Source organism: Panthera pardus, unplaced genomic scaffold (assembly GCF_024362965.1).
Source record: "Panthera pardus isolate Hobbes unplaced genomic scaffold, ASM2436296v1 HiC_scaffold_1, whole genome shotgun sequence".
NCBI lineage: Eukaryota > Metazoa > Chordata > Mammalia > Carnivora > Felidae > Panthera > Panthera pardus.
Window position 1 is genome coordinate 68077084 of NW_026526654.1, and position 144179 is coordinate 68221262.

The following is a 144179-nucleotide window of genomic DNA, read 5'->3' on the forward strand; positions in this document are numbered from 1 at the left end:
TGTACGAACTTACTACATTGTATGAATGTACTACAGCTGATTTATCCATTTGCCAATAGAAGACCATTTGAATTATTTCCAGTTTTTGATAATTATGAATAAAGCCACTCTAATATTTGCATATAGGTCTTTGAACATAAGTTTTCATTTCTTCTGGGTAAATTTCTAAGAATGGGATTGCTGAGTTGTAGGATAAACCTATGCTTAACATTATACAAAACAGTAAATTGCTTTCCAAAGTGGCTGTACCACTTTGCATTCCCACTGATGTGGAAATGAATGTTGGGGTTTAGAGCCGATGACCAAGAAAGAATTCTTGAGACCTCTTTGTTACAAAAAGGTGGTTTTATTAAAGTGCAGGGACAGGACGTATGGGCAGAAAGAGCTGCATTGGGGTTATGAGGAGTGACTGATTATATACTTTCAAGTTGGGAGGGGGATATGGATAGTATTAAATCTCTAAGGAATTTTGGAAGCAAGGTTCCCAGGACCTTGAGAGGGCTAGCTATTGTTAGGAAAAGGTCATTTATTAATGCTTAGTAAAAGCTGAGTAATGAGACCCTTCAGATGTGTATCAGCGGGCCATATTCTTGGAGGATGATTGCTAACATATATCTTGGGGGGGGGGGGGTAGAGATAAAGCAAGTTTCCAAAGGAATTTTTATATGTCATAGACTTACAGGATCCCAGAGCTGGGGATAATGTTAAGCTAAGGTTCCCTTTGGCCCCTTAGCAAAGTATCATCACTGAGGCATCTGAGTTCCTAGAGGAATGCCACTCTGCCAGTTTCAAGGACTTGTCAGTGGGCTGTAGGCAGTAAGGAAATTTAATTTTTTTCTTTTGCTTTTGTTTCCCACATCCCCTGCCAACAATGTATGAGAATCCTAACTGGACTGCCAGCACTTGGTATTACCAGTTTTTGTGGTTAAAAAAAAAAAAAAAAAAAAAAAAAAAAAAAATCTTATTCATCCTAACATATTTATATGTGTTTATTTGCCACTCATATCTCTTTTTGGTGAAATCTCAGCTCAATCATTTTGCCCATTTATTTATCGGGTTGTTAGCTTTATTGTTTTTGGTCTTGAGGATTCCTTACATATTCTAGATCCAAATCCTTTGTTAGAAATGTGATTGCAAAGTTTTCTCCAAAGTCTGCAGCTTATCTTTTCATTTTTAAAAATACTGTATGTCTTAGTTACCTCAGGCTTCTAAAATCAAGTATCTACCATGCACTGGGTGTCTTAAACAACAGACATTTGTTTCTAACAGTTCTGGAGGCTGTGAAGTCCAAGATCAAGGTGCCAGCAGATTCTTGTGAGAGCCATCTTTCTAGTGTGCAGTCACCTTCTTCTTATGTCCTCACACGTTGGGGAGAGATCAGCTCTCTGGTCTCTGATAAAGGCACTGATCCCATCATGAGGATCTCACCTTTATGACCTCATCTAAATACCAAGGTCCCCGTAATCAAATATATTTGGGGGTTCGACTTCAACATATAAAGTTGGGGAGGGGTGAAATACAATTCAGTCCATAATAGTGTCTCTCAAAGAGAGTAAGTTTTAAATTTTGATGGAAGTCCAAATTAATTTTTTTAACAGATCATACCTTTGGTGTCATATCTAACAAATCTATGCCTACCCAGATCACAAAGATATGCTCTTATATTTTTTTATAGAAAATATATACTTTTAGGTGTTTTCATTTAGTAATAGTCCTTTATGAATGACCTGTTTGTTATACGTGGCACCAAGTATAAATTAAATGATCCTTTGTTGTTGTTCTAACACCGTCTGTCAAAAAAGGTCTATTTCTGACCTCTCCATTCTGTCCATTGATTTATGTGTCTATGCTTTTATAAATACCATATTTTTTAAATTAGTGTGGCTTTATCCTCAGTCTTGAAATCAGGTAGTAAGAATCCTTCAAATTTCTCCTTTTTAAAACTTGTTTTGATTATTCTATTCCTTTGCATTTCTAAATAAAATTTAAAATCAGTTCATTTCTACTGGGGGAAAAAAAAGCCTCCTGGTATTTTGGTTGGGATATCATTGAAACCATATAAATTAATTTGAACAGATTTGTCAGATTAACAATATGAAGTCCTCTGGGGCACCCATATGGCTCAGTTCGATAGGCATCTGACTCTTGATTTCAGCTCATGATCTCATGGTTCGTTGAGTTCAAGCCCTGCATCGGGCTCTGTGCTGACAGCGTGGAACCTGCTTGGGATCCTCTCTCTCCCCCTCTCTCTGCCCCTCCCCCACTGGTGTGTGTTCTCTCTCTCAAAATAAATAAATTAACTTAAAAAAAAACCAATATGGAGACTTCTGGTCCATGATCACGTATTTTTTTCCTTTTATTTAATTTCCCTCAGTGATTTTCAATAGTTTTCGGTATACAGGTTTTGCACATCTTTTGCCAGATTTATCCCCTAGTATTTTATATTTTCTAGGATATTGGTTTTGAATTTGGTTTCTGAATTTATTAAATATTATTTATTATTTACTTATTTTATAATGAGGCACTGAATACCTCATGTAATTTACTGAATGCTGTACTGAGTGTAAAACAGAATGGTTGCATAGGTACTGGCACCGGTGGCTCACTGCTGCTGCCCAGCATCACAACCTGCTGCCCACATGACATGTCCCCACCCTGGGAAAACATCAGAATTCTAAATTCAAATTATGGTTTCTACTGATTGTGTATTGCTTTTACACCATCATAAAGTAAAAAAAATCATAAATAGAACCATTGTAAGTTGGGACTACCCATATATCGAAATATAATTGATTTTTGTATACTGACCTTGAATCCTAGAAACTTGCTAAATTTGTTTCAGTAGCTTTTTTGTGGACTTCTTAGGATTCTGTGAATGGAGACAGTTACTTCTTCCTTCCTGACTTAACGGTCTTTTACTGATATTTCTTGATTTTATTGGTTGCACTTACTAGAATCTCCAGCAATGTGATGACTTAAAGTGATATCCTTGCTTCTCTCAAATATTAGTCTTTCACCATTGTATTAGGCAGCTAGGGCTGCCATAAGGAAGTACCACAGCCTAACTGGCTTAAATAACATGTATTTTCACACAATTCTGGAGTCTAGAAGTCTAAGATCAAGGTGTCAGTGGGACTGGCTTTTCCTGAGGCCTCTCTTCTTAGCCTGTCTTCTCCCTGTGTTTTTACATGGTTTTTCCTCTGTCTGTGTTTGTGCCTTAATCTCCTCTTCTTTAAGGACACCAGTCATATTGGATTAGGAGTCACCCTAATGACCTCATTTTAACTCAATTACCTCTTTAAAGGCCGTATCTCTGAATACAGCTATAATCTGAGGTACTGGGGGTTAGGACTCCCAACAGACAAATTTAGTGGGGGGACCTAACTGAGACCATAACAACTATTAAATATGTTAGTTGTAGGTCTTTGTAGATGCCCTAGTGTAAGGTTGTTAAAATTCTCTTTTAAATTTTTTTGCTTAAATCTTTTTAAAATCATAAATAAGTCTTGAATTCTCTCAAGTTTTTTTCTGCATCTATTAGGATGATTATATGTGTTTCCTCTTTCTTTTAATACAGTAAATTACATCGATTGATTTTTCAAATATTAAGCCCACCCTGTATTTTACCCTTGTCCAGTGGTGACATATTATCCTTTCTATATGTTGCCAATTTTTATTTGGGAAAATATTACAGAATATCTTTCTGATACCTAACTTATTAAAGGATGCATTTGTGGGTGGAAGGACAGATGCTGTACAAGTGTTTAGTCACTCACCTGAACATAAATAATAAGCTTATTACTTTGAAATACAAAGGCAAATGTCAGAAATAATAGTTCAAAGAGCTAAAAGTGAATGAAAGGAGTACTAGTGGGTAAAGTTTTCCCTACCCATCCTTACTTCATTTTCTACCATTTGACTTTTTAAATTATATGTACATTATTTTGGTAGAAGTAAAACTTATTTTAATTTTTTTTAATGTTTTACTTATTCTTAGAGAGAGACAGAGCATGAGCGGGTGAAGGGCTGAGCGAGAGGGACACAGAATCTGAAGCAGGCTCCAGGCTCTGAGCTGTCAGCACAGAGCCTGACACCGGGCTTGAACTCACAGGCTGCGAGATCATGACCTGAGCCGAAGTCAGAGGCCCAACAAACTGAGCCACCCAGGCGCCCCAAACTTAATTTATTTTAATGAAAAAAAAAAATTAAATCCTCCCCATCCAAAGTCTAGTTATTTGCTCGTTTTTAGTTCACTTTCATTACAATTCTGTTTCAGGTGGGATTATTTTGCCAGTGCATGGTGTGCAAACAACTGGAACAGTGCCTCTCTTTCCTCTCAAATATCTAGCTCCTTCCAGCACAATTTATTGTTTGTCCTTAATTTTTTCCCATGTTGTGTTAATACTCTCAATTATTTATACTAGGTTGTTTCTATACTATCCGTCCTTGTCCTGGTCCAACACTGACTGGAGTTACAATTAGAATGAATTTACTGTGGTGGTGAAGTTCACCCAAACACAAAGAAATGGGAAGTGCAAAGGCCCAGAGGTTTATAAAAGCGTGTGGCTGGTAAACGCATGATGGAGGAATCTGAGAATAGAGAATAATAAACGTTGAAAGTACAACAGTAAGTGGCATTACTTAAAACGAAACCTTGACGGGCAGTCCTGGGGTAGGCATCGCGACACTTCTCAAGCTGGGATCCCCACATGAGGCAGAGACACCACGCACGAAGGTTAAGTCCCAGGGACTCGGGCTTTGATTTCAGGGGCCCGCGCAGGCTCAGCGAGACTGGTCGTGGCCCATGGGGCGGGGCGAACGTCACTTCCCGCAGCCTCTGCCGGGTCTCGAGCGCTATGACGGCCCGCGCGGAGCCGCAGGGTAGGCGGCCCGGAGTCGGGGTAGGAGTAGTGGTGACTAGCAGCAGGCATCCTCGTTGCGTCCTCCTGGGGAAGAGGAAAGGGACTATAGGAGCCGGCAGTTATCAACTCCCCGGGGGCCATTTGGAATTCGGGTGAGCAACCACCTAGCCCACCAGAGGAAAGCCGAAGGTGCACGGGAAGGACGAGTTCTCCCCGTGCGTGCGTCCTTGCGTCGTTGCGTGTGCGCCGACGAAGCGTCATCTCGCGCGTTCCTCTGTTTTCTCCTCGGGCCGCAGCGCTCCTGGGTGCAGGCGCCGGCCGGGAGGGGTAGCTGAGCTGCGGAGGGCTGGCGAAGGGTCTGTGGTCGGCCTGCGCCCCGCCCGCCCAGTGCTTTTTCTGCCGGCAGCCTTCTATCCGCGCCGGCGGGCTGATGTGTAGGGTGTGTTTTTCTTAATGTTTGCATGTAAGAGGCGGAAAGTGGGTCTTTATGAAGATCTTGCCCAGTTGTGTCAGTTCAGGCACTTGCACGGTTCGGGCTGTGCACTAAACGTACACGGATGGACAGCCTGTTTCCTGCCCGCGCAGGTTTGGCTGCGCCGTGACCAAGCACATGGGCTAGTGAAACTCTGGGCCTCGGTGTCTTCATCTATACAGTGGGGAGGTTGGACGGAGCACTCTTTAACGTGGCATTCTGTGTTTGATGGCGGATCAGACCGATAAAGGAAATTGGACAGTTAAGGGTCAGATCTACCCAATGGTGCGGAAAGCCGGGGATTTTGCTAAAAGGTGGGTTCTGAAGTGAGAATAGGTTAAAGTCAACGGTGGATGAACAGTATCTAAAGCGATCAGAGCCAGCGCTTGTTTTTCCATTAGTGTAAAAGTGCAAACACACATGAAAGTAAACAGTTGGTGAATCCTCCTATACTTACTACTCGGCTTGTTCTTGTTTCATCTTTACTGCTCCATCCCAACAGACACAGATCCCTTGTTTTCTAGACTCTTCTGAAGGAAAACGCGGACGTTTATTATATCGCCCATAAACAGTTCGTTATGTACCTGTCATAGGCTTTTTTAAAAAATGTAACTCCATTTTCACACCTAAAGAAAATACATTTTCACACCTTAACAAGATAATTCTTTAATAACCTGTGATATAGTCAGTCTGTACCACTTTCCCCATTTGTCTTGAAAATGTATTGTTTTGTACCAATCAAGATCAAAGGAAGATTGTACTTTGGGATTGATTCTAATTTGGGATTGATAAATTTAAGTCTCCAAATCTAACAGTAATCCCTCTTTCCCTTTTTTTTTACCATCCCATGTTGAAGAGTATGGGTCATTAGGAGAATTTCTTACATTCTGACTATATTCTTGTAATCTACCTATTTGTTATAAAGTGCTAGAGACTTGATGCAAGTGCCTTTTAATCAGACTTTGTCTTTGATAAAACATGGAATTCCTATGATCTTTTAGCACATGGAATTTTTTTAATGGTTTTCAGGATTTTAAAAAGCATCAATAAGTTTATCATTTTTAGATAATTAAGATAAAAAATTTTTTAAAATTTTTTTCATGTTTATTTTTGAGAGAGAGACAGAGTGCGAGCAGGGGAGGGGCAGAGAGAGAGGGAGACACAGAATCAGAAGCAGGCTCCAGGCTCTGAGCTGTCAGCACAGAGCCCCACGCAGGGCTTGATCTCACGAACTGCAAGATCATGACCTGAGCCGAAGTCGGCCACTTAACCAACTGAGCCACCAAGGTGCCCCTAGATAATTAAGATAAACCATCAGTTAATAACTAATAAAATTTCCAGGTTAAGGGTCACATTGCCCAGAGGGACACAGTGTATTGTACTTTGTCAATTGCAATGGCTAGAGATAGATATCTTAATGCTAACACAATAAAGTATTGGAATCTTTACTCAGATATCCAATGATAATAGGCAAAATTGTCCTTTAATGAGCTTTTTACTGAGTGCTAGATATTATGCCAAGCTCTTCACATGTATGCTTTCACTTATCTTTATATGACTGGTATACTGAATGGGCTAAGTTTGAGAGGAGACAAATAGAAAATGGCTTTGTTTTCTCCTTCCCTTGTCTTTATAATTTTTTTTTTAAGTTTACTTATTTATTTTGAGATAGGCAGAGACACTGCCAGTGGGGTAGGGAGAGAGGAAGAGAGAAAGAATCCCAAGCAGGCTCCACGTTGCCAGTGCAGAGCCTGACACGGGGCTAAAACCCACAAAACCAAGAGATCATGACCTGAGTGGAAACCAAGAGTTGGAGGCTTAACTGACTAAGCCACCCAGGCACTCCTCCTTCTGTTGTCTTTCCCTTTTCTGCTGTTCTCTGACATTTCCTGCAAATTCTATTGTTTTCCTGTCACTTGATTAGAAAAATAAATCACATTTGGTCATTATGATCCACTTCCAAGCATTTGTCTGTAGTGGGGAAAAGGAAAGAGGAGGAAGACCTCCTCCTTTTCTCACTGTTTCTGGTTTCCTTCCCTCTCCAGGATGTTGGGGAGGGAGAGGGTGGGCCAGACTTTTCACGTGACTAGTGCTGCTGTGATCCATCCATTGGTGCCCTCTGGATGTTGTGCCGTCTTCCTCAGGGTATGTCTGTTGGTTGTTTGGAAATCCCACAAGGATGTCTCTCCTGCACAGTTCTCAGACATAGGTGGCTGATTTAGCTCTTGCTTGTTAGCACACTACCTTGCTTTTTCTTTCTGCTGGGATCCCCAGCAGTCTCTTGTAGCATCTACTGGACCCAGAAGAAAATTCACAATGGGAGTAATGCCCTCACTGTCACCCTTTCTCCTTGCTCATTCATCGTGGGCTTCTGTAGCCAGTCTCCTGCTTTCCAGATTCTCAAAGTGGGAATAAACGTCAGCTTCTCTATTCACGTACATCCCTAAACACCAAGGGACACACTTTAGACTTGCCCAAGAGCTCTTACCTTTGTACCACCTCTACTCTGAATCACAGGCCTGTGAGTTTCTGCAGCTCGATATGACTTTAGCAGGGGAGGAACACGCCAGTATCTCCTTGGGAATCACACCCAATCTCTCTGATCAGTTTTCTTGAAGCACCGCTCACTTGGCTTCAGGCAGAGTTGTCCTTTCATCAGGATGAAGGGAAACGTTGCTACTATGCTTGAAAATTCATAACTTTCCTCCCTGCCCTAAATCTCCTTTCTTATGTAGACTGGGTAGGGTGAAGGTCAAAAGACTTGCAAGCCTTCAGATGGCATCTGTTTGCTCTCTTGCCATACTCTTTAGAATTTGAGGTGTTTGTTGCCTATTGTCCTGAATTTTAAGGCTTCAACGAAAATTCTGAGACTGCAGGAAAAGACATCATCCACTTCTTGATGTACTTGCAACAACCCCATTGGAAAGTAGTATTACCTCTTTTTATTAGGTTTAGCTGACTCCAAAGCCTGTGCTCTTAACTGGATACTTAACTGTCTCCTGATTGCATACAGTTGCCAGGCACGTGAACTAGTGCTGAATTGGCTAAATGTTCTTTTTTTCTCCATAGGAAGTCCTTTTGGTCTTCAGATAACTTCAGATACTTTATACTTGAGGTAAAGAGAATGTCCGGGGGCGCCTGGGTGGCTCAGTCGGTTAAGCGGCCGACTTCAGCTCAGGTCACGATCTCGCAGTCCGTGAGTTCGAGCCCCGCGTCGGGCTCTGTGCTGACAGCTCAGAGCCTGGAGCCTGTTTCAGATTCTGTGTCTCCCTCTCTCTGACCCTCCCCTGTTCATGCTCTGTCTCTCCCTGTCTCAAAAATAAATAAAACGTTAAAAAAAAATGTTTAAAAAAAAAAAAAAAGAGAATGTCCAAAGGCAGGGTTGTTGATTGACTGTTAGAAAGCAAGAGCCATGGGGCGCCTGGGTGGCTCAGTCGGTTAAGCATCCGACTTCGGCTCAGGTCATGATCTCACGGTCCGTGAGTTCGAGCCCCGCGTCGGGCTCTGTGCTGACAGCTCAGAGCCTGGAGCCTGCTTCAGATTCTGTGTCTCCCTCTCTCTCTGACCCTCCCCCCATTCATGCTCTGTCTCTCTCTGTCTCAAAAATAAATAAACATTAAAAAAAATTAAAAAAAAAAAAAAAAAGAAAGCAAGAGCCAATTACAGGGTTTTTTTGTTTTTTGCTTTAGACTAGAAATTTCTAGGCAGGAATTTCATGGCAAAAAAATAATAAGTTACATAACTAGAATTGAATACAGTGCTGTGCTTCTGTTTTCCAGTGAAACGTGGGAAGAATGTGCTCAAAGGGAAACCTGGGAAGAAGCCGCTCTTCACTTGAAAAATGTTCGCTTTGCCTCAGTCGTGAATTCCTTTGCTGAGAAAGAAAATTACCATTATGTGACAATACTAATGAAAGGGGAAGTGGACATGACTTATGATTCAGAACCAAAGAACACAGAGCCTGAAAAAAATGAAAGTAAGAGAATTATGTGTAATAATTCATGTTCTTTGAGGAGCTTATCATCTGAGTATTACATTATGTTTGCCATGCAAAGAGAATTAGTCTTTTCATACAGAAGTGTAAATACATATACTTAAATCCTGGAGACATAAGCATATAGCAGGAAACAGAACTGGCCTGGAGCCAGACTACTTGACTTGCATCCTGGTTTTTCCACGTAGAGGTTTGTAACCTTGGGCGAGTTATTTCATGTCTCTGGGTCTCTTTTCTCCTCTGTGATAATAGCAACTACCTCCGATGGGTTGTTGTAGGGATAAAATTAGTTAATACATATAAAGAACCAAATGAACATTGTAAGTACTCAGTAAGTCTTAGTTTTATTTTTAGCATTTAATTTTGCTTCAGACTGATTTTAAGCAAAACGTTGAAGGTGCCATCCTCAGTTTTCTCACCTGTGTAAGAAAGATACAAATTTCCTTGCATGGAGAGTGACTAACCTGACAAAACAATTATCCTCGGTGTTGAGTCGAGTGCTCTGAAAGCTTTAACAACATTGATGTGATTTACTGTGTGCTAAGCATTGTCCTAAGGGCTTTGCATGGATCATCTCTCTTCAAATTTCATAAAACTCCATGAGAAGGAATAAAATATCAAACTTACCAAATATATTCTTTGCCTTGTGAAACCTTATCCAAGCGGTCTTGTGTACTGGACCTCTCCTATAAACATTTCATTTATTCTCCACTATGGAAGAATCTTGTCATTCAACAAATGCTTACTGAGTACTGCATGCCACGTACCATTCTAGGCGCTAAAGAAACAGTGGTGTGTGGAACAAAGTCCCTCCCCTCTAAGGGGATTTTTTTTAATCCGGGGGAAAGGCAACACATTAGCAGATACTTTACAATGTAATGATAAGGAATAAGAATAAAAGTAAAACGGTGTAAAGGATAGTGACCCATGGGTGCTGCATCAGACAGGGTGGTCATGGAGGGCCTCTGAGGAGGGGGCATATGTGCAGAGGCCTGGAAGAAGTGAAATTTCTAGAATGGATAAATCATGAGTTAAGTGGTTTGCAGATTGAATTCATTGAGTGAACAGAAGGGCATGTTCTACCCGAAGGCCTGTTGAGTCGTATACGACTTTTTATAAAACAGGTAATGACTTGGAATCATCTAAGGTGAACTAGCGACGTCTGAGCTATTTTTACTCACTACACCCCAACACCAAATGTGTGGTTCTTTTCTTCACATCAAATAGTTCTCCAGACATCAATTGGATGCCCTGTAATTCAGTTACATTCTTGCACTGTCTACCTGGAGTCAGTGTCAGATCCCAAACATTACAGAGTCCGTCCCACAAGACTGCACCCACTTCAAATACCAGTCGCCAAGTCCTGGCCTCCTGTACTTCTGGTCACCTGGCTATAAATTGGGGTTCCCACAACCTCCTCCTCAGGTTCAGTAATTTGCTAGAATGGCCTTCAGAACTCAGGAAACCACTTTACTCACATTATCAGTTTGTTATAGAGGAAACAGCTCAGGAACAGCCACAAGGAAGACGCACTGGGCAAGGTGGGCAGAGGGAGGGACGCAGAGCATCCGTACTCTCAATGAGCACCTTGACGTGTCCACCTCCCAGAAAACTCTCTGAATCCTGTTGTGTGGGGTTTTCATGGAGGTTCCTATGTAATGGGATTGGTACATATTATCATAGTCTCTATGACTGATTAAATCATTATCTGCTGGTGATTAATTCAATCTCCAGCTCCTCTCCTCTCTCCTCAGCTGGGATGTATCTTTCTGGTCACCAGCCCCCAATTCTGAACCTATCTAAGGATAGGTTCAGCCCAGCCACCCATCAGCTTATTAGCATAAACTCAGGTACGGTTGAAAGAGGCATATTATGGATAGCAAGTGTTCCTCTCGTCCCTATCACTTAGGAAAATACAAAGGTTTCAGGAACTCTGTGCCAGAAAACAGGGAGGAAAGCTATATATAGATTATGATATAAGGAATATATATATATATATATTATATATATAATATACATATCTATAATATATATATACATATATATATAATATATATATATATATATATATTATATATATATTTTCCTTATATCACAGTGACACACACAGCAATACCCAAGAAGTATCCAAAGGCTTTCAGTTGGCCTAAGGTACAACTAAAATCATTCATGCCTTAAGAAGGGCAGGTGAGAAAATGTACCAGGTTCACTGGGGGTGCTGTCTACAAGTTCTTCTATCTCTCACATCCCCAATGATCCTGGATAAAAGGAGGAATAGGAGAGAGGGGAGTCCAGATAACAGTGGAAACAAAACTCAGTAGTCTTGACATCCTGAAGCTTTGAGGAGGAACAGTTACTTGTCTTTTTAATATTAAATTGAAGTGTAAATATGTATATTTCCACTTTAATACTTTTTGTAGGACTCAATTTACTTTTTTTCTTTAAAGCAAAGTACAGTTCCCATAACTGAATTTTTAAAAATTAGTTTGAGGGGCGCCTGGGTGGCTTGGTCGGTTGAGCGTCCGACTTCGGCTCAGGTCATGATCTCACAGTCCGTGAGTTCGAGCCCCGCGTCGGGCCTCTGTGCTGACAGCTCAGAGCCTGGAGCCTGTTTCAGATTCTGTGTCTCCCTCTCTCTCTGCCCCTCCCCTGTTCATGCTCTGTCTCTCTCTGTCTCAAAAATAAATAATCGTTAAAAAAAAATTAAAACAAAAATTAGTTCGAGGTGTCATATATTCAGGCAGTAAGCACAGATTATTATTGTTCTCTTAAAAGAGAGCCCTAAACTTGGAAGGAATGACCATATCCTTATTTTTCTCTTTTCTACCAGCAGCAAAAACCTGACACAAGATGAGACAAAATGATGAAATACTTTGGTTTTGCATACTTAGCGTCCTTCACAAGGAGCAGACATAGTATTCATTTGTGGAGAAGGGCTGAGGGGAAAACAGCAGAGCCACTGACTGTCCCATCAGTTCTGACCAATCTCCAGCCGGCTGCCTCTGCCTCTCCGCCTCCGCCTCTGTTGTGGGGTGCAAGGCACGACTTCCTGTCCTGCTCTGCACTGTAGGCCTGTATTTCTAATTTCTTCCTCTGACGTTAGAAGGCATCTCAGGTTCAGTTGGGGTGTTCAGCTTCAAATCGTACTCGCTAGTTTTCCTTTACTGAACTTTGAATGCATAAAGAGCAGATGTTTGGGCTCATTGACCTTTGACTCTCCCGTGCCTGGCTCCTATTCAGAGTATATTGTTCAGACCATGTTGAAGGAAGAAGGGAACAAGGGGATGAGGTTCTTCAGTATAGTATCTAGACCGGCCTACATTTGAACAACTTCTAAAAGATTATTATCCTACGTTATAAAGTTCTGTGTTAGAGTTTTTGTTACTATGTTATGGTATGTAATGTTTTTCCCTTCCTAGAATCTGGTAGTTTTGACTCATTTTTACATGCCTTGTGATTTTTTTTCATTTATATAACTTTTTTTGAGCTTGTCCACCTTCATTTTGTTGACCTTCTCACAGGCTAGTAATCTGAGGTCACACAGTATGATTTTATAAGGCCCAAGGTGACTAGCACCAAGTCAGATTTGATCAGAAACACTGATTCCTCAAAAAAAAAAAAGAAAAAGAAAAAGAAAAAAAGAAACACTGATTCCTCTCTAGCCCTTCATAACAACATAGCAGGAGTTATTTTCACTTTTTGCCCATTGAGAGCTCCTGCTGGGTAGCCAGCTGCACCACAGCCAGGGTGCAGCGGCTCTGTGGTGGTGGTTTTATTTATAGCATAAAGATGCATTTTCTCTCCCATGTTCGTCAGATCCTGGATCTGGATCACCTGCTTCAGGTTACTGGTTATGACATCTTTTCTCCAGCCATCCAATTATAATCAGGAGGATCAGCCAGATGCTTCATTTTCTCGCAGACAGGATAAACTTGACAGACAGCTCCCTTGAGACTGTTAATTCCGCATCTTGCAACACATTGTTGGGTGACACCTCTCTGCCTCTCTCCCTCTGTCTCTTTCTTTCTCCCTCCTTCTGTCCTACTCTCTTTCTCTTAGACTCTTAGGTCACAGTTGCTGATCACTCCTTCCTGAACTTGTTCTAATTTCATGGATTCTTTGTCCCCTGTCCCCAGAGTGAAACTGCATACCTGTATGTTACAGGCAGAGAAGCACTTAGTGGAAGAAACTGCATTTAAACATAAGTATACGCGTGTGACCATGAAGAAACTTAGAACATGGAGTGTACATCTTAGTAATATAATATTTATATATTCACCTGTTGTGAACATCTGTGCTTTCATGTTCCTTACATTTAAGTCATCAAAGAGAATACTGTTGCCTAGAACATTTTTCTAGGATTTTGTGTATTTCACAATAGACCCTGTTAAATCTTTCCTTTTTCAATGGATTTTTGAAAATCTGTCCCATCCATATTGTCTTTCCATCTAAAGTGTACCACAGCCAGAGAATATTTTTATTCTCTGCACAGCTTCCATTATTTTTTAACAAGATGGAGGAAAGCTTAGAAATGTTGTAACTTACTTTATTCTATAGGTGGGGCAGCTGGTTTGTTTTCATGTAGTGTTACCACCTGTCATGTGTAAAGTTCTGTATGTTTTGTTCAGCCAAATATTCAAGCAAAAATTGAATTCTCTTAAATCTGGATTTTACCATCATGGGGCCCTTGTAAGCTTGGTCTCATGTTGAAATAACAGCATGTTTTAAATGGTCCCCCTTCTGTTAAGATCTTCATTCTAAAGGCAAATGATGTTGGTACAGCTGAGCTAATGCATAGCATCACTGTGATTAGTAGCATGTTATTATTAGTTGCAAGTCATTTTTATATTTAATTAATTTTTTCAAAGTATAGGTTAACTTGCCAAAATAAATATTCTTTGTTTCCTTCCAGCTAAATAAATTGATTTGGTATCTTTCTTTTCTAGGTTGGGAATGGGTTCCCTGGGAAGAATTTCCTCCACTGGACCAGCTTTTCTGGGCACTGCGGTGTTTAAAGGAACAAGGCTACAATCCATTTAAAGAAGATTTAGATCACCTGGTAGGATACAAAGGTCATCATCTCTAGGGGAAGAAGAAGATAACCGGATATACTTTGAAAAAACAAAATAAGGTTCTGTGAGAGAATGAAAAATATCTACATTTCAGAACAACTCCATGTTATGTAAAAACTTCTACATGCTTGCCAGTTGATTTCCCGCCTTTTAATTTACCCACCACCCTTTCAGCCAGTACTTATGAAAAATTTGCCGGCATGATGTCATCAATTGCATTTCAGACTCAGAAAATGTGGTGAATGGTGATAGTGTGGCAATTCTGCTTTCTGTATTTTTCTGTGATATTTACTGTGCAGTTTGTCATTACCAGCCTGCCTGGCATGGAGGGCTATAGAATTTGCCCTAGTGTTTCTGTTCAAATAGAGATCCTAATTCAGATGCTAACACAGTATGCCTGTTGTGGAGTTTATCACATTTCCTTGTCTGTGACTTCCTTGGCTGTTGACTTTCCTTGTCTGTTTTATTTAAAACAAAATTTTTGGTACTATAGTGTGACAGTCTTTGCAACTGGAGTGACAGGACAGGTCATTAGGGTATATTTCCCAGGTTTCTGATTCAGAAGCTACCTCAAGTGAAGTGAGACAAACTGTCTGAGATATTATACTGTCATTAACAGGCCATGGACTTTTGGATTTCTCACATAATCTTTGTGAGATCCAGCTTCCTTATAGGTAAAATGAGATTAGACTAGGGCAGTGGTCCTCCAGGTGACGTCTGGGGAGGTCCATGAGACCCTTTCAAGGGCACTCAAGGTCAAAGATGTTTTCATAATAGGCAGGACATTATTTTCCTTTCTCATTGTCATTCTTTCATGAGTGTACAGAGAAGCTGTCCAGAGGCTAAGTGATGTGTGGTATTGTAACAGATTGAATTTAAGAGGAAACCAGGCAAGCCTTATGGATGAAACCGTTCCATAGGTTTATCTCAAATATAGTTGATTGGAAATTCATTGATTCTTCAGGTTAGTGCTTATCCAAGCAGGTGTCTTATAGCTTCAAAAACTTACCACAAAATAGAGTTTTTCCATGTCTGCTACTTTAAATTCTTAATGGACAGGTTCATTAGGAGCTTATGAGATTGTTTTTTTTTTGTTTGTTTGTTTTAAATACACATAATTAGATATGAAGGTTTATGGAAAGAAAAAAACTAACCTGGGCTATATGTGGAATTTGAGAAACTCAACAGATGAACATAGGGGAAGGGAAGAAAAAATAAGATAAAAACAAAGAGAGAGGCAAATCATAAGAGACACTTAAATACAGAGAACAAACTGAGGGTTGTTGGAGGGGGATCTGAGGGAGAGGTGGATTAAATGGGTGATGGGCATTAAGGAGGGCATTTTGCGGGATGAGCACTGAGTGTTATATGTAAGAGATGAATCACTGGGTTCTACTTCTGAAGCCAAGACTGTACTGTATATTAAATAGCTTGAATTTAAATAAAAATAAAATGAGATGAAATTTAAAAAATAAGTATTTTCAATAAAGTGGTGAAAAAAACTTTAAGTTTCATGTTAGAAGCGGATTGCATTTTCCCCAGCACCTAATATGCTCCGTTGGCATCCGTAATCACTCAGTAAATATTTCTCTAAATAAGCAGATGACTGGAGAATTTAGAACTCTTAGGTAAGCAGTTAATTCTTAGATGGTTTGAGAATTACCTTTAATGGAAAAAAACTAATGCTGACTACTAGCAATATTCTCATACAATTAAATGTCCGCTACAGTTCCTGCAGTATGCCTCGCTCTGCCAGGACACTGGGGAGTCTGAAATATCTCTTCCTTCATCTGTGTGCCAGGTCAATCCCTGAGGTGTCCTGTGTCCCCTGATAAGCAAGTGCAGTATCCTAGCAAAAACCCTCCCAGTGGAGCATGTGGTGAATTCAGCCTCCCTTGGAGAAACAGTTCTTTAATAGCTATCCAAATAAGGGAAATGCTTGCAAATAAAATACTGTCTTTGGGGCAGCAAGAATCACATTAACTGAGAACTGTGGAGAAGGAAAGCTCAGGGAATCATCTACGGGGGAGAAAACAAAGTCTTCTTCCAACATAAGATCAGTCATATCAATGCTGCCTTTTTAAAAAATAATTCGATTATTCATGTTGTACTTAGAAGCCAGTGCTTTGCTTGAGTAGCCTTTGTGAAGAATGCAAATAAAGATAACAGGACACAATGACTGAGAGGCATGGACCAAGCCTTCCGCTTTATGGACTTGACAAAGTGAACACGTGAGTCCATAGTTAAGATCCTCCATAAGCATTTAGTTTATACCTACTGTGTGCCAAGTACTATGATAGGTACTTAATTATATTGTAAGTTGAATCTATCACATTTAATCCCAAATTTCCATTCTAGATTTCTCATTTTTAGTATGCTATGTTTAAGTATTTGGCTTTTTGCCTAATAATAATGCTCAATAGCTCTGTATGCAATGACATAGGACTCCTCATTTTACTTATCAGAACAGATCATGGGCAGAAGGAACAAAGTAGCAGGCAGGCGAGCCAAGCTGTTCACCAGCTTGTTTGACTTCATCCTCCTGTCCTCTGTTCTTTTCCTTCTTTACAGATTCACTTTCCACCCATTGTTGAGGACTCTCCAAAAGACATTATGTACAGCTCGGACCTTTTTCCTAAGCTTCAGACCCAACCACACACCACCCATCTCTACCTGAGCTTTTCCATCCTTCTAATTTGTTATGTTCCAAACTGAAGTTGCCTTTGTATTCCTCTCCAGGAATGACTCCATCATCTGCTGAATTGCTCAAATTAGACTCCCTTCCCCCACGTAAAGTAGCCACCATCTCTTGTCCATTCTGTTTCTTTCATGTCTTCTGAATCCATGTCCCCTGAGGTTGTCCCAGCTGCCTCTCCTCTGGTGCAGGGGTGCTTGTCCTCTTTTTCCCAGACTGCGCCTGCAGTTTTTACCCCTCCAACTAACTGATTGAGGTCAAATACACATGACATAAAATTTATCCGGACTTATTTTTGACAGTACGCCTAGAGTGCCTTTTCAGAAAATTAAATCTCATGGTCATTTGGCTTGTTTCCAATTGAGGCTGTTACAAATAAGGCTGCTATGAGCATGTGTGCATGCTTTCTTTAGAGTTCACATGTGTACTGATTTCTGTTGGATGTAAACCTACGAATGGGAAGGCTGGGTCACAGAGTATACAAATCTTTGCCAAAGAGATCTTTTTCATGTTATTTATTTATTTATGTATTTATTTAAGTAGGGGAGGGGCAGGAGACAGAGATGGAGAACCTTTTTTTCTTCTTAAGATTTTATTTTTTAATTTACATCCAGGTTAGTTAGCATAGAGTGCAGTAATGATTTCTAGATTCTAGTGATTCATCTTCTACATGTAATACCCAGTGCTCATCCCGACAGGTGTCTTCCTTAATGCCCCTTACCCACTTAGCCCATGCCCTCACCTACACCCCTCCAGCAACCCTCAGTTTGTTTTCTGTATTTAAGAGTCTGTTATGTTTCATCCCCCTCCCTGTTTTTATATTATTTTTGCTTCCCTTCCCTTATGTTCATCTGTTTTGTATCTTAAATTCCACATAAGTGAAGTCATATGATATTTGTCTTTCTCTAATTTTGCTTGGCATAATACCCTCTAGTTCCATCCACTTTGTTGCAAATGGCAAGATTTCATTCTTTTTGATTGCTGAGTAATACTCCATTTCATATATATACCACTTCTTCTTTATCCATTCATCTGTTGATGGACATTTGGGCTCTTTCCGTACTTTGGCTATTGTCGATAGTGCTGCTGTATACATTGAGGTGTATGTGCCCCTTTGAAACAGCACACCTGTATCCCTTAGATAAATACCTACTAGTGCAGGTGGGTTGTAGGGTCGTTCTATTTTTAACTTTTTGAGGAGCCGCCATACTGTTTTCCAGAATGGTTGCACCAGCTTGCATTCCCACCAGCAGTACAAAAGAGATCCTCTTTCTCTGCATCCTCGCCAACATCTGTTGTTGCCTGAGTTGTTAATAATTAGCCATTCTGACTGGTGTGAGGTGGTATCTCATTGTGGTGTGGATTTGTATTTCCCTGATGATGAGCCATGTTAAGCATTTTTTCATGTGTCTGTTAGCCATCTGGATGTCTTCTTTGGAAAATTGTCTATTCACGTCTTTTGCCCATTTCTTGACTGCATTCTGCTTTTCGGGTGTTGAGTTTGAGACGTTCTATATAGATTTTGGATACTAACCCTTTATCGGATATGTCATTTGCAAATATCTTCTCCCATTCCATTGGTTGCCTTTTAGTTTTGCTGATTGTTTCTTTCCTTCATTATGCAGAAGCTTTTTATATTGATGAGGTCCCAGTAGTTCATTTTTGCTTTTGTTTCCCTTGCCTCGAGACATGTTGAGTGAGAAGCTGCTGCACCTGAGGTCAAAGAGGCTTTTACCTGCTTTCTCCTGGCAGATTTTGACAGCTTTCTATCTTACGTTTAAGTCTTTCATCCATTTTGAGTTTATTTTTGTGTATGGTGTAAGAAAGTGGTCCAGGTTCATTCTGCTGCATGTCACTGTTCAGTTTTCCCAACACCGTTTGCTGAAGAGAATATTTTTATTTTATTCGATATTCTTTCCTGCTTTGTCAAAGATTAGTTGGCCATGTTTGTGGATTCACTTCTGGATTTTCTATTCTGTTCCACTCATCTAAGTGTCTGTTTTTGTGCCAGTACCATACTGTCTTGATTACAGCTTTCTAATACAAGTCCCAGATTGTGATGCCTCCAGCTTTAGTTTTCTTTTTCAGGATTGCTTTGGCTATTCAGGGTCTTTTCTGGTTTCATACAAATTTTAGGATTGTTTGTTCTAGCTCTGTGAAGAATGCTGGTGTTATTTTGATAGGAATTGCATTGAATATGTAGATTGCTTGGGGCTGTATCGACATTTTAACAATATTTGTTCTTCCAATCCAGGAGCATGGAGTATTTTTCCATTTTTTTAATGTCTTCTTCAATTTCTTTCATAAGCTTTCTATAGTTTTCAGAGTATAGATTTTTCACCTCTTTGGTTAGGTTTATTCCTAGGTATTTTATGATTTTTGGTGCAATTGCAAATGGGATCGATTCCTTGATTTCTCTGTTGCTTCATTATTGACATATAGAAATGCAACTGATTTCTGTGCACTGATTTTATAGCCTGCGACCTTGCTGAATTCATATATCAGTTCTAGGAGGTTTTTGGTGGAATCTCTGGGTTTTCCATAGAATATCATGTCAGAGAGACAGAGAATCTTAAGCAGGTTCTGTGGGGCTCGGTCTCACAACCATGAGATAATGTCTTGAGCCAAAATCAAGAGCCAGACACTTAACCAACTGAGCCATCCAGGCACCCCACTAAAGAAATCTTAAGTGCTCTCTTTATAAGGTGCCTCTTCAGACCTTGCTGGGGGTATTATATAACATATGATATATAGAGAGATATAGATATAACATGATATGTGGATATATCTATATATATCCTGCTTTCTAAAATATTTTTAAAAATCCAAATTGTGAAATACACTTAGACCCCAGGGTTTTGGATGAGGGGTCATAGATCTGCATACATAAATTTAAGGTGAGTCTGTAGATAGCAGTTTGATGTCACATGAGAACACAGCAAGAAGGCAAGCCAACGAGAGACTTGCCAAACCTCCCTACACCTTGAGCTTGGACTTCTAACCTCCGGAACTGTGTGAAAATAAATTCCCGTTTAAGTCATGAGTCTGTTTTTGTTGTAGCATACCTAACAAACTAAGCTAACAGGTGGCCTAAATTTCAAAGCTTAAGGAACTGCAACAGAATCAATGAACATTTGCTATTGTGGATTCCCACACTTTCCATGCCTGCCATCCTTGAATTGGAACTTTGGCAGCAACAAAGGCATCTCGTACAACAGGGTCCAGAGTGTGAAGTTAACTTTTGATGTGGAAAACAAAGAATGTTAATATGAAAATTTTCAAATATATCAGAAGTAGAGAATAGTACAATGAACTTCCATACACTCTATACTCAGATTCAGCAGGTACCAAGATTTTGCCTTATTTGGTTCAGCTCTCTCCTTTCCACCTCCTTCTTTTCCTTGGCTGCAGTATATATATATATATATATATATATATATATATATATATATATATATATATATATATTAGACAACCAATATTTTATTATACTGTATAATAGACACTGTTATAACTGCAATTTATGTATAGTGGTATGCCATTGGATTCACATTAATACAAAAGTAAAGAAATTGAACTGTGAGGTAATTTATACTTTCAGTTAGAATTCCAAACTAGGATACTCATTTCATTCCATGTATTATTAAAGATATCCATCTAAAAAATGTACTTTGTTCCCAGGAATTTGCAGAAGTTGGAAGACAAATGTTTTTCTATAGGTCATGTTTCATTTAAATATTAAAAAGGAAAAAAAGCTAGAAAAATCAAATTTGCAGTTCATTGCAAGGATGTGATTAAAAACTATATAGCACCTCAGGAAATACATTCTCATTTAAAAAAAAATGTATATATATGTGGATTTTTTTAAATCCATCCCATCTTTTATCTTTAAAAAAGATAAAGAACCAAAATGTTAATTTCTATGATCTCTAGATAGAATGTTAGTTTTATTTTCTTTGTACTTTACTATACTTGCTAAATGTTCCACTATGGATGTTGTATTACTTTTGCAATCAGAAACAAAAATTTTTTTAAGTACACTAAAATAAATCAAAATATAGTTGTGTAAGCACATTATTTAAACATGGAGATTAACCATCAGAATTTAACACTGCTTAAAAGTGATTCCTTGTGAAAACTGCAGTAAGAGGGAAGGTGAAGACAAGTCAGTGCTTTCCATTCTAAAAACTTTCAGCCAATCTGTTAGTCTTAAAATCAGACATTATTATGGTAAGTTTTTTCGAAAGAAATGAAGGAAGGAAGAAAAGAAAGAAAGGAGGGGAAGGGAGGGAGGGAAGGAAGGAGACGGGAAGGAAGGAGACAGGAAGGAAGGAAGGAAGGAAGGAAGGAAGGAAGGAAGGAAGGAAGGAAGGAAGGAAGTGAGGGGAAGGAGGGAGGAAGAAAGGGAGAGAGGAAAGAAGGGAGAAAGAAAGAAGGAAATCAGAAGTAAAGAAAAGGAAAAGAAAGGGGAAAAGAAAGAGTAAAGGAAGAAAGGAAAGGAAAGGAAAGGAAAGGAGAAAAAAATAAAAAACTAGTGGGAAGACTAATGGGAAAAAAAAGAAGAAAGCAACAACTTCATTTTATTTCTTCTGAGACTGTCATGGGCCTTTGTGAAACCTACCAGTTGTGATTACTAGTTCAGCTGAATGCATTACATCATGTTCATTCACACTCCAGAATTCTACTTATGTATAAAATCAAACTGGATTTACAGAAATAATTTCCTACCTACACTAAAGGAATATTTAAATTTAAAAAAATCATACAGAGTACAAACAAAAATATGTTTATTTACACATATTACAATAATTACAGACAGTAAAATTGAGACAACTTCCCGTTACTGTGACAGAAGCTACCAGCCTTCACTTTCAAATGAGGGTTTTGTTATTTTGAGATACGATGCACAGTGATCCACTGCCCTTATTCAAAATGCTTCTCTAAATAATTCCAGGGGCTGATTAGTGATATGTACATGGGTTATTTCCCTCAACTTTTATTTCCAGAAATACTATGTACAAGTCCAACATAACTGGAACATAACAGGATAGGGCAGCACTGAAATGAGTAATTTTTTTTCCAACAATAAATTTTGATTATTCTTTAAATATTCACTTAGTGGTTTAGAACTGAAACGATAATTTTTGGCTTAAAAAAGAAAGTCCAGTGATTTTTAATGGGCTGCACGGTTCCACTATAGGCAGTATTACCTGGCTTTTTTTATAGGCTTGCTATTGTGTAAGAAACAGAATTCCACAGTATTCAATTCTGTATGAATTTTGTCTTTTATGTTTTTTAATCAGAGTCACTACTACTGCTTGAGGAGTCTGTTGACATAACTTCTACATCATCTTCATTTTCTTTATTATGCCCTGGAGGTTCCAACAAAAAGTCATTACTGTGATTCGGTGGTAACATATTCATTGACATGTCATTCGACTGCCATGGATATTGTGGAGCAAGGACATCTGGAGAAAAGAAAGCATATATAACAACACTTCTACTATTAATTTACTACTTGATTACTCTTCCCTTCATGCACACAACCTGAAGTAAATATTCTTTTTAAGGCCAGGAATCAAAATATACATTTGGCTAAATTAAGAAAAAGCAAATTTATCAAGGAAAAGCATGATATTTTAATAACTAGAACGTGTGTTTTATTTTTTAGGAAATCATGCTTCCATCTAAGTAACTTTATAGAGTCAGTTGACTAATTTTTCTTTTGTAAGACATTCACAATTACAAATCAAATGTTTTCATATATATATGCATATATATGTAAATTATATGCAGATTATATCATTCTCTGTCTATTCTCTCTGTAGATTTTAAATAGCTAATATTTACTATACTAAGTATTACAAGTTTAAACTACCTGTTAGGCTTTAAATCCACTCTTCTCCCTGAACCCTGAAAACATCTCCTTTGCCAGCAGCCGTAATGTTAATCTTTGTCAGCACAGGGCACTGGAGGGACTCTGCAAGGGGAACAGGCCTCTAAGGGATCCGATGTGATGTTTTCCTTCTCACTGCGCAGTGCCTGGCTGGCGTGCAGGACATCAAGTGGTGCTCACCCCCTAGCAAGTTGCCGTGGCGTTAAGTCTCACATTACGCCTGGCATTAAGTCTCACATTACGCCTGGCGTTAAGTCTCACATTACGCCAAAGGTGGCTTCCCAACAAGGCTCCCTGGAACCCTAGTGGATCACCTCCTGCTTGCCAGCTCTGGCCTGACCTCATCCATCTAACATCTCTGCCAGCCAGTGGGCCACAGCTATACCCTCTCCACCCAGAGCGCCATGATATGAACAAACAGCCTTGGGATGGGGGTGGGAGGAGTCTCTTCTCAGTTGGGCCCTTCCTTGGGTACTCTCTCCTGATCTTAGATGTAGCAGCTGCTCCCACATTTATTACTACTGTATTTTTAAAAAATAGTTCTCTTTACCCTTTAGTAGTATCATCTTGTTACTAGTTAATAATTCTTTAAATTTTCCTTGTTCATACTGCTGATGTCCTTTCTGCATCCTGACTGGGCTGTGACTGGCATATAATACAGTATAATCAAAATGAGGAAAATGAAAAGATATCAAGGTAAATTAATGCACAGTGAGTTCTCAGTTTGTACGTTAGATAAACATAATGTTTACATAGCATTTTCAGTAACACAGGAACATCCTTACAATAAAATATGAAGCAGAAAGCATTATCTAGGGCATGTTTTAAACACTGTAAAAAATACAAGGAAAAAAATGAAATAGGTAAAATATCAAAAGTGATTGCTCAAAAAACCCCATAGTTTTTGGTTTTTATAACCTTTTTTATTAAAACTTATTAAATGTTCTACCAAATAAAAACAAAAGTCACCTACAAAAAATAAAAGTTGGGGAACATAAATAAAGGTTATGAATAACACAAAACTATATGCAAAACTTAAGGATGAAATTCAGAATAAACTGAGTCACACAAGAGTGCTATTTTATTTAGTTATTAAAAAGTCTGTAAAAAGCTTTGTTATTCATTTGGTTAATATGGAGTTTTTCAGGAGTGGGTTCACTTTGTATTCTTTAAAATGAACATATATATTTCTTATTCTGTTTATATAGCATATTTCACAATTTTATTTAAAAAGCTATGTTTAGATCCTAATAATAATAAAAGAGAGGCCTAATGCCCAAGGAAAATAACCTATTAAAAAATGAGAGAAAAGTCAATTTATTGTAGTTTCATAAACTCCAGCTAGAACAATCTTTAAACTAGAGTAAGCAGAGAGCAGGATAATTGGCAGAAAACTTAGCTATTAAAATGAGTTGGGTCAGATGCCTGAACGGCTCACTGGGTCCAACATCCGCCTCTTGATTTAGGCTCAGGTTATGATCTCACGATTTGAGTTCAAGTCCTGAGTCATGCTCCATGCTGACCATGCAGAGCCTGCTTGAGATTCCCGCTCTTCCTCTCTCTCTCAAAATAAATAAACTTAAAAAATAAAATAAAATAAATAAAACAACTTGGGTCTAGAACCTCAAACTTGTTCAACAGCCAGATATTCCATCACCATGTCTGAAAAACCTCAGTCTGTTCGAAAGCATTTTTCTAATCAACATTACCTGGCAATCTGCCTGCTGCAAGTGCATCTCCTGGTAAATGACCATTTACACCATTAGTGGAAGGATTGTTCATTTGACCCAATAATCCACTTCTCATCTCTAAATCAGTTGGGTATGGTCTCCGTGGGTCCCCTAAAAAAACAGACTGCTTTTAATTCAATCATATACAAAATAAGCATTGATACCTTCTCTAAAGAAGTATTGATTTTCCTTGGTTCACTCTGAAAAACTCAAACTACATTTCAATTTTGGAACAAGAAGGTCATCTTATCAACTGTTATTAAGAGCATAATATATTTAAAAATACATGCATTTCTTCTCTGAACCTGCATAGAAATATACTACTCTTTATACAAAAAGAGAAAGAGAGAGAAAGAGAGAGAAAGAGAGAGAAGAGAGAGAGAGAGAGAGAGAGAGAGAGAGAGAGAGAGAAGTCTGTCATTTTAGCAATTCCAGATAACAAATTAAGAAAATTATAACAGTCTTGATTCTTGTAATTTACCTGCATTTCCAAGTAAGAAAGTAACAAATGATACATACTCTTGAGGGAGAATAAATCGATCATGACACACTTCTGTTTATAAGACAGAAAGGACTGACTGGAATGCTTATTTGAAGGACTGTCTAAATTAAAACTTTTTCTAACCAACCTCTTTGATCTTGTCATTTAAAGACTAATTCCTAGAACCTTCCAGGAGAGTATCTAGAGCCAATGTTCACTTCCAATCATGAAGGCATACTGTTTAGTTTGGGGATGATGAAAATTTGGCAGATTTGGACTTTTTGGTAATACTTCTTACTCGCTCCAGATCACTTACCCCCCCAAACTGGTAATTGGTAAAATACCATTCACAAGTTACTGATGTTGAGAGATGTATCTCCCACTCCTCCCAGAAGACCACTGCTCTACATTAGGTCCCTGTCTTATGTACTGTCAATGTATGTTGCAGCTCATTGCTCTTTGCTGTTTCTAATTACTCCTGTTCTTTCCAGTCCCATGTATTTGCTGTTGGGTGCTCAGTGCTTCATCCTTATCACCAAAGAGCTGGAATTGTCTGCTTCCGAGGCCAGAACCCTTGGGGAAACTCCAACTGTTCTAAAAGGTGGGCTTCTGGCCAGCCTGGGTATCACAGGCATATAAATCTATAGGTTTTGAATCATCACATATCATCTTGTACTTTTAAACATGAATTTATTATTTTTCTTTAAAAAGGAAATAAACACAGTTCCTGTGGCAACAGCTTTGTAGAAAATCAAACTGATAAAACCCATGGCCCATATTATTCCTTCTAAGATATTAAAGATGTGAAAATCACCTAAGATTTAAAACCACATATGTCTACTTTAAAAAGAGAAGTATTTTACCTGGAACCCAGGTCAGTGGGGCACATACAGCATTACTCGCACTAATCCTATGTGCGTATTTAATTATTTCTTCAGAGGAGATGGCACCTGAGAGTCGAGAGCATAGCATGTTAGTCTAGTAACTTACAAGGGCATAAACACGTGCCTCACAGTCACACATCATACTTTATTTTTTATTATCTGTATACAAGATAATCTGAGTTACCTACCTTCCCTAATAAAGCTAATAATACGTATATTGTTAAACTTAGATCATAGAGATTTCCCAACTAAAGAACAAAACGTTCAGAAAAATCGTCTGACAAAGTGTCAAACTTGGGACATTAGCATGATAATGCTCACTATCTCAATTATTAGCTACCATTAGTCTTACTGTTCTGAAAGCAACAGTGAACACAAAATAGAGGCAAGAGTGTTTTGTCTCCCAATGACAAAGCTATTAAATTAGAACAGCAGTTCACACTATATCACTCAATTGTTGGCTTACTGTGCCACTAAGGATATAAGTAGATCTAAGTAGAAACAAATCCACAATACATTCATTAGATTAAAAAAGGTAAGCCACTAAATAATATGTATAGCATGACCTGGTTTTTGTTTTAGAATATATGTACATATATACTTGTATTGTTCCCATTCTATCTGTATTAAACATCTTAAAAAAAAAAAAAAGTGGACACACACCAAACATTAGCAGTAGTTATCTGAAACAGGAAAAGAAGAAGAAAGTTAGACAACTCTGAGGTGACTAAAGGTAAATCATCTACGAAACCATTAAAGTAACCGAACTTTGGGGCACCTTGGTTGGTTGAGCTCAGTTGGCTGAGCGTCTGATTTCAGCTCAGGTCATGATCTCACGGTTTGTGGGTTCGAGCCCTGCGTTGGGCTCTGTGCTGACAGCTCAGAGCCTGGAGCCTGCTTTGGATCTGTGTCTCCCTCTCTCTCTGCCACCCCCCACCCCCCGACTCATACACTGTCTCTCTCTCTTTCAAAAATAAACATAAAAAAAAAAAAAATTAAAAAAACAAAAGTAACCAAATTTTCATTGTAACTCTACTTTTAGTACACAAACTAAAAAATCCAAAATGGAAGTCTTTTAAGGAGAGGAGCAGGACAGGAAAAGAAGGTCTGCTGGGCTTCTGCACCATTAAATGTGCACTCACCCCAAAGCCACATGTAGTTCTGACTTCATGACACTCTAGTCCTGCTCCATTTGTCCACTGCACATTCTCTTTCACTTTTGCAAGATCCATCTTTTCCAAGATCTCAAATCCCACTTGCTTCCAGATCACAGTTCTTTTCCCTTCTCCCAACAACTTTATACACTCATTGTCATTACTGCGCATTTGGATACAAGGCCGTAACTTGCCATATGTTACTGCTTCTTATAACCTGAGAAAGGTGTGATGTCTCCTCAGTAATACATAGCTCAGTGCTAGAACCTAGCACTTTACAAGAAAAATTTACTGGAACCATTTCAAAAGCAGCAAATGATTACCAGTTAACACTCTCATCTGCTTCTTCAAACAAAAACTTGGATTTTTCAGAAAGTCATTCAGTGTTTCCCACTGTACTAACCTTTTCTTGCTTTTTCTATTGATTTGAGTTTTTCTTTTGCTTGGTAAACAGCTGTTGCCTAATTTGAACATTAAAAAAAGAAATACGGTTTATTCTTAACTATATCAAACAGTTTTTGGCTTAATTCACAAAATCATTAATTCCATATGAACAACATGCAAAATTTAGAAATCCCCACAATTTATCTGTAATGTTCTCAAATACGTGGGTATCATTTGTATCAGTTAATGAAAGAAATAATATATGTTCATGAATCAGTCTCCATTCACAAATTCTATCACAAACATGCAGAAGAGATTCTGACCACATACCACCCCAAGAGCATTCGGGTTCAAGGATAAAATATCAAAATGTTTTTTTAGTTTGTAAGATACATTCTTGGATTGATGATCTTATTCATTTATACATTACCACTATCTCTAAGCTTAATGACTACTATAATGAAAACACCCACAACCACCCCCCACTCCCACTGGAAAGATACATGAAAGGGTAAAATGAAGTTAAGCTAGTATGTATATGCATCTTCAACTGTAACACAGTGGTTAGGAGTATGGAGACAGAGAGAATTAGGTTTAAGTTCCATCTCCCTACTTTTCACTCTCCCTGGGCAAAGTAGTTATCAATTTAAAATCTCAGTTTCTTCATCTGTAAAATGGAATGGTACTAACCTCGCATAATTATTAAGAAGAGTAAGTTAAAACATTTAAAGTGCAAGCAAGCACAAGGCTTGATGCACAAGTGCTCAATGTCAGTTGCTATTACCTAAATCATAAAATTCAGTCTTTTTATGGTCCTTGTGTTAACTCTATTTAACTCCATAATTATATTTTTGGAAATCTAAAGAATATAATCTGAAATGCAGAAGAAAAACAAAGTTTTTTTGCAATGATATTCATCAAAGTATTATTTTGTAACAGTAAGTTGGAAAACTAAACAAAATGGATACAATATACGAAAAATCCCTCAGTTTTAATAAATGGTAATAGAACACCAGTTGGTATCCTACTAGTTACAAGATACAAAATGAATTCCTCTGAGGGGGAAAAAAAAACTATGTTGCACACCTGAAACTAAAGTAACATTGTGTATCAACTATACTTTGATTTAAAAAACAATTATAAGCCTACTGGGAAATTAAAAAAAATAAAATAATACACCTGAGACTGAAATGAAAGGCAAAAAACTATGAATAACAGCACAGAGGGACTGACAGCATTTTTTCCCTCCTCTTTCTACTTTTCTGTATTCTCTGAATATCTTTTGATAAGCAACTATTACTTTCCTAATGGAAAATAGATTTTACTATGTTTTTGTTTTTTTTTTTTTTTTTTTTTTAAAGCATTTACTTGGGGTCATTTTTTCAGCAGGAATGGTTAATTTACCCTGAACCATTCAGGTTTCTATTTATTGGAGCCCATTTGGACACATTTTGAAGATTCATCAGGGATAAGGATTCCAGCAGTGTCTGGTCCATATGAGAATCAAACTCAGCTGTTTCTGTAATATCACCATATAACAATTACATTAGTTAGTATTTCGTGAAATAACCGGATAAATATGAGCAAAGAAATTGCTTTTTTGAAATAGTAGCCAAGAACTAGAGTCCTGGACATATGCCCAAATCCACCTAGTTTAGAATGGAGGATGAAATAAGTTAATGAAGTCAGTTTTAATCAATTTATAAAATTGGTACATATTTCTACTGATTTCGAAATATTTTTAAAGTTGAAGTAAAGATTTAGATTACTAACAACTTAAAACTTCTATCAGGACAGGATAAAAGTACAACTTCTATTAATTCAATTCAATTCCATTAGTTCTATTAATTCAACACTGTGAAATCTTTAAATGATGAAAATATGGTTCAAAAGTAATGCAGACTACCTTAAAACATTAAGTTAAAAAGGGATGACAATGGCCTTTCATTCAAACTGTCAAGTTCTCATTTTTACACTTAGGAACTTAAGTTTTCTGCCAATTCAAAATACTTTAAAACAGATTTATTTTTCAGAAATAAATTAAACAATATCTTTTTTTTTTTTTAACCTCCTCTTCTATGAACTTACCAATATTTGCTCTGCTTCCTTTAGCTGTTTTTGTAGTTGTTGAATATCACTGTCTCTCTTCTCTACTTCCTTTTCTAAAACTTGCATTTCATGATGGATTTTTCCCTGATTAAGTGCCAATTTCATCAGTTCTTGAAATTCCCCATCTCTGTGAATTAACAACTCCAGGACCTATCAGATATTGATTAAAGCAGACAACAGAATATTGAAAAGTGACATTCCAATGAAACAAAGAGTCTACATGTAAATTGGCTAGGCTATAAAATGTTAACACCTCCAAAGTATTATTCTAATCAATGTTAAGAATAAAAATAGCCTACCTCTGATTATTTTGGAAAGAAGATTATCAAGACTTTTTACTTTTTCTCATTATATGCTATTCTTTCATGCAAATAAGAACTACCAATATGCCAAAATGAGGTTTATTCACTTCCCAGGAAAGATAAAATTTTTGTGTATCCTTAAAAATACAAAATAAACAGCCTGATTTAAAAAATGAGCAAAGGAAAACTGATGCAAGCCACTCTGGAAAACACTATGGAGGTTCCTCAAAAAATTAAAAATAGAACTACCCTACAACCCAGCAATTGCACTACTAGGTATTTATCCAAGGAATACAGGTATGCTGTTTCGAGGGGGCACACGCACCCCAATGTTTATGGCAGCACTATTAACAATGGCCAAAGTATGGAAAGAGCCCAAATGTCCATTGACGGATGAACGGATACAGACGATGTGGTATACGTATACAATGGAGTTATTACTCGGCAATCAAAAAGAATGAAATCTCGTCATTTGCAACTATGTGGATGGAACCAGAGGGTATTATGCTAAGCGAAATTAGTCAGAAAAAGACAAATATTATATGACTTCCCTCCTATGAGGACTTTAAGACACAGAACAGATGAACACAAGGGAAGCAAAAATATAAAAACAAGGAGGGGGACAAAACATAAGACTCTTTAATATGGAGAACAGAGGGTTATGGGAAGGGTTGTGGGAGGGGGGATGGGCTAAATGGGTAAGGGGCATTAAGGAATCTATCCATTCTTGAAGTCACTGTTGCACTATATGCTAACTAATTTGGATGTGAATTTTTAAAAAAATTTAATTTAAATTTTTAAAAAAGTGCAAAGGAAATGAATAGACCTTTTTCTAAAGACATACAAATGAACAAAGGTACATGAAAAGGTGCTCAACATCACTAATTACCAGGGAAATGCAAATCAAAACCACAACTGGATATCACCTCATACCAGTTACAACAGTTGTAATAAAAAAAAAAAAAAAAAAAAAAAATACCAAATGTTGGTGAGGAGGTGGAGAAAATGGAACCTTCATGCACTAGTGGTGGGAAACCCACTGTGGGAAACAGTATAGAAGCTATTACTTAAAGAGTTAAAAGAGAACTACCAGATGATCCAGCAATTCTACTTCTGGTTACTTACCTGAAGAAAATGAAATTATTATCTCAAAAAGATATCTGCACTCCTATATTCACTGCAGCATTATTTACAATAGCCAAAATAGAAAGCAAACTAACTATCCATCAATATATGAATGGATAAAGGACATGTTGTATGTAAGTTTTTATTTAAGTTCCAGCTAGTTAACATACACTGTAATATTAGTTTCAGGTGTACAATATAGTGATTCAACCTTCACATACAATGTCTGGTGCTCATCACAAGTGCCCTCCTTAATCCCCACTCCCTTAACAACCACTCCTCTGGTAACCATCAGTTTGCTCTCCAAAGCTAAGAGTCTGTTTCTTGGTTTTCCTCTTTTTTCTTCCCTATGATTGTTTGTTTTATGTCTTAAATTCCATCTGAGTGAAATTACGTGGTAATTGTCTTTCTCTGACTTATTTTTCCATAGCATAATACTCTCCAGCTCCATCCATGTCATTACAAACGGCAAGATTTCATTCCCCCCCTTTTTAAAAAAATTTTTAAAAAACATTTATTCATTTTTTGACAGAGATAGTGTGAGTGGGGGAAGGACTGAGAGAGGGAGACACAGAATCCAAAGCAGGCTCCAGGCTCTGAGCACCCCTTGGGGCTCGAACCCATGAACTGTGAGATTATGACCTGAGCTAAAGTAGGATGCTTAACCGACCCTCATTCCTTTTTTATGGCTGAGTAATATTCCAGTGTGTGTGTGTGTGTGTGTGTGTGTGTGTGTGTGTGTGTCTGTCTGTCTGTCTGTCTTCTTTACCCATTCATCAACTGATGGACATTTGGGCTTTTTCCAGAATTTGGCTATTGTTGATAATGCTGCTGTAAACACCAGGGGCATGTATCCCTTCAAATTAGTAGAAAATGTGTGGTATGTACACACAGATAGAGAAATACTATTCAGCCATAAAAAAGAAGGAAATCTTATCATTTGTGACAATAAGGATAGACCTTGAAGCCATTATATTAAGTGAAAAAAGTCAGCAAGAGAAAGACAAATACTGCACGATCTCATTTATATGCGGAATCTACAAGAGACAAACTCAGAAAAAGAAATCAGATTGGTGGTTGCCACGGGTGGGGGTGGGTAAAATGGGTGAAGATGATCAAAAGGTACAAACTTACACTCATTAAGACAAGTAAGTTCTGGGATGCAATGTACAGAAATGGTGACTGTAGTTAACGATATTACATTGTATACTTGAAAGTTGCTAAGACAGAAAATTTTTGCAACTTAAAGTTTGTAAAAATGTACAGAGAAATGGGGCACCTGGTTGGCTCAGTTGGTTAAGTGTATGACTTTTGATTTCGGCTCAGGTCAAGATCTCACGGTTTGTGAGATTGAACCCCGCATCAGCCTGCTTGGGATTCTCTCCCTCTCTCTCTCTTCCCCTCCTCCACACACACACACTCGCAAATAAAAAATAAACTTAAAACATACATATATATAAAACTCACACTAAACCTGTGATTTCATTCACAGTATTGCTTTACAATGAAGATGGTTAAAAAAGAGCAATTTCCAAAAATAGTAAATAGGTGGTATGCAGATACAACCTTTGACCTATGAAGGTTAAAAAGCATAAAACAGAAAGTCTGGGTCCAAATCTCTAGTCTTTCGTTTACCAGGGATATAGTAACAGCACCTTATCACATAAGGTTATTGTGAGGATTTATGATAGAATGCATGTAAAGTACACACAGGAAGAGCCCAATAAAGGCTAGCTATCATCATCACTACCCCACTACAGAATTAAGATGCAATCTTACCTAAATACCCTTACTTAACTGTGCAAAGTGGGGAATAATACTTCAAGAAAGGAAATGGCTATCAAAATTCAGAATCAATTTTAAAACTGTTAACAAAAATTTGTTAAAGAGTAAAAAGTATAGACCTGCCTCTTCAAGTTCCTTTCGATATGAAGTTCTTCTCATTTTTATAGGACTCAGACAAAAGACTGAGCTATATCTTCTGTCCATGTATTAAAAGTATTTACTTTGAATAATAGTTTCTTCTATAAAAAGTAGTATATTCTACTTAATATACCTACAGTCCCTATTCTTCTCAAGTCACAAGAGAAAGCAGGGTTTCCACTTCTATAAAAGTATATTTAAAAAGTTATTAACCAACTTGTTGTTTCACAACACGTTTCAAGAAGTTTACACTTTGACCTATATTGTATACTACCATAGAGCAGTAAAGATTCTTTGGAGATTTTATTGTTGAGTAGAGAAAAATTATTCAACTGAAGTCAGACCTCGATTCTAGTTCTATTCATCCATCAACCTCTAGTTCACTTATCCACTCTGGAACTCAAGCTCTTTTATAACACAGGAGGTTATAAAGACCATTAATGTCCCTTCTAAGTAAAATTCTACATACATGAAAATACGAATATTCAAATAAAATGGAGGCTAGAAAATTTTCAAATGGGCACATCACACTAATATTTAACAGTTTCAATGAAAATTCACAGTACTAAGTATAACGTTTAATTCTGTTCCAGAGTGGTGATGATAACTACCCACCATTACTAAGCTCTCCCTATGTGTACTTAAGAATGCAGTATAATACATCCTCACAACAACCTTATATGACAAGGTACTGTTATTTTTAAGGACAGAACTGTTAGTTTTTAAAAAGTGTAAGAAATATTAGTGCTGATAAGACAGGTGTTAGTTATGACCTACTGAATCATCTGTGTGCCTGGCTCATAGCAAGCATATAATTGCCTAGGAAGTAAAGTTAGAACTTATATTTCATTTTGCTTATTTTGTAATTCTTATTTGGCTTCACAGGTATTTATGAATAAAGTATCTGAGACTAGCATTCTTTTATTACCATATTTCTCTATAAGCTTTTTCTAAAAACAAAATAAGCAATATACAAAGAACAACTTTAATATCCCTAAAATTACCAACTTACACTACCTGTAGCTTTATCTAATTCCCCTCTCTCTTCCTGAGGGCATTAATGCTTGAAGAAAACAGTTTTCTGATACTTCACTATTGACAATCAACCAAATTTCTCTGCCCTCAAAACATATGATAAAATTAAAATGATGAAGGGGTGGAAAGTAAAAAGAAAAGATCTATTAGAGATTTCTCCTGTCTCACATCATTAAATAGGCTAATTCTTCCTATCTGTTTCCTCTTAAAAATTTTTTTTTAATTATGGCAAAAAAAACACAAAGTGACATTTACCCTCTTCTTTAAAAAGTTTCTGGGTCAGAAAATCAATCTCACTGTAGAAGATTACAAAGCACAGAAAGGAATAAAGAAAATAAAAACTACTTATAAACTTAACATCTACAAAATAACTTCTATTAATAGTTGTATGCTCTTTTATTTCTATTCATTTTCAAGATGCATTAGGGGGACAAGCCTATAATAAAAGGTTTATGGGAGCATTAACTTTCTTTATTCCAAATATTGTTGTAATGTCCATTTAACAAGACTTTGATAGTTAATTCAAAAGACAAAAATGAATAAATGTGTAACTACAACTATAAGAGAAAATACTATTCACCCTTAGACAACTATTTGCATCTTAAGCAGTATGACCTTATATAAGAGAGTCAAAGAAAGTATCAATTTAAAAGTTGTAATTAATAATTTAATAGAATTCAATCTTCCTATTTTCAAACAAAGTAAATGTAAGTAGGAAAACTGCAGTAAATGATGGGGATTTCTTGTTTGTAATTTAAAAAGAAGCCACTTACCTGGTTTTCCTCATCAGGCGGCAACAACTTTTGGTTTCTTGAAATTGCCAGCATTTCTATAAGTTCTCTAGAAAAAGAAAAACAAAAAACAAAACACCTTTGCAAAGCAAATACAGTAGAAGCCTTCTCAACCATCTGTACCTAACTGACTTGCTGGATTCATGGTACCCACAGTACGCTGAGTATTCACAGCCACTGCTCCACAGTGACTATGCGCTTGGGCTCTCACCAGCTTCAAGACTCAGTTTTGATTGTTACCAGATGCATCTATGCAAGTTTTACTTACTAGTGTAATTACATAAATTAATATCCATTACATAAATACCAATGAAATATGACTGCCAACAGAGAAGAGCTGTTTCTGTAAAAACCTAAGCTGAATGCTGGGGAAAGACTCAAGAGATGTCTGCAAAGGCCTACTTCAAAGAAGCAGGGAAAGTCATACAAATTCAGCAAGAGTCTGCCCTAAGACTGTTTGATGAGCATCTAAGTTCTCATTTCACTTTATCATTCATTTAAAGTAATCTCTACACCCAACATGGGGCTCGAATCCACAATCCTGAGATCAAGAATTGCATGCTCTACTGATTGAGCCAGCCAGGCACCCCTCATTTCACTTTAAAGAAACAAACTAGTGGGGCGCCTGGGTGGCTCAGTCGGTTAAGCGTCCGACTTCGGCTCAGGTCATGATCTCATGGTCCGTGAGTTCGAGCCCCGCGTCGGGCTCTGGGTTGACAGCTCGGAGCCTGGAGCCTGCTTCGGATTCTGTGACTCCCTCTCTCTCTGACCCTCCCCATTCATGCTCTGTCTCTCTCTGTCTCAAAAATAAATAAATATTAAAAAAAATAATAAAATAAAAGTCAACTTTAAAAAAAAAAACAAACAAACAAACTAGTAACTGGTAGACTTTGCATTATGGGTGGTTTATGCAAGAAAAACTCCTACATTCAGCACATTGGCCATGCCCCTTCATTTACATATCATCCAGGGCTGTTTTCCCACTATAATGGCAGAATAGGGTAGTTGCAGCAGAAAATTTATAGCTTGCAAAAATCAACAATATTTATTATCTGGCCCTTCCTCTACAGAAAAAGTTATCTGACACCTGTCTTAGATGAAAAGATTAGTGAAAACATAAGTTTATATGCTTTAAGGTAAAATAAAACAAGGAGTAGATGAATCATTTTTAATCATTTTCTACTTTAATTGAATTTTTTTATAAAGTTTATTTCTTTTAAGAGCATATGCACATGCGTGCGAGAGAGGCAGAGAGAAGGGGAGAGAGAGAGAGAATCCCAAGCAGTGGGGCTCAAACTCACAAACCACGAGATCATGATCCTGAGCTGAAATCAAGAGTCGGACGCTTAACCAACTGAGCCACGCAGGTGCTCCTAACTGAATTTTTAAAAATTTTTTTGACGTTTATTTATCGAGAGAGAGAGAGACAGAGAGAGAGAGAGAGCGAGCGAGCAGGGGAGGGGCGGAGAGGGAGTCATAGAATCCGAAGCAGGTTCCAGGCTCTGAGATGTCAGCACAGAGCCGACATGGGGTTGAACCCACAAACAGTGAGATCATGACCTGAGCTGAAGTTGGACGTTTAACTGACTGAGCCATCCAGGAGCCCCTGAATATTTTAATTAACCGCACAGGTTATCAACTAAGAGGGATTCTTACATATAATAAAATCCTATCTTTCTGGAATGAGCATTTACTAGATATACCAATTTTCCTATATGAAAATTAGTATAAACATAATATATACATTATAAAATATATCACAGTATAAAATATGTCGCTGGTAGTATCCATATATTAGCTTCAAACTTGCTGACAGATGGACTCCAGAAATTATGCAAGAGGCACAGCTGCACAATTAGCTACCTGACACGACCAGTCAGCCCCAGTGTTTGTACCTTCTTGCTGGCTGCTAGGCTATCTTCACCCTCCTATTTCCATCTTCCTACTCCTACCTTCATACGGTTTTCCTGGATGGTGCCAATTGGACCCAACCTTCCCCACTACTAGGTTCTCGTACCACTGTGTATGAATTTGCTAATTAATGAAAAAGGGGGATATGGCAATGGAAAGTCTTCATTCACCCATTCATTAAATATTTCTTGAGTGCCTCTTACGTGCCAGGCACTTTCTAGATGCTTGAGTTATAAAAGCAAACAATGGAGGGGTGCCTGGGTGGCTCAGTTGGTTGAGCATCTGACTCTTGGTTTCAGCTCAGGTCACAATCTCACAGTTTGTGGGATCAAGCCCCGAGTTGGGCTCTGTACTGACAGTGCAGAGCCTGCTTGAGATTCTCTCTCTTCCTCTTTCCTTGGCCATCCTCTCACTCACACATGTACACACACACTTTCTCTCTCTCTCTCTCAAAATACATAAATAGACATTAAAAAAAACAGTGAACAATGGAATTTAAATTCTAATACAGGAGACAAAAATAACCAAGAAAACAGGTAAATAAAACTAGGGTTATAAGGGTTGGGAAGAAAATAAAGCAGAGTGTCAGTGAGCTGGTCTGGCTACTTGCCCTGGGTAGGGTCAGGAAAGGATTCTCCAAGTGAGAGGAGCCAGCCATGAGGGAAGAATGCTTGTAAAAAGTCACAGCTAGTTCAGGGGCCCAAAGATGGTTTGAAGAAGTGTGGCCAGAACATAGTATACACTGGGGAGCAGGATACAAAATGAGGACAAGGGGAGGGAAGGAGGGAGGGGCCAGACTACTGTGTCAGGTCCTTGTAGGTCATGGTAAAGGATCAGTGTATCATTCCAGAGAATGAGAAGCAACTGGATCATTTTAAGCTGGGAAATGATATGACCTGATTTATTTTAAAACAAGCTAAGCTATCTGGAGAACAGATTGTAAGAGGGCCAGAATGGAAATGAAGTTAGGTGGCTTCTGCAATGTTCCAGGCAAAAAATGACATTGGCTTTGACTGGGTCCTAGCCACTAGGATTTAGTAATGGTAATAGGTGAAACATGTACAGACTCAGAATATATTTTGGAGGTAGAGCTGGCAAGACAATGATGGATTAAACAAACATTTCATGAAAGTAGCATGTTATATTAATCATTTTCTGTACCCCATAGAGGAGATATAAACACTTGAGAATCTCTGATCTATATAATGGCTGGTTTCGGGGTGGGAGAGGTGGGCACTGGGGGGGGTATAGTGGGAGATGTGGAATGAGCCTTTTCTGCCTTTCTTGCAAATCTGGGAGTATAAATCCACAGAGAACCTTAAAAGGGCTTGCCCTAGGCACAGAACTACAAGGGGAAGGAGAAAGCTGTAAGACAGTACGTTCAGTAACCATCTGGAACAAAGTGGAAACCTCTGTCTTCCCCAATGGTAAAAAGAGGCTGAAGGAAGCCCTGAGCCCACTCTCTGGTTACAGGTGTGGGAGACAGAGCCCTGTCCTGGTATAGAAAAAATTAGAATCCATCCACAATTCCCCTTAGAAATATAATTTAGATGGGGGTTAGGTTGGGTATTAGTGGTATTACAGTTCAGGTAAATTATAGGTAAACAGAATTAATAGGCTGCTGTGAAAACCTCAAGACTCCTATCAACATGGTTTGTGAGGGACAATGAGTTCTGAGTTACAAATACGTTAAGAAAAACTTTTAGGGACGTCTAGATGGCTCAGTTGGTTAAGCGTCCAACTTTGGCTCAGGTCATGAACTTGCCATCCATGAATCCAAGCCCCACGTTGGGCTCTGTGCTGACAGCTCAGAACCTGGAACCTGTCTCCCTATCTCTCTGTCCTTCCCCTGCTCACACTCTGTCTCTCTCTCTTTCTCTCTCAAAAATAATTAAAAATTAAAAAAAAACAACTTTTAGACAATTTGTTTAAATTTTAATGTTTAATTTTGAGAGAGAGGGAGAGAGAGAGACAGAGCACGAGCAGGGGAGGAGCAGAGAGAGAGGAAGACACAGAATCTGAAACAGGCTCCAGGCTCTGAGCCGTCAGCACAGAGCCCGACGCGGGGTTCGAACTCACAAACTGCGAGATCATGACCTGAGCTGAAGCTGGACGCTCAACCGACTGAGCCACCCAGGCACCCCAGACTACAATTTGTTGTGTTTTTTTTTAAATTCATCTAAAGACTACCTCATTCTATCATATTTTCCAAAGTAATAAAATATACTAAAAAGCTATATAATCAGGTTACAGTAAAAGATACGTCCTAAATTTCAAAGTTACTATTTTCTAAAAGCCAAGAAGTTATACTAGTGAGTTTTCTTTTCATTTTTTTTTTTTCATAACAAATGCAAACACGAGAAAAATTTCATTAAGAGGATAATGACAAATTTCAGATGACAGAATCAGTATATGTAACTATCCAATTGCTAACAAAATGGATTTTTTTCAAAAGCCAACCACACTGGAACAACCTCACTCTGTGAAATCTCAATGAATCCTAGGTGGCAAACTACAAAGTGACATCTCTTCCACTGCCACCACCATCCATCTCCAGGGTCATAAAAGATAAATTTTCACTTACTGTCACCCAGTCTTTCTTTAGAGATGAATAAATAAAATAACAGCAGAGTAAGTCATGAGAAAATCAGAGGAAAAGAAAAACTTTTAAGGCAATTAATTACCAGGGTGCAGAGCACCTCAAGAAAGCAGCAGCTTATCTCCAATTTGTCACAAGACTCAGTGGAGGCTACAAATCAACCAGAAATCAAAGTGGCATTCCTGGGGAAAGGGCAATAGAAAAACGACAGCTTCTTTTAAAGAAATCAAAAGAGAACTCAGCGCCTCAACTAATCATGCACAACTAGAAAGCTGAAGGGGGAAGGTTTCAGAAATGCTGAGATTCTTTTTTTTTTTTCTTTTGGTCTCATAGTAAACTCATTTTGTGCTTTATTGAAAGATCGTGCTGTGAAGATGCACACATTGCTGGGACTTAAGAAATGTATTCAGGAATATGCTGGTCTAATGCATGGTGGTACAGCAGACTGTTTGCAACTGCTTACAATCAGTTTTTACTAAAAGTTAGGGTTAAGAATTCTAGTTAATGTAGTGGTTGAAGCTACTAGAATAAATAAGGAAAACAACTCTGCAAAAAAAAAGTAGGATTCATGTTTTCAATAAAAGAAAAGAAGATGCAACTTTCTCTTGAGGAAAAAAGAAGTAAAGGTATCTTAAAGTGAGGTTGATTATATAATGCGAGAAAACCTAGGGTTGCCTGGGGGTGCTGAGTGGGTTGGGCGTCCAACTTCACCTCAGGTCATGATCTCATGGTTTGTGGGTTCAAGCCTCGCATTGGGCTCTGCTGTCAGCACAGAGCCCGCCTAGGATCCTCAATCTGCCTCTCTCTTTGCCCCTCCCCCACTGGTTCTCTCCCTCTCCCTCTCCCTCTCCATAATAAAGAAAGTAAAACAAGAAAGAAAAAAATAAAGAGGGAAAATTCAGGACAAGAGAGAACTCCACACTCAAGGTCTGCTACAGACTGTGACCCTGATGTGACTAGAAGCCAATGTGGCCGGAAGCTGATGTGACTCAAGGACTGCAGAGCCCTGTGGAATGACTGAAGAGCTCTACAAAGAATGCATCGGATTTCAACCTCTTCCTGACGAGGTCAGAGAAGAGCAAAACTACATTAGGATCTGCTGCTGTGCAACTTTTGAAACACCGAGATTCTTGAGGAAAACTGAAATGATCCACTACTCCAGCAGGTCAACACATTTCACCAAGCAGAAAATGCTATACTCAGTACTCAAGGAAACAAGCAAATAGGGAGAGAGAGAAACTGGTCAATCCTAGCTAGATACAAGAGAATTCCAATTTAGGCTCAAATTTAACACAGCTGGTAAATTACTGAATTATGCTATCTCAGGTGAAGACTACATGACTATCATGTATATGCACTCCTGCAGGTACCGACATCATCAGGAAAACGCACCTCAGATATACGGCCAAATAATCCCGGAACAAGATCTTAAAAGTGACTACGGAGTGGTCCAATGTCAGAAGAAATGTTCAAATACCATTATCCTGGATGAGTAGGTTCAAAAAAGCCATAGTTCCCGAACTTGCAGAGTATGAAATACACACTAGGGTCACAAAACAGACAAATTCTGTTACAGCAAGTGAGCTCAGAAAAGAAATGAATTTACTGGGCTCCAGAGTAAAACGGTGAGAATAAGTCACTGACTATACTAGGGCAAAGAGTTGAAATTCTAAGACCAAGACTTGGAACAAAAGGCAGCAGCCACTACTTCCCAAAGGGGGTGTCACTTCTTCAGAAGTCAACATAGTCACAGAAAAGTGGCACACTAAGCTAGACATTTGGTTTCTACCTCACCGGGCGGTGGGAACTTACCAAGTATTTCAAAGCAGAAAAGTAAGACGAGATGCCTTTTAAAAAGATAGCTCTGACCCTGGGCAATACAGGTAAGATAAAGTGCAGAAGCATAAAGACAAGTAAAACTTTCCGGAGACTGCATTAAAAAATAGTTAACGACAGTGGGGGTGGAAACAAGACGTCAAATCTGCGCAAGGTTTTAGGGGGAAGAATCAAAACAATTTTAACATCCAAGTGAATGTGAGGGAGTTAAAGAAGGCTTCAACTTGACAAACAGCCACGAACCATGGTAGACTAAGGAGAAAGGCATCCAATTTCTCCTACCTCTTCCACACACGCTGCACTCCTGTCCTCCCAAACTTGCAAGTATGTAAGCAGCACCAAGTCATACGTGCTCATGCTTCCAGGCTTTTTTGCACATGCTGTTCCAGCTATCTGCCGCCTGCTGAGTCTGGTGAACTCATTCTTCCCATGCAGTCCTTTCTCCAGGAAGCCTACCCTGACTACAACCATGACAGGCACCCTGAGTCCTCGGGTTCCAGTATCCCGCAGTGCACGACTCTGTAAAAACAGGCTCTGCACCACGGTCACTGTTTACGTCTGTCTCTTCCCCTTGACACTGGGCTCCTCTACGTCGGGACCTAGTCCCCCACCCCCTTCACTACAGTCTCCCAGCGCTTGGGACCTAGGGAGAGTTCCTTAAGTGTCTGTCGAGTGTCCGTGGACGAAGGTACTCACACCGGGCGATCTCTAAGGTCCTCTACGGTTCTGACCGTGTCGGGGTTCCAGAGTCACTGTCATTATTAAAACGTCTTCTAAGGCGGGGGGCGGGGGGGTTCCCATGTCGGCGTCTCGGAGGGTTGCAGACCTCAAGTGCCAACACCTGTGTATCGTCTCTGGGAGCGCGGCCTCCCCACCGAGCCCCGGGAACCGGGAACGAACACCCCGGCAGGCCCGGCCGATGCAGAGTCAGTCCTCCGGGCCCAGCCCTCTCAGGCCTTCAGGCCGACGGCATTACCTTGACAAGACCTCCAGATCTTCCAGCGCAGACAGGAGCCGCTCTCGCGTGCTGTTACCGCCTGCCGCTCCAGAGCCGCCTGCCGGCCGCTCCTTCTCCTTCTCTCCACTCGAAGACGCCGCCATGCTCCCCACAGGCCCGTTTCCGCGACTGCGCAGCTGAGCACTGGGGAGCCGAGGCGGGCTCCGGAGGCGGAAGCAAGAGTCACCGAGGCGGGGGAAAAGAGGCCAGTACACAGCGCCCCCTATACTCCTGGAGATGCACTGAGGGCGGCGGCGCCATCTGATGGGCGAGCGAGAGTTTCTCAGTCTAACCTAGAGAGAGAGCCGGAGGACAGGGAGGAGCAAGGCGGTCAGGTTCTCCTGCGCCTTGTCGTTTTCACAAGGAATGGGAAGTTCAACGGATTTCAAGCATTTGCGGAAATTGCATAATGACCCACCTGTTGTATCTGGTACTTTGTGAAATGGACTGGTCTCAATATTAACCTATCTTTAATCTGCATCCGTATGATGCTAACCCCGCCTTGGCTGTACCTCAGACCCTCTCCTCTGTCCTGGACGAAATTTCACACCATTTCCTGTCTCTCCAAACCTCCCAACACCTCTTTCCCCCAATTCCCACTCTCAACTTAGGACCTTGCTTTCTAACTCACTGAGAAAGAGGAGAAATCTGAAGATAGGACTCTCACACACTGCGGCCCCCACGAGTGTCCACCTGCCAGCACCGTGCCCCCCCCCCCCCCCCCCCCCCGCCCGGCTAGCTGCTGCCCGTGCACTTGCCTTGCTCCTAGCCAGAGAAATTCTCTCCCAATAGCTGTATCTTTCTGAAGGCACCGTAGTCCTCCTACCTCCCAAATGACAATGTTTCATCATATACTTATTCCTATCGCCATACCTGCTACTTTCCTAGTTTTAGAATATTCTTACCCCACTTTCCCTACCAGCAACCACTTTACTTCTTTGTTCCCCTCTGCAGCAAAACACCTACAAGGAGTTACCTAAATACTTTGTTTCCAATTCCATTTCTTCCTTATACCCATTTCAGTTAGTTTCCATCCTCATTTTCCCACCAAAACTCAGATTGTAAAGGTCATTGAAGACTGCCATGCTGCTAAATGTAATGGTCAGCACTCACCGAGCTTGGCGGCTCCTAGGCCCTGGACCTGTTAACATCCTCCTTTATCCTGGAGAACACTTTCTCCACTTGGGTTCTAGCATGCCGGTCTCTCTTTGTTGTTCTCCTTCCTCTCTGATCTCCCCTCTCCATCTCTCTGGCTGATTCCTCCACTCAACCTTGACCTCTAAACAGAGGAATGGTTGGGAGACACTTCTAAGTCCTCACCTCCCCAGCTCACTTTTGATCATCTCACCCAGTCCAGGGGCTTTAAACACTGTCTGTATGCTGACTCCAAAATTTGTATTTCCCACCCCAACCTGTCCTCTGAATTCAGGCTTGTATGCCCAGTTCTTACTAGATTCTTCTGTTACTGCACAGAGAACCGGTTCAGGTGGGGCTACACTCTGCTGGAAAATCAATATTCGCAAGACAGGTAATGGGGGGAAAGGAAAGTTTACTTTATTCAGAAGCTGGTAACCTAAGACAGTGGGCTAATGTCCCAAACACTATCTTCCCTGTCTAGGTGAAGCTGGACCGTTTTAAAGGGAAAGACTTGGGAAACGGAGGAAGGTGCTCCAGGCGGGAGAAGCAGGTGCCCTGGCGGCTAGTCCGAGGTGGACCTGACCCTGAACAGACTTGCTGACATCAGCCGCAGCCGTTTGGAGATACAGTCAGGACTTACCTTCTGGGGAAGCTTCGTCCTTCACTCCTCTAGGCCAGCAGTCTGCAGGTCTCAAGGCAAGTGGGTTAGTTCTGCTACACACCAGGGAACTTTGGTCAGCAAGCGAGGAGTGTGTAAGACTGAAGCAAGTTAGTCCTTAAGAGCAGCTGGAGGGCTGTTACAGTTCCCACTGGGTGTCTCAAATATATGGGCAAACCCGAATTCCTGATCTACGTCCCCTCTCGCCCAACACACATATCACACTTCTTGCAGCCCCAACCACCCCCCCCCCTCCCCAGCCCAGTTGATGGCAGCTTCTTCACTTTGATTTTTCAGGCAAAAGACATAGGGTTTTCCTTGTTTCTCATACATCATGTCCATCAGGAATCCAGATAGTTCTGCCTTCAGGACATGCCCAGAAGTTGTCCATGTCTCATCTTTCCACTTCTTTTTTTTTGATGTTTATTTATTTTTGACAAAGACACAGAGTGTGCATGGGAGAGGATCAGAGAGAGAGGGAGACACAATCTGAAGCAGTTTCCAGGCTCTGAGCTGTCAGCAGAACCTGACGTGGGACTCAAACTCATGAACCTTGAGATCATAACCTGAGCTGAAGTCAGACGCTTAACCAACTGAGCCACCCAGCTGCCCCTCATCTTTCCATTTCTAATCTCAGGTCCACATCTCCATCATGCCTCGGCTGCATTTACTGGGATTGCCTTTGAGCTGTTCTCTCTGCTTCTCCCCTCACATCTGCAGGCACAGCCCTTTCTCAAAGAAGCCCACCTGGCCATCCTTTTTCCTACTTGCAATCTACCCCCACATCCTATACCCTTTCCCCTGCTCTACTTTTTTCCATAGCATTTGTCCTTTTCTAACCTTCTATATAAGTTAGTTGGTGGGGGCACCTGCCCTGAGGGGACACCTCAGTTGGCTGAGCATTCCAATTCAGCTCAGGTCATGATCTCATGGTTTGTGAGTTCAAGCTCTGCCTTGGGCTCTCTGATGTCAGTGCAGAGCCTGCTTCAGATCCTCTGTCTCCTTCTCTCTCTGCCCCTCCCATGCTCATTCTCTCCCTCTGTCTCAAAATAAATAAACTTAAAAAAAAAGTTAGTTGATGTGTGTTTTGCTAATTATCTCTTCTACTGGGATGTAGGCTACATGAAGCCAGAATTTCTGGTCTTTTGCTCAGTGCTATTGCCCCAGTGCCAGAAGGCTGCCTGACAGAGTGGGCACCGATGACTATTATTGGATTTGTTGTTGACAGAGGTGCTAAAATCACCAAAGATGCTGAAAACAAACTGTAGATATCTGTAGTTTTGCCTCTAAATGGTAAAGCCTTATCTTCTGTCTTTTCTGTCCACATTCTCCTTAAGGATTCTCAAAAGCAACTCCAAATATTTATAATATCCTCAACCAGAAATGCAATATTCTGCAGCATAGTAGTAGACGCTGTCATGGTTACTTTGCAACCCAACAAACACTAGTCCGGAAGCTTATTTTCCCAGCCAGTCACCGAAGTAAGTTTGAAGGCTCATGTTCAAGATCACACTCACTAAGAGTGGGGTAGAGAGTCAGACTCAGGCAATTCTCTCCCCGTAGTCAGGCAGTGAGAAAAGGAAAACAGACCAAATACATTCATTAACTGTCTTTAAGAAGCAAAAAACCTTGACATTCTATTTCAGAGCCTTTAATCCCAGGTAAAATTACCACTCAATTCAGGATCAAGCTTCCATCTCAAAAACACCATTTATAGTTTTTGAAACCATGAATTACCTCTCAGAAAGCTACTGGGGGGAAGGGGTGGGTTCCCAGCAATTTGCTGGCTTTTAAGACAGCAATTTCAGTTTTTGTGGGTTTTTTAAAAGGTTTATTTATTTTTGAGAGTGAGAGTGTGAGCAGGGGAGGGGCAGGAGAGAGAGAGAGAGAGAGAGAGAGAGAGAGAGAGGGAGACAGCGAATCTGAAGCAGTTTCCATGCTGTCAGTGCAAAAGCCCGACGTGGGGCTCAAACCCACAAATCACGAGACCATGACCTAAGCCGAAGTCAGACACTCAACTGACTGAGCCACCCAGGCGCCCCAGCAACATCAGTTTTTAAATCAATTATAAAGCCTCAAATGTGCCGTTTAAACTGCTTTTAACAAGTCAAGTTATCTCTGGTATATCTAACTGGGGCTGCTCTACATCAAGAGAAGTTTCACAGTCTGAATAAAGCCTCTTATCTCCTTCACACCCCTGTCCTAGTTTCATCGTGAAACCTTCATCAGAACTCATCCTCCACGTTCCAAAGCACAAAAGCTCCCACTGCCCCAAACTGCTCAGTGTTCGTTAAAATTATCAGCCCCGTGGAAAGCATGGCATTTGTCTTTAACTCCCTACATTCCTGTGCCTTGAGAATAAAAAAACAGGTTAGGTTGCACATCTTATTCCCTTTAAATATTTGTGGTGTGGTTTCAATGGAAAGGCCTTCTGGAATGAACAGACCTTCTGTAAATAAAGTCTCATCTTCTCCCTGAAATTCCCCAGGTGTCTCTGAAAACTAACCGCTTCTCAGTAACTCAATAGAAAGGTGGGCAGCATTACTGGCCTCCTTTCATAGATTCACTTGTTTTTTCAATAAATGTTTACTAAGCTGTGTTTATATGCCAGGGACTATACTAAATGCTGGGCCTGTAAAGGGGAACAAGACAACAGTGGTCAAGGAAGTCTTCCTGGAGGAAGCGAAAGCAGAAACTCCTAAGAAAGCCGATGGGGCAGGAAGACTGGCAGGGATAGAGGAAGGAAAAACTAGAGTAAGGAGTTAATGTCAGATAGAGAATGGTTAAAATATTTCACTGACTTCTTTTTTAAGTATGCTTTTAAGTTTATTTATTTTGAGAGAGAGAGTAAGCATGAGAGTGCGGAGGGGCAGAGAGAGTGAGAGAGAATCCCAAGCAGTCTCTGTGCTGCCACGGCAGAGCAAGAAAGCGACCCTGGGCTTGAACCCACGAAACGTGAGATCGTGACCTGAGCCAAAATCAAGAGGTGGACGCTTAACTGACTGAGCCACCAGGCGCCCCATAACTCAGATGCATCGTGGATTGAATGGTAGACCTCCAAAAAGATATGTCCACATTCCAGAACCTGCAAACGTGACCTTATTTGGAGAAAGGGTCTTCGGAGAATTAGTTAAATTAAGGACCTCAAAATGTGATGACCCTGGGTTATTCAAGCAGACCTTAGATCCAGTGACAAGTGTCCTTATGTGAGACACAGAGAGGAGACCCTGGAAGAAGGGAAGGCCATGTGAGGACAGAGGCAGAGATTAAAGTGATGCAGCCACAAACCAAGGAACGCCCGCAGACACCAGGGCCAGGGAGAAGCAAGGAAGAGCACTGTCCTAGACCCTTCGAGGGAGACAGCTCTGCCAGCGATTTGGGGCTTCTGGCCCAGAATGAATGTCTGTTGTTTTTTAGCTACCCAGTTTATGCCAATTTATTACAGCAGCCCTAGGAAACTAATACAAACTGGTTTGAATGAGTAGACATTCTAAATTAGATTCTGGGGCGCCTGGGTGGCTCAGTTGGTTGAGCATCTGACTTCGGCTCAGGTCATGATCTCACGATTCATGAGTTCCAGCCCTTCGTGGGCTCTGTGCTGACAGCTCAGAGCCTGGAGCCTGCTTTGGATTCTGTGTCTCCCTCTCTCTGCCCCTCCCCCACTCACACCCTGTCTCTCTCTCACTCTATCAAAAATAAATAAACATTAAAAAAAATTTAATTAGATTCTAAGGAAATACAGGTTCATTTCTTCTCATAAGTAAAACAAATTGCTAAGTGTTTCTTGGGTGCCTGAAGATTAATAAACTAAATGCATTAATATTAGCAGCGTCGATTTCTTGTATCATGAGCTAAAACAATTAAAGACATCTTGGGCTCAGGGCAGTGGCGGGGTGGGGGTGAGGGGGTCCTGGGTTGCTCAGTTGGTTAAGCATCCAACTCTTGATTTAGGCTCAGGTTACGATCTCCAGGTTTGTGAGTTTGAGCCCTGTGTCAGGCTCTGCACTGGCCTCTCTCTCATCCTTTCTCTCTCTCTCTCTCTCCCTCCCTCTCTCTCTCTCTCTCTCTCTCTCTCTCTCTCTCTCAAAATAAATAAATAAGCTTCAAAAAGTCTTGTGCTTGGGGCACCTGGGTGGCTCAGTCAATTAAGTGTCTGACTTCAGCTCAGGTCATGATTTCACGGTTGGTGGGTTCAAGCCCTGTTCTGGGCTCTGTGCTGACAGCTCGGAACCTGGTACCTGCTTAGGATTCTGTATCTCCTTCTGTCTCTCTCTTCTTCTGTCTCTCTCTTTCTCTCTCTCATTCAAAGATAAATAAATAAACTTAAGAAATCTTGTGCTCATTAGTAGAAGTCCAGGTTACGGATTAAACGCTGAAAGAGATCTCGGAGGTCATCTGCTCTAGTCTGACCCCAGCCTGTGATTAAACATTTTCTGCTAGAGGAAAGCTAGCTTCCTCAACCGTCAGTCATTTTCATTTATTTTGAGCCCAAAGTACATGATGATAATTTTCACACATTGGACCCAAACTGTGTTCTGAGGTCATAAGTAATACATTTAATCTGTCTTTCACAGAATAGGCTGTCAAGGTTTTCTTCTTTATTTTTTTCTTCTCAGTGTGAACTGTATTTATAGAATTAACAAGGGAAAAAGTGGTTATGTTTTCAAATATGTATTTCAAAATCTCAGTTTTAGATTTCAAAATAAAACCTGAATAATTCATTTTTTAAAAAGAGGCTAAATATTATGCTGGATATTTATACATAACCATTATTTTGTTATAGTTTCATTGAGATGCAATTGACATATAATACTGTATAATTGAAGCTATACAACATAATGGTTTGATATGTGTGTATATTAAGAAATGATTACCAGAGTAAGTTTAGTTAACTTCCATCTCTCAAGTTTTTCTCTTAACTATGATTTGTTAATGTTTTTTCTTATTATAAAAAGTATAAAAAATAAAGGCAAACCAAAAGAAAAGCATGTTCATCTTTAAAAATCTAGGAAATATAAAGAAAAAATAAAATCACCTTTTAACCTTCCATTAAGAAACACATATTGTTACCATTTTACTGTAATTTCTTCCCAGCTTTTTACTTTCCATACCAATCATCCCTAGTTCCTTCAGTAGCACCTCATTTAAAAGGGTTTCTAGATGTTTCATTACTCTATCATCTCTTTCACACATTCTAGTTGGTCCTTCATAATATACAGCAACTCAACATGAAGGTACAGTTTGTCTACAGCTAAATAAAAGGGGACTTTTCTTGTGCTCTCGAGAATCACTGTAGTCAAATTAAAAGATCGGAGCCTTTGCAATATTGTAGACTGCAGTTTAAGTCTTGATTCCATTGACTTATGGCCTCTGTGTTTCAGATTCTCCGTCTACAAATGGGGATAATCATACTCCTTTGAAAGGTTCTCGGAAGACATAAAATAATATATATAAAGTGCTTGTTACATGATATGTGGAAATATTATATGTTATAATGATAGCTAATATTTATCGAGCCAAGTACTGCTGAATGCTCTATAAGTACAATTATTCTCCCTGTTTACAGACAAGGATACTGAGGCCCAGAAAGTTTAGGCAATCTCGCCCAGCTCACACATCTTGGGAGGTGACAATCTGAATTCCAAAACTGTGTTTTTCACCACTACACTATGTTGTACAGCAACTAACATTATAACTGCTTTACTTTCCTCAATGCATCCTAGTATTACAGTAACTTTTTGGAAGTCATGTAATTTTTGCTGATTTATTTTAAGTTTGCAGTTTATTAAAGCAATTCCTAAATGGAAGCAACCAATATATCTTTCAATATGTTGGAAGAGTAATAGAATAAACAAACATTAGTATGTCCATGTAACATGTTACTATTCATCAATAAAAAAGAATGAGTTATCTGGGGCACCTGGGTGGCTTAGTTGGTTAAACGTCCAACTTTGGCTTGATCTTGATCTTATGGTTCATGGGTTCAAGCCCCGAGTTGGGCTCTGTGCTGACAGTGTGGAGCCTGCTTGAGATTCTCTCTCTCCCACTCTCTCTGCTCCTCCTCCACTCTCTCTCTCTCTCAAAATAAATAAATAAACATTAAAAAAAAGAGCTATCAAGCCATGCAATGACATGAAAAAATATTAAACACATATTGTTAAGTGAAAGAAGTCAGTCTGAAAAGGCTACATTCTGCATGATTCCGTTTATACTACATTCTAAAAGAGGCTTAACACATTGGGATGGGAAACAGATCGTGGTTGCCAGAGGCTCAGGAAGTAGGAAGGGTTGAAAAGGTGAAACACAGAGGATTTTTTAGGTGGTGAAACTATTCTATACAATGTTGCAGTGGTGGATACATGACACTATGCTTTTGTAAAAACCCATAGACCTTTACAGCACAAAGAGTGAACCTTAATGTATGCAAATTAAAAAATTATTTAGGAGGTCAGAATACCCTAGGGAATGTGACAAAATCAACTTACTATATTATAAATGTATGAATCAACCTCACTGAAAGGGGTGAGTATAAAAGGTGCTGATCTAAGTAACTTTCATCTGTAAGACTAAAGGCAAAATAAATGATATATAAATACTGTAGTCTAGGTAATAAAGTTTTTTCCCAATGGAGTATAGGTTAACAATTCTGAAACTACTATACATGTATGCTGGAATTGAACAGTTAAATAAATAGATGGTAGGTGTGGGAGCCAGATTTCTCCCTGTTGGGGTAAGATATTATAAACAAGCAAGGTGAGAAGGCTAGAATAATCCATGTGGTAGTGGATTAGAGTTGGACACATCAGTATGAACTCATGTTTACTTAATGGAGATACAGATGGTTACAAAGAGAAATATTTATATGTGTGTGTGTGTGTATATATATCCTGATTAGTACATACACATATATTTCCTTGATCCATCTTCTTGAGAGGGCCTAGAAGCAACAATCCCTGTCCCCTCATAGCAACAAGCACACTTAGGGTCTTGATCTTGGTTCTTGGTTTCTAATACCATTCTTCATTTCCTTGGAGAAATGGCTGATTTGAGCACTGGGACAAGAAATATACAAGATGAACCTGGGGCATCTTGTAGCTCCAGCAAGTAAGAAATGTTAAAAGAAAAAAATCTACAATGGTGGGGTATGTCAAAGGGTCATCAGGGCCAATGAAAGAATTCCTAATGATGAAAGGTAGAACAATCTGAATAACAAAATAAATAACACAGTGCTGAATCATAACCTAAAATACAAAATAAGTATCCATGAGTACATGCTGATGTAAATAAGTGATTGGATAAATCAATAAATTGGGGAGAATAGACAAATCTCTCATGTAGAATTCTACATAATTTATGTAGGTGCTCAACACACAAGGAGTTGGTGCATAAACTCCCTGCTCCCCTAAATGTATGCTGCTCATGGTAACTTTCTTCCAAAGAGTGCAGTATGTATGGAAAGGGTAGGGGGAGAAACCTTACAGTGGAGAAATCTAACAAATACTACCTCAGCCATGTGATCAAAATTAATATCAACAGAAATAAGTCAATCATAAGTATCCTTGATATAATGTGATGAGAATAGCACTTTACTGTTCTGGTCTTCCTCCAAACTCATAATCTCATCAGACAAATCCCAACTGAGGAACATTCTACAAAGCAGCTGACTTCTCCAAAATGTCAAGGTCATCAAAACCAAGGAAAGTCTGAGAAACTGGCACAATCAAGAGAAGGAGCCCTAGGAATCATGACAACCAAATGTAACGTGGTATCCTGGATGGATTCTGGAACAGAAAAAGAATACGAGGTAAAAACTAAGGAAATCTGAAGAAATCATGGGCTTTAGTTAATAATAATGTATTAGAATTGGTTCATTAATTTTGACAAATGAACCATATTAATACGTCAATAATAGAGGAAACTGGTGTAGAGTATATGGGAATCTCTCTACTATCTTCATAATTTTTTCTGTTAGTCTAAAACTATTCTAAAATATAAGTCTATTTTCAAAATTCTGATGTTTTTCAGGCAAACTACCATTAAACCATGTTAAATTGCTCAACGATGTTTACAATATTATAATTTATATAATTGTTGCTCGGGGAAGAACAAAGTAGGATATTAATATCATAATCCCTTGCTATACAACTGTTAGTTTTTATAGTAGTTTCTATTCTCTTTCTTCTCTTACAATCTCTTACAATAATTCTTCATTTATTTTTCCAAAAGTTCCAACTTATCAGGAAGTTTTCATGCCCCTTTTTTTTCTGGAAGCCTTGCCTCCTAGAGTCCTCTGGGTCCAGTGAGGATGATTTTGTGAGAGGCTAATTTACTGTTGTGCAGGCATATAGTCTTCTGGTGATATAACCTGATTTGAGGATAGAATTTAAGGTAGTTGGAAGAAGGAATGAATTGCATACACTGTAAATGTTCTTTTCTGTTTTTCTCTGCTAGTGTTTGCTGAATAAAGTCAATACAGTTCCAATCCAAAGCAAAGATATGTGATGTTTCAGTTAGCCCCAATAGCTTTAGTGCCTTTAAGAATCTTCTGGGATGCAGCAGCCATCATTCAACAAATCAATGCAGCTGGGGTATGGTCAATTAACCAAATACAAATCCACCTAATTATACCTTTACCCACATTGCTTCGGTTGACACACAAGGCATCCATAATAGATTGTGCCAAATTCATGAACTTCAAATACAATATTTAAAAAAAGTCTTCTACGTTTAACATTCTTAAACAACAACCAAAATAAATAAATAAATAAAAGTTTGAGGACAAAAGAACTTTGTTTTGCATGGAATAACACATGTTTAAATTTGTCCTCATGAATGTTGGCCATGTCTTTTTAATTTCATATAACCACTACCTACCACATAGTAAAGGTTCAGCATTTTTATTGAAGTTGGTTGACTTTCCTCACATCTTAATGTGAAGATCAGTTTTACATTCATTTTAACTTTTGTTTTCTCTGAGATCTAAATATTTATTTTGGCTAGATTGAGGGAGATTTCCCAGAAAACTTTCCTTTTTGGCTGCTAGAAAGTTAGTTCCCTTCCTGTCTCTAACTGTGGACACAATTCAGAAAAGATTAACTATAATCTCCATGCTGCCGGTTTGTTTTTCATTTCCTTGCATTTCAAATCCTGTTCATTTTCGTGTGTTAGCCTCTCACACGATACGCAGATGCCTGATAAATGTTTACTGATTTGATTTAATTTAGAAAAACACCTTGTGAGAGCTAAACACTATAGTTCAATTGGCAAAATTGGCCTCAGATCACCTTAATCTTGTCTCTCTGAATGTTTATCGCAATCCAAAAAGTACTGTATGACCCTGTGTGCAAATGAGTCACTGTATCCCCTGCAAAAGCAGAGATAAATATTGAAGTGCCAGGAAATGAAGAATTGAACCCACCTCAAAACCACCAAATTCCCAGACCATTTATATTCCCTTAGTATAATGACATCATCATTCTTTCCCATTTTTCCATTTACTTTCAAATTCATCCATCCTCGTATTATCTGATTTTGACCCCAACCAGAAGATTTTTCCCATTAAAGACATAAGGATGAGTTTCCTGCTAAGTGTTTGAATAAAAGCAATGAGGTTAAAGGAGGTATCTTGGCACTCATCAGGACAGAACAGTGGCTTCTTTGTCTTTTCAGATCCTCTGGTGCTTGGCCCTTGCCTCTTCTTGGATAACTTGTTGCTCTTTGACATGCTGGGCTTCGGCCAGGTCTGGTCCTCCAACCAACCCACAAGTTATTCCCTTCAGGCTGCCCCAAGCCAGCAGTGAGCACAGTGACTCTCTGTCCTCAGCAATCAGGCTTCCAGAGACTGGCCTGCCCATTTTGTGAATCTAACACCTGATATAAAATTTCTAATTACAGACACCAATTTCTCCCTCCTAGGAGATCTGAAAATGCAAGCTCCACTCTTTGTTAGGCCCTTTTATTTTCATTGGAAAGCCCCTGCCAAACGTTGGCCACATTTCACTCTGTCTGATCCATGCTTTTTTATCTCTTCTCAACCAGACAAACGCATAATGCTTCATTTGCTGGATGACCAGGCAATCCATTTCCAAGATCGGCTTGTACACAATGCTCCTGTTGGGCCAATGTGCTGTGCACAGCGCTCCAAAGGTATTTCTTGGGCTCTGGCGGGACTACTGTGTGGTTCCTCAACAAAGGCCTTACAATTTCTGAGTGAATTTAGATCATTCAGTTTTAGCTGCATCGGTGGTTCTTCCCTGAGTCTTTAGACACCAGTCCTGCTGTGGGTTTAATGCTGGATTTAGAGGTGAAATGGTGGAATTGTGGAACATAAACATTTGACAAGTGACCATTCTGACAGAGGCATATTTAAATCTTTTGCAAAATTATGTCTTTTTGGTTTGCTTGCATCCTAAGATATTGGTCAGTCAACTTTACAGCCACAGTTCTACTGGAGAGCCTGGCCCCTGTCGGTGCCTCAAGTACAGTGAGATGGGGAGAAGTCCAGGGATTATAAAGCTCCAACTAATCCTCTTTCTTATTCCAAGTAATACTTGATATTCACACGGTTTCTGTAGGGTATGCATGCATCCCAGGGACCTGGGTAGTACTCACAATGGCCCCAGGCAGTAGGGAAAAAGAGACTGCTGAGGTCTGACACTGCCCTGGGCTGTCGGTACAAGACAAAGGGTCAAGGTCAGAAGGGATCAGAGAGAGACGAGGAATCCTGGACTAGTCTGCAGGGAAGAGCAGATAGTGCACAGGCCTCTGTCAGGGACAGTTGGCAAACATTTGGCTAGACTGTCTCCTTCTCGCATTTCTTTCAGGAAATAATACAGTAGTGGAAAACTGAAGAGGGTTAGATTAAAAAAAAAAAAATCTTGTGTCAACTCTGGGCCCAGGCCTTCCTGTTCATTCATTCATTCAGTGATATTTTTTGTTTTAATTAATTAACTTATTTATTTATTTATTTTTGAAAGAGAGCGCTAGAGACAGCGCATGTGCAAGTGGAGGAGGGGCAGAGAGAGAGAAGGGGACAGAGGACCCTAAGCGGGCTTCACGCGCACAGCGGAAAGCCCAATGTGGGGCTTGGACCCACGAACAGTGAGATCATGACCCAAGTTGAAGGCAGACACTTAACTGACTGAGCCACCCAGGTGCCCCCATTCAGTGATTTATTGAGCAGTGATACTAAGTACTGTTCCAGATTCTTACAATACAGCAGAGGATGAACCAAATAAGTTCCCTGCCCTTTTAGAGCTCACCTTCTAAATGGGGATGGAAGATAATTAATGAGCAAACATGCCAGATAATTTTAGTTTATGATAAATATTATGAAGGAGTGGGGGCCATTTTACATAGAGTGGCTAGTGAAGGCCTCTCTGAGGAAGGTGATATTTTAGGTAAGACCTAAAGGATAAAAAGGGGGACCTCACCATGCAGCAATCTAGGGAAGATAGTTCCAAGCAGAATGAACAGCAAGTACAAAGGGGCTGTTTCCTAACACCTGGAATTATATGAGGCCCTGAGGAGGCTGGAGCATAGTGAGTGAAGCAGTGGGTTCGATGAGCTGAGCGTGTCACACAGAGGCCTCATCATGTGTCCCGTAGAGCTCTTGCAGGTCATGCAGGGAGTTAGTATTTTAGTTTTGTTACAATGGGAGTGTAGAGGGCAGTCATTAGGTTGCTTTAAGGTGAGCGTCACAAGATTCCAACAACCTAGTAGTCATTTGATCTTCAAGGTCACAGAGACAAATCAGATTTTGAGTAACTGTGTTAAACATTTCAATCATGTTGTCTATCAGGATTACAGCCCCTACGAAGGGAAGCTTCTCTTCTAACAGATCTGCTTAAGATATATCAAGTAGAACAAAGGTACATCCAACAAAGTCATGAACTGCCCCTGCTCCCAATATCTAATAGTATCAGTGACCTAAGGTTGGGCCACACTCATTTGTCATCTTTTTTTTTTGAGAGACAGAGGGCACAAGTGAGCAAGAGGCAGAGAGAGAGGGAGAGAGAGAATCCCACGAGGGGCAGAGAGAGGGAGAGAGAGAAGTGGGGCTCATGTTCACCCAAAGTGGGGCTTGTGCTCACCTGATGTAGGACATGAACTCGTGAACCATAAGATCATGACCTGAGTGGAAGTCAGATGCTTAAGTGACTGAGCCACCCAGGTGCCCTTTATCAAATATTTATGAAGTGACTGTTATATGCCAGGGATATAATGGTGAGCAAAACAGACACCTTCCTTGCTACCCTCAAGCTTACACTCTACCTAGAAAGACTGACAATTAAATAGGCAAACATAAGTTATTTTGCTAAGATAGGGAAAGTGCAGTGCTATGGGAGCATATAACAGCATAGTCAAGTAACCTGATCAAGGAAGACTTCCTGGAAGAAGTGATGTTTAAGATGAGAGCTGAAGACTAAGTAAGAGAAGTCCAGTTCTAGAAGAGGAAGAGCTTTGCTAATGAAGGAACAGCATATAACCAGAGGTGAGAGAAAACATAGCATATTTTAAGCAACTTAAATAATTTCAGTATGATGGGAGGTAGAGTACAAGATTGAGAAGAAATGAGGCTGGTGAGGTACCTAGGGACCAGGTCATGAGGCTACAACATGAAGTGTATTATAAGAATGTTAAGGGGTGCCTGGGTGGCTCAGTTGGTTAAGCGGCCGACTTCGGCTCAGGTCATGATCTCGCAGTCCGTGAGTTCAAGCCCCGCGTCGGGCTCTGTGCTGACAGCTCAGAGCCTGGAGCCTGTTTCAGATTCTGTGTCTCCCTCTCTCTGACCCTCCCCCGTTTATGCTCTGTCTCTCTCTGTCTCAAAAATAAATAAACGTTAAAAAAAAAAAAGAATGTTAAAATATCTGTACTTTATCGTGTAAGCAACGGGAATTCTCTGAAGTGTATGGAAAATGGATTGGGAGGGGAGGAAGACAGTGGTAGTAAAATCATCGTAGTAATTCAGGTGAGAAATGGTAGTCATTTGACCAATAGTAGTCGTAGAGATGGAGGAAAGTTGACTGATTACAGATACATTTATCCACAGCTTGAAAAGATAACCTGGCATCAACTCTCTTTGTGAAAAATTAAGGAGAGAGAGAGAATGAAATTAACACAAAGAAAAGCCAAAGAGGCCGTGATAAATTGTGTAAGCCAGATTTATAAGGCGGTAAGGATATGTAGATGCTGTGAGGAAAAGGAAAGGTATGCAGAGTACAGGGAAAGAAAAGGGTAGTGGGAAAGAAGAGTACATGTGGCCCATGAGAGAGGGAGGGGAGTGAGTGTCAGTCCCTAGCAGCCCAGTTCCTGACAGTTTTCCAGTTCAATTCCCAAAAGTTTCAGTCAGCTTTATCCTGTGCTCTGTTCATAAATTCCTATGATCTCTGTCTCCCTTATTGCTGCATCGAAAGGATCCTACCCCTGCTCCATTACACAAGCTAGTTTGATTGAGTTTTATTTCTTGCAACTTAAGGAATTTGAATAAAACAGTAATGGTTATACAAGTGAATTCTTCAAGAAGTGAATTAATTAAAACGGAATGCAAATTAATGCAGTTATAATGAAAAATATAACTCCTGAGTGATCATAGATGTTCGGGTTTACGGATCAACTACTTTTCAATGTGGTTAGTCCAGCTATGATCCAAAAGTAGCTTCAAGAGCATAGATTCAGAACAAAAAGTATTGAATGGCCTCATGTCTAATGGACCCGTTTCTCTCCCACTCAGTCTCTAGGGGGTGATGCTGAACGGCAAGAAACCACTTCTGAGGCAAGACAGCACAAACCCTGAGGTGGTTACTCTTGGAAGATGTGGCAAAAGAACCTGGAAGAGAAGCTACCTCCTGGTGAAGAGGTAAAGAGCCAGGGGGAAGTGAAGGGATGATGGAAACCCAGGTTGATCAATCATGTTGGACATCAGGAAGATGGGGCGGAATGGGACAAGGCTCCCAAGTGTGATGACCATTGGGAGATCAGTTTGGCTGGGTACAGTACAAGAAAATTAAGCAACCTATCATGTTTCAGGCCTTGTGTAGGAGCAAAACAAATGATGATCTGGCCCATGTTCTCAGGGACTTACAGTCTAGTGAGAAACACAGACATGTACACAGGTAACATAAGGTGGAAAGGGAGAAGACAGGTAAGCACAGGTGTTATGGGTTTACAAAGAGGTTCAAGATATAACAGCTGAGCTCAGACATAAAGGTCAAGTCATAGTTACACAGCAATGTGAGGAAGAGCAAAATTACAAGTGTATTTGAAGGAGCTGAAGTACCAGAAGCAGGCTGTATTACTAGAATGTAAAGAGAAAAGTAGGGAATAGCAGAAGAAAAGTCTGGAGGGTTAAAGGAAAGTCATATCATGAAAGACATTTTTATTTCCAAGACTTAAAAAAAAAATGGTAAAAGTTTTTTCAACAAAAATGTTTTCCCAACTGCAAAAATGAGTACACTAATTATATCTTCCAATTATAAAAACAAAAACAAACCCCAACAAACTAGAAACATAAGGAAACTGACAAAACACCATTATAATATAGCCATTGGTAAGTAGATTTTTAAATTCCAAATACCAAATAAACACAAAATAACATTCTATGGAAAAATTTAATCAAGCTCAATTTAGTAGAAACATGTTAGGATATGGACACTACAAAAGGTGAATATAGACCTTTCTCTTTGTGAGATAGAAACAAGCACCATATATTCTTTTCTATTTTGATGAAGCATCTACTAATATGGGTCATGTATTTAGCTACAAAGAAAATCTTAACAAGAGATCTTAGAGATTTTATAAAGTTTTTCTGATTGGATTCAATTAAGCTAGAAATCAATAAAATTTGACTTGGTTTTATAAGAGGTCACCGAGTGCTTTTTAAGCAAGAGAGCAACACAATCATGTAGCAAATGGGTTGGAGGGGAGTTGGGAGAGACAGGAGGAAGGAAACCAGGTAAAGAAATATTGCAACAGTCCCGGGAAGCAGTAATGTGGGTCTGAAACAAGATAGGAAGAGTGGGGAATGAAAAGGAGTAGACAACTTCAAATATATTTAGTAGATAAATAACAAGGGCTGACTAACTGAATTTAGATGAAAGGGAAGTGTGGGTAGGGGGATGGAGAAGAGTTAAATGATTAAATTAGGTGGTGATGTGGGGAAGGTAGTATCATCAATTTAGATGAAAAAGACATGAGAAGGAACAGGTCTGGAGAAATGGGGAGTTCATCTTTGAGCTTGATGAATTTGAGGAACATGGCCCAAAGTCCAGTTTAAGGATACAAAGAGAACTATATACATTGCTATTACCAGGATGATTATTCTTTTTTTGTAGAAATTCAGAAGCTCCTCTTCTATTTGGTGCCCAGAAGGGAATGAGAGTGGCTTATCAAGAGTACTTAGTAGAACTTTCACCACCTACTTCTTACACCCAGGAACAATTAAGACAGGTTTAGGAGTATCTTAGATGGGACAGCATGAAATCTTGCCATTTGCAACAACATAGATAGAATTAGAAAGTATTACGCTAAGTAAGTCAGTCAGAGAAATACAAATATCATATGATTTCACTCATTTGTGGAATTTAAAATACAAAACAGGTAAACATAAGGGAAGGGAGGCAAACAGAATACAAAAACAAAGAGGGAGACAAACCATAAGAGACTCTTAAATACAGAGAACAAACTGAGGCCTGCTGGAGTGGTTGGGTGGAGGGTGGACTAAATGGGCAAGGGGCGTTAAGGAGGACACTTGCGATGAGCACTGGGTGTTATATGTAAGTGATGAATCACTAAATTCTATTCCTGAAATCATTATTAGACTATATCTTAACTAACTTGGATTTAAATTAAAAAAAAAAAAAAAAGACGGGGCAAAAAATGTCCAATCCAATTGGGAAGATAATACTAAGGACTATATAGCCAGTGCCACAAATGTCCACTAAAGCAATTGTCCACTATTGGAAGAGGAGGCAGGCTGTATGTGAAATAAGAATGGCCTTACTTTTAATAAGTCATGGGGAAACACCCCCCCCGCACCCGCCACACACACACCACATACACAAAGTCCTAGGAGACACAGAAGTCTTTAGGGTGCAGGATGGATCATAAATAATGGCTCACAGATAGGAATAAGCTGAGAGGTGGGAGGGAGCCGTGGAAGTCTCAGGACGCAGAGGAGCACGCTGGGGAGCAGAAGGGAGAGAGAGGGAACCCAAAGCATGGAAAGGAGTTGGAGCTCATCAGGGCAGACAAAGGGCGATGTGGCAAAGACTGTGTCAAGAAGCTAGTGTTACTTCATGGCTCTTGTGTAAATTAAAGCCATTAAAATTAATTTTGCCCTGTGAATTTTCCTGAGAATTTCTCTACACTTCTTTGGATAATTGATATCCAAGACCAATGAGGTTCAAGAGAAACTTTTATCTAACACGGACATAAAGATAAAGCCTTACTTTTTGTTTTCACATTTGAGGATTAAAGGATTTTGAGTACTTGAGGGGGCTTAGTAAGTGTTGATTACAATGATTTAGAAAATCCTTAGGGCGTCAAGTGGTGACGCAGCATAAGCCTTCTCAGAGAGTGTATTTAACACTTACAGGCCCAAAGTCACGTGGTACAGAGGGCATGGCCAGGGAAGAGACAGACCTGCTTGGCCAAGTGGTCTCAAGAAAATGATATGATCTGTTTCATCTGTGGTTTTCTAGACTGTAAGATAGGAATTGTAATTTCTTCACTTATTCACCAAGTGTTTTATGAGTGCCCACTATGTACCAACTACTGCTCTACCTGCCTTGTAATATTATTTTGAGAGTTAAATGAAATAATATAAATGAAAATACCTAGCATAGTGTCTAGAATCTATCAGGTTCTAATTATATTCACTCTTCTAACCAAGAGGATTTTTGGGGTATCTGAGTCATTATTGGGTCAGGCCAACAAAGGGCCAAGACACTCAGGGTGTTTGTTACAAATATCAGGGTGTTTTGTGGAGCAAAAGAATTGACTGACTTGTGAATCAAGAATGTGAAGACCTTTAATACATTTTTGAAGCAGTAGGATGGAGGGCAAAATGTTGCCTTCAGGGAAGTGAAGCAGGTCTAAGCCATGGTTATTCTAGGAAGCCTGTAGAGGGTGTGATGGAGCACCAAGTTAAGATCCATTGGAAATATGAATGTTCTCCTGGGTCTAGAACATTTAGAAAGAACTACAAGGTAGTTTGTTTCATCAACATGTTCAGAGTTAAGGTGCATGACAAAATAATTGTTCTGAGACATCTTTAACTGTAAACACTGCAGTGCACCCACTGAAGCCTAGAAAGTGAATTTGCAATTCAGGATAAATATTTTGAATTGACTGGATAAGGGCCTTGATAATGCAGACATTCGTGTTTTCCAGTGCTTCAAAGCTTCAAGTAATTCATTTGAAAAAAAGAAAGGAAGAAAGCTGATCCAAGCTGCAAAACATGTTTTCTCTCAGTATTACTTTTGCTTCTGAAGTGGGCTGGTTTCATTATCAAAGGGTGTGGCATTTTCCACTTGTCTTTTATAAACTGAACTTTAGCCCAGACCCTGAAGAGCCTAATGAGGTTGGTCAGAGGTCACAATGAGATGGAATATGCCTGACCCAAAGAGAAAATGGAAAGATCAAGGCCATTTGCAGGTGCCCCCTTAGTGCTCAGAAAGGCCATCACATTACTTATAACAATGTGTGATTGACTGTAACTGCCCTTAAGGAGCTTCTAGTCTATTGGAAAAGATTGAGAGATAAATGGGCAGTTACACCCTTTGATACACCCTGTCCATGGAGTAGCAATCCTGAGAGGCAATGGCTCTATCTATTTGACGTAGACTTCGTTATGGGTTTCTTGGGCCACTGAGCAGTCCTCATAATGGATAGACTTGTGGGGGAATGAGGGGTGGAGGAGATTTGGGAATGCAGTCAGTGTGGCCTTGCTTGCAAGCTTCAGTGTGGCAGTGGTGAGTTCCAGAGAACCATTTGTTGCTATTGAAGGATTTGGTCAGGTCACCCACAGCAAAACCTGTATCCCTCCACGGCAACTCAGACACTGACAAAATGGAATAATAAGAGAACAGTAATCCGTTGATCCCTCCAAGAAATGGAGAAATGGCCTCCTCATGAAGGCCCCTGCAGACCTGTAAGCAGCCATGAGGGGGCAGTCTCCAAAAACAGCATGCCCAGGAACTGAAAGAGCTGGGGGTATGGAAGGCCTGCAGTTCCCCTCCCTGAGCAATGCTGACCTTTGGGAGGAGGTTGTGCCATAAGAAAGGTCATCGGATAACAGAGTCTTTGCCATTCTCCTGGCCTGTGGAACTTGGGAACATAGATAGACTCTCAACTAACTGCATGGAAAACAGCCCTGGGACTCTCTTACACAAGGGTACCCCTTGGTAGATGATTCACACAAATGCCAAGCTTATAATTCATACGTTCATCAAGGGGGGTATGTTGGAGAGGAGGGCCAAACATACCATACAAAGGGAAAGCTTGATTTGTAGAAGATTATTCTGCAGCAATTGCCTCTATTAAGGAGGTAACAGAGCAGGGTGTTTAAAGAGCATGGACTTGGGAGCTAAATGCTAGGGTTTCAGGCTTGACCTGATTTCTTTTTCTCTGAGACTTTGAGCAAGTTTCCTCATCTCCTAAGTCTCTGCTTCTTCATCTGTTGAAGGGGATAATAAGGGGACCTATGTCACAGAGTTGTTAAGACTAATGTGAATAATCCAAGTCAATGCTGGCATATAATACATACTTGATAAATAGCATACGTATAAAGTATGGCCTGACTTATAAAATGTGAATCATAACCTATTTGTCCAAACATAAGCAAGATTTCTACTTAATTGCTCATAGAGTAGTAACTGGTCATGGGGTGGTGATTGGAAAAGATGAACTGGGACACAAATCAAAAGCATATTCTGCGATATGCCCTTTTTTTCTAAGATGCTCAAAAATCCCTCACTGATCTAAAGTTTTTATGGAACATAGTTTGGAAACCATTGCGTTATTGGACCAAAAATAAAAGCTATATTTCCTAGGGGCACCTGGCTAACTCAGTCAGTGGAGCATGTGACTCTTGATCTCAGGGTTGTGGGTTCTGGCCCCATGATGGGTATGGAGAGTGCTTGAAAAATAAAATCTTAAACAACAACAACACTGTATGTCCTAAACTGATTATAGTGAGGTCAGGCATACTTCCCACTTGTGCTAGAATAACCAGAGGCAACATTTAAAGTTGGGCCTGCTGAAGGCGTTCCTTCTAACGCTTGGTGTCTATGCCAACAAGTGTGATCTTGATTTTATTTGAAGGGTTTATGACTGACAGTGTCATGGGAAACAGTTAACAAGAGACCAGCTTCAAGGAAATAAAAATCTGTTATTTGGGGGGCACCTGGGTGGCTCAGTAGGCTAAGTGTCTGACTCTTAGTTTCAGCTCCAGCCATGATCTCCCAGTTTGTAGGTTTGAGCCCTACATTGGGCTCTGCACTGACAGTGTGGAGCCTGCTTGGGATTCTCTCTCTCCCTCTCTCTGTCTCTCCCTCTCCCTTGCTCACTCCTACTGTCTCTCTCAAAATAAATAAATAAACTTAAAAAATCCATTATTTGGAGCTACTGTGAATATACACAGAATCTTTTAAAACATGAATAATAGGACATTGGTGAGATAGTGAGTAAAAAATTTAAGTGCCTGTGTATTTCATATACTAATACAAATGATATTATTTTAAACAAAGGACATAAAAAGCAGGTGAGAAAACTTTGACTAAGAAATTAACCACCTCGAATTTGCCTAGTGTTCTAAGAACTGACCAGGGCTTTTGTTAAGTTGCTTAAGTCATTTAAACATGTGATGTGAACTGTAATTTCTATTTATGTTAAGAAAAAGGCTCTGAAATGTAGATCGTCATTCAAGGATGACTAGAGGTTAAATCTGAGATTCATTAATTTTTAAGGCTTGTGGTTTTCAGATATTACCTCTGGGTGGTGACATTGAGGGAAAGGCCTGGGGGAAAGTTATCCCTGGCTTCTGGGAGTTCTTTGTCTCACATCTACCCTCCCCTGGGGTCCCTTCTCCTCTCCATTCCTCAGCCTTAGTCTCCCCCATGTAGCAAAGGGTTAGGAGTTGAATTTCATGTATTTAATTACACATGCCTCGCAGGAAAAATTCCGTGGACAAGGCTGTGACCAAATGATAAGGCTACAAACAGCGACTAATTAAGAACGCCAAGCATATGTGAACAGTTTTGTTATTTCAGAATAGAGATTAATAAAGTTAATGTTTTAGGGGCACCTGGGTGGCTCAGTTGGTTAAGCTCCGACTTCGGCTCAGGTCATGATCTTGCAGTTCGTGGGTTCGAGCCCCACATCGGGCTCTGTGCTGACAGCTCAGAGCCTGGAGCCTGCTTCGGATTCTGTGTCTCCCTCTCTCTCTGCCCCTCCCCCACTTGTGTTCTGTCTCTCTCTATCAAAAATAAATAAATGTAAATAAAAAAATAAAAAATAAAATTAATGTTTTATATATTTAATAATGCAAACTCTATATTATTATGCCAGTAGACAATCAGGCATAACTGGTATATGCAAATTTTACTTTCGTAGCTTAACTCTTCTCACTTTTGGTCCTCACAATAGTACCATCATGGCAAAGCAGGGTTGGGACAAAGAGAACCAAGGCCAGAAGTGGCTGATGGAGCAGAAGACTCGTGAAAACAGGCCCTGCATTCCTGGCATTTAAAGGTCTTGGTCTAAAGTGAGAGGAAAGAAGGATAAAATACTAAGGGTGAGGAAAGGGAAAGTTGTTCGTGTTGAGATAGGAAGGAACAGAATAGGGATGGAGAGGGATTTTAGAAGAAGGAAGGGGTTCTGGTCAAGTAGGTAGACCTGCTCTTTAGCAGAAAAGGGGCCTGGTAAATACTTGAGCAGGTTCCTTCAGATATCTTTGAGGCTAATTGAGATTTTTCGTTCTCATCTCCCACTTTCCCCTACTACCTCAAAACATTTGTGGTACCCCAACTTCCTGAAACAGGGAATCAAGTTTTTCATTCCACAATTGGAGACAATGCTTGATAAGCAAACCAGCTGGTCTCCCTAAAATGTTAATAGCTGATACTGGATCCTTTGCTATTTTGATGGGAAGAGGAAGTAAGAGAATGCGAAAGCCCTGGAATGAAAAGGCTTCCCAGAAAAGGAAAGGAAGCATATTAAATAACAAGAGAAACAACTAATATTTATTGAGTACTTGTGTGCCAGGTTCTGTTCTAAGTGCTTTACATGAATTAGCATATTTGATCCCCACAGCACCCTGTCTGAGGTACATACTATTACTAATCACCATTTTACAGATGATGAAACTGAGTCATAGAGAGGTTAAGAAACTTGCCCAGGGTCATACTGGTAGGATCAAGGTTCGAACGTTGGCATTTCTAGTCCTAGCGTCCATACTCTGGGCCATGGCTGAAAGAAAATTGGCTCAGAGAGGGGATGTCCCAGGAAACAAAACTTCCCTACATGAATGATGTTGTCTGAAGTCAGCTGGTTTTCTTCCAAGCATTAGGGATAAAGAGGAGTCCAGGCAGAGGTGCTTTATCTTGCCACAGATGCTGTCTCTGCCCCTCAAAGGAACACCGGCAGAGGTTGTTACTACATCCCACCCTATGGAACATTGTGATACGCTCTTGGTCCCATGTGTGTACTGTTTTGCTGCTTGAATTAGTGATCCCGTTGCAGTTATTTAAGCTTTCTGTGCATTGGAGTCCACATTTGGAAATGGGGTTATTTCCACTTGTCAGCTCTCTGACTCAGAGGAATGCAGAGGGCTAATGGGCTGATACACACAAAGTGCTTTGAGCCATGAACCAGGACTGACTGAACTTTTAGAGAACACTATGACTTGCCAGGGGTATTTAAACTGACATAAATGTTAGAATATTCTCCTAGTAGATACTTTGGATGTTCTTGGTTAAGCTGCCTGGTCCACCATGACTGCCTAAGTTCTTCTCTAGACTTTCACACTGAGCAGTGCTAATGGAGAACTATCTGGTGGACCTACGCAATGCCTGTATAGTCTGGGGTTGTTCAAATTATGTAGAGATAAGGATTCCTAATTCAAAATAAGAATCTTCAAGCCAGGACCTTGAAAGCCATTGCTTATCAAAAAAGATAAAAAAGAACTGGACCCATTCCAAGGAAACATTTAACCTAATTGCAAACACCATACCTTGGCATTTAATTCCAATGAGAGTGTTTTAACTGACACTACCAAGGGCAGAACCAATTGCGAATTAAAAAAAAATAATAATAATGATTTACAAAGAGATGTGGGTAAGAAGATACCAGAGACTAAAAGAATGGGGAGAGGAGTTTCAGCTGCAGCTATGATTAAGAACCAACAGGCACAGGAAGTAATTATCAAGGTAGGGTTTTTGTTTTTAAAGAAAAGTGTGTCTGATTAATCCACACCGTCTAATGGAATTTCCCTCCCATTTTTTACAGTACAGAAGTATCAGTTGTCAACCTATGTTTTCAAATAAAACAATGAAAGCAGAAAGATGATCCCAGTATTTTTAATAGATGCAGTCGTCAATTCAATGATATTTATGTCTTGGATCCATGCACCTTAGCACAGTCACACTTCTCCAGACCTGAGAAAGGAAGCAATCATTGTGAGCTAATAAATAAACACGACCACTGGGAACCAAGGGGGAAATTCAGGAGCAGAAATGGGACAGTTTAAAATAGTTTACAAAAGAGTTTGAGAGCAAAGGAAGGAAACTGAACAACGAAAGGGAGGTGGTAGACCATGAAGACCATATAGTATTAAAGAACTACAAATCCAAAGCAAGGAAAATAAAATACAGTTTTCCTGAGTGCTGTTGTGATGCAACCCATTTCAGATAAAAGCTATAACAAATTTCCCAAAAAAAAATTTAGATGCAAAGAATTTGATTTTAAGATGCTAAGCCTTCTTTTTGCCAGCATTTTTTCATATTTACAGACACTTCTTTTTAAGCACTGAAGTCCCTACCTATTCCTCACCAAAAGGAAAGTATTGATGCAGTCTCTTTAGTGTGAGAGTAAAGACAGGCATAATCTTCCCAGGAGAATTTACAGATTAAAGCTCTTCTTTACATGAGCAGGAATTTTTAGCTGGAAAGCTGTGGAAGAGATACAAGAACCTCCCTGGTGTCCCTCCTCCCAAATCTCACTGAAGGCACTTTCTGCTTTTGCCTCTGTCTTCCTTGGTCATCACCATTTATGATGACAGTTGTATCTGGTTCCCCAACACATCTTCACGTTGTCTTTGCCCAGATTGAAAGAGTTTCTTTTCAATAAAGAACAATGGGATTTGTGTAAGGCAAAGGTCATTTTGGTAAAATTGAGCTGTGATAATTTGCTACGTCCAGTCTACGATAAGGTCACTGAAAACCCACTAATGAGCATTACAGCGTAAGGGAGACCAGTAGTCCTTTAACAGCCCCATTTCACCTACAAATGTTCGCTGCTTTTGCTGAGAACTGGGGTGCAGGGGCTGGTGCTCCAAGTCTCTGTGCCAAAGCTTGTTTACAAGGGGGTGAAGGATAGTTTCCTTGGCCACACTCTGTGGTCCGCCCTACTCTGCGCTGGACTCAATAGGAGGAAGGGTGGAGTAGTCACACAGAGTTTTGACAATGCTCCAGTTCTTTGCACCCCAAATATTTACTGAGAAAGTCAGGTCATTCTTTACAGATGCCCGGCCTAACCTACAAAAGCTGGCGGAGGGACAGGAGGAGAAAGAAGGGCTCTCTCTGTTTGGTAAAGATGTACTCACTGGGTCTAGAGTAATTGCAAAAGCAGCAGTACAGAAATGCTAGAATGGTCCTACACACCCTCCTCAAACTGATCACCCATTTGAAAACTCAGCTTCAGGGCAACTTGCCTATACAGATCCCACCCACACATTCCTGAGTCTACAGGCAGCTGTTTTCTTCTGCCTGGAATAGTCTTCTCATCTAGAGTCTACCTTTTCTTCTGGATTCCTCTCCAGTCCTCTCCACATCCCACTTCCTGTTTTAAGCCTCTCCCAGCATTAAGTCCCAGCCCACAGGAATCACTTTGTTCCTTAGCCTCCTACACCACTTGCCCAACACTGGTAACTCTGTGGCATTTATCTGTTTATCCATTCAGCTCCCCATTCCCCCAGCATCCGACATGGCACATAACAGTCAATCTTCACTCCGTGCCTAGAAATGATGATAAATTATTATGGTAGACTGGTGCAGGCATGCCTGTCTCAAGTTCATGTTTAGGTAATTTCTTTTTTTTTTTTTTAATTTTTTTATTAGAAAAAAATTTTTAAGTTTATTTTTGAGAGAGAAAGAGAAAGTACAAGTTGGGGAGGGACAGAGAGAGAGGAAGAGAAAGAATCCCAAACAGACTCCACACTGTTAGCACAGAGCCAGACATGGGGTCAAACTCATGAACCTTCAGATCATGACCTGACGCGAAATCAAGAGTGGGACCCTTAACCAACTGAGCCACCCAGGCACCTTTTTATGTGATTTTTAAACTCAAATGAAAGGTTTTCCATGGTTAACACATGTGAAACGTAGTAAATCCTTAATATGTAATTGTTTTCAGACATCATGGGTTTTATTAGGACGCATAAGAAACAACACTTGGCAGATCTGTGGTAAAAGGAAGAACAATTAACCATAGAGAGAGACAGGAGCAAAGAAAGGATTCATACAGTCCTAAACCCATTCTGGTATGATCAACCGGTCCAGTTTACCTGGAACTTTGCCAGTTTTAACACTGAAAGTCCCATGCCCTGGGCAACCCCTCAAACCCAGACAAACTGGCACAGTTGGTCACCTACCAGATGGCCAATGAGCATTTTGACAAGAAGCAAATGCAGGTTTTAAATAATGGGCTGAGCCCCCTTTCTCCTCTCTCACCTCAAATCCTGGTGCCACAAGCTTCTCCAAAGACACTTCACTCTTCGATGACAAGTGCCCAGTTCCCAGAAAGGAATCCTGGGTTTATTCAATTCTCTCCACTTCAGAAGCAATCTCAGGCTTGGGAGGACAAATGGTCAAGGGAAAAAGCTTTATACAGAGTTCTCACAAAACAGAAACTAAAAGGAGTATTTGGAACAGGAAACAGTGACCTTTATGGCATGATTCCCAAAGGGAAAGTCAAAGGCAGAGACTCAGAAAGGCAAATGTCCAGAGTCCACGGGAACTCCAACTTACTCTGAACATTCCATACCAGGCCTGCTAATTGCAGAGCAGAGCAGCTGGTGTGATAATGTCCCTGTGCAATCGACCTGACTGCGACAATTCAAGTGCGTAGATTAACAAGAAAATCGGGACCTAGGATTATGACTATATCTGAATGTTGTCACATATAGCAGAACGTAGTAATATGTTCTGAGAGACAAAAATCTATATGACACAATAGACACATTCTGAAAAAACTGAAATGGACCTGAAATAAGCATAATGGTAACATCATAAATAATGGTATAGTCAAAAACCAACTCTAGCTCTGCAGTTTGTAGAATGATGGGAATTGTTTTCCTTAATAGAATGATAACAAACTTAAGAATTTTGATCTGCATGATGTTGAACACAGTAACTTAGAGCAATAAAAGCATACTTGGGAAATGGAAATTTTACCGTCTGCATCTCTATATATTACTCAAGGGAAAGGTGGAGTTGATTTAAGGATAGATTTCTGGGATTGCCTGGCCGGCTCAGTCAGAAGAGCATGCAACTCTTGATCTCAGGGTTGTGGGTTCAAGCCCCACATTGGGTGTAGAGATTACTAAAATAACAATAATAATAATAAGCTTTAAAAAAAAGTATAGATTCCTGTGACTAAAAATGTTCACATGTACTGTGGTACAAGTGCAGGTAAGGCAACTTGGCCTAAGGTTGAAATTTAGGGTACATGGTGCAGGATATAATGTTACCACCAGAGGGTATTGTTTCCTCTTCCGGATGGTTGGCAAGTTTATGTAACCACAAACTAACTCTAAACCAGCCCCCACTAAAAATGGGCCAGGCCAGATCCCAGCAAACTGGATTAATCTATAATATTCCCACAAATTCCCTTTTTTCCTCCCATTTTCGATAGTGTTTGGTTTTCTTTCGGTTGAGAGAACCATGCTGGCAGCAAGCCAAACTATACAAACTGTACGGAGAAAACAGATCACGCCCCTCCTACTGGTCAAAACAAGAGAATGGCCACTTAGGAAATTAGCCCACGTGGCTATTTCTGATTATCCCAGGAGGCAGGAGTTTCCAGGGACCGAGAGCTCAGCAGATGAAAAGAGTGAGCAGAGACATTTCAGGAGCAGCACGGCCTCCCACATGAATTTTGATGTAAGCTGATTTACAACTGAAAAAGGTCCATGTCTTGTTAGAGACCAAAAAGCCTCGGAAAGTTACCAGAGAGATTTTGACAACTTCCAAAGTCAGCCAGGGAATCTGTCCCAGCCCATTAGTATACCGAATTTAGAAACCAAGGCCCTGGAAAGGTGCCCCAGGAAGATGCCCAAGAGAGTCAGTTTGAATCGGGCTAAATGCTTACTCTTGAAAAAAGGAAGGCTTTGTCCCCTCCAGCTCATTCAGTGCCAGAGGCTGTCAGGGAGACAGGCTGCAAAGTGCAGAAATATGGGATATTAGGTCATCTGCCTGACCAAAAGCAAGTTCAACAAATACAAACTTAAAGTCAATAAATAGTTTCCTTTTTTTTTTTTATGACCAAAAATAATACTTGTTCATTGCTAAAACTTCAAACAATACAGAGGTAAAAGTAACAAGTGAGGGACTTTCCTCTCAAAGCCAGCCCACTGACTGAGGGCTGAGGAGCCCCATTCACCAGGAATATTCACTGTTGATGATTTGCTCATATTTTTCAGGGCTTCCAATTTCTATGAATAATAAAAAAATTTGATTGGTCTGTCTAACTTTCTATCTATGTATTCATCCCAGGCATCTCTCAATCACCCATTGGTTTGTTTTTTTGTTTTTTTTGTGTGTTTTGGGTTTTTTTTGCAAAAAGGGAGATCCTAAAATATATTCTTATAATTGAGTTGTTCATTCCATAGATCATTGAATTTTTCCAAGTCTGTCTCATTCTTTTTAACAGTGACGTGGTATCCCATTGTATGGATGTCTCATAACTTTATTTACCCCTTGCCCTATAGATGGACATTGATGCTATTTCCAATTTCTTTTTCTATTATGAAACTGTTATAATAAAATTCTTAATTAAAAGAAATAGTTATTAATGGGTATGTTGTGTTAAGGATCACATACTGTGCTAAGTCCTGTTATAGGATTTTAAGATGAATAAAAAATATTTTTGCCTACTTGGAGTTTACTCTCTAGTGGGGAAGAACTATAAATATCTGACACATGAAAAAAAGACTCCAATACTAAGTCATCATACAAAGAATATTTCCAAACAAATACCATTCGCTGACCAGGGAGCAGAGAGAAGGGAGGCATCCGATTCTAACAGTTGGGATTGGGAAAGGTTTCATGAATTGATTTCATCTATGTAGGGATTTGCTTTCATGTATTTGATGCAGGGAAGTTGAGCTGGAAGCTTGTAGAACTCTTAACAAAGTCACCCTTTTCACCATGCACTGAGATACGATTTTTGCTGTCTGAATTTCCTTTAACAAATATAATTCCAGAAAGGCCTGGGAATGCTTTGTCCTTCTAAGCTTGTTTTGTTACGTTTAATCTACATCTTTATCTGATAACCTGAAAACTCACTACAAATGTCCAACACGGTACTTTTTTAGATAAGAGTGTGCTCTCCAAAATCAAGCACGTCATAGACTGTTCCATTATTCTTGTTACATGTGGTGTGACTGTCCAGAGAAAGACATTTTTATCAGTAAACTAAGGCCAACGGTGTGTTTTAAAGGGAAAACATTCGAAATAATTCACTTGTGATAACAAATCTCTTTAAGTCCGAATCCTCCCAACAATCATGTGAGCCTGCTGAAAGGAGAGTTTTTCTTTTTAAGCAATCTTAATTAGCAGGTCTTTTTCTTATTAACATCTTCAAAGTGCTTTGAGCTCCTCCCTAGATGAAAGCTTCTATGTGAGTACAAATTATTATTATGCTCACAAAATACACACACTAAATTCAGGAAAAGTGCAAACAGTTTAACTCTGCAAGCCTGCAATGCCCTTGAGACACTTTGATCTGCCAATATAGCCATCAATTATTCTATATCCTTTACTCTCTAAATGCATGCATCAAAGCATTCTCATGCACACCCTTGTAAATCCAGCTGTTTATTCCAAAATAGTTCCTCTTAATTAACCCTTGTTTCCTTTCCCCTTTGTTGGCAGCTGCTGATTCAGCTTCTGTTGAGAAGGTATACACAACTTGGCTGTGGAATGGAAAATAACTCCAATTTTTCTTTACCAAGATGGTCATGACATAAAAGAAGTGCATTAATAAAGATTCTTTGATGACCTGGGAAAATGCATATGACGCAGTAAGTGAAAAAAACGTGGTATAAAAATGTATAGAGTACTAATACTAAGGATTGCTAGCATGAATTGAATACAAACATTTAGCTCACTGACCTGAATGCCTTACCTATGCAATATACTTTAATTTTCACCATGAGGTGAATACTATCATCTCCCTTGTTGTCATAAAGACTGAAGCTCAGAAAGGTTAACTGATGAGGTTCTGTCTGGCACTGTCTGGTTCCAAAGCTCATTCCCTTAAGTGATGGTCATGCTGCCTTTTAACAGTGACTGCCCCTCAGTAGAGAGATTTGGGGTGATTTTTTCCTCCCAATGTTTTTTACACTTACACATTTTAAAAAGAAACAAAAATAACATATTAACCACATGAATTAATCAAATAAAAATAAAGAAGGCATTATTTATAGCCGTGCTGACTTGGGATAAATATAAGAAACATGTCATTAAGCTCAGAGTTCTCTGGGTCTTTACCTCTTCATCTTTAAATTTTTTTTTAATGTTTTATTTATTTTTGAGACAGAGAGAGACAGAGCATGAGCAGGGGAGGGGCAGAGAGGGAGGGAGACACAGAATCCAAAGCAGGCTTCAGGCTCTGAGCCGTCAGCACAGAGCCCGACACGGGGCTCGAACTCACGGACTGCGAGATCATGACCTGAGCCAAAGTCGGCCACTTAACTGACTGAGCCACCCAGGCACCCCTACTTCTTCATCTTTAAAATGAAGGGATTGAACCAAGAGATTCCAGAGGCACCTTTTAGTTCTAATAACACTTCAGTCTTTTGGTTCCTGATTATGCCTCAGGGATGGCACTTTCCTTCAAAACTAAGTATGTTCTAGTTCCCTAAGTTTGCTCAAAGAGTTCTGTTAAGCACCAAAAGAAGAACCATAGTACTGTTAAATGAATCCAGGTGGTAATTCACCTTTGAACACCAGAGAATAATAAAGACTACTTTTGGTAATGATGAGTATTGAATAAGCATTAATGTAAAGTTATTATGTAATTAATAAATTACAATCATAAGTGAAGAATACGCACATTTTTCTGATCTCATTCCAGAGTAAAAGACAACAAGTTGCATTGAAAATCAGGGCCAGGTCTTTTTCTGACCAGGGTTTAGTTTGGACATGTCTGGAATGCAGGAGTATGAAACCCTTTGAAACAACACGGAGAGTGGGTGTTTCCAGCTGAGAGGAGCATTTGATCTTTTCTTGGAAAATAAGTACCTGCACTACAAAGGAGGGTTGCTATCCCCAGAGAAGGACACAGGAAGCATATGGGACCAACCATGAAGAAAGGACAGAACCATCTAAAATACTATAAATGTTAAGTTGTTTGGGAAGCATGAAGAATTTTTATTTCTGGCCACTGAGCATTCTATTTATTTATTACTTTTTTTTTTCAAGAGTGGATGAGTCTTTACTTGGAACACTTTGAAACCTAGAGTCGCATTTTTCAACAAGAGAAATGTAAAGATTTAGCACATATGGATGTTCAGTAAATTCTAACTCATTGAAGGAAGCATATTAATAATAAAGCTGTAGTTAAAAGTATAGGATTTTTTGTTTTGTTTGTTTTTTAAGATGAGACTTAGGAACAGTACCCTTTCCTCAATGAATGTCTAGAATTTCATCTTCTACAGATGGAAAAACTTTTCATACCATGTGGATCAAAAATTCAAATATAAAAAATGAAATCATGATAAAGGTAACAATATAATAGCTTAAAATTTCAGGGTACCCGGGTGGCTCAGTCAGTTAAGTGTCTGACTTCAGCTCAGGCAGGTTATGATCTTGCGGTTCATGGGTTCGAGCCCTGTGTTGGGCTCTGTGCTGGAGCCTGCTTTGAATTCTATGTCTCCCTTCTCTGCCCCTCCCCTGCTGTCACACTGTCTCTCTGGGTGAAATGGGTCAAAGTTTACAAACTTCCTTTTGCAAAATAAGTCCTGGGGATATCATGTACAGCATGATGACTATAGTTAATAATACAATACTGTATGGTATATCTGAAAGTTGCTAAGAGAGTAGATCTCAAAAGTCCTCATCTCAAGAAACAATTTTTGTCACTATGTATGGTCACAGGTATTTTTTAGCTAATTTATTTATTTTGAGAAAGAGCAAGGAGGGGCAGAGAGAGAGGCAGAGAGGGAATCCCAAGCAGGCTCAGAGCTCTCAACACAGACCCCAACATGGGGCTTGATCCCCTGAACTGTGAGATCACAACCTGAGCCACAATCAAGAGTTGGATGCGTAACCAATTGAGCCACTCAGGCACCCTGTATGGTGACAGATATTAACTAGACTAGTTGTAGTGGTCATTTTGCAAATGTACACAAATACCAAATCATTATGTTGTACACTTGAAACTAGTATAATGTGTCAATTATACCTCAACAAAAAATAATAATAAAGAATCTAAGAGATAATAAATAAATAAATAAATAAATAAAGCAAACACATAAAAAGGATTTGCAATTCATATCAAGATAAAATGCATCTACCAATGCATAAAGAGTTCCTGCCAATCAAGAAGAAAAGGACTAACAACCCAATAGAAAAAAGAGGGGAAAAAAATGAACAGAGAGTTCACAGAAGAAAAAACACATATGGATCTTAAAGTTAAGAAAAAAATGCTCAACTTAATTCATAATTGGAGAAATGCAATATACAACTGTCCTAAGTTGTTTTGCCCTACCCATCAGGTTGGCAAAAATCTACAAATTTGGTAATGCTCTCTGCATTCAAGACCTTGGGAAAGGAAGCTTTTGCATTATGGGTAGAACAGTAACTTAGTATAACCTCTATGAAGGGCAATTTGGCAGATTTCCTTTGGAGCTAATGAAGCATAAACTTTGGGACTCCTCACTTGCACAGGCCCTTTTTGAGGCCCTGGGAAGATACCCAACAATTTTTCAACTTCTTATGTTGTTTTTGAGACCTTTGCAAAATAAGGTATTTTAATCACAATTGGTTAAGACCATTGTTCTCTTTCCACTCGGAGGTCCTCTCCAACATGCTTTACTTTGTGAAGTGCAGCATTGGAATGGCACCATGAAATCCTTTTATTGTATTTTTTTTAATATTTATTTTTGGGAAAGTGCAAGGGGGAGAGGGGCAGAGAGATTGGGACAGAGGATCCAAAGCGGACTCTGAGCTGATAGGCTGACAGCAGCGAGCCAGATGTGGGGCTCAAACTCAAGGAACCGCGAGATCATGACCTGAGCCAAAGTCAGACCCTCAACCTACTGAGCCACCCAGGTGCCCCAGGAACTCCTGAAATCAGGTAAAAGGAAGCTGACTTGGAGACACATTTAGATTGGATTTAGTGGGATGCATTTATGTGGTGTGCAGTCACCTCCATCAGAGCCAGGTTATTGGTAGGCCTCTGGTGTAGGAATGGTTTCCACAAATACTCCTACAACTTACTTTGCCAACCACCTGCTGATCTGACAACAAGCTGCAGGGCCAGAGATCACACTGAAATATGAACATGTCTTATGGTGCCTGATATTAGAATTATGTAGGTAGTGGGAAAGAAACAAGGCTCGAAATAAATGGAGCCAGAAGCCATTCTGTGGGAAATTATTTTAATTGTTAGGTATGCAAAATTATAAGCAGGATGCTTACTTTTTACAGATATCTGGTCAAAATGGCTATTCTTGCCTACTAGGACATATTTGATAAATTCACCATATATTTATAATCTTTTTTTAAGATGTGAATCATGTGAAATAGAATTTATCAGAGGTTCTGAGTTGTAGGACACAAACTTGTAGCAGCACTACATATCACATTGTGTGAAACTGAATGCTCTATGCATCCCAACTACCAAACTAAAAAAAAAAAAAAAGAATTTCAACCAACCATGCTAAAAAGAAGTCTGAATTATCTTTCTGCTCTCTGTCTTTAAAATTATATTATAAAGCTGTGGCCATAGAAGAGGTAATCAGGGGGTGCCTAGATGGCTCAGTTGGTTAAGCATCCGGCTCTTGATTTTGGCTCAGGTCATGATCTCACAGTTCGTGGGATCTAGCCCTGTGTCTGGCTCTGTGCTGACAGTGTGGGGCTTGCTTGGGATTTTCTCTCTCTTACTCTGCCCCTCCCCCACTCACCTGCTCCTCTCCTCAAAATAAATGAATAAACTTTAGAAGAGGTAACCACTGTATGCAACCAAAGAGAAAGAGAGAGGGAGAGAGAGAAATGTAGACATGTGTCAGGTAGTTCGTTAGTAGAGATATTATGTTCTTTTTCAAGATTCTGTGATATTCAGAATGCATTTTTCAGCTTTTTAAAATTAGTAACCTATTGTGATTTCTTTCATAATATATATATATTATATATTATATATATAATATATATATATTGTGATTTCCTTTCATAATATATATATATATTCACTTTTCTACCTACCTTAAATTAGATAATTTTATAATATTTTTCTTAGTGAAAGCCTACAAAATTATGATCTACAGGTTCCATACAATCAATACTTCATTCCTTGGGGTACCTGGGTACCTCAGTTGGTTAAGCGTCTGATTGCAGCTCAAGTCATGATCTCACGGTTTTTGAGTTTGAGCCCTGCATCAAGCTCTGTGCTGACAGCTCAGAGCCTGGAGTGTGCTCCAGATTCTGTGTCTCCCTCTCTCTCTGCCCCTCCCTCACTCATGCTCTCTCCCTCAAAAATAAATAATAAACATTAAAAAATTAATTAAAAACTTCATTCCTTTTTATGGATGGATATTACTCCACTATATAGATATTTCATATTTTGATTTATCCATTCATCTGTTGATGGACACAGGTTATTTCCTCTTTTGGGCTATTGTGAACAGTGCTGTTATGACTTCCTACCTTTTTGATGGGCAGGTGAACTGGTACTGAATAGACTGACCACCAAGCCTGCTGGGTCCTTATCCAGAGATGGTATCTAGCAGGGATACTCCATCATGACACATTGGCTGGGACTGACTGGTCAGTGCCTCTGCCATTGGTAGTTACATATTTTGAATCATCACAAGCAGATTATCACAAGTTCAATGAAGGAAGGTCACATTCTATTTTGCCTAACCCCACAAAGGATTGAGACAGAAACGAGCACTTAGCCAAGAATAACCAAATATAATCTGTCCAACTGACCAATGATGAAGTCTGAAGTAAAAATTCAGTCTCAATAAGTATGATGACTATTGGCTGAACCAGTTATTACTTCTGTGGTGAAAATGAATTGAAAATAGGAAAAGGAGTTGAGGAGTCGGTGATAGGAACAGAAGATGAAAGAGACCGGTTGTTAACAAGGGATCTCTAGGGCAGAGCCTCCTGGGCTGTGAGTGCTCATGGGTGACAAGTGACAAGCTGCTCCCCAGAGCTCCCTGCATCCTGACTGACCTTCAGTTGCAGCCTGCGTGGCTCAGATAATTCATTTTCACTCTGTGACATTACATGAGGCCTGGCTTTTATGGCTTGGATTCCTGCCCTAGGTTTTTCTCCAATTGTCATTCCTATAAACTTCCCAATGACTGAGGCAACCTGAATGACTCCTTCCATCCAAAGAAGCTTAAGGAAAACAGCTCTGAAAAGAAGTTAGGTTGTACATCAGGAGCTTTCTAATCATTCATACTCTATGATTTAGTAATTTCTCTCAGAAATCCTAGTCTAAGTCAATAATATCAAAGTCAGGAAAACCATATGCCCAGAGAAGTTAATCTCAATTTCAGTTTAATGCAAAAAGTTCGAAATACATGTCCAAATGTAGAATGATTTTAAAAAGGAAAAAATAAATGACGTTACCTAAATTAGATTATTTATTCAAAATTATATAGTTTTGTATTAACATTGACATATTGTCATAGTGTAATCTTAGTTGAAAAAAAGCAAGAAATATATATTCATGAGAAGAATATTCATAGAAAGGAACAGGGCAAAACATGAATAGCGATTATTCCAAAAGTTGTTGGGTGATTTCTCCCCCATATTTACATTTTTTAAAATGAAACTGTGCATATATTGTTTTTATAATGGGAAAAAAAAACTTTAAAAAAATAAAAGCAGAATATAACATGGATTTCAAACAAAATTAATCACTCTGAATATTCTAAATATTCTAAAGATATTTATTGAAAAAGAGGGAGGGACCTAGACTTCAGTGCAAATAGAAAACTAAAAGAAAAAGATCATGGATTCTTGCAGGATTTGCTTTCCACCATATTACTGGAGGAACCAGATGGGTCTCTGCTTTTCCAGGAGGCACAGGACACTGCCTTTTGCGGCAAGGACAAACAACGGTGGGGGTAGCTGAAACCACTATCACTCTGACAGTTCTAAGCCCTTAATGGCTGAGAAGGGCCAAGACACAGAGCTTATTAGAAAAAAGCTAGCGCTACTCCAGATGGCAGTTCCAACTGGCCAGATTTATAATTTTTTCCATGTGGGTCAGAAACATATGCCCAGGATGTAGCATTGGCATTGTAGCAAGACTATAAGAATGCAGCCTATGGAAACGATTTGTTTTATATGGATTTTATTTACTTTTCACACATGCTACTAAAGAGTGCCCCTCAGCTGCTGAGCAAGCATTTGTAGCTGGTAGAGTGGGCAAACAGGCCAAAAGCTTAGTGTCGTGACTGGTTTTAAAAATAGTCTTGAAACAGTTTAAAAAGAAAACAAACAAACAATGGTAGCAGAGAGAGACTGAGTAATCAATTAATGGATTAAACACACAGTTATTGAGTGCTTACTACGTACCAGGCACTGTTGAGCCTTGGGGATATTAATTCCTGCCCCCGTGGTGCACACATTCGACTGTGTTGGGCTGCCAAGTGGAGAAAGGGGGATGCAACAAATGAAAAAAATAAGTAAGTTACGTAGCACGTTGGAGGGCTGTGGAGAGAATAAACAGCGGAAGAGGTTAAGGAAAGTCAGTTGTCAGGTTCTTAGAATTTAAACAAGGTGATTAGAAAAGGTGACACAAGGATATTTGAGCAAAGATGTGAAGAAGAAGAGGAATAGAGCTCAGAAAAAGTGTTCTGGGCAAAGGGAACAGCAGGTGCAAAAGCCCTGGAGCAGGTTTGTGTCTGCCTGTTCAGGGACAGGCAAGGAGGCTGGTGGGCCGGGAGCACATGAGCAAAGGGAGAGCAGTGATGGAAGAGGAGTAGGAGGGGAGGGCCAAGGCACCTACAGTCTGGAAGGACATTGTAAAAAGAACAAAGGGGCCAGATGCATCAGCAGATGCTGATTAGCTGTGGAAGATAATAAAGACAGACGTGGCAAAGATCACTCCAAGATTTGTAGCCCAAGTGACTGGGAGTAAGCAGTGTCATCAGCCGAGACAGGGAACAAAAGAAGAGGAACATATTTGTGCCAGGCAGGGCATGAGAGGAGAGAAAGGGGAGAAAATATGAGTTTGTTTGGAAGGTAGTTCTTTTAAGTGCCAGTGGGGCCCCAGAAGTTTGAGTTGGAACCTCAGAAAACAGGTCAGGTTAGAGATTCAATTGGTGAATTACCAACAGAGGAGCGTTCAAGTTATGAGAGCAAATGAGTGGGTGTGGCCAATGGTAAATGCTAAGAAATGGTTGTTGAATCAACCCAGTGAAACTGTGCAGTGAGGGTGTTGGTTAGGTTCTTTGCCATGTGAGGAACAGATAAGCGACCTTGGATATAGAGGTTACTGTGAAGCTGCACAGAAAGTTAGAAGCAGCAGGACTAATGGAGGACTAATGGAGCCTGAAAGGTCATCAAGATACAATGAAGTTGTTGTGACTAGGCTACATGCTCATCTGCCCACTCCAGGCGTCCTTGTAGTCACCAAGTATTCTCTGTCCCTGCTTCTCCTGCTCCCGATATAGTATCTCTCTATCTCATGTGCTCCCTCTTACTCTGTTCATATTCCTCAGGAGAAATGAGCTCAATTTATCTACTTAGCAATCACCCATCATAGAGAACATGTGGTTGGAGCTCTTGAGCCGGGGTAGCACCTAGGCCAATGAACAGACACTGCCTTGGGACCAGGTGCTCGTCTCTTGTCCGGTCAGTTGTGGCCAAGCAATACGTGGTACCAGGCATGGAAAGAATAATTACGGAGTCATCAGGTGAGGGTTGTGACACAGAAGGTGTTCTGAGGCATTCCAAGGACAGCAGAACTAGAAGTGTATGGCATCAAAAAGGCCAGAAGAGGAGACAGTCTTCAGGAGGCAATGTTCACAATGATCAAATGCAGCAGAGACATGTAATAATTAATAGCAGTAGTAATAATAGCAGTTGTCATGTTTTTAGGGCTTACTATACATCGAAAACTATACTAAGTGCTTTACATAATTACCCCTCTTAAGTTTTATAATAGTCCTGTGACATTGGTATTCTAGGGACAAATTAAGTAACTTTCCCACTACATCTGGTAAGTAATGGAGCTGAAATTCAAAGCAAAGTCTTTCAATATCCAGAGATAAATTTATTGATTTACTCTCTAACATCATTTGTTGATTGTATATTTTGCACTGTACATTGTTCTAGGCACTTTCATGGAGCTTCCGTACAAGAGGAAGACAGGCCATCAGTAAGTAAACAAATAATATAATTTAAAATAGCAATAAAGGCCACATGAAATAAAACAGGATAATAGAATACGAATTGATTGAAGACAGATGGGGGGCACTTCTCCAGATAGGATGAGCAGAGGAAGCTTCCTTGAGGAGGTGACATTAGTGGTAAGACTTAAGAATGAGAAGAAACCAGCCATACAAAGATCTGGGGGAAACCTTCCAGGCAGAAGGTATAGCCTAAACACTAGAGTTAGGAAGGAATTACTCTGGTATTCAAAGGAACAAAATAAGGCAGGAGTGAGGGGAGAGAAGGCGGAGAGCTTAGAAAGGTACTCAGGAGTCAGGTCAAGTAGGTCTTAAAGAAGCCCGGATTCTAATCTAATCACAAAGACATAATCACTGGAGGGTTTTAATTAAGGAGGTGATATAACATGGTTTAAGTTTTTGAAAGAATAGTTTGATACTATGTGCAAAATAGAGAGTTAGAAGGAAGAATGCAGAGCAAAAGTCTAGTTAAGGGTTGATAGTGGCTGGGATGGGATGGCATTGGAGAGAGTGAGGAGTGGCCAGAGAGTTGACATCACTTATTGATTGACTCGCTGTGGCGGATGAGGAAGAGAGGAGTAAAAAATTATTCATTTTGAGAAGACTGGTGATAGTATCACAGATATACACAAAAATGCCTTTATGTTTTAGAGATGCCAACTGAAGAATTTGAGTTCAATGTCACAATGACTATACTTTACTTTTTTTGATGTTTATTTTTGCACAGAGAAAGAGAGACAGAGTGTGAGTGGAGCGGGGGCAGAGAGAGACAGAGACAGAATCCAAAGCAGGCTCCAGGCTCCGCACTGTCAGCACAGAGCCTGACACGAGATCTTGACCTGAACCCAAGTCAGACGCTTAATCGACTGAGCCACCCAGGTGCTCCACAATGACTGTACTTTAAAATACTTCAGTTCAAAAAAAAAAAAAAAGGTTAAACAAGCACAATAGATGCTGGATCTATCGGTGTTTTTTATACTATTTGCTCTACCTTTCAGTGTGTTTGAGTTTTCATAACAAAAGGTGTTTGTGTTTTTTTTTTTTTTTTTTAATGACTTTAGGTTTTTAGTTTGAACAATGAGGTGAAGCCATTTACTGAAATGGAAAAGGCTGGGAGGAGCAGGTTTGAGGGTGGAGGGAATCAAGAGGTTTATCTAAGTTTAGTATGAAAAGCCCATTAGGCGTCCAAATGGAGATGTTATGGACACAGAGACACGTAAGCTCACAGCACAGGGAAGAGTCAGGGTTAGTGTGGCAGAGATTGCTAGATCTCTACCCAATACCCACTTTCCTCTTCTTCTCTGTAACAGAACCCTGATACTTAGCTAGGTATATTGCTAACTGAAATAAAGACTGTATTTCCCAGCCTTCCTGGCAACTAAGTGTGGCCATATGACTAAGTTGTGGATAATGAGGTAGTAGTGGAAGTTTTGTGAAGAAACTAGAAAGCCTCCTTAAAGGGAATTAACTCACCTAGGACATGAACACTGTGTCCTCCTGCTTTTCTCCTACCTGCAGTCTGGAATGTTTATGATACGGCTGGATCTCCAGCAGCCATCTTGAAATAATGAGGGGCTCCTTGAGGGTGGAAACCAAGGGCTGGGATAATGAAACACATAAAGGGAAGTTCTCTGGGTCTCTGATGGCAATCAAGCCACCATATAAGTCCTAGTTTGCTTTCCTTCAAACTTACACAGCAAATATGCTTCTTTATGGGGCACCTGGATAGCTCAGTCAGTTAAGCATCTGACTACAGCTCAGGTCATGATTTCATGGTTCATGGGTTCAAGCCCCATGTCTCTGACAGTGCAGAGCCTGCTTGGGATTCTTTCTTTCTCTCTTTCTCTCTCTCTGCCCCTCCCCCCCACACTCTCTCAAAATAAATAAACTTAAATATATATATATATATATATATATATATATATATATATATATTTCCTTGTATATTGAATAAATATCCTTGTATGTTGAATTTCCTTAAGTACTGAACAAAAAGCGCAAACTTTTATTTTGTTTAAGCCACTATTGTTTGGCTTTTGCTGATACATGCAACCTAATGCAAACTAATCCTAGGGGCCAAAACTAGAGATATAGATCTGAGAGTCAGTATCATATAGATGATATTTAAAACAGTGGGACTGGTGAAATTACCAAGGAGAGATTATAGAGAAAGGCCTGAAATCAAGCCTCAGACTCAATCAATATTTCAAAGCCAGACATAGAAGGTGGGACCAAAAAAAGAGTGACAAGGAAGAGTGGAATAAATGGAAAACCAGCAGAGTGTGCTGTCAACGGAGACCAACAGCACAAGTTATTTCTGAAAGGAAGGAGACTGAACTATGTCAAATACCACTGAGAAGTGAAGATGAGGACAGAGAATTGACCGTTAGATTTAGCAAGCTGGAAGTCACGGATGATCTTTTTTTTTTTTTTTTTAATTTTTTTTTCAACGTTTTTTTATTTACTTTTGGGACAGAGAGAGACAGAGCATGAATGGGGGAGGGGCAGAGAGAGAGGGAGACACAGAATCGGAAACAGGCTCCAGGCTCCGAGCCATCAGCGCAGAGCCTGACGCGGGGCTCGAACTCACGGACCGCGAGATTGTGACCTGGCTGAAGTCGGACGCTTAACCGACTGCGCCACCCAGGCGCCCCACGGATGATCTTGATAAGAGTCTTTTCAGTAGGGTGAAGAGGACCCTACTGAAGCAAATTGAAGAGTGCCAGAGGGGAGAAGGTGGAGGAGGTAAATATAGATATCTCTTTTGAGATGTTTTACTATGAAGAGGAACAGAGAGGAGGTAATGGGTTTAAGGAAGAGTTTAAGATGTGCAATACTAAGACAGGTTTGCAGACTGATGGGAGTGATCCACTAAAGGGGAGAACGAATAATGCAGGCAGAAGTGAATAATTACAGAAATGAAGTTCTTGAGAAGGAAGACGAGATGGAATACAGAGCATACCGGGAAGGTCGCCTGTGACAGACATTGACCTATGGGAGCGTAGTTCCAGGAAAATGGAGGAGGCAAAATCTAATTGTGTGAGGTTCAAGAGTGAATGCGGAGCTAAAAATTTACAGAAGTGAAATGACATTAGGGGTTGCCTCGGGGTAATACAGGGTTTGGGGTGACTTTTTTTTTTCTGTGCTTCTTTCTTCATTTCTGTGACTTGCACATTTTCTAAGAGTACTTACCACTATCATAATGAGAAAAAACTTGGAAAAAGTGAAAGAAAAGGGAAGTCAGCAAGCGTGTTCATTTCTATCTTTCTGGGAGGTAGGCCTCACCCTTGGGAATAGAGGAAGTATAGCAAAGGCAAGTAGACACAGAAGTGACCCTGCAAGAAAGCCTTATGCATAATGAAATCAGTCCTTCTGTTTTCATCTCTAGTCCCTCTCTGTGGAGAGCTATTAACCAGAAGTAGTCCAGCTGGCAAAACACAATGTACAGTCATTGTAGTTGTTCAGTGTTGTGGCTGGCCCAGGCTCAGTAGGTGGGCAGAGGATAGGAATGGGACATCACAAGCAGGTGAGCCTTGGATGTTTAGGTAGATAGGCAGTTAGGACTAGAAATGTCTACCTGCAAACAGCCAGCCAACTCGAGTTCAAAAGCAGAATGGGTAGGGTTGGAAGCGGGCTTGGAAAAACAAAGCTAAGCCCCAGTAGGGCCCATCATGGTGCTCCATTGCCAAAGGACTCACATTAAGGAAGGGGCTCCATGCTGGTTATTGCCAAGTAAAGTTTCATGTACATTACAGAGATGCACTCAGAGAACTGAAGGAAGAAAACTCTCATCATGCAGCTTGGAACATGCCTCCCATTAGCAGACCATTCATCTGTCATGCATTATGCATTAAGATATTTATAATCCCTGATTAGACTGGAATTTAAAAAAAGATATTTATAATCCCACAATTACCTTGTGAGAAGCACAATTACATTGCGTTATATTTTTGTTTGTTTTAAAAGCACTGAGTTTTTAAATGGAAATATTTAAAATAAACTACATTTAAAATGAACCCTATTTTAGTATTTATTTTTTATAATTAATAGACTACTTTCTAGAATAGTTTCAGATTTACAGAAAAATTGAGCAGATATTACAGAGTTCCCAAGTCCTGCCCTCCCTCATTTGCACACAGAGTTTTTCCTATTATTAATATTTTGTGTTGGTATGGAATATTTGTTACAATTGATGAATCAGTCTTGACTCATAATTACTGACTGAAGTCCATAATTTCCCTTAAGTTTCACTCTTTGTGTTGAACATATCTATGGGTTTTGGCACAAGGTCATATATCCACTGTACAGTATCATATGGACTAGCTTTGTTGCTTTAAAATCCCCTATGTCTCACCTGTTCACTTCTCATTCCTTACCCTTGGGCCATTGGCAACCACTGATCTTTTTAGTGTCTCCATAGTTTTGCCTTTTCCAGAACGTCATGACGTTGGAATCATATACTATGTAGACTTTCCAGACTGACTTCCTTGACTTAGCAACATGCATTTAAGTTTCCTCCATGTCTTCCCCTTGTTGATGGCTCAATTTTTTGTATCACAGAATAGTATTTCATTGTCTAGATGTACCACAATTTATTTATCCATTCACCGAATGAAGGATACCTTCATTGCTTCCAAGTTTTAGCAATTATGAACAAAGCTGCTATAAACATCCATGTGCAGGTTTTGTGTGAACATAAGTTTTCAACTCATTTGGGTAAAATCAAATGGTAAGAGTATGCTTAGTTTTGCAAGAAACCACCAAAATGTCTTCTGAAGTGGCTGTACCAGGGAGCCTGGGTGGCTCAGTCAGTTAAGTGTCCAACTCTTGGTTTTGGCTCAGGTCATGATCTCGTGGTTCGTTAGTTGAGGCCTTGTGTCAGGCTCTGTGCTGACAGTGTGGATCTTGCTTGGGATCCTCTCTCTCCCTCTCTCTCTGCTCCTCCCCTGCTCACACATGTGCTTTCTCTCTCAAACTAATAAATAAACTTAAAAAAAATCTATAAAAAATTTTAAAAAGAAAGTGGTTGTACCATTTTGCATTTCATCAGCAATGAATGAGAGTTTCTTTTGCTCCGATCCTTACCAGCATTTGGTGTTGCCAATGTTCTGGATTTTAGCCGTTCTAATAGTCATGTGCTGGTATATCTCATTTTAATTTGTAATTTCCTAATGGCATATTATGTTAAGGATCTTTTCAAATGAGCGTTTACCATCTGTATATCTTTGTGAGGTATCTGCTCAGATCTTTTGCCCACTTTTTACTTTTTAATTGGGTTGTTTGTTTCCTTGTTTTGAGTTTTAAGTGTTTTTTTTAATATATCTTGGATACAAGTCCTTTATCAGATATTTCTTTTTGCAAATATTTTCTTTGGTCTGAGTCTTAGTTTTTCATTCTTTTAACATTTATTTATATACAAAGAGCCTCAAAAATTGCAAATAACTCAGGCTTTTCCTGACTTCTAAGGATGTAGAGATGAGATAGGTCATCCAGAGAGAATTTCTGGACCTGTTTGGCCTTGAGATGCATGGGGCTTTTAGCCACACAAACAAGCAGTCACTGGGGAACAAATAAGAAAAAAGAAATAGTAATATCTCCTTATGATAGGCCAAGCGCAAGGCATTCTACATACATTATTCCACAACTACTTATGAAATAGGTCAGAACATTTTGATGGGAAGAACCCTATAAAATCTATTCAGGATCAAACCAGTTAAGCAAAACTTGAGGATTTCACATCTATTACATGGAAGAATTGGGACGCAAATAACCACATGATACCACATGTCCAGATGGAAAGCCAACCAGTTTTAAGGCAGGTCTTACAAAGGATGGACAATAGAGCAAACCACTACACTCTCAGGTGCTGAAGCTACTCTGGGCAGGTGTTGAGATCTAAGAGGCTCTCATCTAGTGGGAGGTCTTATTCCATTAAGATGGATCCAGATGGTCTGCTTAGTTTGAAGCAGGGTCACAATGAGCAGCTGGGGATATAGAGAATGGGATCTAATCCTTGCGTCAGAAGAAATGTTAACATGAAGAGAGAATTAAATTTTCAGACAAGCAGGCCAGAGCCCAGTTTAAGGCCACAAACAGACCCAGGGGTCTGGAACCAAAATGAAGAAAGCCCAGCTTTGCAATGTCACCGGCATTCGAGAGAGCCCATTGTGAAGGGGGTGAAGATGGCCAGATCATCATAGGATCCTAGTACAGGAGAACAAGTTCCTTCTCAAGCCACTGGTTGGTGGGTGTGAGCCTGTCTTTTCAGGGACAATCTCAGGTTCTGCACGCATGGCTAAGGTTTCAAGTTAAACGTCCTGAGAACCTGCCATGGAGAGGAGAAGTAAAAAGCTCCAAAGAAGGCAGACACCCCAAGCAGAAGCTCAAGCTATAGGCCAACACTTGGGAAAGAAAGCTGAAATCCCAATTATCAGAAGTGAGGACCAAGGTCAGGGCCATCTGATGCTTGTTCTCAGTGCTGAGCTAGGGATTCTGAAACTCCTGTGACTTTAGGAGTCATCCCAGGAATGAGTACAGGGCTGAGCCTAAAGCTGGAGCTACGTGGGCTCGAATGCAGACAAGGGTGTGACCAAGCTAGCATACCTGGCCCTGGGACACCACAGAGAGGAAGACCTAGGCAATAGATTCCACAGACCAGTCAACTCTGTTTTTTCTTCCACTCAAATTCCTCAAACCACAAGCCCCACCTCATCAGGAGTCAGGTGCACCATGCTTGATGCACTAGAAATGTTCCTGAAAAACAATACACAAACTGAATTTTTGTGTATTGACTGGCATTTTAAGAGACCTAGAGGGAAATGTTGTTTAAAGGAAATAATACAATGAATTACTTTGTAATATAAATTATTACCCCCTAATTATTTTTATTGTTATTATTTATAAATTTGGTTTCAGGCCATTGGATTTTCTTAAATAGAACATACTTTTAATCTGATTTTTTTCTATCAGAAAGTAATATGTAACACTTATATGTCATTAATATACATTAACATATCATAATATATATGCTATATAATATATAGATATAATATATATAAAATACATAATATATTTTAATTGTATATAAGAATCTGACATTTCCCAAAAAGTAATAGGTGCTACTAATAATCTTGATTTTGGCAAGGTTTCAGTTTTAATCTTTACAATATATTCACTAAACTAAAAAACATGGTCTAAACCCATAGTTCCTAACCCTGACAGTACACAGAATTAAACTGGAAATATTAAAGAATGCAGATTTCTGGGCCCCATCTCTTAAGCTTCTGATTCAATGGGGAATGCAGAAAGGCACCAGGGACTTCCCAGTGGAAACTTATGGTTTAGAATCCTTTGTGCAGCCATAGAGACTGAAAATGGATTGAAGTTAACCCAGGGATGACTGTACTGCATGTTCCAAACCCACCCTGTACCAGTGCCCATGGGAGAGAGATTTCCAGCTTACACTGAACACAGTGATCCCACACTGGAGGCTGCTGGCCTAATGAGGTGGTCTCCAGAGTCAAGGTTAGGCAATAGTCCTGCAGCCTGATATGAGAGGCCCTGATCACAGCAGGTCCCTGGGCTCTGGGGATAGGCCTTTAGGTAGGAGGCAGGATGTGTCACTGTGCCCAGGGGGTTGTGAGCTTTGTGTAGAATTCTAAATGAAGAGTTTTATATGCACTCATATCTTATCTAAAAATTACTAAGAGAGGGACGCGTGGGTGGCCCAGTCAGTTAAGTGTCAGACTCTTGATCTCACCTCAGGTCATGATCTCATGGCCCCATGTCAGGCTCTGCAATGGCAACGAGGAGCCTGCTTGAGATTCTCTCTCTCTTCCTCTCTCTGCCCCTCTTCCCTTTGCACATGTGTTCTTTCTCTCTCCCAAAATAAAGAAAGAAAAAAAAGAAATTACTAGGAGAAAACTGAATATGCTCCTGTGGTAAGCGGAATAATACCCCCTGCCCATAATAATGTCCATGTCCTACTCCCTGAAATTGTGACCATGTTAGGCTACATGGCAAAAACACATGATTTCTAATCAGCTGACCTTGAGATAGGGAGATTATTCTGGAATATCTGGGCAGGGCCAATGCAATAACAAGTTTCCTTAAAAGCGGAAAGAGGGAGGTAGGAGAGAGGGCCAGAGAGGTAACAGCATGTGTAGGACTCCACATCGCTGGAGAAATGGGGCCACAAGCCAAGGAATGTGGGTGGCTTCTGGAAGCAGGAAAAGGCAAGAAATAGAGCCAGAACAGCTCTGCTGACACCTTGATTTTACACCAGTGAGATCCATTTCAGACTTCCGACTTCCCAAACTGTAAGATAATCAATTCGTGTTATTTTAAGCCACTACATTTGTGGTAGTTTTTTTTTTTTTACAACAGAAATAGAAAACTAATAGAGCACCCATGACCAAGTTAAATTTTTTTTGCCCTTTAGAATTCAAGGAAAGGAAAACTAGAACTTAAAATTTGACAGCCTGTCACCTCTTTGTATTGCAAGGCCCTGAACGTCATCTCTAATATTTTACTTTTCTTCTCTTCAAACAGACGAAGAAGATTCTGTATCTAAGGTGACCAGGTTCATTTATTGGGCCTATTTTTAATATAGTATGATAGGATTGTTGTAAGATCTAGGATCCACATTTTAAAAATCTCCCTTGGTGTCTCTAGCATGCAACCAGGTTTTCAAACCACTGGTCTAAAATTTAAATTCTAAACCACATAATTACGAGTGGCTGCGTGCCTAGAGAATGAATACTGTGGATTATTATTAACTTAGGAGGACATAACAAATGTGGTGTCCACAGAGATTGGGGCTGGTGATGTAACATTTCATCAGTGACCTGAATAATGGAATGGCCAGCATGCTCATTAAATGTGAATGTGGTACCAAAATGGAAAACAGGCGGAGGAGGGCATTTTAATTAATTAATGAGGGTTGTTAGGATGGAGAGCATATTGATTCAAAGGACAGGTGACAGCAGGGTGAGGAAGAGCCAGAGGAATTGCTTGGAACTGAATGAAGCTCAGTGAAGGCAAATGCAGAATAATACACATTCTGTAGAAGGGAAGGAAATAGCACAATAACAGGCGGGGCGAGGGAAGAGGGAAGACGGTAAAATTAGAAAAGGATCTCAGGATAAGACTGAGCACAGAACGGGAAGGGGCTGGGGAGTGCTGGGGGGTGGGGGTGCAGGAAAGCCACTTGGCCTGGGCCTCACATTCTCATAGGGCCTGAAATTTAGAACTCTGGCATCACTCTAGTATCTGATAAATGTATTCCTTTATTAACATAGACATGTAAAGCTCACCCACAGTTTTAATCCCATTTTTGCAACTTTTTCTTTTTCAATATATTGGGAGCCTCAAAAAATGAAAGTGGCCTGGATGTGTCTGACTCAAGATCATGGTGGATCACAAGATTCAATCAGGACTGTAGTTTATGAGGCAAGTGTAAGCCTCATATAGAGCTGCAGAATATGTTTGGAGGAACTCACAAGGAAGAGCAAGCAGTCTCTAGCAAGCAGAGCTCTGGGAATTAGAATCCAGAGAGGAAAGGAGATGTGCTTTGTTTTTCCTGAAGAAAATATTAATAGGCACTTTTTAAATATTCTCTTTGTCCCCCAGAGTTCTACATGCACATAATCTACAATGTTAAATTGTTCTACAAAATTTGTCATGAAAAACAGCAATCCCCTCTCCTCCTCACCATTTTCTACACTTAAGCCTCTTTCTTTTGGTATTTATCTCCAGGTCTCCAAATTAACAAGCTTGAAATGCTGTTCCTTGCCCTTTCAATGTTAGCCATTATCTGATTTCTGTCCAGGATAGAAGATAAGGTGTCTTTCCTTCCACTGCCCCCACCATACATGTTCATCCTTCCCCATCCTCCATTCTTCCCGTTCCACAATGTTGTCATCTCAGTCAATGTTTGTGTTACAGTGGGTATAAAACATCACTCATAGCTGAACCACAGCAAATCGTGATAACTTCCTTTCCTGCACACCTTTTTGTTGTCCTTGGAGCTAACAACTCTGTTACTTTCTGTTTGCTTCATCTTCTACACATTTAAATTTGCTATCTGTCAGTGTCTGCTCTCAAGACATTCAGAATCTTTGGGTACTCTAACAATTTCATCAATCTCCCCCAAAATCTCTCCCAAAGCCTTCTAATGCACTGCAACCTGGACTTGAGGCACATCTCTCATCTTGGAATCTCGCTTCGTGGTCATCCCAGGGTAGTTCCCTTCTGTGTAAGCTCTGGTGTTATTTGCTTCATGTTTTGACAAATGTCCTGGGAACTTCCTGGGGAAGGGGCATGGGAGATAAATTCTTGAGAATTTGTATGTCTGCAACTTTTGAAAAAAATTTTTTTAAATGTTTATTTATTTTGAGAGAGAGAGAGGTGGGAGGGTGGGGAGGGGCAGAGGGAGAAAAAGAGAGAGAGAGTGGGTGGGGGGAGAATCCCAAGCAGGCTCCACACTGTCAGCACAGAGCTCTACATGGGGCCCTGTCTCACAAAGTGAGAAACCAGGAGTCAGACGCTTAACCAACCAGGCACCCTGGACACGTTTTTAATCCATCCTGACACTTGGTAGATAGTTTGGGCTGGGTATAGAATTCTAAACTGGAAATCATTTTCTTGGAGAATTTTGAAGGCAGTTGCCATCTGGCCCCTGGGTTTGCTATTGGGAAGCCTGAAACCATTCTAATTCATCACCCTCTTCATAGGAGCTATTTTCTCCTCCTCTTTGGAAGCTTGTGGCATCTTTTTGTTGTCTTCATTGTTCTGAGATTTCACACTGGTGTGTCTTGATGTGGGTCTATTTTCAATCCTTGTGTAGGCATTTGATGGACCTTTCCTTTCAGAAATGCATGCTCCTCTGTTGTGGGAAATATTTTTCAATTATGTCTTTAATAATGGTCTCTCCTATGATTTCTCTGTTCTCTCTTTTTGGAATTCCTATTTTCATAAATTAGATATTCTGTTCTGGATATCCCTTTTTTCTTATTTTTCGCTTATGTCTTTCTTTTGCTCTAATTTCAGAGACTTACTCTTCTTCATTTTCTAACCCTTTTATTGTATTTTAGTTTTTATTATCCTATTTCTAATTTCCAAGGCGTCTAGTATTTGTTCCTGGATGTTCCTTTTTCTAATGTCATATACTTATTTGATGGTTACATATCTTAGCTCTGAGGATTTTTTTTAAGTTTATTTATTTATTTTGAGAGAGAGAGAGAAAGAGAACAAGTAGGGGAGTGGGACAGAGAGAGGGGGAGAGAGAGGATCCCAAGCAGGATCTGCCTTGTCAGCACAGAGACCAATGCAGAACTCAAACCCACAAAATGTGACATCAGGACCTGAGCCGAAATCAAGAAACAGATGCTTAACTGACTGAGCGAGCCAGGTGCCCCAGCTCTGAGGATATTAATCACAGGGTACTGGATGTTTTCCTCAACCTGTTTGGTTTCCCTTTTCTCTAAGTTCTTTTCTTCTATTCATTTTGGTCTTTATATTTTATGTAAGAGGCCTTTCTCCATGTCTAGTAAACCTTGATTGTCTGCTCCTATTTAAGAACAGGAGCTGAAAAGCTGAGTGAAGTTCTGAACCTTAGGGGCTTATTGACCAGAGGCTCCACCATACATTCTGGCTGGGCTGTTTGCTTGGGGGACTCCCAAATCAGTGCCTTTGTTTTTCCTCTTGGGGAGACCAAACTCCCCAGAGAGGACTCTTACAAGCTTATGTCCAAAGACATCATTCTGGCTGTGGGCACTGGGGGGAACACAGCAAACAAAGAGCTGTGGGTCTCCACCTATCCACTTCATGCCTCTGTTTTCAGTACGACATCCAGTCATCATCTCTGCCCAATGTCCTCCAATCTACAGACCCCTGATCTAGTCTCTCTGCAGTGGGTACTGGCCTTGCTCTGCAGAGAGGGGAGAGGATGTTAACTGCTTTCTAAATAGAGTTTGAACCACCCCTTATGGTTTTGCATGTCCCCACCTCACTGACAGAGGTCTCCGGGGCCGTCAATTCTTGAGCCTTTGGGAAATTCTGATTGGTTTCTTGAATTTCCCCACTTGCTCGCTAGGATTCCGTTTACCCCTGTCTGCTGTGTCATGGCCACATTTCTTACTTTTCAGCTTTCGAAATTTTGTTGCTCTGAGGAGTTAAAATTTTTTTGATTGCTAATATTTCTTCCTTTAAAAAAATCCATTTACCGGGGCGCCTGGGTGGCTTGGTCGGTTAAGCGTCCGACTTCGGCTCAGGTCATGATCTCACGGTCCGTGAGTTCGAGCCCCGCGTCAGGCTCTGTGCTGACAGCTCAGAGCCTGGAGCCTGTATCAGATTCTGTGTCTCCCTCTCTCTCTGCCCCTCCCCTGTTCATGCTCTGTCTCTCTCTGTCTCAAAAATAAATAAACGTTAAAAAAAAAAAAAAAAATTAAAAAAAAAAAATTCCATTTACCATCATCTTACTGAGGCTTTAAAAAAAGCAAAAGGAGATGTGTGCATGTTCAATTCTCTCTCTTTACCTAGAAGATTTACTTCTCACTCTTTTTCCTATAGTTTTATTTTTTAATCAATATTTATTTACTATTTATTATTCATTGTTTTGTTTTTCACATTAAGACAATGCAGGTGCTTATTTTCAAAGCAGTTATAAGAGTTTATCATGTAGGAACCACGGAATAATGATGAGCCTCTTGAAGGCTTTTAGAGCTTCCAAATGCTGACGTCTATAGTTAGGGCATGTATGTGCATGTGTATTTACCAAGGAGACACCTGCAGCCTACCTGGGGAAGATAATACACCACAAATCATGACCCAGGACCAGTAAATAGTAATGTATTTCTAAGAAGGAGACTAAGTAGGTCAAAATGAGTCATCATCCATAGTGTGACACTTCTCTACCTAAGTCTGGAGAAAAATTTCTAATTCGGTTGGACACTTGAATTATCCCACTTATAATTCATTCTCTGAAGCAGTTGTCTCCAAATTTTTTATTGTAGATCCTTATAAGAAAAACGTCTTTGATGCTCCCTAAAATACGTAAATGTATTTGCAAATTATACATATCTTATAATATCAGTATTATATAGAGCATTAATACACATACAAGTAGAGATTTTTAAAGGATGCCATAGAAAATAAAATTAGAAGTTCTAATATTTCCTTTCAGTACCCCCAGTGAATCGTCTTGCACATGGTGGAACTGTCAACCAGGATGAGAATCAGAGACCCTGGGAAGGTTTTCCAGAAGACTCCTACCCAGTCCCTATGTCTGTATTCTGAATCAGAACCTCTGAGGGTGGGACCCTGGCAGGGCATTTTGAAAAAGTTTCCTTGCTGATTCCCGTGTATGCCTCTCCTTAAGAAATACAGCTCTAAAGATTTAAAAATTAGAGGTCTTAAAAAACTGTAAATAGTAGTCAAAATGCAAAGAACAGGCAATTAATTAAAACGGGAAATGCATACATAGTTTGTTTAAATATCTGCATTATCACATAGCCTCAAAAACCTTTGTCACCTTCCCTTAAGTCCACTGTTTCTTCCTCTGTGTCTGTCTTTTCCCTTACCTTTTAATTTTTTATTTATCTTTTAATGTTTATTTTTGAGGGGCGGGGGAGAGGCAAGAGAGAGGGAGACAAAATTTGAAGCAGGCTCCGCATTGTCAGTGCAGAGTGTGACACAGGGCTAGCACAGACCGCGACCTGAGCCCAAACCAAGAGTCCGACCCTTAACCAACTGAGCCACCCAGGTGCCCCCTTCCCGCTTTAGCATGATTTTAACTTTTCTGTTAAAAACAATAGTCATCCATTGTAGAAAGTAGAGATTGGCAAAAAGAAAAAAAAATAAAAACTCATCTATAATCCTACCCTTCCAAGATAAACACTTAAAATCTCTATCTGTGGCCTTCCAAATCTTTATGCCAGCAAATACTTCAAAGGGGGATCATACTTACATGCTGTTTTTACCTGGCTTTTTTTCACTTGGTAATTTTATATTTTTTCATGACAATAAGAATGAAAGCCCCAGCAGAGCAATGAACCTGGTGAGAAGAATGCACAGAGCAGATTATGAGGCTGGAGGCCCCCTGTGCCCAGATGACCTGCCAGCCCCCTCTCCTCCCCTCCCCCACCATTCTTTCCCTTCCCACTTCTGGTCCTCCCTTAGCGTCTTTCACTTTGTTTTCTACTTGCACCTTTCTCTTTTTTCTTTTACCTTCCACCTCCATCTCTCTTCACTAAAGCAACCAAGGACAAGGGTTAATATTTGACAGAATAAACGTCCCGATAATTCGGTAAGGGATGTGTAACGAGGGAGCTGGAGAGACAGCTGCACCCCCTCTGCAAAGGGGATTTTCAGAGCAAGCCCAGGCAAGAGCCCTCTGTTCTTGATGACTATCTGTTATTTCCACTCAGGAGATTATTCCCAAGTGATTATTAAAGGTGCTTATTTGCCTTGCAGGCAAGGTGTGGCCAGAGCCTGGGGTGCCCAGGTGGTCAGAGAAGAGTCATTTCAGGGAAAGGGCGCTTCTAGAATTGAAACTAAGGGAGATGGTACAGTTGACACAAGGCAGAAACTGAGAAGGAGGCAAGCATGATGATCCAGAACAAACCGGCTACCGAGCTTCTACCTGGAGGGTAATCAGTTTCCCCACTGGTGTTATAAAACCGGTTGCAGAAAACCAGTTCCTCTTGCTTTGGGTGGCAAGAATCAGCTGAGGGCTGGTTATGCTCTCACAGCTCCTCAGCCTGCTGCTGAAGAAATTTCCATCTGTATTTATTAACCCACTGGTAGTGAGGAAAGTTTCTGAAGTGTGAAACTTCTTTGGGCTGGTATGAAAGAAAGTAAGCACTTGTCACCACAATAGAGCCAAATTGTGTTTTCTAGCAGCTGTGGAAAGTTATTGTTTTCATTAAATGCAAATCATTGCCCCCAAACCAACAATGTTCTTGGGGATGAAATTGTCCTTGGCTCCATTGACCGTGAGAGGTTACATTAGCCAGCTCTCTACAGGCACTCTGCTATGGAAGGTTCTAGAAAATGAGGGGAAAGTGAATTGTTCTCCACCCCAATCCCGAGCAGCAGCTTATCAGCTATCTGTTGAAGTAAGATGGGGGGAAGGATATAGCATGCTTGTGCTTATAAAGACTTGTCAGAGGGACAGCAATTAAGTGCTTCAACAAAAGTGTTAGTCACAGTGGGTGGGACACTCCCTGTCATCCTGCTGAAGCAGAGCCAGAGAAGTTCATGATAGCTGAGGAGAGGGAGGGTCCCCCAACACAACTTCTCCTTTCCCCCAGCAATAGCTCCTCAATAAGCAGCACTTACCATGTGTACAGGTCAGAAAGGAGGTGAGAAATAGGGGGGAAATATTTTTACATAAATATGTCCACAAAGAAGGATGTCTTATAGGAAGAATATCTCGGGCCAATGGCAGAGTTGAAACCAAAGAAAAAAAGGTGTTGTTCTTTTTTTTTCCCCTTTGAGAAAGAATGGAAAATTCTCCCCTCCCTGCAAGGAAACAAACCTTTACGTGGAATGGCACCTGACCTTCCATCATTAGTGACTCATTCCTTTGTGTATTACAGACACCTGGCATTTAAGAGGCCTATATTAAAATGCAGATACTTTATATGAGGGCAGCCAGGGATTCTTACTGGAATCAGAATCCTTGAGAGGACTTTTACATGCAGACTCCTGCATTACATACACATGTAGTCTGTGCCCCCAATCCCTACTATGACCATGACCTTTAGCCAATAGGTGGTTGTCCAATTCTCTGGTGTCTTAGTCATCTCAGGCTGCTATAACAAAATGTCATAGACTGGGTGACTTAACCCACAGACATTTATTTCTCGCAGTTCTGAAGGGTGGAAGTCCAAGATCCAGGTGCCAACACACTTAGTTTCTGATAAGAACCCTTCCTAACTTGTAGATGACCACCCATATGTGGTGGTCATCTACATGACCTCATATGGCCTTTTTTAGGCCCTGGAGGGACAAGATCTCACTGTTTTCCTCTTCTTATAAAGATACTTATCCCATCATGAAGATCCCACTCTCATGATCTCCTCTAAACCTAATTACCTTCCAAAGGCCCCACTTCCAAATGCCATCACCCTGGGGATCAGGGCTACAACGTGTGAATTTTGGGAAAACACAGGCATTCGGCTCTTATCATCTGGCTTCTGACAGGACCTTGCTGTAGTTAACTTCAGTTCCTGTTTTTGAGGTTAGAAAATGATTTCCACTGAAGATGATGATTTGGTTGCTCAATCAGAACCAACAGTTGAGAATGAAAGCAATGGAAAGCTGGAAATAGTTGGTTTTTTTTAATATTTTGATACTTCAAAGAGAAGTGAGTATATATGAGTCAACACGGTTGCTTTTCTCCGCTGAATCCATGGCTTCCACCTATATCCTGTCTCTTTCTTTTCCCCTATTTCCTCTGCTAATACATTCTCTTTCTTCTCCTCTTCAAGAGGCCAACATTTTAAGAATGTGATTTGTGTTTATGTTATGCTTAATGGTTTTGTATTTTCTTTTTTTTTTAATTTTTTTAAATGTTTATTTTTTGAGAGAGAGAGAGAGTGCAAACAGGGAGGAGCAGAGAGAGGGAGACACAGAATCTGAAGCAGGCTCCAGGCTTGAGCTGTCAGCACAGACCCCAACATGGGGCTCGAACTCACGAACCATGAGAACACGACCTGAGCTGAAGTCGGATGCTTAACCGACTGAGCCACCCAGGCACCCCTTGTGTTTTCTTTACATAACATAGGTTTAATATTTTACTTGAGGGTGAGGTTACTTTAGTATGTTGGTCATTTTTACTTGATAGGCTAGTAGCGATGACAGGAGAGAATGTCCTGACCCCTGTCTCAAGACTAAGATGAAGGGGATTGTGTATCAGGTACTAAGGGCCATAGGACCACCAAGAGAGTGTGAGAAGGCAGTAAGAGGTGAGTTGGGGGTTCGAAAAAACCAAGGACAAGATTCCTCTACTTCCTGGTTTTGCAAAGAATAAGCTTCTATTATGCCAAAGTCATTCCTGGTCAATAACCTACCAAGGGGAAACAGCAGCCAAAGATGCCCCAGCTTGCTTTCTATTTTTATTCTACCTGAGATTTCCCTTGTAAAGGCAGATATGAAAGGGAACCCAGAATCATTCAATGGGATTGGGACAACACAGTGTGCCTCTCCTACATGCTGACCCCATTTTCCCCACCTAAACACACGTAAATGAAATCAAATTGAAATTAACACCCACAAAGTGTAAAGGAGCTACTACGGGAATATGTAGGCAGAATATGTTGACAGAAGAAGGGAGAAGGCCATCCCAGGTTCTTTAGGTGTTGGGTCATGCTTTGGATGATAAAGTTAGTTGTATTTTTAAGCCTCAACTCGCCAAGCATTCTTCTCCCTGAAGTAGGGATGCCACCACAAGCTACCCAATAGGCTGCCTATCATCTCTCAGCTCCACTCAGCAGCTCAGGACCCTGTTGTGTGGAGACGGCACAACAAAGAATAAGCAAAATTCCTGGGCCATTCACCTCCTCAGACCAACAAGTCTCTGTCTGCTGGTCCGAGACCATTTCTGGAGATAAACATGTGACAGAGCCACAATGTCCGGTCACTCTGTCAGCTCTCTGCAGTTCCTCCTTTTTTTTTTTTCTTTTCCTGACCTCATAAACAATGACCGTTAAAGGTCTCATTTCTGCAGATTCGGAGCCATGATAAGCTTTAGTTACTAGGAAATTCTCCATTCTCCAAAACAGTGTTCAAAATGTTTTCTCTTACAAGTAGGAATTTTACTTACTATGAAATAGATTTTAATACAGTATTTACCATTCCTGTTCTTGTTTTCTATAGTTTCAGTTCATAGCAAAATTGAGGTTACCCAAGAAATACACAAGAAACTTCTTGATAAAGGGAGGAAGTAACCAAGTCGTTGAAAGCAAGAATTAGCTTAGTTCTGCAGTTTCTTCTCTCATATATATGACCTCCCCCTCCAGAAAAAAAAAAAAAAAGAACAAAAGGAACAACAAAAATCGACACATTATGTAACTCAGTTTCCCAACTATCCTAAGAAAACTTTTGCATTCCCTGTCCCATCCCTGCCACACACAGAATTCTTAATAGGAAATTAAAGCAAACAGAGAAATCTGGGTCAAGCAGGTAGCTACATCCCTCTACTGTCACTTCCCAAAGACAGCAAGGGCTGGCTCTCTTGTCTAAATGGCAGGTATCATACCTCTTCCTAATTTCTCTTCTATAAATTAATGCCTAAAGATGGCATTTAAAACAACGGAGAGGGGCACCTGGGTGGCTCAGTCGGTTAAGCGTCCGACTTCAGCTCAGGTCACGATCTCGCGGTCCGTGAGTTCGAGCCCCGCGTCGGGCTCTGGGCTGATGGCTCAGAGCCTGGAGCCTGCTTCCGATTCTGTGTCTCCCTCTCTCTCTGCCCCTGCCCTGTTCATGCTCTGTCTTTCTCTGTCTCAAAAATAAATAAAACGTTAAAAAAAAATTTTTTTAAACAACGGAGAAAAATGGATTATTCAACACATAATATTGAGGCAACTGTATGGCCACATGGAAAAAAATAATAAAAGTAGAACAAAGTCCAAATGAAGCAGAGATTTAAACGTAAAAATGAAAACATAAAAGGACTAGAAAAAACTGTGTTACATTTTTAATAATTTCTGGAGTGAAGAAGTATTACATAAAACCAAGAAGCTATAGGGTTGCCTGGTGGCTCAGTTGGTTAAGCGACCGACTTCAGCTCAGGTCATGATCTCGCAGTTTGTGAGTTTGAGCCCCGTGTCGGGCTGTGTCCTGACAGCTCGGGAACCTGGATCCTACTTCAGATTCTGTGTCTCCCCCTCTCTCTGCCCCTCCCCTGCTCACGTTCTGTGTCTCTGTCTCTCAATAATAAATAAATGTTAAAAAAATTTTTAAAAAAACAAGAAGCTATCAAAGATTCTACTATGTGAAAGTGGTAGATTCAACTACATAAAAAATTTTAAAAACAAAAAAAGACCTGCATGGGAAAACCACCAGAAACAAAGCCAAAAGACGAATGACAAAAAGGAAAAAAGTGTTTGAGTATAATTTCCTTCAGATAAAAAGAACTTCTAATATTTAATTTTCAAAGTACCAAAACCCAATAGAGTAAATGGGAAAGGATACAAGCAGATAGTTTACCAAAAAAAAAGATACGGAAATGGCCCATGAACATATAAAAAGATGCACAACCTTACATATAATAAAAGGAAAGGAAATTTATATTACACTGATATACCATTTTTTTTCCTATCAGATTGACAAAGAATAAGAAATTTGAAGACCTACTTTGTGAGCAGAGCTGTGAGGAAACAGGCAAATTGTAATGAAAATGCAAACCAGTGCAGTATCGGCAGAAGGCAATTTAACATCTTTCAACTTCCAAATATACATAACCTTTGACCAGTAATTCTGCTTGTAGGAATGGGTCCAACAGATAGATACACATAGATGCAAAAAGAAGGATGTTTAAAGTCATTCATAGTAACTGTATGTGAATGGATTACATTGTAGCTGTTAAAAAAAAAAAGGAGGTTCTGTAGGTACTGGTATGGAACCATCCTCAAGATGTTTTTTTTTAAATTTATTTTTATTTTTTAATTTATATCCATAGCATACAGTGCAATAATGATTTCAGAAGTAGAATCCAGTAATTCATCCCCTATGTATAACACCCAGTGCTCATTCCAACAAGTGTCTTCCTTAATGCTCCTTGCCCATTTAGCCATCCCCCTACCCACAAACCCTCCAGCAACCTTCGGTTTGTTCTCTATATTTAAGAATCTGTTATGGTTGGTCCTCCTCCCTGTTTTTATATTTTTTGCTTCCCTTTCCCTATGTTCATCTGTTTTGTATCTTAAAGTTCTCATATGAGTAAAGTCATGTGATATTTGTCTTTCTCTGACTAATTTCACTTGGCCTAATACCCTCTAGTTCCATCCACATTGTTGCAAATGGCAAGATTTCATTCTTTTTGATGGCCAGGTGAAACTCCATTGCATATTTATACCACATCTTCTTTACCCATTCATTTGTCCATAGACATTTGGGCTCCTTCCATACTTTGGCTATTGTTGATAGCGCTGCTATATAAACATTGGGGTGCATGTGTCCCTTTGAAACAGCACACTTGTATCCCTTAGATAAATACCTACTAGTGCAATTGCTGGGTCATAGGGTGGTTCTATTTTCAATTTTTAGAGGAACCGCCATACTGTTTTCCAGAGTGGCTGCACCAGCTTGCATTCCCACCAGAAGTACAAAAGAGATCCTCTTTCTCTGCATCCTTGCCAACATCTGTTGTTGCCTGAGTTGTTAATGTTAGCCATTCTGACTGGTGTGAGGTGGTATCTCATTGAGGTTTGGATTTGTATTTCCCTGATGATGAGCCATGTTGAACATTTTTTCATGTGTCTGTTAGCCATCTGGATGTCTTCTTTGGAAAATTGTCTATTCATGTCTTTTGCCCATTTCTTCACTGAATTATTTGTTTTTCAGGTGTTGAGTTTGAGAAGTTCTTTATAGATTTTGGATACTAACCCTTTATCTGATATGTCGTTTGCAAATCTCTTCTCCCATTCTGTGGGTTGCCTTTTAGTTTTGCTGATTGTTTCCTTCACTGTGCAGAAGCTTTTTATCTTGTTGAGGTCCCAATAGTTCATTTTTGCTTTTGTCTCCCTTGCCTCAAGAGACGTGTTGAGTAAGAAGCTGCTGCAGCTGAGGTCAAAGAGGTTTTTGCCTGCTTTCTCCTCTAGGGTTTTGATGGCTTCCTGTTGTACATTTAGGTCTTTCATCCATTTTGAGTTTATTTTTGTGTATGGTGTAAGAAAGTGGCCCAGGTTCATTTTTCTGCATGTTGCTCTCCAGTTTTCCCAACACCATTTTCTGAAGAGACTGTTTTTATTCCACTGGATATTCTTTCCTGCTTTGTTGAAGATTATTTGACCATATAGTTGTGGGTCCATTTCTGGGTTCTCTATTATGTTCCATTGATCTGAGTGTCTGTTATGGTGCCAGTGCCACACTTTCTTGATGATTACAGCTTTGTAATACATCTTAAAGTCCGGGATTGTGATGCCTCCAGCTTTGGTTTTCTTTTTCAGGATTGCTTTGGCTATTCGGAGTCTTTTCAGGTTCCATACAAAATTTAGGATTGTTTGTTCTAACTCTGTGAAGAATGCTGGTGTTATTTTGACAGGGATTGCATTAAATATGTAGATTACTTTGGGTACTATCAACAATATTTGTTCTTCCAATCCATGAGCATGGAATATTTTCCCATTTTTTGGTGTGTGTCTTCTTCAATTTCTTTCACAAGCTTTCTATAGTTTTCAGTGTATACATTTTTCACCTCTTTGGTTAGGTTTATTCCTAGGTATTTTATGGTTTTTGGTGCAATTGTAAATGGATCAATTTCTTGATTTCTCTTTCTGTTGCTTTATTATTAGAGTATAGAAATGCAACTGATTTCTGTGCATTGATTTTATATCCTGTGACTTTGCTCAATTCATGGATCAGTTCTAGCGGTTTTTTGGTGGAATCTTTTGAGTTTTCCACATACAGTAACATGTTGTCTGCGAAGAGTGAAAGCTTGACTTCCTCCTTGATGATTTGGATGCCTTTTATTTCTTTGTGTTGTCTGATTGCTGAGGCTAAGACTTCCAATACTATGTTGAATAACAGTGGTGAAAGCAAACATCCCTGTCGTGTTCTTGACCTTAGGGGGAAAGCTCTCAGTTTTTCCCCATTGAGGGTGATATTAGCAGTGGGTCTCTTATATATGGCGTTTATGATCTTGAGGTATAATCCTTCTATCCCTACTTTCTTGAGGATTTTTATCAAGAAACCATGCTGTATTTTGTCAAATGCTTTCTCTGCATCTATTGAGAGGGCCATGTGGTTCCTGTCCTTTCTTTTATTAATGCAATGTGTCACATTGATTGATTTGTGGATATTGAACCAGCCCTGCATCCCAGGTATAAATCCCACTTGACTGTGGTGAATAATTCTTTTAATGTATTGTTGGGTCTGATTGACTAGTATCTTAAGAGTTGAGGATTTTTGCATCCGTGTTCATCAGGGAAATAGATCTGTAGTTCTCCTTTTTAGTGAGGTCTTTGTTTGGTTTTGGAATCACCCAAGATGTTTTGTTAGATAAAGGAAAGCAAGGCCAGAGCAGTGTGTGTGGTTAAAAATATTCTAAGAATTGATTTATTTAAGAATTTTCAGAAAGTATCCCTAAAGATCCATTACCCTGGGTTTTGTCTAGGGAAGGAAATTAGATGGCTGGGCAACAGAAACAGGAGGGCTGCTTTTTATTGGATATTCTTTTGTACCTTCTGAACATAAATGTGTTACCTTCTCAAAAATAAAATGTTATAATCAATAAAGATACAATAACCATGAGCTTGAATACACTTCAAAAAAGGATGAGTAAGATGGTGAATTTTACATTATGTGAATTTCACCTCAATTTAAAAAAACAATGAGCAGGATTCCCAACAGGTAAATAAAAAGCAAACCTGTTGCATCACGAGTGTGTCTATCTTGGGACATGACACTCCCTTCATGTGCTGGTAAAGGCTTAAAAACTGATTTCTAGAGGAAAACACTGATTTGTGGCATTTGTCAATTTCTGAGACATCACTTAATACAGAATTGAGGCAGGACACAAAAAGTTTGCTTCATGAGCCAATACTGTCCAGCTCTAGTTTACACACTGGCGTCTACCCAGTTACTGAAACTGGAACCTTGGAAAACATCCTTGGACCCTTCTTGTATGCTCCCCTCTCCTTATTATCCATTATGTTATTACTAACCAGTCCACTCTTCCTCCACTGGGTAGAAGTCTCATAGCTTGGGGATAGACTCCTTCCCTAGGGGGTGGTTCCTAATTGGTCTAATGCAACATGCAAGTTGCTACCCATTGGTGTGTAGAGATATTTATCCCTTGAGATAGCCAGGTGGACCCTGGGAGGTCTGGAGCCCCAGGGCACTTGCTTTGAGCTGTTCTAGTCTGTCAGCCATATGGGCACTATTACTTGTCAAAAAGATCAGGAGGCTATAGCCTAAGGCAATCATGACCTTCCATTCCCCTCATTACCGACTGACTCTGGACCTCAAGGCTAAGTCTATTAGTGCATGGTATTCACTAGTCACAAGATTAGCCCAAATATGGACCCATGATCAACCCAGGTCAATGGGATTTAAAAGGAGGTTTGCTGGAGGCACTTAATAAATTTCTTACTCTTCAGAGAGTAATAGGAAGATATGATCTCTCTCTTCCTCATGCAGATGAGGCCTGGAACTAGGGCAGCCACCTGTCAAGCAACAGAGCATGGAGCCAGCAAAGGACAGAGGGCCATACAGATGGCCAGAGCCAAAGCACTCCACCCTATTTCTGGTTTTCCTGTGCTGTAAACCAATAAATTTATTATTTAAACACTTTGATTTAGCTTCTCTGTTTCTTCCACTGAATGCATGCTTTAACAACGTACTTTAGTAACATATTTTAACCTGTTTTTAAAATGTTTTTCCATATTACTATAGTTTGCTGATCATCTCTATTTACCATTTCTATTGATAGTTTACCCTCTTGTGCTAGTTTGTTTTATGCTGTGGTCAGGCTATAGTACCCCATCATTCAAACACCAATCTAGGTGTTGCTGTGAAGGCATTCTGTATGTGGGATTAAAATCTACTTAAATTGACTTTAAGTAAAGGGGGATTACTTTTGGGGCACCTGGGTAGCTCAGTCGGTTAAGCATCCAACTTCGACTCAGGTCATGATCTCGGGGTCCATGAATTCAAGCCCTGCACTGGGCTCTGTGCTGACAGCTCAGAGCCTGGAGCCTGCTTCAGATTCTGTGTCTCCCTCTCTCTCTGCCCCTCCCCTATTCACGCTCTGTCTCTTAATAATAAAATAAACGTTAAAAAAAATAAAAATAAAAATAAAGCAAACCTGCAGTTTCTCTGAGGGAAAAGAAATCCACCTGTGGAATTATAGCATCAGCTCCTGCCTAAAATTTTCCAGCCTCCCCTTCCTGCTGACCTACCCTACAGATTTCAGACTTGCCTAGCCAGCTACACAATTGCATAAGCCAACTCCTTGTAATAAATCTCTCTGTCATGAATAAAACAGTATAATACACACACACATACACACGCACACTACTGGTTCAGGTAGAAACCTGAATGATAGTAGTTTTTTATTTGTTTATGGATTTAAATCAATTTGAAGTTGCAGACTTTGCATTTCTTTATATGTTTATCAATATGCTTAGACTGTAGCTTTATGAGCATATGTGTATAATTCCTAAAGTAGAACAGCTGGTCAAAAGTTATGCACATTTGGAAGATGAAAAATGTCGTAATTTAACAAGCTGTTAAATGAGTATGAGTAGGTTGTCCCTACTCATACTCGATGTGTTCTCAGCATAGTAAGTACTCAGTAAATAGGAGCAGAATTCTAGGAAGAGACACATGAATTAAGATAGAAAGGCATGAAGGTATGCTAGATTGGAGGGTACTTTGACTAAATCACTATTTTTTAGGTCCCTTTTCTTCTGCAGGTGACATGAGAATTTGAGTGATTCACCCATGTAGTACTTACTTTGCAGCAACAGCAGAAGGCAGAACTCGGAGTTTGAGGTCAGACCTGAGTTTGAACATTCTCTGTACCATTCAAGCTTTGTGAACTTGAACAGATGTCTTAGTCTCTGTGATCCTCAGTTTCTAAATCTGTAAAAGGAACGTGATGACCTTCCAGACTGGGGTGAAGGTCAAAGGACGTAAATATATAAAGAACCTGGTGTGAAGGTCAAAGGAGATAAATATATAGATAACCTATGTAATAGGTCTGGACACGGAGGTTATAATAGGTCTTCTCCCCAAATTTAGGAACAGGAAGCAACAATGTTGGAAGAGCCAATCTGTAAACTGAGCACATAAAGCATCTGAGCAGAGATGTGAGTTGAACATGAATGGACAGCAAGACACCAACTGGGTTGACTTTAGTAAAATACCTAAACAAAGCTCTCCCAACCAGAAGAGGATTAGTCAGAGATAAAACCTAGAAAAAGCAGAGTCAGAGACAAAGTGGAGTTGTGCCACTAAAGCCTTGCCCCATCAAGCCCAAAAATTAAGGCTAAAACATAATTCCACTCATAACAACATACCCATCTGGCTGTCCAAGCTTAATGCCATTTGGTCTTGGAATCACATAAATGGCTTTTTCTATTCTGTTTCCAAACTGAGCAAAAACCTTTCTGATAGTTTGGGTTCCTCTATGGCCTGTCTACAGGAAATGGTCTCTGGTCAGGCTCACTGGGCCAGCCAGCTCTCCCAAACCAACATCCCACTCAAACACCTGTGTTCTTTTTTATTCTAAGGGTTAGGCAGGACAATCTGACCCAGATGGCGGAAGAAACAGCAACCATATCTGTGTCTGATTCACAGCTCTAATTAAGGCGAGAAAAAGAAAAATAGGGCATGAAAAGAAATTCTCCAAGAGCTGAAAAATTGTGAAAGCCTCCATGTCTCTATGGGGATGGCACCCTTGTGAACCTTGCTTTCATGGTTAAGCTGATGGAACACCATCTCTGTTAGGAAGACAGGGGAAGAATTGTCTTGCTTGTTCCTGAAAAGAGTTAAGGCAGGCAGGCATTAATGGCCATCCTCTTGACTAATTATAAAACCAAGGTGGTAAAAGGAAGAGTTTTGTCCAGGATTATATAATTTTTATATAGAAGTCTAGAAACCAAACCTTCGCTTTCTCAGTCCAAGTACAAAGCTCCTGTCAAAAAACCAAACTGAAGATGAGAAAGGAAGAGCATTCAATCTAAATAGAATGCTGAGTTGGAAACCCTTGAGGATGGTGATAGAGTTTTTAAATTTTTAGATTTCAGAGTTCTTGAGTTGTTTTAGATATTTTGTTTATAATACAGAGTGTCCCAAATTGTAATAGAGGAAAACTGATGATTCCAGCCATAACAGAATAGTTTATATTGAACCAACTATCCCGCTGAAAACAACTATTAACAGCTGGACAGAACATGTAACACAAGCATTTGAAGGCATTGAAGGGTAACCAAGACGATCCCGAAGAGAAGGTAAACACATCAAGCACATGTACACTCTGGCCGATTCACAGGGCAGGGAATAGAGTAAGTAGCTGTTAACTTGATTATTCCATTGGGCTGAGGAGACAGATTGCAGTTCAAAGGTGCCAAAGTGGCTGGGATGTAGGTGGTAAAATCTCACAGAGGAGGGAACTACAGACAAGTGAACCCTGAAGGCTAGACGCGATCTCCCATGGAGATGTTTGCTAACTCCCAAGCTAAGCCTGTGCAGCCGCAACCACAGGAAAGCTAACAGAAAGCAGCAGCTGGGTGGCTGAAGCTCTGTGCAAAGATTTTACAGCAGCAGAGACTGAAGAGATTGAGGGTGGAGTACAAGGCCCACCAATGAGAAATAGCAACACCCAACCTCTGATTGAGACCCCAGAAAGACCATAGCTTGGTAATGCAGGTAAACCCAAAGGACCAATTCTAACAAAGCCTAAAACCAATCCTTGACAGGATTAAGGTGACCTGTCTGCACCATTTGCCTTTCTTTTAAAACACACACACACACACACACACACACACACACACACACACAAAATAATCCAGAGCCTCTAAAAGCTAATAACCAGTAGGCTAAAATAGGATTGAAAAAATAGAATAATAAAAAAAAAAGTACCTGATTCTTCTCCCAAAAACAGACAAGAAAGAAGAAATAAAAGAATAAAGAACAGAAATAGAAACATATAACAAGATAGTAAATATAAACATTTCAATAATTACTTTAAATGTTAATAGATGATTATCCAATTAAAAGGCCAAAATTGCTTTTGGATAAAAAAGCAAAATAGATGGGCTATTTACTACAGACCCAACTTAAATATAAAAACACAAAGTTTTAAAGAAAAAAGAATGGACAAAAAAATATGCCATGCCAACCCTGACCAAAAGAAAGCTGGTGTAGCTATATTAGTATCAGACAACAAAGACTTCAGGGGCAGAAATATTTCTAGAGATGAAAAAGAGACATTTCATAATGATAAAAATGTCAATTCACATAAAAGAGTCCTCAATTTGCACGCACCTAATAATTTATAACGTATCATTAACTGGTGAAAAATGTAGCATAGTTTCAATATATGCTAAGCAAAGTTGACAGAAAAGAAGAAACGGATAAATTAACAATCATGGGAGATTTTCGCACCTCTTTCCATAGCAGATAGGACAAGCACACAAAAAATCAGTAAGGATATAGAAAACCTGAACAACAAGAACAACCAAATCGGCCTGACATATACAGAACTTTGCACTTACCAACTGCCACATACATGTTTTCAAGAGCTTATGAGCACTTATCAAAATGGACTGTCGGCTAGGCCATAGAGCAAGGCTCAAACAATTCCTAAGGACTGAGGTCATACAAAATGTGTTTTTTTGACTACAGTGGAATCAAACTAGAAATCAATAAAAAGAAGCAAATGTTTGAAAATTAAGCAACACATTTTTATTTTTCTTTAAATCTTAGTTAACATACAATGCAATATTGGTTTCAGGAGTAGAATTCAATGATTCATCACTTACATACAACACCCAGAGCTCATCACAAGTGTCCTTCTTAGTACCCATCCCCTGTCTAGCCAATCCCCCACTCACCTCCCTCCATCAACCCTCAGTATGTTCTCTATCGTTAAGAGTCTCTTGTGGTTTTGGCTGCTGTGTGGTTCAGTCCGTTAAGCGTCTAGCCTTGGCTCAGGTCATGATCTCACGGTTTGTGAGTTTGAGCCCTCTCTGCTGTCAGCACAGAGCCTGCTTCAGATCCTCTGTCCCCCACTCTCTCACCCCTCCCCCACTCATGTTTTCTCCCTCTCTCTCTCTCTCAAAAATAAATAAACATTAAAAAAAAAATTTTAAGAGTTTCTTGTGGTTTGTTTCCCTCTCTTCTCTTCCCCCCACCCTTCCCATACGTTCATCTGTTTTGTTTCTTAAACAACACATTTTTTAATGTTTATTTATTTATTTTGGAAGAGAGAGAGAGCAAGCAGGGGAGGGGCAGAGAGTGAAGAACAGAGAGAATACCAAGCAGCCTCCGTGTTGACAGCTCAAAGCCCAATGCAGGCCCAGGTAGGGCCAACGTAGGGCTCAATCCCACAAACCTCAAGATCACGACCTGAAATCAAGAGTCGGTCACCTAACCAACTGAGCCACCCAGGTGTTCCATAAGCAACACATTTTTAAACAGCTTGTAGGTCTAAGAAATAATTGCAGTGAAATTATAAATTATTTCCAATGGAATAATAATGAAAATATGACATATCAAAACATTTGGGGTGCAGATAATGCAGGACTCAGGGAAATTCATAGCTTTAATTGTATATATTTGAGAAGAGCAAAAATCGAAAATCCACATGATTTAAGCTTTCATCTTAAGCTAAAAAAAGAACAGCAACTTAAACACAAGGAAATAGAAAGAAAGCAATAATAAAAATAAGAGTAGAAATCTTTGAACTAGAAAACAAATATGCAATTTTTAAAAGTCTACAAATTCTAAAAGGGACTTGAGGTGCCTACCTTTGTTTCTGAGTAAAGATCTGTTTTAGTTCTTCCTTCTCAAACTATTTACCTTTTATTTCCTTCTATTGTCTTATTGCACTAGCTAGGAGTTTCAGTATGTTGCTAAATAGGAGTGGTGAGAGAGGACATACTTGCCTTTTTCCCAACCTTAAAAACGGTACACATTTTCTCACAATTAGGTAGGATGTTGAACATAGGTTTTTTTGTAGATTTTTAAAAATCATGTTGGGAAAGTTTCTCTTTATTCCTAGGTTTGCTGAGAGTTTTCATCATAAATAGGTGTTAGATTTTGTCAATGCTTTTTCTGCATCAATCGATATGATCATATGATTTCTTTTCTTTAGTCTGTTGATACGGTGGATTACATTCGTTGATTTTCAAATGTTGAACCAGTCTTGCGTTTCTGGAATAAATCCAACTTGGTCACAGTGCATAATTATTTTTATACATTGTTGGGTTCGATTTGCTATTATTTTGTTGAGGATTTTTGCATCTGTGTTCATGAGAGCTATTTATTAGTCTGTAATTTTCTTTGTTGTATTTTTATCTGGTTTGGGTCTTAGGGTAATGCTGGCCCCATAGGCAAGTTGGGAAGTAAAGTTTTGTTTTTAAAAGTTTTCTTGAGAGTGCTGGCTTCAGCAGCACATATACTAAAATGGGAACAATACAGAGATTAGCATGGCCCCTGCACAAGGATGACACACAGAATTCATAAAAGTTTCCATGAGAGATGGATGGTGGTGATAGTTGGGTAGCATGATGAATCTATCTGCCACCACCGAACTGTAAATTTAAAAATGATTAAGATGATAAATTTTGTGCCCTGTGTATTTTGTTGCAATAAAAAGTTAACCTTGAAGGGCGCCTGGGTGGCTCAGCCGGTTAGGCGTCTGATTCTTCAGCTCCGGTCATGATCTCACGGTTAGTGGGTTTGAGCCCTGTGTCGGGCTTTGGGCCGACAGTGCCTGAGCCTCCTTGGGATTCTCTGTCTCTCACTTTCTCTCTGCCCCTCCCCACTCGTGCTCTCTTTCTCTGTCTCTCAAAATAAAATGAATAACCTTAAAATGAAAAGCTCCCTTGAGCTTTGGCTGTACTAGGCCAAAGTGCGAGGTCTCTGTGCAAGACCCGGGTCTTAATTGAAAGACCCACAATGATCTGGTGGAATTGGAGCAAAAAGCCAGGTAAAGACTGTAACCAAGGAATGTAGGGAGTAGCTATGGCTGTTTGTTCCCCTGCCAAGTGAAAATCTAATTGGGAAGGTTATATGCACAGTTATGAATATTAAATTAACAATGGAACATAGCATATTGGCCAAAATACAACTCAGAGACTGAATGATGTAGGATTTGAGAAAGGCATGTCACTAAGTCTTTTTCTTCTCCTAAACTAACATAACTCTTTCTTTAGCTCTTGTCTCACATGTGTGGCTGAGGGGGGTGGGGGTGGGGCAGGGTATGGGAAACATTGCCATAGTTACAGGAAAAGGTTCAGCATTTTACAGTCTGGGAAAAAGGGATGATAGATTGAATTTCAAAGGCACATTATTCTATCCAAGGTTGACAAAGCATACCTTTGTAATGTGGAGCCAGAGACAGCTAATCAAGTTAACATCAAGTTAACCCGGAGGCAAAATCGTGTTGGAGGTAGAAACGGGAAGAAGGAATGGATGGCATGGACTTAGAAAGAACAGACACCTCAAGCTCCTAACAGTTATGATTAAAGCTTCGTTACTTGAACTTTACCAGCTTGGCATTTGTGCTAAAATTTAGTGCTACTGCTGAATTTTACTTTCATCGAATGACCTTTTTTTTAAATTTAAGATAAAAGAGTGTTTTAAAGTCTGTCCTTCTCTGATTTCTCAAAAATCATTAAATACAAATTAGTTACTTTTTTTAAAGAGTATCTATTCATTTTTGAGAGACAGAGTGAGTGGGGGAGGGGCAGACACACACACACACACACACACACAGAATCCCAAGCAGGCTCCACACTGTCAGCGCAGAGCCTGATGCAGGGCTTGAATTCATGAACCGTGAGATCATAAGCTGAGCTGAAATCAAGAGTTGGTCACTTAATGGACCAAAACACCCAGGTACCCCCAAATTAGCTATGTTTTTATGAAATAGTCTTATTTTACAGACTATTGTCTATTTTAAGACATCATCAATTATAGTTCACCATTAAAACACTATTTTTAATAAACTATTTTTAAGCCACATTCTAATTTCAGAAGTAGTAAACATGAAAAATGTCCATCTTAGGGGCACCTGCATGGCACAGTCAGCAAAGTGCCTGACTCTTGATCTCAGCTCAGGTCATGGTCTCACGGTTCAAGAGTTAGAACCTTTTCATCTGGCTCTGTGCTGACCGTGCATAGCCTGCTTGGGATTCTGCCTCTCTTTCTCTCTGCCCCTCCCCAACTTGTGTGCTCTCTAAATAAACAAATAAATAAACAAGTAAATAAATAAACTTTTAAAAAAGAAAAAAAGAAAAACGTCTATCTTAGAGCCAAAGAAATTCCTCTTTCCTAACCCCTACGAGCCAAGTGCCTCCTGGGCACATTCACTTCTGTGTCAACACCCCTGAAATTCAATCCATCACTGTTAATCCCTGAATCCAAATCTGCTTCTGTTTCTGTTGTCCATTTTTATTTCCATTATCAAAACCTGACTCAAGTCAGAAACCTTGACTCCTCCTTCCCCCTCATCCTCTACATCCAGTCAATTGCCGGGTTCTGCTCATTCTACCTCCTGGATCTGTTTTGGCTGCATCCACTTCCTGTGTCCCTGCTGCCCCCATCCTTGCTCATCCTGCCAGCCTCCCTCTCCTGCGGGACTGCACAATCCTCCCAATGACCTCTATCTTCTCCTCTCTGCAGCTAAGCAGTCTTCAGTAGCCGCCCAAGGCCCTTAGAATAAAACACCAAATCCTTATTATGGCATCCCTGGCCCTCTGTTCTCCAGCATCACCACATACTGCTTGTCTCCCCGCTCTAGAAACTCCAGCCACACCGACCTCTCTTAGTTCCTCAGGCAGTCACAGAAAGTCTCCCCTCCTCCCTTTTGTGCATGTCCTCCAGGCTTCAGTTAAAATGTCCCTTCCTCACAGAGAACTTCTCTGTACCCCGGATGAGCCCAGGTCCCCTGCTCTATGCCCCCACAGCACAGTGGTCCTTCATTTTTGTTAACACACGGCACACTCGTGATCATTCATCCAAATTCATCTTCCCCACTAGACGGCAAGTGGTGTTCCTGAAATAACCTTAATGCCTGGCACACAGTGAGCACTCCTTAAATTTTGATAAGTTTTTAAAGAATAATGTCCATAAAGGGCAAATGTTATTAGGGTGCCTGGGTGGTTCAGTGGGTTAAGCATCCGACTCTTGATTTCTACTCAGGTCATGATCTCATGGTTTGTGAGTTCCAGCCCCAGAGCCTGCTTGGGATTGTCTCTCTCCCTTTCTCTTTCTCTGCTCCTCCTCTGCTCATGCTCTCTCTCTCTCCCTCTCTCAAAATAAATAGGTAAACTCAAAAAAGAACAAATGTTATTATTTAATTAAAGAATAAACATCCATATGTATACTGTCTGTGAGCATGGAGTCTAGAATCAGTCTGCTGGGTTCATGTCCCAGCTTCCCCAGTGATTAGCAAGGGGACAAGTTATTTCATCTTTTTGGGTTTTAGTTGTCCTTTTAGAAATGGGTACAACAAGGCTATTTATGTCTTATAAGTTGGAGCAGTTATGAAGACTGAATAAATTAGTGTGGGGAAAGCACTTAAGACATTGTCTGGCACATAGTAAGCACTCAAACAAATATTTGCTATTATTATTATCTCATTTATCTGTCTTAACAATCTTAGCAGGAATGATAGTTGATAAATTGAGGGCTGTATACAGTAAATGTCTCCCGAATTTGAGGATGTGGTGAGGAAAATTCACTGTCTTGAGATGGAACCACCGAAAGTCAATATAAAAAAGCCCCACATCAGCCCTGAGCTGAAGTAGTCCTTCCTTCGGTGACAGGCCACATGTAAGCTGCTTCAGACAAAGTTTTGGGGATCCATCCATATGAATCAAGGTAGCAAATGTATCTTCAGACCCAGTCTCCAAGATTAAAGGAGATAATGCACATTAAGAGCACTTAGAAAATCATAAAGTATGATATAAACGTTTGTGGTTTTGATTACTGTTATTAGTATCAGAGTAATTCTATCACCCAATCGATGGTATTGTGATCCAACTGTCTGAAACAACACGATTGCTTGTAATCACAAAAACCTAATAGTGGGGCAGAGGAGCTGAAGAGCTAGGAAGGAAAAAGTTAGTATTGTTTATCCAGCACAATCTAATCAAGAGGGATGCTCGTAGGAGATGAGAGTGGTAAAGTTCGTGGAACAAAGTTTCTCCTGACACCGTGCAAATATTTTGGCTCTAACTGTCGATGCTTATCAAGCAAGTACTTTTTCTTTGATCAGCCTTGCAGGCACCAGGAAAGGGAACAACTTGAACACTAATTGCTATAAAGCGAGTAAATGAGTATTCATTCATCGAACACTTATTGAGCCCCTCCTCTCTGGCCGGCACCACATGGCAGTAAGTAGTGCCTGCCCTCATGTTACGGTCCAGAGGGGAGACAGACAAACAAGTAATTACACAAATGAAACCACGACTGCATCTCCTGCCCAGTGCTGCATTAGTAAGATTGGCTTTTCTGATACTTTACGTGGAGCCAGGAGTCAACCAGATGATGGGATGAGGAGAAAGCTGTCAGACAGAAGGCAGTAAAAAGTTTGTTATGTTGGGGTGCCTGGGTGGCTCAATCAGTTAAGCGTCCGACTTCGGCTCAGGTCATGATCTCACGATCTGTGAGTTCAAGCCCTGCATTGGGCTCTGTGCTGACAGCTCAGAGCCTGGAGCCTGCTTCGGATTCTGTGTCTCCCTCTCTCTCTGACCCTCCCCTGTTCATGCTCTGTCTCTCTCTGTCTCAAAAATAAATAAAAACATTTTAAAAAATCTTTTAAAAAAGAGTTTGTTGTGTTTGAGGATCAGAAGAGCCAATATAGACTGGAAGGAGTCAAGGGATAGAAAGGCCACAGGAATGACCTGGAGAGAGAAGCAGGTCAGATCACAAAGGGCCATGGAGGCCACAGAAACCGTAGGGAATTATTTTGAGTACAAATTACAAAAATAAGATGACTTACAATGTCATTTGTGCTCTATAAAGATCCTTCTGATTGCTACAGAAAGAATGGGTTGGAGGAAAAATTAAAGTAGGAATAGACCAGATAGGGCATTTTGCGATAGTCCAGACAAGGGATAACATTAATGGGGACAAGAGTGGTGGGAGTAGATATAAGAGGACAGATTTGTGATGATATGCTTAGGAATAGGATTACTAGACCTTGGTGATAGACTGGAAGTGATGGAGAGGCAGTTCCAGGATTCCAGCCTGAGCAACTGGCTTGAAGAGGTGCATCCATTCACTAAGATGAGCAAGGGTAAATGAGGGATAGATTAGATGTAGCTGTGGGTGAGAATGTAGGTGTTACGAAGTAAACAAGAGTTCAGTTTGAATATGTGAAGCATATGAGATCCCAGAGGGAATGAGAATTATCCAATGGCCATTTAGATACATGGCAATGAAGTTTAATAGAGTGGTCCAGACTGCCGCAGATATTTGATGGTCACTGGTGTGTAAATACAAACAGTGCCTGAGATTAGAGAGATGACCTAGGAAGAAAATGTGGAAAAGAAGCAAAGAGGGGTGACTGAGTGGCTCAGTCCATTAAGCATCTGACTCTTGATGTCAGCTCAGGTCTTGATATCAGGGTCATGAGTTCAAGCTCAACTTGGGTTCAAGCCCAACGTTGGGTTCAAGCCTAACGTTGGCAAACGTTGGGCTCCACACTGAGCATGAAGCCTACTTAAAAAAAAACAAAAAAAAAAAAAAGCAAAGAGAACCACCAATCTCTTGTGAGCTATAATTTCAGGAGTCAGATTCTTACAACCCATCAAACTCTGGGTGGATTAATAAGATTGGATTTCTGAACCAGAGCAACCTGATACTCATTTCTTCATCCATGGTGACTCTAGTAAGGTAGCTAGCCAAAAAAAGCAACAGACCTCTCCATCCATGACAGCTATATTCTAAAACATGAAAGATTTTATTGTTCCCATTTTACAGAGGGAAAAATGAGATTATGAAAGTTTAAGTGATTTGGTGAAAACTGCAGAATCAGTGAGCGACAGACAGGACTGAGGGTAATTCAGGGCATATAATTGCAGTTAAGAACTCTTCCTACCCTTCAGGAATAGGTCGCAATGGTCACTGTAAGCTTGTGAAGAAATGCAGAAGTTCGTGATCCTGGTGGGAAGACCACAGAACAAAGAAAGCTATTAATCAAAACTAAGTATAAACCTGTGGGACGAAGAGATCATCGTGAACTCAGGTAGGTAATAAAGGGTCCACCAGTGTGGAACCATGAAGGATAACGAGGAATTGGGGTAGGCGAAAGGGGGGGGGGAAAGAGTCTCAGACTTAAGGACACAATGAACCAAGATGCAGGATGCATTGAGGTGTAGAAAAGAGCTAATGGCAAATGGGCTTCCTTTCATAGGCCACCCCAATAGATGGTTGGTGGTTCAATGTCGGGGGATTAACAAGACATATCAAGGGCAGGAGACAAGGAAGCAGAGGCAGAGCGCAGTTACCTTTTCCAGACTCAAGGGTCTGTGTGGGTAGCTACAAAAAAACATATCTGGATAGACCAGATTAAGGTCAGATTATTTCCGCCTGGAAAGCCAAGCTGGAAACATTGAATTTAGTTCAGTAATCTATGAGGAGCCTTTACAGGTTATTGAAGGGGAAGGAAATATAAAATCTTCAAGAAATGAGTATGTTGGTAGTGGTGCTGTGCTACAAAAGATAAAGAGGCAAAGAACTGGAATCCTAGAGGAAAAGTAGGAAGCCCTTAACTTGATATAAATCAGTGGCTTTTCAAACTTTCCTTAGCAGAGAATCCTTCCTAAAAATGAACTCTTGGGGCACCTGGGTGGCTCAGTTGGTTGAGTGTCCAAGTCTTAATTTTAACTAAGGTCATGATCTCATGGTTCATGAGATTGAGCCCCACATCAGTCTCAGCACAGAGTATGGAGCCTGCTTGGGATTCTCTCTCTCTCTCTCTTTTTAAGTTTATTTACTTATGTTGAGAGAGAGAGAGAGAGAGAACGCATGTGAGTGCTCACAGGAGAGGGCAGAGAGAGTGAGAGAGAATTCCAAGCAGTGGGGGCTCAAACTTACAAACCCTGAGATCATGACCTGAGCCAAAATCAAGAGTTGGACCCTTAATAGATTGAGCCACCCAGGTGTCCATACCTGCTTGGGATTCTCTCTCTGCCCCTCCCCTGTTCATGCTCTCTCACACAATTTCTCAAAAATAAATAATAAACTTTATAAAAACTAAAATACATATATATATATACATATATATATATATATATATATATATATATATATAAACTCTTATTTGAAATCCCAATGTATGCAGCTGAAAAAATAGTGGCCCTTTTATTATAACAATTTATTTTATGGCTTTAAACATATAACATATGCTTTTAATAACGTCAAACAAAAGATAAAGGAGGTTGATTAAATAAACAGAAAAGTTTTACCTGCTTTAGCATCCAAATATCTAATTAATTTACGAATTTTATTTAGGTTTTATAATAGCACAAAAATCCTGATACACACTGATAAGTACCTGTGTATGGTACATTGTGTTCATTTTTGTATTTTATAATTTGTCTGCAATTACAGGGTACTCTTCCGTTGGACTAATCTTGAAGGTACTGTTGTAGGATCTTTTTTTTTCCTTAACAAAAGTATGAAGAGCAAGAAGCCTCCAGAGCCAAAACAGTGTGGAGCCATCTCCAGGGTAAGATGATCACGATTGGCCACTGTGTAGGCTTCATTTGCTACTGCTCGGTCGCCGTGTCATGAAGACAGCAAGTTCGTGGAAGAAGCTCTTGAGTGTGGCCAGGCACCTCAGCAAGCACAGTGTGCCTGTACCATGGTAGTGGATTCGTTTGTAATTCTAGATGCGCAGTGCACAGTCCTGAAGTGAAAAGAGAGCAGTGTAAAGTTTCAGCCTTCCCAATATCAAAGACATTAGGTTTTGCACTTGTGTCTGTATCTGCTGGCATCACAATTCTTTATTTTGCTTGGATTGCCTCCAAGAAGAGAAACTAAGGTTGGGAGGGAGAGTGGGGAGGAGAGGAGGAGGTATCAGGTATGAGATATTTCTCTAACTCTAAAGAGAGTCTGTAACTTCTTTAGTAACAGGCTTGGGTTAACATAGATTATTTACAAATCCAGGGAACAAATTCCATTCCGGCACGTGAAAGCTGGGGAAGTGCACAGAGAAAGAGAGAGAGACAGAGGTGGAGAATCCCAAGCAGGCTCCACACTCAGCGCAGAGCCTGACTTGGGGCTTGATCTCACAGCTGTGAGATCATGACCTGAGCCAAAATCAAGAGTCAGATGCTTAATTGACTGAGCCACCTAGGCACCCTTGTTTTCTATGCCTTGAACAGAAAATCAATCTTTAGGAGTAGAAAAAACCATTTGCACTTATTGGAATATTTAATTGATATTCCATTTTTTAAAGTTACAAAATTAAAAAAAAATAAAGTTACAAAATTAAAAATTTGGTTTCCTTTGAGTTTAAATTAGTAATCTTGTTACACAAATTGAGATTAATTCTCTCACTTTTCTTTGATTAATATTTGGTTAGCTCATGGTAAAGAAATTAAATTAAACAATCAGTATCATTTACAAACTTGGATAATTACATCCCCTTAAACATTTTGAACTGCATTTATAAACTTAACAGAGTCCATTTTTATTCTAAATGTTTTAAATGCTTGCAGAGCAAATTTATAACCCAAAGAGGAAAACCTTTCCTAAGCACTTAAATAACTTTTATAAATCTAATGCATTAAATGCATACATATGGTTAATTAAATTCTCTTAAACATTCCCATTACTTGGAAAAAAGATGAGTGTTAATACTGACAGGAATAGGGTCTTGGGAAGGAGAGTGTAGTGTGATAGAGGCAAGCTGATGGAAGGCCTATCAGAGTGCCACAGGGCATTGGGACCAAGATGTCTGGAACACAGGTTCTCTGCAATCTGGGTCATGGGAGTCCCCACCCCAACCTACTCCTTCTCATCTGCTGTGAATATTTTGAAAAGGTTCCTTGATTCCTGGTGTTGCCCAAGTGTCCCCAAACTTGACATGCCTTCATCCAACCCCCATCTTACACCCTTGACCTGCTTGTGACTAGCTGGCTGGAGTGCAGGGAAAGGCTGCTTCAAGAGATGTGAATTTGGCAGCAATCATCTAGTGTTTCCCTCGTAAGCAATCCTTGCAATAAATGTTTACAGAGTAGAGCACCACAGCTTGGGAGGTCCCCCGTAGCGAGGGGGTAAAAAGAAGACACTCCTGAAAAAGAAATTATAAAATTCTGTGTCTAACTATGTCTTGGACAAATTAATAAAGTCCTAAAACTTACCTTTTGTACTTAGCACATATAAGTAACCAAGGGCTGGGTTTCTACTCCCCTCTTCCCTCAGATATATGTTTACTTGTTTATTTTCAAATACCTTAAATAGAAATCTGGTGCTAAAAATCAACATTTGAATCCTGATAAGAAGGTAATGAGGGTTTAACTAATAGCCTAATATATATAGGTTCATTGCAGGGTTCGGGTAGAGACTTTTTCAAAGGGTCTCTCCCTTAATGATACAAAAAACTCAAAAGAAAAAGAAAATGTTTTTTTCTTTTTTAAAAATGGGAGCCCAGCACTGAGTGATGCACTGGGGAGGTTGTGGGAGGAATTGAGATGATATTCCTTTCCTCCAGACTGTACAAGGTAGTTGAGGAGATGAAACTAACCCACATATAACAATAACAACAACTTAAGATGACATACAATCAAATGCTAGGTAGGGTGTGACATTCAGTAGATGATGTGGGGGATGAGAGAGGGGAAGTTTCTGGAAATGGTTGCAGAAGGCAGGTTGGACTTCACAGAGATGCAAAGACATCAGCTGAATATCACAGAATGGGTAGAACTCATACCCCAACCCAGACATAGATTTCTCTGGGTACTTTGAAAGAAAGGCCCATTAGGGAAATATTGAAAATTATGGGTACGCTGACCACATTTTCCATAAAAAATATCAGAACACATGGTCCGACACACGGTCGAACAACAGGAAAGAATATTTTTAATTGGGGCTGTTCCAGAAAATCTACAACATATGGTTACTCCACTTATGGGCCAAGAAAATCCTAACTACAATGAAGGGCTGAACTGACCAACCCTAGGTAGACAGACATGGCCACTACCCTTTGAGAATCTCTCAACTATATCCGCATAGTCATCAGAGTTTATGTTCTTCATTAAAGTTTCTGTTCATCTTTCCAGAGGAAAGGTCAGTACTTCAACAATAAAAGACAGGCTGAGAATTTATATTCGGATTTCTTAAATTATGTTCCTTAATATTCTCTAAATTTACATAAATAGTTTTTGTGCTAGGCAGGGCATATGAATAATGAATACAGAAACATTTTTTTTACCTGGGATTATAAAATAAAATCCAATGTAAAGCGTCCTTCACTATAAGAAAAAGGGAATATCCATACCCCTTGGAGTTCCTAGACTTGTTATCAGAGCCCTCATTCATACCATAACATGTAGGTAAAATGTATCTTAAACTACCAAGATTGTTATACGTAACTTTGCCTTTTGCTTCCCTGATGTCTCACTGTTTTTTCATCCATAGTTTGCTGTCTAAAATAAAATACATGCCAGGAGCTTCCTTATCCAGTTTTGCAATTAAAAGTCGTAGCAATTATTGGAAAAGGAACAGTTTTAAGGACTTGAACTCAAGTCTTGGCAGGTGAAAACATCTTCCATTTCGCCTTTTAGCCCATCGCAGAGCTCCAAGATCACTTGCCAACTCATCCTCAATATTATTAAGGAAATGCACATTTTTCTCCTTTTATGGTTAGTGAATACATTGGCCAAGATGATGTGGTAATCATTGCTGAAAGACAACAACAAAGCCACACATTTGAACATTTCCCTTGCTTCTAAATCAAAATCTTAAATGTATCTTAAAATACATTGATTTCTGATAAAAGCAAAAATACATGTTTTTAATAAGATTTCCTGGCAGTAGACTTGTCCTTTTTTGTTTTGTTTTGTTTTGTTTTGTTTTGTTTTTTGCAACCTTCCAGTATTATGTCAGGCCTCAAAAAACTTAGGTATGTTCAAAGACAGAGTCCAAATTTCATCAGCAGAGTTGTCAAAAAGGGGGAAACACCAAGAGAAACAACAACATAAAGGGAATGTTTCACCACGATTAAAATAAAAAGTTGTTTGGGGGCACCTGGGTGGCTCACTCAGTTAAGCATCTGACTTAGGCTCAGGTCATGATCTCATGGTTTGTGGGTTCAAGCCCTGCCTCGGGCTCTGGGCTGACAGCTCAGAGCCAGGACCCTGCTTCAGATTCTGTGTCTCTGTCTCTGTCTCTGTCTCTCTCTCTCTGCCCCTCTCTCTCTCTCAAAAATAGACATTAAAAAAAATTGTTTTAATAAAAAAAAAAACAAAAACATTGTTTTTTAGCCTTAGGAGAGAATCCAATCTGACACAGGTTACAACATGGATGAACCTTTAAGACATGCCAAGTGAAATAAGCCAGACACAAATACTGTATGATTTCTCTTACCTAATGAGGAACCCAGTGTAGTCAAATTCAGAGAGACAGGGGTTCTGATTGGCAGGGGCTGGAATACAAATGGAAACAGGAGTTATTATTTAATAGGTACACAGTTTCAGTTTTGGAAGATGAAAAGAGTTCTAGGGATGGGTGTTGGTAATGGCTGCATGATGGTGTGAACAGATTTAATGCCACTGATATGTACACTTAAAAATGGTTAAGATGGTAAATTTTATGTTATATGTATATTTACCCAAACTTATATTTTAAATCAAAATTTTAATTATGAATCAAGTTCTAGATATTCACATTACTAATTATCTACCTGGATAAAAATTCTCTTTCCCAATCCTCAAATGTAGGTCCAATGATGACTGGTAAATTATCAGTGACCTTTGGAGAATTGAGTCAAATCCTAAGTACTCAATAAAAACTAGATGGTTGGTGGGGGTGGGGGGGGGGTGGGGGGGGTGGGGGTGCCTGGTTGACTCAGTCTGTAGAGGATGCTCTTGATCTAAGGGTTGTGAGTTTGAGCCCCATATTAGTGGTAGAGTTTACTTAAAAAAATAAAAATATAAATAAAAAATTAAAGCAGTTTGGTGACATGATCTAACAGTTATTTTCCTTGCCTCTTTGTATAAGTAAATGTCAACACATTAATATCATTTTAATATAATAATAATAGCTAAATTTCTTTTTTTTTATTTTTTTTAACGTTTTATTTATTTTTGAGACAGGGAGAGACAGAGCATGAATGGGGGAGGGTCAGAGAGAGAGGGAGACACAGAATCTGAAACAGGCTCCAGGCTCTGAGCTGTCAGCACAGAGCCCGATGCGGGGCTCGAACTCACAGACAGCGAGATCATGACCTGAGCCGAAGTCAGCCGCTTAACAGACTGAGCCACCGAGGCACCCCAATAATAGCTAAATTTCTTAAGTATTTACTATATACTGAGTACTGGTCTAAGTGTTAAAATCTTGACAATCCTATTATATTTTATATACGAGAAAACTAGCCTTAGAAAGATCGTTTGCCCTCTGTCACCAGCTAGTAACCCGTAGATCTGGGATACCAATCATTCTGGTTTCAGGGCCCATGCTTTAAAGCACTAGTCTAATGCTAGGTTTTTAGAAAACAGATGAACCTAGTGTAAGTACTACTATTCTCATGGGTAAAGGTCCTTGCTCAATCTTTCATTTCTTCAAACATTTACTAAGCACTTACTATGTTCCAGGTAATACGCCAAGTGCTGAAGATGAATAAAACTAACAGGACATGATCTTATGAACCAACAAAGAGAGAGAGAGAAGTAAAAGGTACACAGAGAAAGTGTGACAAAGAATACTGTCCACATGACCACAAAGAGGAAGGGCTCAGTTCTACTTGGCATGGGCCACTTTGCCTATTTTTTTCCCTTTGCATTCTCTGAGAAACATTTCGACTCTTTTTTTTAAGTAGGCTCCACCCCCAATGCTGCGGCTTGAACTCATGACCCTGAGATAGAGAGTCACAGGCTGTACTGACTGAGCCAGCCAGGCTCCCTGAAACCTTTCAACTCTTTAGTTTTGGTGGATGATATGTAAATAAATTTGGCAACAGAGGAAAGTAAAACAAGTATTCTAAGACACTTGAGGATACAAGATACTAGAGGACAGAAAACACTCTAGATGGTGTATTTTCACTGTAAGGAAACCAGCTGGAAAGGCCAGGCGACAACCTAGAGACGAGTAACTGGGATTGGGGGGAAAGGTAATAAGGAGACAAAGTAAGCAATAAACAATATTCAGTGTACATACTAAAATAAAGTTAGATGAACTACCAAAGAATTCAAGGACACGTGCTTTATTGCCAAGGATCCCATAATCTAGCAGAGAGACAAAAGGCACAAATAAATACATTTTTCAAGCAATAATTCATAAGGGCAAATTAACATCACATGAACAATATGTAAGTGGTAATCAGGGACCACGCAGAGGAATAAACACAATAAGACCCCAGAGGTTTGGGGTCCAATTTAGAAATCAAGAAGGGATGATGTTGGTGAAAAGGAACAAGGGCATTGCAAACTGGGAAGGGCAGCATCATAGCATGGAAATTGGAAGAAACTGAGTCCCATAAATTCACTAGAACTTCAGAGGAAGCAAGCTTTGCCAGTAACTGTCCTGTAGACGATTATTTACAGATGACCTGGAGGAATTCGAAGGAATGCAACGTGCCTACAGGTTCATGGACAAACATCAAAAAATGTACTTCTAAAGCTGGATAAATATTAATTTTGCTGGTTATAGAAAGGGGAATCAGTGCAGTTGTGCTGATCCAGCTAGCCAAAGGCTGCGCTTCGAATAGTTAAGTGGCCAAGTATTTACCTTATTAAAACATAAACCGGGGCACCTGGCTGGCTCAGTTGGCAGAGTGTTCAACGCTTGATCTCAGGGTCATGAGTTCGAGCCTTATGTTGGGTGTAGAGATTACTAAAAAAAAAAAATAATAATTAATTAAAAAAATTACAAAATAAAATGTCATTAACAGAAGAGTTCAAATTTCTCATAGAGCCCTTAACATGTGGAAGAGGGGTGAGAGAGCAAGATACCTCCTCAAACAGAAAGCCTGCTCTGCAAAGTCTAATAATAGCAGCTGTCACATATTGTATGATCACACAGCACCAGGCACTAGTCTAAGGGCTCACTGAGGGTCTTCTCCTTTCATCCTCATGACCCTGCAGGAAATGGTAAGTGGTACCACTACCCCCAGAGCCCAGGCCCCTCACCACTAGGCTATACCAATTTTCTACTGCTTTTCAAATGATGATGTAAAATTCTGTCTGTTCCTGGGACAGAGGGGCAATGAGTTATACGAATGCAATGGAACAAACATTTCCTAACCGTGATCTATCCGGCCTCAAGAATCTGTTTTATTTTTATGAATTTAAAATGAATTTAATGAATTTACTTACAGCATGCCACATGCCATGAAGGATTTGTGACCCAACAGATACAGGTTTATAGGAAGTAGACTGTGAATTAGGTAGACTCTGCATATGGTACCATAAAAATTGTTCTGAATTTTGAAAATTCTCAAAAATGAGTCATAGAGAAGTAATTAGACTGGACAGAGTTTATTCCCCAGACCTCTGTTTGTTTACAGCTCTGGAGACTTAGAACCAGCCGAGCCCTTTTTGGGAATCATGACATATGCTCATCTGGGAACTCAGCAGGTACCAATTCACAACCCAATCTGTTCCCTGAAAGATAATGAATGACTTTGTAATATCAGGCATCAAAGAATAAATATTCATTTTCTGACACTCTGAAGAGAAGATAAATTTAAAATGTCAGTTGCATTTCATCCTAACTAGATGAAAATTTGTTTTATTCCTGTCAACCTATTAAATAAAGAAGCTGCTTTATTTAACAAAAACACTAAAAAGAAGACAGAGCAGCAAGCACTGTAGGGCAGTGAACAATGCCCCTCCCTAGAAACGACCAGTAGTGCTGCGAGTGTAATAATAATAATGCCTAGTCTTTGATCCTAGCCTATCTCGTCCTCTTTTTGATGCCAGTGTTGTTTCATGGCTATGTTATGAGCTGAGTTTTGCCTCCTCCAAATGCACCTGTTGAGGTTCTAACCACCTGGTACATGGGACCCCTCAGAAAGTGACTGTATTTGGAGATAGGGTCTTTGAAGAGGTAATCAAATTGAAAAGAGGTCAGTAGGGTGGGCATTAATCCAGAATGACTAGTGTCCTTATAAGAAGAGGAAATTTGGACACACACACACACACAGTTCTAATGAAACGAAGACTCAGGGAAAAGATGGTCATCTACAAGCCAAGGAGAGAGACCGGGGAATAAGCCAACCGTGCCGCCATTTTCATCGCAGACTTCTAGCCTTCAGAATTGTGAGAAAATAAATTCCCATTTTTTAAGCCACCCAGTCTGTGGTAGTGTGTTAGAGTGGTCCTAGCAAACTGATGCACTGTACTCTCGCTAGACCGTAAGCTTGACAAGTGCCAAACCACCTGGGTGATTCTCTACTCTTGCACCCCCAGTATGTATCATGGGCTTGGTGCACACTTGGTGCTTAATAAACATTGTTGAATGAATAGCTGGCTGTAGCGAGAAGTCTTGGTCCATTTTATTGGAGTGCAGGGATACAACCATTACCAAATATTAGCAAAAGAAACTTTCTCCTTTTATCAAAAAAATAACTTTATATTCATACTTATGGAGGGGTTCCCCTCCATTCTGAAAAATAGAGAACAATACAAAGAAGGGAGAAAGAATCACTTAAAACCCTGCCAATTAGAGATGACCACTCTAACATTTAACACTCTCTGGTCTTTTTTTTTTTTTTTTTTTTTTTTCCTATACATAAACATACTTTAACACAGTAGAATGATACTGCACCATCTACCATATGTCATATTTTCCCTACAGTGTTAAAACTTCTTAATTAACACTTTAAATGCTTCTAAATGTATCATATCATAGGTATCTTTCATAATTGAAATCCTCATCATTACACATACAGGTGTTTCTAATTTTTCCTATCATACTTATCACTGCAATGAATATCTTTGTGTAGAGAAGCTTTACTGCACTTTTCTGAATTCTTTAAAGGATGACATCGTAGCACTACATTACTGATTCAAAGGGTATGGTCATTTCAATCAATTGGTAGGGCCTTTAATACACATTCTTCTATTGCTTTGTGGAAGAGATGAGCTAATTTATACTCTTACAAGCAGTCCATGAGATTTCCCACCATGCTTTGCCCTTAAGTATGGTTTTTACAAATCTTGTTAATTTGATAAGCTAAAGTGGCATCTGGGAATCATTTAAATTTTCATCCTTTGAATATTAATGAAGCTTTCCATTTTCCTCCATGCATTAGCCATTTATAATTGTGCATTTTGAATGTCCTGCGTGTGCCTTTTGAAAAGGGGCTTTTGAGGAAGGAGTTTCCAGCTAGGCCTCTGCTACAATATTGCCTGCCCTTCCACAGAGGCCTCTACTTCTAAGTTACTGAAACCAACACATCCTAAAGCTGTCCCAGAATTTTATGAGCTGCTACAATGTAATGAACTCTTCACTGTTCTGAAGAGACAGAGAAACTTGTTCCAATTAGTCACTTCTTACTAACCAATTTTTGATACATCTAGTGCAAGTGCATGTTGATATATTTAATTTAGCTGTCTAAGTATGAAATCAGTTTTCTTTGTGGAACAAAAGTTCTCACTTCAAAAAAATGGAACTTTTAGAAGGAAAGCAGAGAGTTCTCTATTTCCAATACAATGTTGGCATAAATGCATCTATTTTCCTTAGCCGCATTTGTTCAATTCAGGGCACGAAGGAAATTCAAAATACATATATTTTCCAACTGATTTATTCTAGAATTCACATCCATAGTGAAACATAATCTTATGCCTAGAATAAACCTTAGAAGTCTTCTAATCAAGTACTTCTACGTTCAGAACAGGAAAGCACCAACCGAAATGTTTGTTAAGGTAGTAGTTGGTGGCAGAGCTCTGTTTTGGAGACAGAACAGTTAGAATTTGCAGAGAAATTGCTGATGCTGCATAGGTTGGGGGAGCTGGCCAAGTACAGTGAAGTAAAGACCATGCAGGTTTGAATCACTTAGTTTGCTTCCTTTCCCCCTCCTCACTTAGCTAATCTGTACCCATCCTTGAGCTCTGTTTCAGCGTCACAGTGAAACAGGGGTCCTGGGCCTTTCCAAGGATAGCCCCTGCCCCTCCCTTCCTCATCCTCTCCCTTCACACCTCCGGATGTCATCTGTCTCTTCCCTCTCTTGTGTTGTCATCCTTCCCTCTCCATCTGTTCTCAGACTAAAAATACATTCGACTTTCCTTTTCCTAAAGAAAGCTTCATTCTAGGCTTTCCCAGCTAACATGACCCTATTTGTCCCCTTTTCAAACTCCTTGAAATGTACACGTTGTTTTTCTTTTCCACCCAATTCCTACCCACACACATATATTAAGGTAGCTGCTGCTCTAACTCTGCCCCCACCTCCAATTAGGTTTGCCTGTTCTTGAACTTCATATAAATGGACTCATACAGTGTGCACCCTTTTGCGTCTGGCTAAAAGAAGCATAAATATGCATTTATTCTTTTTTTTTTAATTTTTTTTGACATTTATTTATTTTGGAGACAGAGAGAGACAGAGCATGAACGGGGGAGGGTCAGAGAGAGGGAGACACAGAATCTGAAACAGGCTCCAGGCTCTGAGCTGTCAGCACAGAGCCCGACGCGGGGCTGGAACTCATGGACCGCGAGATCATGACCTGAGCCGAAGTCGGCGGCTTAACCGACTGAGCCACCCAGGTGCCCCTCTTTTTTTTTTAATTATGGTACAATGTACATTGCATAAAATTTACCATTCCAACCATTTTCAGTATGCAGTTCTGTGGCATTAAGTACATTCACGTCGTGGTGAGACCATCACCACTACCCGTCTCCAGAACTTCTTCATCTTCCCAAACTGAAACTCTGTACCTTTTAAACACTAACTCCCCATTCTCTCCTCCCTTCCAGCCCCTGGTAACCCGTAATAGTCTTAACTCTTTCTATGAATTTGCCTATTCTCTGTGTCTTATATGAGTGAATTCATACATTATTTGCCCATTTGTGACTGACTTACTTAGCAAAATATCTTCAAGGTTCGCCCATATCCTAGCATGTATCAGAATTTTACTCCCTTTTTGGGGCACCTGAGTGGCTTATTCGGTTAAGCAGCCACCTTCGGCTCAGGTCATGATCTCACGGTTCGTGGATTGAGTCCCGCATCAGGCTCTGTGCTGACACCTCAGAACCTAAAGCCTGCTTTGGATTCTGTGCCCCCTCTCTCTCTGCCCCTCCTCTGCTCGTGCTCTGTCTGTCTCTCTGTCTCTCTCTTTCTCAAAAATAAATAAAAGATAAAAAAAAAAAAGAACTTCATTCCCTTTTAATGAACGATACTCCACTGTATCTTTGTATCACGTTTTGTGTATCTGCTCAGCCATGGATGGACATTTAAGTGGTTTCTGCTTTTTGGTTACTGTGAATGGTGCTATATGAACATTGGTGTACAAGTAACAGTTTAAGTCCCTGCTTCAATTCTTTTGACTGTATGCCTAGGAATGGATCATATGGCAATTCTGTTTTAAACTTACCACGAAATAGCACCACAATTAGCCACAGTGGCTGCGCCATTTTACATTCCCACCAGCAATGCCTTTCTCCCCATCTTCACCAACACTTGTATTTGTTATCTTTCTTTTTCTTTCCTTCTTTTCTTTTCTTTTTTATAATGCCATCCTAATGAGCATGTAGTGGTATCTCCTTGTAGTTTGATTTATGCATTTATTCTTAAAATGCTTTCTGTCCTTGGTTCCTGTCTTCATATTGGCTCTTTGTTTATTTCTCATTCTCCTTGGCTGACTCGCCTCTTGGCCTCTTCATTGTGAGTTTCCCTGGTTCCTTGCCAGCCTCTCCTCCTTTCTTTGCACATGGTCCCTGGAGATTTCATCCACTTCCATGGTGGAAGTATCACACCCATACTGAGAGGTCTTAAATCTGTATTTTTTCCCGTTAGGACCACTCTCTGAGCACCGTATTGCCTTTAAATCATCACCTTTGGAAAATAAAAGAATGTGAAGTTTGAAACTTGGTTGAATACATGGACACAATTAATGTTCTTTGATGCTGGTAAATGAGATTAGGGAAGGAGGAAGAAAGGAAAGACTTCCACATTGTTTTAAAATGGTGGTAAAAAAAAAAAACATTTAAAATTTACCATCATAACCTTTTTAAAAAAAAATAGACTATTTTTTTTTACAGCACCATTTGCTTCAGAGAAAAATAGGCAGAATATACTCCCATATACTCCCTGCCCCCAAATATGCTCAGCTCCCCCATTTAAAAATACCCCACCAGGGGCGCCTGGGTGGCTCAGTCGGTTGAGTGGCCGACTTCGGCTCAGGTCACGATCTCACAGTCTGTGAGTTTGAGCCCCACGTCGGGTTCTGTGCTGACAGCTCAGAGCCTGGAGCCTGTTTCAGATTCTGTGTCTCCCTCTCTCTCTGACCCTCCCTTGTTCATGCTCTGTCTCTCCCTGTCTCAAAAATAAATAAAACATTAAAAAAAAAAATTAAAAAAAAAAATACTCCACCAGAGTGGTGCATTTGTTACAATCAATGAACCTATTTTGCTACATCATTATAACCCAGATTCCATAGAGTACATGAAGGCTCACTGTTGGTGTACATTCCATGGGTTTGGACAAATGTAGAATGACATTTGTCATTTGACATCTGGTGCATATAATGACATATATGCACAATCACAGTATCAGACCAAGTGTTTCCACTGCCCTAAAAATCCTCTGTGCTCTGCCTATTCATCCCTCAATTCCTCCTAACCCCTGGCAATCACTGATCTTTTTAGTATCTCCATAGTTTTGCCTTGTCCAGAATGTCATATAGTAGTTGAGATCACATAATAAGTAGCCTTTTTAGACTGTCTTCTTTCACTTAACAATACATACTTAAGGTTCCTCTATGTCTTTCATGGCTTGATAGCTCATTTCTTTTATCACTGAATAATACTCCATCGTATACCAGCGTGCATACCATTGTATACCACAGTTTGTTTATCCATTCACCGACTAAAGGACATCTTGGTTGCTTCCAAATTTGGGTAGCTATGAATAAAGCTGCTATGATCATTTGCGTGGACATGAATTTTCAACTCATTTGGGCAAAATCAAGGAGCGCAGTTTGCTGGATCATATGGTGAAAATATGTTTAGTTTTGCAAGAAACTGCCAAAGTGGTTCCCCAAGCAGCTGTATCACGTTACATTCTCACCAGCAATGAATGACAGTTCCCGTTGCTGCACGTCTTCACAGCATTTGGTGTTGCTAGCAAAAAAAAAGGAATTCATAAGCCAGATTTCATTAAAATTGAAAACTTCTGCTCTGCAAAAGACACTACCAAGAGAATGAGAAGATAAGACTGGGAGAAAATATTTGTAAAAGACACATCTGATAAAGGACCGTTATTCTAAGCATACAAAGATCTCTCAAAACTCAACAACAAGAAAACAAACAGCCAGATTTTAAAAAGGGGCAACAAACACCTCACCAAGGAAGATACGGAGATGGCAAAGAAGCATATGAAACGATGCTCAATGTAATATGTTGGGAGAAAATTACCAATTAAAACAAGATAGGGAGTGCCGTGATACACTTACTAGAATGGTCAAAATCCATTGTAACCATTTTTATAGAGCTCAGTAGTGGTATTATTCGCACTGCTGTGCAACTAATCTCCAGAACGCTTTTCACCCTGCAAAACTGAAGCTATACACCCATGAAGCAATAAAACCGCATTTCTGCCTCCCCCCCAGCCCCCAGTAACCACCATTCTACTTTCGGTTCCTATGTATTTGACCACTTTAGTTTCCCACTATAAGTAGAACCATACTGTACTTGTCTTTGTGTGACTGGCTTATTTCACTTAGCATAATGTCCTCAAAGCTCATCCATGTTGTATCCTGTGACAGGACTTCCCGTGTTTTTTTTACTTAAAAAAAAAAAAAGTGTTAATCCTTACACTTAGGAAATCTATGCTGTGCTGGTCCTTTACCCCGTCTCCCCCCAAACAACATTCCCCATCCTTCCCTCCTACTCTGAGTCACAGGAGGCTGATCCCTGTGGATTGCCTTACCCTTGCCCTCTAATTTCTGTTTGGGTTTGGCTAATGGGGACAACAGAGTTATTTTTTTGTTCCTCCACACAGCACTCCCTTCTTGCCTCGCCCTTCGTTCAGGCAGGGGCTGCTCTTGATTCTTCTTCCCCAGCACTAGCTCACTTCAGGCTCCCTTCACATCATTCCCTTCCCCTCCAGCCCCCACCCACCTCCCCAGGCCGCTTCAGGCTTGGATCAATTTCCTGTTGTTGCCCGTTCCTGCCTGCTTCACCATCCCTTTTTTGTTCCTATAACCTCACTCATACCTTGGCAAACAAAATCTCTTTATTAAAGCCTCTTCATTAAACCCTTCTGAGTATGACATCTGTTCCTATGACTCCTGCTGTGATCCTGAATCAGACTCATGCAGCTATATAAAAAAAAAAAAAATTGTGTAGAAGGCTAGGAAGTGAAAAATAAAAATCTGTACTACCCCCCCCCCCCATAGCTTTTTACTTCCTTCTATTCCATGTACAGTTGTTGCCATTTTGTTTGTTGTTTGGGTTTTGGGCGGGGGGGTGGGGGGGTGGGGGGGTGGGGAGAGTAGTGGTGACCTTACCTTGAGCTCACTCATCTAATGGGTGAGCTCTGGCTGGTCTCAGACAAAGTGTTAAATCCTTCTCCCTTATTGGTAACTGGTTCAAAAATCCAGGCCTAATCAGCCCAGGGTATCTCTTTTTCCCGGGGGAAGGGGCTGAGAATGGGCTTCTTGAGTCACTGCCATGACCCAGTTCAGGCCAATGAGAATCCACAGAGCAATTTGCTGGGGGGGGGGGGGGGGGGGGGGTCCTTCTCAAGAGCACCATGCCTGAAAGTGAGGCCTAGAACTTCTAGAACCAGTTTGAGGAGTCGGCAAAGGAGGCTGAGACAGGAGAATCAGGGCAAGAGTTGGGTCAGCAGGTTAAGCTAACCCTAGATCCAACCAGGCTCCACACATCCAATTATGGTATCTGATAAACTTAATGGTTTTCTGTTTACTTGCAACAAAAGCATCGTAAACAAGACTTGTACATACTGTAGAACACACATACCCCAACAGAATCTTATCACAAGTATTGTAGAGCAAATTGCTTTTTTCACTAAGCCATAGAATCCTGAACATTCTTCCAGGTAAACGCATGTGGATCAGCTTCTTTATTTTAAATACTGCATGGTATTTTGTCAAAAGGAAACATAGTTTATTCATCCTTTTCCCTACTGAAGGACAATTGAGCTTGCTTGCAGTTGTTCCCTATTACAAACATGGGCAAAATGACACAGGCTTTGGTGTGCCTGTTTTATTAAAAAAAAATTTTTTTTAATTTTTAAATGTTTATTTATTTTTGAAAGAGAGAGAGACAGACAGACAAACAGAGCACAAGTAGAGGAGGGGCAGAGAGAGAGGGAGACACAGAATCCAAAGCAGGCTCTAGGCTCTGAGCTGTCAGCACAGAGCCCAACGTGGGGCTCCAACTTGTGATCCGTGAGATCATGACTGAGCCAAAATTGGATGCTTAACTGACTGAGCCATCCAGGCATCCCTGGTATGCCTGCTTTAATATGCACATAAGATAAATTCCCACTATTGCTTGGTCAATAAATCTGAGGATTTAAAATGTTCAAGAATACTGCTATGGTGCCTTCTGAAGGGTTACACCAATTTACATTTCAACTAAGAATAGATGAGCATAATTATTTCTTCACACCCTTGCCAACATTGGGCATGATAAAAAGTTTAAACCTTTGGTGATCAGATAAAAATTACATATCATCAGTGTATTAATATTTTTATTTATGAGTGAGGTCAAAGCATTTTTATGGGTTTTTTTCCTTGTAAACTAGTCATGTCCTTTTGGCCACTTTTCGATTTAATTTTATTTTCCTTATTGATCTAAAGTAGCTCTTTGTGTATACTTTTAAAATAGCTATTTATTACAGATGTTATATATTCTGTTCCCCTGCTTTTGTTAATCATTTTCATTCATTTGTGGCACATTTTAATGAGAAAGTTTTATGCAGTGTAATGTATTGATTGATGTTTACCATCATTATTTAAGACTATTGCTTTGTGTATAGAGTCCTTCTTTCACTCCAAGATTATCTAGGTTCATTAATGTTTTCTTCCAGTAATTTTATGGGTTTAAATTACATCTAAGTCTCTGATCCAAGTGAAAAGTTTTTACACAAATCTGTACTCTTATTTTGTTGCCATGAGTATATACTAGTATTGTAAGTTTTAAAAAATTGTCACTAGCTAGTCTAGCACAGATAGATTTTCTGTGAAAATCTTAACCAAAAAAAAGACCAATAACAGATGTAATTTGAAAAACACCGATATGGCAAAAGAATGAAACTCGGCTTCCCATATTTTGCTTTGAAATGTGAAAGAGCACCATATGCGAGCCTCTCTCTGCTATGTCTAAACTCCTCTTCCGTGTGTACATACCGTTCAGCACATGAAGACTTCCAGCTTGGTTTTGGTGGCCACCCCTCCTTAGGCTCCATATCAATCCACAGAAACAAAGGAAGAAGAGAAGTCAAGAGAAAAAGTAACAGAGTAAGATACAAACATAGTAAGATGTAAGCAACCTGTTGTAACCGGTTAGAAGCAGAATCAACAGTTTCTATCAGGCAGCAACAACTCTTCCTGACACATTGGGACTGCCAAATAGCACAACTCATTTCTCCACTCCCACTCCAAAAAAACTACTCCCCCAGCCTCTCTAGGCCATAGCCCCAAAGTGTCCCCACTTTGCACGAAGTTAAGAGCACAGCCTCTAGAGGGGCATCTGGGTGGCTCAGTCAGTTAAGTGTGGGACTCTTGGTTTTGGCTCAGTCACGATCTCATGGTCTGTGGGTTTGAGCCCTAAATCGGGCTCTGTGCTGAGCAAGGAGGCTTCTTGGGTTCTCTCTCTCTCTCTCTCTCTCTCTCTCTCTTCCTTTCTCTCCTTTCCTCTCTGCCCCTCCCACTCACTCTCTCTCCCAAAATAAATAAACTTAAAAAAAAAAAAAAAAAAGGGCAGGTTTTGGAGCCAGATTGCCAGATTCACACTGGATTCTGCCACTTATTAGCTGTGAGACCTTGGCACATTGCTTGAATATCTCTGGGCCTCAGTTTTCTCACTTGTAAAATGGGGATAATAAAAGTAGTACTTTCCTTGTGTAGATAACCTGTGGAAGCATTACCTAATATACCTAAAGCATTTAGCCCAACCCTGGAATATAATGGTGCTCACTATATATTAACTCCTATTTTTATCAGAGACCGATTAAGTCTGTCTAAGCTACAAGTTCATTGTAGAAGTCCAAAGGTATATCAGAAAGTTAGGAATTAGACGACATTCCAGTTTTCCTGTTGTTTGACATGTTTGCAAAGATCACGCAAGCTCTCCCTTTCTACTTCATTAAGCTATAATATATGGATAATTAGTTTCTTGTTGCAATTAACTGCTAATTGTAGAATGCAGTAAATATGCAATTTGAGGGCTACTGTTATTAAAAGGGTTCTTATTCACCTGACTTAAAACATGTTATTTCTTCTCCAAATGACTCAGTGCTCTACTCACTATGATTACGCAGTGAAGTTAGAGAGTTACTGAATCATTTCAAGCCTATTTATTGATGCTAAGATCTCTCTGTGTAAACGGCAAAAAAAAAAAAAAAAAAAAAAAAAAATCTTAGTCACACAGTAAGACAACGGCACCATAATGTAAAGAAAAAATGTCTTGCTTTGTAAACAGTGGAGCTGAGTGCATTTTGTGATAATAATTCTCCCCAACAGCTCTATGTAGGAAGTATTTTCTACAGTTGTCCTATGAAGTTTCCCTCTTAAAGAAAAGTGAACTAAAACTTTCCAAGATTATATTACTAGCAGGGATCATTAGGGCTTATTTTAGGAAACTACCCTACCACATCTTTATGTAGGTATACATTTATTTTTCAAAAAACATTATTAATACAATTGAAATGCATTTTATTTATTTTGCTATTTGGTTTATCTACTAGGGCTTTCATTACATTTTTTTGTTTTCAAGATCAACAAAAAGATGTAAGTAATTTAATTTAATTACAATAGGTAAATTAATTAAATTCTTTAATTAAAAACTTCCTGCTGTTATGGTTGTAGTATCGTCTCATAACTCTGAGGTTACTGATTATATCTAATTTAAAATCATATTTGCTCTGGTAACTATTTCCTTGGGCATTCATGCTTTTACTTATTGGGTTTGGTGCCTGCCTTTCATGGGCGGGCGTTGCCTTTCTTTAAAAGCCTGATGATTCCTGGGGTGCTGTTTGTTTTTGTAATTCAGCATCCCTGTCTGTGGGAGCTGGTTCTCTGTGAGCTTGTCTCTGGTCCTTGTGGATGGGCCAGGGTAGAGGGCTGAGAGGAGCTCCTCGTTTCTCTCCCATTCCTTCTGCACTTCACTTCTCTCTGGAGCACTGTTTCTCAACCTTTGTTTCATTATCGTCCTCCAGAGGAAACTTTATAGGCACTTTTCCCCCTAAAACCAGTTAAGCCCAATGAAATATCACAGAGATGGCCACAAATTATTGCAATATCTAAATTCCTCTTTCCCCACTCTCACTGAGAGTGATATCACGTATCCCCAGCTGAAAATGGACGCCCTGAATAATGCCCTTGCCTTTCCATACCAAGTATGCTGGAGGGAAATGCTCTTACTGCTTTCTGCTTAGAAAGGAATTGTCCAAAGAATTTTCCTGCTCCTTTATCCAATCTTTCTGAATTAAAAACATTCCTACCTCTAAAGGCTCTTATGTACTAGAGTTTTTTTGTTGTTGTTATATATATTTTTATTTATAGACTTTACTTTTTAGAGCACTTTTAAAAAGGTTCACAGCAAACTGAGCAGGAAATGCAGCGTCCCCACAGACCCCCTCCTACCTCACCCCAGCCTCTCTTGCTAGCCAGGCACATTGGTTACAATCTGCACTCTCTTTAAAACTGAGGTTCAGGGGCGCCTGGGTGGCTTACTTGGTTAGGCATGTGACTCTCAGTTTCCGCTCAGGTCATGATCTTGCTTTTTCGTGGGTTTGAGCCCCACTTTGGGTTCTGTGCTGGCAGCGCGGAACCTGCTTGGGATTTTCTGACTCACTCTCTCTCTACCCCTCTCCTACTCATGCTGTCTCTGTCTCTCTCAAAATAAATAAATAAACTTAAAAAAAAAAAAAATCATGTTAAAAACTAAGGTTTGCTCTAATCCGATGATAAAAGCTTTCAAAATTTCTGGAATTTTTAAAAAACTCAATCTCCTGATACTTTGTTATTTTCAAGCAATAGAATGAATGCCTCTTCATCTTTATAATTTTTGTAATTTTGAGGAACTGGGGCAGGTGGGCAGGAAGGACTTTCTTCACACCCTCCATCTCAAGTCAGGCTCCTAGAGAGTTAGTTCTACCATGATTTTTAAAAAATGGGGTAGAGGGCAGCTGGGTGGTTCAGTGGGTTAAGACTCTTGATTTTGGCTCCGGTGATGACCTCACACTTTGTGAGATCCAGCCCTGAGCCTGCTTGGGATTTGTTTCCTTTCTCTCTGCTCCTCCCCTGCTTTCTCTCTCTCTCTCTAAATGAATGAATGAATGAATGAATGAATAAATAAACAAGTTTGTTTGTTTATTCATTCATTTATTTATTTAGAGACAGAATGAGCTCGAGAGACAGACAGACAGACAGACAGAGAATCCCAAGCAGGCTTCACACTATTAGCACAGAGCCCCATGCAGGGCTGGAACTCACAAACCATGAGATCATGACCTGAGCTGTAATCAAGAGTGGGGCACTTAATCGACTGAGCCACCTACACGCCCCTCAAAGTAAACAAATAAACTTTAAAAAATTGGGCAGGGGGGCAGGGAGGAATTAACTTCCACTGACTGTTATTGTAAGCCATACCAATGATCTTCTAATTTTAGCTCAATAATTCTTCTAAATTCTAAAAGGTAAGCAAATTATTCTTAACTAAATATCCAACATTAAAAAAAAAAGTAATCTCTAGGCCCAATGTGGCTTGACCCAGAGATCAAGAGTCACATGCTCTACCAACTGAGCCACCAGGCACCCCTAAATATTCAACCTTTTCAATAAATAATATATATTAACTTATGTGTGGTAAAGTAGGATGGCTCTATTTTTATGAGTCCCTTCTGCAATGTACTATATTTTTGATTGTTGAATTTATGATATATTTGATTTATATAGTAAATTAAAATTACTTATCAATACTATACATTTAAGCAATCTTATAGAAAAAAACCCACAAACTGCATTAGATTCTATTTCTATTACTCTGTATTCACTTTTAATCTGTCAGTATATATGAACATATATGGCATAGTTCTAATATTTTATGCATACTATTTCTATTACTGTTTTGTTACCCAACACATATGCATGTCTACTTATATTTACAAGTCTACAAAATGTCATTTTTCCTACCCATGTAATTATTAAACAGAATGGAATCATCATGTTTGCTGACATCTTGTTAGTATTAAGCATATTTTTTATTGTGTGGAAGAGTATGAACACCATCAAGCAGCTTTCTAAAACACTTAACCCAGCCCCACCAAACACTGGGTTCAAAATTTTAATTAGTTTGGAAGTTTTTAAATTGACACTTTTTTTTTTTTTTTTTTTACATTTGTGACCACATTTTCCCACGTAATGACTTCCTATCTGTATTCTCACATGTATGATAGTGTTTGTGGTAGGTTGTTTTTGCCTGATCTGTCTGGAACAACCAAACGGTCCCATACTTCTTATTTGACACTCCTCCCACTGAGCGGGAACAGCTCTGCTTCTCCTCTACATTTTGAGTGGCCTTGTAATTCTGGCGGAAATGACACTGTGTGACCTCCAAGGCTGTAGCATGTTTGGGTTCAAGAGAAGTGTATCAAAAGATACACCTTGTCTTAAAACTCAGCCACCTACCTGTGAGGAAGCCCCAGCAGCCTATAAAGCAGCCCATGTGGAGCCAAACAGAGGGCTTCAACCCATAGTCCTGGCTGAGGTTCAGTTACACAGCCAGCCCCAACTTGCCAGCCATGTGAGTGAGTCATGTTTACGCACTAGCACCAGACTAGTCACTCTTGCTAATGCTGTTGGCAAACAGGAATATGACACCCCTGCTGAGTTCTGCCCAAATTAAAGATTTATGAGCAACATCAATAATTGTTTTGTTTCAAACCACAAAATTTGGGGCTGGTTTGTTACCCAGCAACAGATAATTGATACAGTGTGCATGAACCATGTATCGAGTGCAATTTGGAATGTTGACATGCACAGGCATACCTGGGGGTGGGGGTACTGAGGGTTGGGTTCCAGACCACAGCAATAAAGTGAAAGCAATACAGTGAGTCAAACGAATTTTTTTTTGTTTCCTAGTGCATGTAAAAGTTTTGCTTACACTGTACTGTAGTCTATCAGTAGCAGTGCAATAGCATTATGTCAAATAGAAATGCGTACTTTAAAAATATTTTATTTTTATCGCTTCTCGGCCTTTTGGCTAAGATCAAGTGTAAAAATACTTTATTTTTAAACAATGCTAACGATCATTTGAGCTTTCAGCAAGTCACCATAATAAGCTCACAGGTCACCAGGACAAATACAGTAATAATGAAAACAATTGAAACATCGTGAGAATTGCCAAAATGTGACACAGAGACATGATGTGAGCAAATGTTGGAAAATGGTGCTGCTAGACTTGTTGACACAGGGTTGTCACAAACCTTCGATTTGTAAAAAAAAGTATTATCTGTGAAGTACAAGAAAGAGAAGCACAATAAAACGAGGTATTCCTGTATTTGTCTAATTCTTTATTTGGAATAACCACCTTTTTTTTTTTTTAAATCAGAGAGAAATACAGAGAGGTGAGAGGCAGTATATCACAAAGTATAAGGGCACTCTGGAATTAGACTGCTTAGGGTCAAATCCTGGCTCTGTCGATCACCAGCAAATTATCAACAGATACCTTGTCATCTGTTAAATGGGGCTGATAACGACAACCATTTCAAGAAGTATTATGAGGACTAAATGAGTTAATGTATGTGAAATACTTAGCCCAGTGCATAGCCAACAGTAAATCCTGTTTTAAGCGTTAGCCATTCCTAACAGTTACATATTTTCACATATAACTCTATTCTGTTGCTTTTTTAAGAATTGCATTGTGACATACACATTTTCTTTACCTTTTTTTTACACTTGTCTTTACTTTTATACTTAGTATCAGCCAGGATTTTTGCTAGTGTAATAACAGAAAACTCAATAAAAACTGAATTAAGAAGGAAATAGTTTAATTAACTTGCTAAGAGGTCTTAGTTGGACAAGATCTACAGTTGACCAGTGTATCATTTCAACAATGCCATCAAAGATACAGATTCTATCCAGCTCTTAGATTTGCTAATATTGGCAACAAAGTGGCTAGGTAATTCCAAGCATCATATCCAGGTATGGCAAATCCAGAAGTAGGCAGGCCATCTCCTCTCTTGATTATATCATGGGAGCAAGAAAGGTTTTCTTCACAGACTTACATTCGTTGCCAAAAATTGTGCATGTACCCAATTCAGAAACAAATCCTTTGCTATATATCATTGGAGTGGAAAGAATGTTGGACCATCAACCACAATGTTTACTGAACTTTCTAGCATATGCAACTTCTTTTTGGTAAAATATAGTCTGTTTAATCAGTAGTTCTGATTTCTTCTCTGACTCAGGTATTTAAGAGAGTGTTCTATGCTTTCCAGATGGCTGGTGACTTAAAAAAAATAATTTTTGGTATTGTAGATGAAATTACATGTAGAATTATGGTCTTTTGTTTATTATGCATCTTTGAATCTCAAGGAGAAAGTCTATTTTTTTTTCTTTCCATGTCTGTTAATTCTACTCTATTTCATTGTTCAGCTGTGTAATTAGTTGTTTAATTGATCTGCCATTTTGATAGTGGGACTTTAAAGTCTTCAATTATGAATATATTCCTGTTTACTTCTTCTTGTATTTCTGCATTAGCTTTTGTTTTAGGTATTTGTTTGCTTTATTTCTTAAAGACAGATTTAATGTTGCTATTTTATGTGTTAATATAGTTTTTACTATCACATAGCAATCTTGTTTCTCACTTGTACTATTTGTTTCAAATCTGTTTTACCTAACACCATAATAGAAACTCTGCCTCTGCTTCTCTCTCTCTTCCCATTTTCTTTCCCTAATTTATTTTTGTTTTGTTCCTAGACAAACATGTTGAAACTCAGACCATCTCTAAATAGCTGTCTTATCTCTCATTTTGATAATGATGCCAATAACAACTTTTAGCTTAGAAAATCACAAAAATATCTATTGATTATATTTTTTATGCCTATTCTAATTTCCTGGAACTTTGAGAGCCTATGAGTCCCTGAAATTTGCATGTTTAAATAAACTTAACTTTTACAAACTAGTTGGTACTTCATTATGGAGTATCATCAACATCATTATGGTTAATACTATATTTTCTGATAATGAAGGTATTTAGTTGGATGTAAAGATACAACTTCAAACTTTGGCAATCAGTAATGCCATGAAGGTTATTTTATCATCCAGTTTTCTATTCAATAGTATTTTGAGGGCACTACAATTTTATATGGAATTCTCTCTAAACAACTGCAGACTTTTAAATTGTTCTCTAAGTAGTCCCATAAGGACTCTTAGAAGAGTTTGGGTATTGTGTATTACTATGTACGTGAGAGAGAATGGAGCACATGTCTGTAGCTGAGAAAAGACCCCAAAGATATCAGGTCCTAGAGCCTATAAATATTAACTTATTTTGAAAAAAGTCTTTGCATATGTGATTAGATTAAGGATCTTGAGACAGGGAGATTGTCTGGTGGGCCCTAAATGTCATCACAAGTGTCCTTATAAGAGACAGGCAGAGAGTGATTTTACACACACACACACACACACACACACACGCACACACACACACACACACATAATGGGGAGGACTGAGAGGAGGAGGAGGAGGAGAAGAAGAAGAAGAAGAAGAAGAAGAAGAAGAAGAAGAAAAGGGGGAGGAGGAGGAGGAGGGGGAAGAAGGAACAGAGGAAGATTTGAAGATGCTGGCCTTGAAGATTCGAATGACGAGGCCACAAGCCGAGGGAATTTCAGCAGCTACCAGAAGCTGGAAGAAGCAATGGATGGATTCTCCCCAAAGCCTCTGGAGGTAGCAAGTCACTGCCAACACCTGATTTCAGTCTAGTGATATTGGTTTAGGACTTCTGGCCTCCAGATTTCTGACAGAATAAATTTCTGTTGTTTTAAGCCATCAAGTTTGTGATAATTTGTCAGGGCAGCCATAGGAAATGAATACAATGCCAATCGATAATATATTTTCAGATATCAGAAAATAATTTTAGTAGTGTCCTATGCAATGACAGCAGGCTTCCAGGATAATGTAGTAAGAGCCAACCTTGGTATCCAATATGAAACCAGAAGGCTGTATGGAAATGACCCCCTGGTAAAGTAAGTTGCCTTCAGACCCAGGAGACTATTCTGCTAGGTTCCTCAATAGAATCAGCTTTAATTATCTAGTTAAGGAGAATATGGAAACACTCTAGCTTCAACAAAACCGAGTTGAACAAAACACCCTGCCTATAAAATGCCAACTGAATGAAATGTACAAGTGGAATGCAGCTATACAGGTAAGGCATATCCTTTCTCTGCGGACAGAGATTCCCGTTTGACAGTATGTCTTTGTATTTGGGTTACTTTAGAACCAGCTGGGTGGGGGGGGGGGGGGCGGGGGTGGTGCCCACAGGCACTGGAGATAGATGCAAGGCTTTCTCTGTTTCTCCACCACTTTTTTTTTTTTTTAAGCTTCCTTTCTTGGTCTTGCTTTGTTTTTAAAACCAGGAAAGCAGCCTGCATTCCCAAGGTCATTAGCTCCTCTCCTGTCTCTTCTTTTCAGGACCATGTTGTTTTGTTTTGTTTTTCCTTAACCTAGGAAAAAATGCAACCACAAATGTAATGTTTATCTTTCAAAATAGCAGCTGAAAAAGGCACAGGATGTGTGAGACTAAAAACGCTCTTTTGGTTTCCTCTCCTTTTTTTGTGTGACTTTCCTCAGGTTCCTCCCAGAGGGAGCCTGCTGTAAGTAACATTTTTCTGTTTGGCTTATGGGGAAAAGTTCCCCCAGGGAGAGTGGCATCACCTCAGGAACATAACCTGGTGTACTCTGTGCCATTAGGCACAGGCTTAACTGCACTTCAGTGATGATTCTCCACCGTGTTGTCTTCCTCATTATGTCATGACTCCAAGTGGATTAATCTTCAGTCTCTCCTCAGTTTGGAAATAATCATGGGTCGTGGATCCCAGTGCTACTGAAATATTGACTTTTCTTGGGAACTCTGTAAGAAAAACTTCTTGGAAATCTATCTTCGACCAACTTAGCTGTTTGCTTTCTTTTTGGGTGCATTCCATCAGACAACAGGATTTAGTTGTTCAAATTCTTGCCTCACAGAACTACTTGTTCTTAATGACATGTGTCCTTTCTTCCACTTCTCATTTCTTACACCCTCTTTGCTCAATTCTCTCTTCCTTTATTTCTACATCTTTGCACGGTCTTCTACAATCATCCACCTATTTGCTATTGACTAGGGGCCTTTCTCACCCCCATTATTTTGGATGTGACTTTTATAAAGTATATAGGAACCGTGGCAAGTGTTTTTCAAAAAACTGAATTGAATTGCTCTGATTACATGCCATTAAGGCTCCTTATCTGCAGTACACATATGTTTGTTTCTGTTACATACACTCTAACCCTTCATAAAATTAACTCTGGTGTCTCAGAATGATGGCCATGTTATTTGTTGGTGATGTCTAGAACACAAAGTTTTATTATGCCTCCAAAGTATCGTCTTTCTCTTTGCAGAATGTAATAAATTCACTTACAGAAAGAAATGAGTTTCAAAGCTTAAAAGTTCACTAATGCAAAGAAAGGCAAAACTGGGTATGGTGTATCTGGAGAAGCATGCTCCATGGGTAGTTTGACCCGTAGCACTGAAAGATGAGGCATTAAGAGAGTCACGACCAAATGGTCCCCATCTGAGTAGTGCATAGCCACATTGAGGTAGCACCCCTCCTTTTATCTTTTTTTTTTTTAACTAGGCTCCATTTCCATCATGGGGCTTGAACACAAGACCCTGGGATCGAGTCCCATGCCCTACTGAGTGAGCCAGTCAGGTGCCCCTATTGCCCCTCCTTTTGGTGACTTAAGGAGCTTTAACTGAGACTATACTACCTTAGGAAAGTTCCTAAGTGTATGGGCATTTCTAGAATGACTAGAAATTTTTGTTTCTTTTCTATTGATTGGAGGTTTATTTGCCCTTCTACACTGTTTTGTTCTTTCAGGGAATGTCTTACTGCGTCTGTTCCTTCCGTTCTTATATGCCTAAAAAACTGGCCCTGAGTGAGTACTTAGAAAGGAGAAGAGATCCTCTCTTTTTATTTCTTAGCAGTTTTCACTGAGGAAACCAAAGGCAGACCACTTCCTTGGTACGTCTTTTAGTATCTTATCAGATTTCCTTTTATTATATTTTTTCTCTCTGTGTGGTCTCTTAACACAAATGGTAGTTAAACGTGCTATTTCTGGCTTAGGTCAGGTATTTTCTCACAGTGTATTTTATAGGCCTTTTATGCAGTGTGATCAATCAGCCCCAAGCATATCCTAAGGAGAAACTTCTGCGTTGAGTATACCTCACATGGCTGAATTTCCCCTGGCCTTCAAATTTGTATATCCTGGGGGCGCCTGGGTGACTGAGTCGGTTAAGTGTCCAATTTT

The 144179-nt window shown here is 39.8% G+C and overlaps 2 protein-coding genes and 1 non-coding gene across 8 annotated transcripts; 2 read left to right on the forward strand and 1 right to left on the reverse strand.

Annotated features, from left to right (window-relative positions):
* The first annotated feature begins 4774 nt into the window (after window positions 1–4774).
* Window positions 4775–14787, forward strand: NUDT15 (nudix hydrolase 15). 3 transcript variants are annotated; one of them, XM_019447565.2, is made up of 4 exons: window positions 4775–5014; window positions 9114–9310; window positions 11083–11178; window positions 14275–14787. In XM_019447565.2, the coding sequence occupies exons 1-4, from the start codon at window positions 4857–4859 to the stop codon at window positions 14412–14414; spliced, it is 591 nt and encodes a 196-aa protein (XP_019303110.2). In that variant the 5' UTR covers window positions 4775–4856; the 3' UTR covers window positions 14415–14787. The 3 variants fall into 3 exon arrangements, 2 of the variants coding, with proteins under 2 accessions (XP_019303110.2, XP_019303112.2); XR_002079433.2 differs by having other exon boundaries at window positions 4776–5014; window positions 11063–11178; window positions 14275–14387; XM_019447567.2 differs by lacking the exon at window positions 11083–11178 and having other exon boundaries at window positions 4786–5014.
* A 7078-nt stretch (window positions 14788–21865) lies between these two features.
* Window positions 21866–69141, reverse strand: MED4 (mediator complex subunit 4). Of its 4 annotated transcripts, none has more exons than XM_019447570.2 (9): window positions 68995–69141; window positions 44030–44100; window positions 42232–42545; window positions 34892–34958; window positions 29713–29883; window positions 27644–27701; window positions 26066–26152; window positions 24701–24832; window positions 21866–22563 (listed from the first exon to the last, which is right to left on the reverse strand). In XM_019447570.2, exons 3-9 carry the CDS (start codon window positions 42354–42356, stop codon window positions 22391–22393), a joined length of 813 nt encoding a protein of 270 aa, XP_019303115.1. In that variant the 5' UTR covers window positions 42357–42545; window positions 44030–44100; window positions 68995–69141; the 3' UTR covers window positions 21866–22390. The 4 variants fall into 4 exon arrangements, with proteins under 4 accessions (XP_019303115.1, XP_019303113.1, XP_019303114.1 ...); XM_019447568.2 differs by having other exon boundaries at window positions 44030–44103; XM_019447569.2 differs by having other exon boundaries at window positions 44030–44118.
* A 41328-nt stretch (window positions 69142–110469) lies between these two features.
* On the forward strand, window positions 110470–110573 carry LOC128776645 (U6 spliceosomal RNA). Its single transcript, XR_008421816.1, has one exon. It is a non-coding gene; the product is annotated as a U6 spliceosomal RNA (small nuclear RNA).
* The last annotated feature ends 33606 nt before the right edge of the window (window positions 110574–144179 follow it).

Excerpts from the sequence above, each read along its gene's own strand:
- NUDT15 (XM_019447565.2), top strand. The coding sequence starts at position 4,857 with ATGACGGCCCGCGCGGAGCCGCAGGGTAGGCGGCCCGGAGTCGGGGTA. Across the intron at positions 5,015-9,113 it reads GGGGGCCATTTGGAATTCGG|TGAAACGTGGGAAGAATGTG; the intron begins GTGAGCAACCAC and ends TCTGTTTTCCAG. Across the intron at positions 11,179-14,274 it reads GCTTATTAGCATAAACTCAG|GTTGGGAATGGGTTCCCTGG; the intron begins GTACGGTTGAAA and ends TTTCTTTTCTAG.
- MED4 (XM_019447571.2), bottom strand. The coding sequence starts at position 42,356 with ATGGCGGCGTCTTCGAGTGGAGAGAAGGAGAAGGAGCGGCCGGCAGGC. Across the intron at positions 29,884-34,891 it reads CGCCTGATGAGGAAAACCAG|GTCCTGGAGTTGTTAATTCA; the intron begins GTAAGTGGCTTC and ends AATATCTGATAG. Across the intron at positions 26,153-27,643 it reads AATAGAAAAAGCAAGAAAAG|GTGCCATCTCCTCTGAAGAA; the intron begins GTTAGTACAGTG and ends CTCGACTCTCAG.